Source organism: Xenopus tropicalis, chromosome 2, assembly GCF_000004195.4.
Source record: "Xenopus tropicalis strain Nigerian chromosome 2, UCB_Xtro_10.0, whole genome shotgun sequence".
Lineage (NCBI taxonomy): Eukaryota > Metazoa > Chordata > Amphibia > Anura > Pipidae > Xenopus > Xenopus tropicalis.
The window spans coordinates 3,312,645-3,434,540 of NC_030678.2; the positions used below are offsets into that span (position 1 = coordinate 3,312,645).

At 51.3% G+C, this 121,896-nt stretch overlaps 8 protein-coding genes across 16 annotated transcripts in view; 4 read left to right on the forward strand and 4 right to left on the reverse strand.

Annotated features, from left to right (window-relative positions):
- gramd1c (GRAM domain containing 1C) overlaps positions 1 to 20,744 on the forward strand; it is a 73,775-nt gene extending 53,031 nt beyond the window's left edge. For 4 of the 5 annotated variants that reach the window (XM_031895784.1, XM_031895785.1, XM_012954418.3 and 1 more), the window contains 12 exons: positions 8,782 to 8,900; positions 9,258 to 9,375; positions 11,082 to 11,268; positions 11,362 to 11,505; positions 12,737 to 12,855; positions 13,028 to 13,170; positions 13,477 to 13,580; positions 15,920 to 16,093; positions 16,202 to 16,256; positions 16,471 to 16,581; positions 17,700 to 17,805; positions 18,920 to 20,744. In XM_031895784.1, the coding sequence (XP_031751644.1) occupies positions 8,782 to 8,900; positions 9,258 to 9,375; positions 11,082 to 11,268; positions 11,362 to 11,505; positions 12,737 to 12,855; positions 13,028 to 13,170; positions 13,477 to 13,580; positions 15,920 to 16,093; positions 16,202 to 16,256; positions 16,471 to 16,581; positions 17,700 to 17,805; positions 18,920 to 19,000 (1,461 nt within the window). In that variant the 3' untranslated portion in view covers positions 19,001 to 20,744. 5 annotated transcript variants of the gene reach the window in all.
- A 3,178-nt stretch (positions 20,745 to 23,922) lies between these two features.
- LOC100490688 (THAP domain-containing protein 1-like) lies at positions 23,923 to 41,078 on the reverse strand. 2 transcript variants are annotated; one of them, XM_031896443.1, is made up of 2 exons: positions 40,973 to 41,078; positions 23,923 to 24,812 (listed from the first exon to the last, which is right to left on the reverse strand). In XM_031896443.1, exon 2 carries the CDS (start codon positions 24,801 to 24,803, stop codon positions 24,138 to 24,140), a length of 666 nt encoding a protein of 221 aa, XP_031752303.1. In that variant the 5' UTR covers positions 24,804 to 24,812; positions 40,973 to 41,078; the 3' UTR covers positions 23,923 to 24,137. The 2 variants fall into 2 exon arrangements, with proteins under 2 accessions (XP_031752303.1, XP_031752304.1); XM_031896444.1 differs by having other exon boundaries at positions 23,923 to 24,821; positions 40,973 to 41,077.
- Positions 41,079 to 44,544: 3,466 nt separating this feature from the next.
- On the reverse strand, positions 44,545 to 62,332 carry ndc80 (NDC80 kinetochore complex component). 2 transcript variants are annotated; one of them, XM_012954423.3, is made up of 17 exons: positions 62,176 to 62,332; positions 55,534 to 55,627; positions 54,901 to 54,987; positions 54,508 to 54,631; positions 53,080 to 53,252; positions 52,140 to 52,242; positions 51,772 to 51,858; positions 50,992 to 51,085; positions 50,804 to 50,910; positions 50,024 to 50,168; positions 48,942 to 49,147; positions 47,641 to 47,793; positions 47,463 to 47,552; positions 47,260 to 47,352; positions 47,045 to 47,175; positions 45,649 to 45,751; positions 44,545 to 45,273 (listed from the first exon to the last, which is right to left on the reverse strand). In XM_012954423.3, the coding sequence occupies exons 2-17, from the start codon at positions 55,620 to 55,622 to the stop codon at positions 45,136 to 45,138; spliced, it is 1,923 nt and encodes a 640-aa protein (XP_012809877.1). In that variant the 5' UTR covers positions 55,623 to 55,627; positions 62,176 to 62,332; the 3' UTR covers positions 44,545 to 45,135.
- Positions 62,333 to 62,554: 222 nt separating this feature from the next.
- Positions 62,555 to 67,424, forward strand: taf13 (TATA-box binding protein associated factor 13). The gene is made up of 4 exons (NM_001016066.2): positions 62,555 to 62,586; positions 63,076 to 63,154; positions 65,754 to 65,851; positions 66,808 to 67,424. Exons 1-4 carry the CDS (start codon positions 62,560 to 62,562, stop codon positions 66,976 to 66,978), a joined length of 375 nt encoding a protein of 124 aa, NP_001016066.1. The 5' UTR covers positions 62,555 to 62,559; the 3' UTR covers positions 66,979 to 67,424.
- Positions 67,425 to 68,646: 1,222 nt separating this feature from the next.
- On the forward strand, positions 68,647 to 92,962 carry kpna1 (karyopherin alpha 1). The gene is given in 14 exon segments (NM_203861.1): positions 68,647 to 68,780; positions 79,227 to 79,360; positions 80,716 to 80,823; positions 81,996 to 82,095; positions 82,339 to 82,433; positions 84,075 to 84,206; positions 85,555 to 85,643; positions 85,898 to 85,997; positions 86,715 to 86,878; positions 87,493 to 87,571; positions 88,063 to 88,188; positions 88,619 to 88,746; positions 89,504 to 89,682; positions 91,824 to 92,962. Coding segments are annotated over 13 exon segments (1,617 nt in total). The 5' UTR covers positions 68,647 to 68,780; positions 79,227 to 79,231; the 3' UTR covers positions 92,012 to 92,962.
- A 5,245-nt stretch (positions 92,963 to 98,207) lies between these two features.
- Positions 98,208 to 104,514, reverse strand: fam162a (family with sequence similarity 162 member A). The gene is made up of 5 exons (XM_031896445.1): positions 104,197 to 104,514; positions 101,366 to 101,485; positions 100,499 to 100,604; positions 100,165 to 100,273; positions 98,208 to 98,727 (listed from the first exon to the last, which is right to left on the reverse strand). Exons 1-5 carry the CDS (start codon positions 104,240 to 104,242, stop codon positions 98,635 to 98,637), a joined length of 474 nt encoding a protein of 157 aa, XP_031752305.1. The 5' UTR covers positions 104,243 to 104,514; the 3' UTR covers positions 98,208 to 98,634.
- Positions 104,515 to 106,877: 2,363 nt separating this feature from the next.
- ccdc58 (coiled-coil domain containing 58) lies at positions 106,878 to 115,537 on the forward strand. 3 transcript variants are annotated; one of them, NM_001016242.2, is given in 5 exon segments: positions 106,878 to 106,934; positions 111,150 to 111,275; positions 111,611 to 111,757; positions 114,872 to 114,931; positions 115,082 to 115,393. In NM_001016242.2, coding segments are annotated over 5 exon segments (435 nt in total). In that variant the 5' UTR covers positions 106,878 to 106,883; the 3' UTR covers positions 115,133 to 115,393.
- Positions 115,538 to 120,101: 4,564 nt separating this feature from the next.
- LOC116408737 (cystatin-A-like) lies at positions 120,102 to 121,620 on the reverse strand. The gene is made up of 3 exons (XM_031896446.1): positions 121,500 to 121,620; positions 120,674 to 120,775; positions 120,102 to 120,294 (listed from the first exon to the last, which is right to left on the reverse strand). Exons 1-3 carry the CDS (start codon positions 121,572 to 121,574, stop codon positions 120,175 to 120,177), a joined length of 297 nt encoding a protein of 98 aa, XP_031752306.1. The 5' UTR covers positions 121,575 to 121,620; the 3' UTR covers positions 120,102 to 120,174.
- Positions 121,621 to 121,896: the final 276 nt, after the last annotated feature.

Below are 121,896 nucleotides of genomic sequence, written 5' to 3' on the forward strand. Positions count from 1 at the left end.
TGGAACTGAATGTGAAGAATGAGTGCAATCCTCGAGGGCAAGGAGTTTTTGTGGGTTCCATTTAAGTGTAAATACGTCTTTAAATGTGTTTGTTGTGGGATAAGCACTGTACCTGGCAGCTGATTGGTGTAATCAGGACAAACCATCCAATGTGCACTCATTATTTCTCCACCGTTCATATGTGATGTTGTATGTGTATCATTCTGAGGATTGTATTTGTTGCTGTAATATTGGTGTGTAGGCGCCATCTCAGTGCATTGTGCCTGAGTCTGAGCTTTCAGCCAGCGCTACTCATTAGAACTGCTTTCAGCTAACCTATTGTTTCTCCTACTCCCATGTAACTGGAGGAGTCCCAAGCCGGACTTGGATTTCTTACTATTGAGTGCTATTCTGATACCTACTGGGAGCTGCTATCTTGCTCCCTTCCCATTGTTCTGCTGATCGGCTGCTGGGGGTGAGGGGGGGGGATATCACTCCAACTTGCAGCGCAGCAGTAAAGTGTGCCTGAGTCTGAGCTTTCAGCCAGCGCTACACATTAGAACTGCTTTCAGCTAACCTATTGTTTCTCCTACTCCCATGTAACTGGAGGAGTCCCAAGCCGGACTTGGATTTCTTACTATTGAGTGCTATTCTGATACCTACTGGGAGCTGCTATCTTGCTCCCTTCCCATTGTTCTGCTGATCGGCTGCTGGGGGTGAGGGGGGGAGATATCACTCCAACTTGCAGCGCAGCAGTAAAGTGTGCCTGAGTCTGAGCTTTCAGCCAGCGCTACACATTAGAACTGCTTTCAGCTAACCTATTGTTTCTCCTACTCCCATGTAACTGGAGGAGTCCCAAGCCGGACTTGGATTTCTTACTATTGAGTGCTATTCTGATACCTACTGGGAGCTGCTATCTTGCTCCCTTCCCATTGTTCTGCTGATCGGCTGCTGGGGGTGAGGGGGGGATAACACTCCAACTTGCAGCGCAGCAGTAAAGTGTGCCTGAGTCTGAGCTTTCAGCCAGCGCTACACATTAGAACTGCTTTCAGCTAACCTATTGTTTCTCCTACTCCCATGTAACTGGAGGAGTCCCAAGCCGGACTTGGATTTCTTACTATTGAGTGCTATTCTGATACCTACTGGGAGCTGCTATCTTGCTCCCTTCCCATTGTGTATCAGTCCCATTGCTCAGTTAGCCTTGGCAACAAGCGCATTCCTGACTCTCTGTACAATCCGGCTCGGGGTTTCGGCAGCCAAAACCAGGAAGTGCAAAAACAAATATGGGACAAAATTCAGGACCATTATCTGAACAACTTGGCTGGCACATACTGGCAGCTTGTATTAATCCTCGTGCCCTTTACTGGCATTGTGCCCCCCCCTTACTAGCAATGGGAGGAGCTACAGGTGGCAAAGGGCATTTTGAATAAAGAGCCGGCTCTCACTTGTATATAGCCTGATGCCCAGGATATATACCCAGCTCTCACCCTGTGTGTGTGTGTGTGTATATTATATATATACATACACTGATGGTTGGGGCTGGAAGAGGGAACAGTTCTGCCCAGGACTGTAGTTCAGCAACAGGGTGAGCAACCCCCCCCCCCTCAATACACAGATGAGGGCCCCTCACCTGCATCCCCCTAACCGGCCTTGGCCCAGCAGCTTACATATAGAATTCATTCTATTTCCTGACTATAGAGGAGCTGCTAGTAACGTGTCAGGCAGCTCATTGGTTGATAATAACTGCCCTCGGTGTGGGGCAACCTGTTCTGCTTGTTGGGTTAAACTCGTCATGTTCCGTGCGATTGCCATTAACTTGTGTCATCTGCTTGAGTTATGGTCAGCTTTGTGTCCAATCTGGGTTGCTAGGAAACAAGTGCACAGTAACGGGAAATTACACTCTATTTATAGTTAGGGAAGAATATACAGGATTTCTTATAGTAGGAAATTACTAAACAACATATTCAGCCTTATTCTGTGAAGCTGGGCATACTCTGTATATCAGTGGGGCTTTTTCTTCCCATTCCTAAAATAGACAGTACAAAGGCAAAGCTTTTAGAGTGCCCAGAACATTCCTTCTCTGTATATTTGTATTTATACATATGGGTAGGATGTGCCATAGTGTTTCCCTTAGACAGTACAGTATGGGGGTACAGCTTATTGTGTGCCCAGAACATTCCTTCTCTGTATATTTGTATTTATACATATGGGTAGGGGGTGCCGTAGTGTTTCCCTTAGACAGTACAGTATGGGGGTACAGCTTATTGTGTGCCCAGAACATTCCTTCTCTGTATATTTGTATTTATACATATGGGTAGGGGGTGCCATAGTGTTTCTCTTAGACAGTACAGTATGGGGGTACAGCTTATTGTGTGCCCAGAACATTCCTTCTCTGTATATTTGTATTTATACATATGGGTAGGAGGTGCCATAGTGTTTCTCTTAGACAGTACAGTATGGGGGTACAGCTTATTGTGTGCCCAGAACATTCCTTCTCTGTATATTTGTATTTATTTTTTTTTTTTCCAACAAGTTTTTATTGAAAACAAAGCATTGGCATTAATACAGGCAATATATCATACATATGAGACATCACGGTTCAACTTACATTTACACATTCATGAGCTAGTGACATTTAGTTTATCCAAGTAGTGCTCGCCTTGAATACAGCAGTGTAGATGTTGGTCGTTCTTTCAGGTTCATGGGGTAACCTACTGGGATTGCAGCGTAGGGAGTACTTGGGTTGCCCTGATACCCTGTGGTTCAGCACAGTTATACCTCTGTTTTTTCTGTTTTTTTTTTTTTTTTTTTTTTGTTTTTTAGCTTTGTTGGGCAGTGTGTGCTTCCCAACACCCCCAGATACTGGTATATGTGGCATTTTTCCCTTTCCTGCCTAGAGAATGCTTTTCTTGCAGACATACCTCGTTCATGGCACTCAGCCACGAGTCATAGGACGGGGCTGTCTGCCCTTTCCAGTTTAGGGTTAGTTGTCTGCGGGCTTGGAATAACGCCTTAGTTATAAGAGTTTTTTGACCTTGGTTTAACTCTAGGCTGGAGGTTATGCCCAAGATGCATACTTTTGGGGACGGGGTGATGTCTGAGTCTATCACCGCGTTCAGCTTGTTAAGGATCGAGGCCCAGTAGGTGGTTAGCATTGGGCAGGACCAGAGAGTGTGCAGGAGGGTTCCAGTCTCCGCTTGGCATCTAAGGCATAGCGGGGAGGATTCTGGGTATATTTTATGCAGTTTCGCGGGGGTGTAGTAGGCCCGGTGGATAAGGTAGAGCTGCAACATCTCATGTCTACAGTTGATGGACACAATTTTTGGGGAGGCCAGCACCTCCTTCCATTGATCATCCAGAATAGGCCCTAGGTCCTCCTCCCAGGATTCCCTGCATTTCATGTTAGTCAGTTTTTGCCTCGCTTCCATAATATATTTGTATATGGTAGAGATCTTACACTTTTTATGACCCGTTTTTATAAGTGATAGAAGTGGGTCCTCTAGGGTAGCCAGGAGGGACCTTTTGTGCAGGCATTTGAGGGTGGTATACACCCTGTGATACAATAGCCATTGGGAAGCTGGAAGGGAGCGGTGCTGCCTTAGGAATGCGAATGGTGCTGTCACCCCCATGTCCCACACATCCTGAATGGAGATGAGGCCTGCCTCTACCCACTGCCTGGGGGGGGGAGACCTTGCCAAGTTGCCCAACACTTTGTTGCCCCAGAGGGGGGTGGCAGGGTCTATTGTGCAAGCCCCAGCGGTCTTTCGGGCGTCTACGTATGCCCGACGTACCGCTGCTACCAGTAAGTTGTGGGGGGGTGTTGATGGTTGGACCAGCACGGCTTGCCATGGAGCTATATGTGGGGGTAGTAACTCCTGCCATGAGTTGTAAAGGGCAGAGCAAGGGCCCTCAGGGGTTAGTGGGCTCAGGTGTGACAGTTGCGCCGCCAAGTATAGGACCCTGAAGTCAGGGAGGGCCATTCCACCCCCTGTTTTTGCCCTCTTTAGGTGTGGTAGGCTTAGTCGTGAGCGGCCCTTTCCCCATATGAAAGACCTCATGGTTGTGTCTAGTTTACTGAAAAAAGTTTTTGGAGGGGCCGTAGGCGTGTGCCATAGAGCGTACATAATTTTTGGTTGGACAAACATTTTGATGAGTTGTATGCGGCCTGCAGGCCCTATTGGCAAGTTGCCCCATGCGGCAAACTTGGTGTCTATCCATCCTAGCATGGGGCCCAGATTAAGGTCATAATATGTTGTTATGGGGAGTGCTATCTCTACCCCTAGGTATGTGAATTGGTTTGCAATCGGTAGGGGACTAGGCACGGATCTGGGCCCCCTCTGTTGTGGGTCCACTGGAAATAACAGAGATTTGGCCTGGCTGACTTTTAACCCTGAGACTGTTCCAAATGCCTCCGTGAGCTCTATTAATGCGCTTAAGGATTGTCCCCTGTCCCCTAGATATATTAAAGTATCGTCCGCATATAGTTGGAGTTTGTCAGTGCGGGTTTGGGATATCCAGCCCACTATGTTGGGATGCTGTCTGACTGCCGCCGCGAATGGCTCAATTGCAATTGCAAATAAAAGTGGCGACAGGGGGCATCCCTGGCGGGTGCCCCTGGTAAGGCTAAATGGGGGTGCCTCATCTGTACCTACTCTAAGGAAAGCGGTGGGCGACTTGTATAGTAGTTTGACTAGGTTTACAAATTTCGTACCGAACCCAAATTTGTCTAGGGCCTTCCACAGATAGGGCCATTCGACCGTGTCGAAGGCCTTAGCAATATCTAAGGCAGCTATGGCCCTCTCTCCCGAGTTAGCATGGGCTGTTGTTAGGTTCAGAAACAGCCTCCGGATATTCATGGCTGTCGTTTTACCCGGCATGAACCCTAACTGATCGTCCGCAATTATGCTGCCTATTATTTTCTTAAGTCGGTTAGCCAGCAATTTGGCCAGGATTTTTACATCGGCTGTTAGTAGGGATATAGGCCGGTATGATTCAGGCAGAGTGGGGTCCTTGCCCGCCTTGGGTAGCAGCACTATGGCTGCTTGGTACATAGATTGGGGCAGCTGACCTTCCCTATGGGCTTCGTTATAGGTCTTTAGTAACACGGGTGCCAACGTTTTTGCATGTCTTTTATAGAGTTCAACGGGGAGGCCATCTGCCCCCGCCGCCTTGCCATTCGGGAAGGAGTCTATAGCCTCCTGCACTTCTATCAGTGAGACCTCCTCCTCTAAGAATGCCTTGTAATCTGGGCTGAGTTGCGGCAGTACCAGGGGGTCTAGAAAGGCATCTATTTTGCTCATATCCTCTCCGTCCAAAGTGGACGTATATAGATTCGAGTAAAACTTAGTTAGCTCCTGCTGGATTACCCTAGCGTCTGTCGTTAAGGAGCCCTGGTCTGTTTTTAGTAACGTGATTGCGTTGGGAGTGGATTGTATTCTTACTAGATGGGCTAACATTTTCCCTGCCCTTTCCCCGTACTCCATAACATTGAGTTTCATAAAGGAGTACTGGGCAAGCGCTTTGTCCCTCATGTGTTTTGCATAACTTTCCTGGGCTTTTTCCAGCTGCCTGAATTTGCCCGGGAGCGGGGTGGCTGCCACCTCTGCCTCTATTTCCAGGATATCAAATTCAAGTTGATGTTGTGCATTTCTGGACTGCCTTTTAAAGGCTGTTATTTCATCATTGAAGAGGCCCCTGAGGTTTGCTTTTAGTGCGTCCCAGAAGGTTAGTGTGTCCACCGTGTGCTCATTGAGTGAGATAAATTCCCTAGTGGCAGCTTCTATCTGTTGGAAATTATCTAGAATTCCCAGCCACGCTGGGTTCAGTGACCACCTTGGTTTCCTAGTTTGGTCTGTATTCCTAAAGTGAATCTCCAGAGGGGCATGATCTGAGATGCCCCTGGCTAAGTACTTGGCTGCACTTACCCTAGGGAGTGCTTCCCGGTTGACAAACGCCAGATCAATTCTGGATAATACTGTATGGGATTGGGAGTAACATGAGTATTGGCGAGTTTTAGGATGCAAATGCCTCCATACCTCGGTCAGGCCCGCCATGTCTGCTAGGGAGCGTAGGTTGCTGCTGGCTTCCTGTGCTGTAGAATTGGCCCTTCTTTGCCTATCTAAAACCGGGTTTATTAGGGTATTGAAATCCCCCATCGCAATTATTGCCGCATGTGGGAATTTCGCTATGAAACTGACCAGGTGAATTAGGCATGTGTCTTGGTACGGGGGTGGGATATAGATATTTGCAATTACCACTTCCTGGGCTTGCAGATAGCCGTGCAGAAAGATATACCTGCCCTTGGGGTCCCGTATTACCGTACCCAACCTAAAGGGGGTATTGCGAGTGATAAGAATAGCTACCCCAGAGGAGTGTGATGAACGTTCCGCATGGTAATGCCAGCCCACCCATGGTCTTTTGAGGGCCATCGTTCTACCCCCCTGGAGGTGTGTTTCCTGTAACAGGAGTATGTTGGCCCCCGATTTTTTCAAGAAGTCAAGCACCAATCTGCGCTTAATTTGGTCATTGAGGCCCCTCACGTTCCAACTAAGCAGTTTAACCATTGGGAGATCTAGGTAAATCCTTCAGGGAGCCTCTGGTGGTTTGGGGCACCTTTGGATACATATTTGGAACCTGGATGTGCGTGTCGGTGTTGAGATACCTGAGTTTAGCCTTGCTTATAACTGAATAACAAAACCCTTGTAACATTCCCTGACCCCCCTCCCCATCTGCACAGATCCCCAACTCCTGGCAGATTTGTTCCCGTATACATTGAAACAACATTGTAAATACCATTAGGGCGCTAACTTAGCGCTTGGCCTTCCGGCCGTGAGAGGGTTATATTACTTATCACCCCGTGGGAGGTCTGGGGGGTGAATTGGGGTAGTTCGTTTGTATTGTGCGCTCAGTCCCGGTCCTAGTGCTGGTGCTTAACCACCAGTTGAGTATTAATTATTTGGGGGGAACATACTAGCAAACATAGCACATCATATTATTATACGACCTGGGGGTTGTCCAGTGTCCTATATTCTCGGAAAAACTGTGTCGGTAATGAAAGACCTCGCCGTCTTGCAGGTCCGGTGTGGGGCCGGGGTTCCTTAGCGGTTCTTCCTGGCGTCGATCCAGCTGCAGAGATCCTGCGGGTTAGTGAAAAAATGCGTAGTCCCGTTCTCGATTACTCGTAGTCGGGCTGGGTACAGCATGGCGTATTGGAGGCCCATCTCTCGTAGGCGTCTTTTGCTTTCTAGGAACCGGGCCCTCTGCTTTTGGATTTCCGCGGAGAAGTCCCCGAAAATTGATATCTTGGCATCCTGGAAGGTTAGCTGCTCTTTCTTGCGGGCCAGTGATAGTGTGGAGTCTCTGTCCCTCGCATTTAGCAATCGGGCTATTAGTGGTCTGGCTGGTGCCCCCGGGATTGGGGCCTTGGTAGGTATGCGATGTGCGCGCTCAACTGCAAACGCTGTGGAAAACGATTCCCTGCCGAATTGCTCCATCAGCCAGGTTTCGATGAACTTTTCGGGTGAGTTGCCTTCCGAGCGTTCTGGGAAGCCGAGGAACCGCAGGTTGTTCCTGCGTAGCCTGTTCTCGAGGTCGTCGGACTTGGCTGCGCATGTGTTAACGGATTGGTGTAGCTGTTGCAGTCGGTCCGGCATAGGATTAGCAACATCTTCTAGGGAGCTCACTCGTTGCTCTAAGAGCGTTGTTCTTTCCCGCAGCTTCTGGAAGTCCTGCTTTATTATGGATAGCTCGACTTTTATCTCGTCAGTTTTGGAGCATATGAGGGAAGTACAGGATTCCTTGGAGGCACGAATTTCTGCGAGTAGATCAGCTAAGGTAGGTTCAGTTGGCGAGGTTGCTGAGGAGGTTTGGGGGTCCCCCTGTTGAGTGCAGGGTTCTCCTCTCATCTGCCGCTGTGGTGGTGGCTGTGTCACGCTCTCCTCGCCGCCATCTTGGGTGTGCCGTGTTTCGCGGGAGAACTTTTCGAGTTTCGCTGCGGCTTCCGAAGCCCTTTTCTGGGCTTTGTTTTGCCCCATCAGCACTCTCTGGGGTAAGGGCTCTTCGGTATGTCCCTTGAATTCCGTTGTGTAGGTTTTGGTGCGCTTACTTGCAGGATTATGAGGACCGGGACACGGAGCAGTCTTTAGGTGCGACTGTTCACATTCAGCGTCAAGCCACGCCCCGTATATTTGTATTTATACATATGGGTAGGGGGTGCCATAGTGTTTCCCTTAGACAGTACAGTATGGGGGTACAGCTTATTGTGTGCCCAGAACATTCCTTCTCTGTATATTTGTATTTATACATATGGGTAGGGGGTGCCATAGTGTTTCCCTTAGACAGTACAGTATGGGGGTACAGCTTATTGTGTGCCCAGAACATTCCTTCTCTGTATATTTGTATTTATACATATGGGTAGGAGCTGCCATATCTATATGAGACAGAAAGTACAGTATGAGGATATAGGTGTAAGTGTAAACTCGCAGTTCCATGACCTATATAAAAGCACTGTGCCTTTGGCCTTATTCCTCTTATTATTATAATTTACAGTAGGGGGTACATTACTTTGCCCTTTTACTGTATGAGCACCCCTTAGTTAATAAGCTAACTTGGTTGGTTGGTACCCCAGTGCCAGACTGGGGGGGGGGTTTAGGAGAGCTGCCCAGCCCTGGGGCAAGTAGCTGCTGTATGTGACCATTCAATGTCATATGATCCCTATGGACTGGGTTCTGCCCCGTTGTACCTATTGCCCCTATTGCCCCGCAGGCCGTAGCCTTAATATCCATTTGTCTTCCCTCTGTGCAGACCCTGACCAAGAAGGAATTCTGGCAGCTGGTTCAGCAGAGCTATGGAACCGATCTTGGGCTGAACAATGAGGAGATGGAGCACATGTCTGTGCCAGTGGAAGATAATGGGCAGACAAGGTAGGTATAGCTGTGCCCATGCCGAGCCATCTCTATATACCCCAAATGTCATAACCCTCATAGCAACCAAACAGATGGATACGTCTAATTGGCTGTTATGTTATTACACCTGAACACATTTAATATCTTTTGTTACATAACCTTATTATTTTATTACTGGTTAAACAGTGGGAAAGTGGCTTAGAACGCAATTTATGCAAAAACAGGTTTAGGGTGGAGTTACCCTTTAAAAGCTAATGTACATAGACATGTGAAGGTCCTTCATTCATTCCCTTGGTTTAATGTATAGATGGCATGGCCCTTAACACGGCTGTGTTTGTGCCAATAAGTAACATTTCTCTCTCCCCCTTTTCTCAGACTCTTGGGAAGGGCAGTTTCAGAGGATTGTGGAGAAAAGCCAGAGAAAATGCCCCGGGGCGCTTCCGTCTCACAGGGCACAGAGACCGATTCACCTTTATTGAGCCCCATGCAGTTGGTGAGTCCTAAACACTAGCTCTTCCATGTGCTGGGGCCGGCCCTGATCCCTAGCGCTGGGGCCGGCCCTGATCCCTAGCCATGGGGCCGTCCTTGATCCCTAGCGCTGGGGCCGTCCCTGATCCCTAGCCATGGGGCCGTCCCTGATCCCTAGCCATGGGGCCGTCCCTGATCCCTAGCCATGGGGCCGTCCCTGATCCCTAGCCATGGGGCCGTCCCTGATCCCTAGCGCTGGGGCCGTCCCTGATCCCTAGCCATGGGGCCGTCCCTGATCCCTAGCCATGGGGCCGTCCCTGATCCCTAGTCATGGGGCCGTCCCTGATCCCTAGCGCTGGGGCCGTCCCTGATCCCTAGCCATGGGGCCGTCCCTGATCCCTAGCCATGGGGCCGTCCCTGATCCCTAGCGCTGGGGCCGTCCCTGATCCTTAGCGCTGGGGCCGGCCCTGATCTTTAGCGCTGGGGCCGTCCCTGATCCCTAGCGCTGGGGCCGTCCCTGATCCCTAGCGCTGGGGCCGGCCCTGATCCTTAGCGCTGGGGCTGGCCCTGATCCTTAGCGCTGGGGCCGTCCCTGATCCCTAGCGCTGGGGCCGTCCCTGATCCCTAGCGCTGGGGCCGTCCCTGATCCCTAGCCATGGGGCCGTCCCTGATCCCTAGCGCTGGGGCCGGCCCTGATCCTTAGCGCTGGGGCCATGTGTGCCATGGCTGCCCTAAAGATCATTCTTCCCAACCCAGGCACAAGGTCATGTTTTCCTTTCTTCTTCTGGCAATGATGTGTTATTATAGCCTCAAAGCACCTTACAGTTGCCCAGGTTTGCCAAATACCCAGTGAATGGCAGCCTTCCTTGTACTGAAGGGTCCTGGGAGTTGTAGTAAAGGTCGACAGTTGGACATACAGTAGCTCATGTACAACATGGGGGGGGGACTTATTGGGGGGAATTCACAAAAGTGGAGGTGGCCCTTTTTTGGAGTAAAAGTGGTGGAAAAACAGGTGGAAAACTCTTTGTCCAGATTCACAAACACAAATCCGCCTAAATTATGACTCAACCGCCACTTTTCTGTTTTTGGTGAAAGAAAGACAGTTTACAGACACTTTTTTGTGAATTTGTCGTTTAAACGACATTTTAACGACATTTTTCCCCGCCATTTTCAAAATGGCGTAAAGCTCAGTGTAACTCTGTCAGACCAATTCTAAACTCTTCTGTTTTGTTTCCCCCAGTCTCCATTTCACACCTAAGGTAGGGGCCCCATTGGGGGATCAGTTACATATTAATGGGGATTAGCAGACTATTGTTAGGGGGCAAGTTCCTGTCTCACCCTAGAACAATAGGGGCAAAAAGCCTCATTAACATTTTATAAACAAGTAAAACACTGATTAAAAAAAGTTTAATGTATATCTTATATATAAAAAGTTTTAACCTCACATTTGCATTGCTATGCTGGTTTTAGCTTAATGAATGAGGCTTAGGGGTATAATTATCAGGCTGTGTAAAAAGTGGAATAAAACATTGCCAGTGATGTTACTCATAGCAGCCAATCAGATGCTTTGGTTTTCTAACTGTTGAAATCTAACCGCTGATTGGTTGCCCTGGGCAACATCACCGGTGATGCTTCACTTCACTTTTTACACAGATGTTTAAACAGATGTTTAAACAGCTTGTATCATGCCCATGTTGTTGCCCTCTTGCCCTAACCCAGTTCCTTCCCCAGATACTGAGGCAATCGCATGTAGAAGAAAGTCAAGGGGAGAAGGCAGGGGGCAAGAGCCCCCAGTTAGGCGCAGACAGAAAGCCCAGCCTCCGGGCAACCATCGGAACCCCTGCTCTGGCACTGGACTTGAATGGGAATGAAAACCAGAATTTAGACCGGAGCAGCTTTTCTGATACAGGGGATGAGGGTAAGGAGCAACCTTAGCTTCATATTGATATTTAATTAACCCCCCCCCCCCCCGGCTCTAACTGACCCCACTGACTTGTTTTCTGTGAGGCAGAAGATACCAAGTACCCCGAGGAAGGGATCGACGGGCGGCTCTACATTAACCGCGTGTATCAGATCAGCGCCGAGAGGATGTTCCAGCTTCTCTTCACCCAATCACACTTCTTTGTCAACTTCCTGGGGTCCCGCAAAGTGTTTGGTAAGATCTGGGTCTCTCAGTCCTGATCACAGCTAATGGGGTGCTCTTGGGGGGCAATTCTTGGTATAAGCAGAACTACAACTTGCTGTTCTTGCTAGAGCTGCCCCTCCTTGTTAAAGGCATTCTGAAAGGGATCAGGGTCGTATTAATGGTCAGCACCCCCTGTTATACGTCAGCATTGCTTCTGCCCCTGTAATGAATCAATTAACCCCCTTCTATGCCCAGTGGGGTATTTAAAGCAAAGGAATGATGCCCAACATGCTGAAACCATGTACTTGTGCCATCCCTGTGATGCCGTTGCCCCAGGAATACTAGGAACCCCACAATAATACTGAATGAACGGGGGGCTGGGAAGCAGCTGCTGATATAGTGCTTATTAACACTTTAGCTGTGTCAGACCCACAGGGTTCCATTGCCAGGTGTGTGTGGGTATAGCACAGTGGCAGAATGTGTGCCCCCCCCAACCACAAAGCCTTAATGACCCTGCCCCCTTAATCCATCCTCCATTGCTCAAATGCATTGGACAGCAAGTGAGCAGGCAGGGGGTGCTGGTAGCCAGGGTCGAACCGGGGCTACCACCCCTGGGGCCCCGCACCCCCTAAGGTGCCTCCTCCGGTTGCATCCCCCGCAGGGGCCCTCACTGCGCACTCCTAACCCCCCCTGCAGGGGCCCCTGTCCGACATCCTCCCCTGAATGTGCGTATGGGAAATGCTTCAGGGTAGGACATCGGAGGCCAGATGTAGGGGCAATAGGGTCGGGTCTGGGCCGCTTGAGACCATTGTGTATTTTCCCAGTGTCCCAGCGGCCCAGTCCGAGTAGAAGGTGGGACATTACCAAATCCCAGTTGACCAATTCTACCAAGATATATTGAAATTGCTAATAAATAAGGACCTTACTGGGCCCTCTAAACTCCCGGGCGCCCCTGCAACCTCTGCTTCCTTTGTAGCTCTGTCCCTGATGCCACTGGTATGGGGCCATAAGAGTAGGGGCATCAGAGCCAGCGATCGCTTTGGGACCTATAAGCACAGAGGGCCCAGTGAGGGTTCTGACTAACACACATTTTCAGTGACCAAACGGGTCATCTTGCCCAGGGTTTGGGGGCCCTACAGAGATTTTGCCCAATAACCAATGCACACAGATTAGTTATCAAATGGACTAGTAAATATTTAGTTGTTCTCTACATATATCCCTGTTTCTCTGCCATTAACCTGCTTGTTGCCTCATTGCACAGACCTGGAATGTACCCCCTGGCAGTCAGACGGCAACGGGAAGCAGACAAGGACCCTCACTTACACCATCACCATTAACAACCCGCTGGTCGGAAAGTTCACCACGGCCACAGAGAAACAGGTAATGGGCCCCAGCGGCCTACACTCTAAATAACTGCCTATACATTGCCTGTATACAAGCCGGACACTTACCCATAATTCATTGTACATGCCACATTGTATAACTGGATCTGTAAAGGCAAAACTCCCCTATAAAAGGGGGGGCACCTTAAACCTGTATGGCTGCTTTCCAGGTGTTGTACAAAGGCAACCAAGGTGGGCTGAGCTACTCGGTGGAAGCGGAGGTTCTCACACACGACGTGCCTTATCACGACTACTTCTACACCGTGAATAAATACAGCATTGTCCGAACGGCCCAAGACAAATGCAGGTTACGGTGAGTGGCAACATAACCGCCTTAGTGCTGTGGTTTAGACTGCAGAACAGCCAATGTGATTGCAACGAGCTTGCACTCCTACTAAGTCATAAGGGAGGACTGAACCCACTGAGTAGCAGGAAAATGAATGATATCAGGGGGAGACTGCAGGCTTGGGGGGCTATAAAGGGTAAGTCTGTGAAAAGCCAAACTGTCCTGTGTTCCTATTGTACTCCATCCTGTAGGGGGCAGTCATGCCATGGAGTGCAGAATTAGGCAATGCCCTGTATATTTATCCCCATCTCTGCCTTTCTGTTGATTCCACAGGGTCTGCACGGACGTCAGGTACAAAAAGCAGCCCTGGGGCCTGGTCAAGACTTTCATTGAGAGGAACTCGTGGAGTGGCCTGGAGGATTACTTCAAGCAGATGGGTCAGTCCTCTAGTCCCTAAATAAACTCCTATCCCTGTACCCATCCTCCATATACCTTCCCCTCTGCCAATAGGAACAAGTGCTTGTATCCGTAGAACTGGGGAGGTTTATAATAAGTTATATTGTTATAATATACAGTTGGGTCATTTCCCTATGGGACCAAACTGTAAATTATGTCCTTATAAACGGTGCTTAGTGATGTCATGAGTTATAATCGGAGCTTAGTGATGTCATTTCTGTCACATGACTCACTGAAACTTGTATATTATAATAAATAAAGTACCCCCTGTTGTAAAATATGAGAATATTAAAAGTCACCTAGGAGTTCCATGACTTGTATAAAAGCCCTAAGCCTCGTACCTTTATATGGTCATGGTCAACTCCTCAGTGACTTATAATATCCCTATAATACTAGGGTTCCCTAGCAGGGGTCAAATTAGAGCGCAATACTAGGGCTCCCTAGCAGGGGTCTCATTAGAGCGCAATACTAGAGTTCCCTAGCATGGGTCTCATTAGAGCGCAATACTAGGGCTCCCTAGCAGGGGTCTCATTAGAGCGCAATACTAGGGCTCCCTAGCAGGGGTCTCATGAGAGCGCAATACTAGGGCTCCCTTGCAGGGGTCTCATTAGAGCACAATAGTAGGGCTCCCTAGCAGGGGTCTCATTAGAGCGCAATACTAGGGCTCCCTAGCAGGGGTCTCATTAGAGCGCAATACTAGGGTTCCCTAGCAGGGGTCTCATTAGAGCGCAATACTAGGGCTCCCTAGCAGGGGTCTCATTAGAGCGCAATACTAGGGCTCCCTAGCAGGGGTCTCATTAGAGCGCAATACTAGGGCTCCCTAGCAGGGGTCTCATTAGAGCGCAATACTAGGGCTCCCTAGCAGGGGTCTCATTAGAGCACAATACTAGGGCTCCCTAGCAGGGGTCTCATTAGAGCACAATACTAGGGCTCCCTAGCAGGGGTCTCAGCGCAATACTAGGGCTCCCTAGCAGGGGTCTCAGCGCAATACTAGGGTTCCCTAGCAGGGGTCTCATTAGAGCACAATACTAGGGCTCCCTAGCAGGGGTCTCATTAGAGCACAATACTAGGGCTCCCTAGCAGGGGTCTCATTAGAGCACAATAGTAGGGCTCCCTAGCAGGGGTCTCATTAGAGCGTAATACTAGGGCTCCCTAGCAGGGGTCTCATTAGAGCGCAATACTAGGGCTCCCTAGCAGGGGTCTCATTAGAGCACAATAGTAGGGCTCCCTAGCAGGGGTCTCATTAGAGCACAATACTAGGGCTTCCTAGCAGGGGTCTCATTAGAGCACAATACTAGGGCTCCCTAGCAGGGGTCTCATTAGAGCACAATACTAGGGCTCCCTAGCAGGGGTCTCATTAGAGCACAATACTAGGGCTCCCTAGCAGGGGTCTCATTAGAGCACAATAGTAGGGCTCCCTAGCAGGGGTCTCATTAGAGCGTAATACTAGGGCTCCCTAGCAGGGGTCTCATTAGAGCGCAATACTAGGGCTCCCTAGCAGGGGTCTCATTAGAGCACAATAGTAGGGCTCCCTAGCAGGGGTCTCATTAGAGCACAATACTAGGGCTCCCTAGCAGGGGTCTCATTAGAGCACAATAGTAGGGCTTCCTAGCAGGTCCATAGGCAAAGGGCTCCTAGCAGGGTCTCATTAGAGCACAATACTAGGGCTCCCTAGCAGGGGTCTCATTAGAGCACAATACTAGGGCTTCCTAGCAGGGGTCTCATTAGAGCACAATACTAGGGCTCCCTAGCAGGGGTCTCATTAGAGCACAATACTAGGGCTCCCTAGCAGGGGTCTCAGCGCAATACTAGGGCTCCCTAGCAGGGGTCTCAGCGCAATACTAGGGTTCCCTAGCAGGGGTCTCATTAGAGCACAATACTAGGGCTCCCTAGCAGGGGTCTCATTAGAGCACAATACTAGGGCTCCCTAGCAGGGGTCTCATTAGAGCGCAGTACTAGGGCTCCCTAGCAGGGGTCTCATTAGAGCACAATACTAGGGCTCCCTAGCAGGGGTCTCATTAGAGCGCAGTACTAGGGCTCCCTAGCAGGGGTCTCATTAGAGAGCAGTACTAGGGCTCCCTAGCAGGGGTCTCATTAGAGCACAATACTAGGGCTCCCTAGCAGGGGTCTCATTAGAGCGCAGTACTAGGGCTCCCTAGCAGGGGTCTCATTAGAGAGCAGTAGTAGGGCCTAGTAGGAAGCCCACCCTGACCCCCGGGCAGTGCATTTGTTCTTGCCAGTGAGTGCGTGTAGCTGTGGGGCTGGAGGGCAGGGAAACCACCCCAGTTGCCCTCCTTCATGGGAACCTTCATTCCTGCAGAGTCGGATCTGATGATAGAAGAAAACGCTTCAGGTTCCGTCTTAGCAGAGGCTGGAAAATCCATGAGAAGGAGGAGACGGAATCCGAACCGCAGCCTGGGGGAGCACCTTCCCAAACATGGCGCCCAGCACGATCCCACACACATGGGACTGGATCTGAGGAAGGATCATACAGGTGTGCCCAACCGTAGGAACCCCCAAGTAATCCCAATATAACCCTCAGTATCTGCTGATGAAACTGCCCCCATGCTGTAAGTTATTGGCTCTTTTTGTTTTCCTTTAGGCAGGAAAAGTGCCGGGGGAAGGAACACTACAATCATACTAGTAATGAGTATCTTGTGAGTATCTGCGCGTCACTGTCGCTGCAACCAAAACCACAGCAGAAAAACACTTAGAATCCACCCTTTATGCCCCAGTCTGAGGCTTAAGCACTAGGAAGGCTTTGGGTCACCCATTCTATGGCCCCTACTAACTGGCCTGATCTAGCGCCCCCTGCTGCCCAATTAATGATGGGATGGAAAGGATTTGTATGTTCTGTTCTGTATTCCTCAGCCTGGTTCTGTTGGTTCTGCTCAACGTCACCCTGTTCCTAAAGCTGTCTAAGATTGAGCATGCAGCCCAGAGCTTCCACCATTTTCACCACAAGCAGGAGCGCTATGCCAGGTAAGGCACCATGTAACCGGGCCAAGCAAGGCACACTATAGCGGCAAACTACTGGTACTGTCTAAGGGAAACACTATGGCACCTCCTACCCATATGTATAAATACAAATATACAGAGAAGGAATGTTCTGGGCACACAATAAGCTGTACCCCCATACTGTACTGTCTAAGGGAAACACTATGGCACCTCCTACCCATATGTATAAATACAAATATACAGAGAAGGAATGTTCTGGGCACACAATAAGCTGTACCCCCCCCCCATACTGTACTGTCTAAGGGAAACACTATGGCACCCCCTACCCATATGTATAAATACAAATATACAGAGAAGGAATGTTCTGGGCACACAATAAGCTGTACCCCCATACTGTACTGTCTAAGGGAAACACTATGGCACCTCCTACCCATATGTATAAATACAAATATACAGAGAGGGAATGTTCTGGGCACACAATAAGCTGTACCCCCATACTGTACTGTCTAAGGGAAACACTATGGCACCCCCTACCCATATGTATAAATACAAATATACAGAGAAGGAATGTTCTGGGCACACAATAAGCTGTACCCCCATACTGTACGGTCTAAGGGAAACACTATGGCACCCCCTACCCATATATATAAATACAAATATACAGAGAAGGAATGTTCTGGGCACACAATAAGCTGTACCCCCCATACTGTACTGTCTAAGGGAAATACTATGGCACCCCCTACCCATATGTATAAATACAAATATACAGAGAAGGAATGTTCTGGGCACACAATAAGCTGTACCCCCATACTGTACTGTCTAAGGGAAACACTATGGCACCCCCTACCCATATGTATAAATACAAATATACAGAGAGGGAATGTTCTGGGCACACAATAAGCTGTACCCCCATACTGTACTGTCTAAGGGAAATACTATGGCACCCCCTACCCATATGTATAAATACAAATATACAGAGAAGGAATGTTCTGGGCACTCTAAAAGCTTTGCCTTTGTACTGCCTATTTAAGGAATGGGAAGAATAAGCCCCACTGATATACAGAGTATACACAGCTTCACAGATTAAGGCTGAATATGAAATATTCCCAGCTATAAGTATATATTCTCCCCTACTCTTGCAGCCTACACCCCGGTGGGATTGGTGGTGCGGATCAACCCCACAAAGAGAAGGTATTCGGCCCAGGGTTAAGGGGGCTACTTCAGGACTCCATTTCAACCATTGAGCAGGTAATGGTGCAGGCTCGTCCCCAGTTGGCTGGTCCCAATGCTCGCCCCCCCTTTGGGTGGTCCCAATGTTCGTCCCCAGTTGGCTGGTCACAATGTTCATCCCCAGTTGGCTGGTCCCAATGTTCGTCCCCAGTTGGCTGGTCCCAATGCTCGCCCCCCCTTTGGGTGGTCCCAATGTTCGTCCCCAGTTGGCTGGTCACAATGTTCATCCCCAGTTGGCTGGTCCCAATGTTCGTCCCCAGTTGGCTGGTCCCAATGTTCGTCCCCAGTTGGCTGGTCCCAATGCTCGTCCCCAGTTGGCTGGTCCCAATGCTCGCCCCCCCTTTGGCTGGTCCCAATGTTCGTCCCCAGTTGGCTGGTCCCAATGCTCGCCCCCAGTTGGCTGGTCCCAATGCTCGCCCCCAGTTGGCTGGTCCCAATGCTCGTCCCCAGTTGGCTGGTCCCAATGCTCGCCCCCAGTTGGCTGGTCCCAATGCTCGCCCCCAGTTGGCTCGTCCCAATGCTCGCCCCCAGTTGGCTGGTCCCAATGCTCGCCCCCAGTTGGCTGGTCCCAATGCTCGCCCCCAGTTGGCTGGTCCCAATGCTCGCCCCCAGTTGGCTGGTCCCAATGCTCGCCCCCAGTTGGCTGGTCCCAATTCTCGTCCCCAGTTGGCTCGTCCCAATTCTCGTCCCCAGTTGGCTGGTCCCAATGCTCGTCCCCAGTTGGCTGGTCCCAATGCTCGTCCCCAGTTGGCTCGTCCCAATGCTCGTCCCCAGTTGGCTCGTCCCAATGCTCGTCCCCAGTTGGCTCGTCCCAATGCTCGTCCCCAGTTGGCTCGTCCCAATGCCGCCCATACACTGGGAGTTCCACTTGTTTAGCAAGATCACCAGATGGATTGTTAGCTAAGGTGATCTTTGCCAAACTTGGCTACACTGTGCCGATCTGATCATTTGGCCTCTGGGCCAATAATTGGATCTTAAGTGGCCTATTGGTATCCATTGGGAGAGGATTGGATCACAGCATCATTGAGGGGTCAAGTTGGCACCTCTTATTGGCTGGTGTATGGCCAGCTTCATTCTTTGATTGGCTGAAGGTGGGTCTAGCTGTAATAATACTGGGGTTTCTCTATTTCAGCTGAAGAACTCCCTGCTCCTCCTCCAGAAAAGCTTCGATCTGCTCAACAGGACGCGGGAAGAGGACCCTGCTGGGAGTTAGCACCCTGACGTGACTATGGGTGGGGGGTAAATGTTCCATGAAGGACCCAGCTGGGAGTTAGCATCCTGACGTGACTTTATGGGTGGGGGGGAGAAACGTTCCATGAAGGAAATCTTAGTACCGGAGAACTGTTTACAGAGACTGGGAAAGTAACTCAGGAGTGGCCCTAAGGGCTACCAACCTTGGAGCAAAGGGCCACATTAACCCCTTCAGTTCCTGCTCGCCGCTGGCGTCGCCCCCTTCTTCCATTTTATTTAAATCCTACGTTGTTTTTGTGAATTGTAATTCTGTTTCTTGTTTGTCCTGTTTTTTTCCCCTGAAGTTTCTAAAGGTTCTCAGGTTCCTGCCCAATCCGGTGCCGTTATAAAGCGATGTTTATTGCTGGGGGGCTTCTGGGTGTTTATAGTTTGCACTAAATACATGGGGGGCAGATTTACATTGCTGCTCTAATGGGGGGGGGGGTCACTGCTTCCTGTTCTACCTCTTACTCTTCCCAAATTCCGTTATTTTATTAGGGAATATTTAGCTCACAATAGCTAATGCTTTGCCCGTTTGCGCCCCCTGGCTGTTGCTTATGGTAGTGCTGTCTGTGCCACCCCCAATTTGCCCCGCTGGCAGCCCTTAGATTCACTGTATGTGAGAGACTGGCATTGCCCCCTGCCCAAGCCTCTCCTTTTAAGTTGGTGCAACTGTCATTTTATCCGTAGCCTAGAACCATTTGCATTTGGGCCATTTGCCCCCTCCTGTGTCAGTCTCTGAGCTACAGAGCCTATTGGGCCCCTTCAGAACCCGACTCCCCAGGGTGCCATGGCGTTGGGCTGGTTCTCCTGTTACAGTGAAATGTTACAGCAACAAGACATGGATTTCTGGTTTTCTTTTGTATTTTATTCCTTTGGGGTTTAGGCTTTTTTTAATTAAGATTCTAATGCCCCAAAATACGTGAAGGAGGGGTATTTATTGCATAGTGTGTGTGTGTGTGCTGATTATTTATTGTGTTTTTGGTGCCTTGTACCAGAGTCTGTGTCTGTATAAACTACAACTCCCAGCAGCCCCTGCTCCAGCTTTGTGCCATGGAGGGATGTTGGGGCTTGTGGGCCAATAGAAATCATTTACCAGTTTTTACACAATGGATTGTTCCATTGACAGTACATCTCCCCCCTGAATGGTTTAATCTAACGAAACGGGACAGGCGCAACGTGGCACTTTCCCAATGCCCATTACTGTGCCCACTTCATCCTAAAACTCCCGCCCCCGGACTGTGCTTATTGGCTGCCCATATCTGATCTAGGGTTGGCCGGCTGTGATGACTCTGGGTCGCACCCACTCCTTTCTGGAGCCCCCACTTTCTTTCCTTAGGGGCCAATTTGGCTTCACTGCCCCAAAATTCATTTAGAAGCAATTATGAAATGATGGGATCTGTTATCCAGAAAGCCCTGATATGTGCCAGTGCTGTTTCCCATAATGCCCTGTTTAACTCATTTCTGACTGATTCGCTTTTCCCCTGTAATAATGAGACAGAACCTTGTGCCTGATGGGAACGGAGCTGCCGGAATCCATGTTGGTGGCACAAATCCTATTGGGTTTCACTAATATTTATTAGCCTTGGGGTACAGCGCCCCAAATGCTGGGAACCCCCAATAGGATGCTTGCCTAGCAACAGGGTCATGTGATCACTTTGGCCCTTTTCAGAGAGGCCTGAGGATTTTCTTGTGTAAAAATCAATAAAATCGGGAACTGAAATCAACGTGTTTGTTTGTATTGTAGGGTTGTTGCTTCTTATAGGAAAATAAATCACAAAAATAATAGGAAATATATAAAAAAAAATGGGGATTTTTCATCATCAAGGGGGGGAAGCACATCCTGGTGCTGAGGGCAGAGTGTTAATTGTGAGAAACATTTGCCCCCCGGTTGGTAAATGATCCATGAGTGAAGCCTGAGGGGGGGGGGGGGGGGCAGTTCTGAGCTGATTATTCTGCTCTGTGAGTTATTGCACTCGCTAATGCAGGTCTAGTAACCCATAGCAACCAATCAGCAGGTATCCTTCAGGTAACAGCTGAAACATTTGCAAAATGGGCAAAATTTGTGAAATGCATTAAAGTCAATAGGTGTTTTTTTTACGTGTGACTTTTTTTAGGCAAATTTTTACGGCAGTGATTCACTGAAGGCAAAAGGCGGAATTTTACCACGAGTCCTTGCCTGGTGCAAACATTCGCTCATCCCCGGTTCTGTATAAATATAGAGCGGAACGCTCCGGAACATTCTGTTATAGTGATGAGTGAATCTGCCCCATTTTGCTTCATTGAGAAGTTTGCAAATCTGCTGAAAAATGTACAAAATACAGTGAAATGATTGGCAGCTACTTACCCGCTTTGTTATGTTGTACCATCTGTGCCCAGGGCAGTATTACAGGGGATGCCCATGTTCTGCCCCCCAGGGGTACAAAGCACTAAAGGGTAAGATCCGCTCATTTGGCGAGGTCCCCAAGCGATTGGATCTTCTCCCAATATCCCCAGCTATGGCCAATATCGGACTAATTGGATTGTTTGGCCGTAGGGGACACAGGCGCCGCAGATCGGGGGCCGCATCCCAATCCAACGGGAAAAATCAAACCTGCCCAATCAAGATCTGTCCAATTTCAGGGAGGCCCATTGGTGGTGCCCATACACAGGCAGATAAGCTGCCATATTGATCTAAAGGACCCAAATCAACAGCTGAAATCAGCCGGTGTGACTAATAGCCCCGTAGGGGAACATTGCTTGGGGGGGATTTTCTGCCAGTATTGACCCTGCCTGACTGCCTCCCCCAACTCCCATTGACATTAATGACACCTATAACTGAGCCCTACGCTGGTATATACAGCCTGGGAAAATGGGCAGTGGGCGGAGCTTGCCAGCGAGCCCAGGACAAACAGCTTTGCACATAATGATAAACTGTGTATGGGGGGGGGGGGGGTCTTGCCTTATTCCCATCATCCCTCCGGTATGTTAGAAGGGAGCAGCCATAGAGCTTTCTCCATCTCATCATACAGCTGACAAAAGCATTCTCTAAAATAGCCACCAGGTGGCAGTATATCAATGTATGGACAGTGCAAAGGCTCTAACATAACAGGATGATGATGAGCCGCCAATTACCAGCTTTAATGTTACCATTAGGGGCTTTCTGGGCATCTCACAGCTCGTTAGTCATTTTTACTCACCACATGCACTTTATCTGCTTGGGCTGTAGGGGGCAGTAATGTGACACTTCCCCTTTAAATCAGGTCTAATGAGCCAGTAATGTCTATAGAACCCAAGGGCGGCCCCCCTGCTCGTTATTATAGGCGGCTACGGTGGTGCCCAATGGAATGTCAATATAGAACCTACTGTACGGGGGCATTTAGTGGTTCTGCCCTTGCCCTGCTCCCCCACAGTGCCCAGCGCATAACTGATACCCCAAGGGCAGAACTCCCTCTGGTCTTGTTGGTAATTGGACAGGGGCTGCTTAAAGGGGCGGTTCCGCTTAGAATAAACTTTTAGGATATTATTTCTTTGCATTAGTCAACATTTTGTTCTGCAGCAGCGCTATCAGGTTGCTAGGAAGCCACTGACCCTAGCAACAAGGCAGAAAGTGTGGAATAACCACTAAAATAACACCAATGCCTGGAAACCTTTGTAACTTCACATTAGAGAAATTAATTCCAATAAAAGAAACACAACAGCAAGCTTTTCCTTTAAAGGGCAAGGCATAGAATCCTATTATAAAAAAATGCCCCGGCCCAGGTGCCCCTTCTGTGGCACAGAACAACCCTGGGGTACTTTGCTGGGAAGATCGGTGCCACCATTTTTCTCCAAGTGCCCCCCCAGTATATTACATACGTTCCCACCTGAAGCCCACTCAGGTACTTACCTGGGCACTGAAGAACAATGGCAGCAGTAACCCCTCCCCCCCAGCAAAGTAACCCAATCAGTTCTCTTCTATAAAAAACTTTTTTTAAAAATCACCCAGGTAAATTTTGCTCACTTCAGGGTGGCCCCTGGGTAATATTATGTTTCCTTGTCCTTTAAACCCATAGTAATTCTAATATTATCTTCCCCTTTAGATAAAGCAAAGGGAGGCAGCAATCACATTAAATAGATTAGAACTTTATTGGGTCCACACGACTGACAGTTCTATCCCTCAAATGGACTCACAAGAGGCGCCTCCCAAGTCTCTCCCTAAGGTATTTGGTTGGTACTTTGAACCCAGACACCATAGAGAGAGAGAGTATTTTCCACATTGATGCCAAAACCAATCAAACGTGGGATTCTGTAGAGCAGCCGGGCTTTATGCACAGAAGGAAAACGTTTTATCTCTCCAGCGCCGGGCACAGAAATGAAAAGGGATCCCGGACGCGCACCAACTGAGAAAGGAGGTTTCTTATTGGAGAATCCACCTGCATATATAATTAGCACTCAGGCTGCAAAGCTCTGGGATTCTGGGAGCTGCACTTATGTCTAAACCCAACTACCCCGGCATGTCCCGCCCACAATAGGGCACACAGGGCCGCCATCGGGGGGGGGGGCAACTGTACCGGGGCTTGAGAAATCATCTGCACAAGTGGGCGTCGGCCATGTCGCGAAAGTTATGCAAAATTATACAAAAACTTACGTAACTTCCATATCAAGCAATGACAGCGCAGGGCAGGGGCAGGTAGGTGGGAAGGGGTTAAACTTAGGGCAAACCCCACTGCCCCCCAATAATTAGCACATTAATCAGTGGAACTCGTTATATGAGCTGCTTATTATAGAGTCAGCTGATTATATTGCGCACACAAGGGGCGGGGCCTAAGTGTCGGTACTGCTGCTTGTGTTCCTGGGGGGGCCCCGTATAAATACCCTGTGTGGGGCCCCAAAAGTTTCTGATGGCCGCCCTGAGCGCCCATGCTTGGAAGCCATTAACAAACATTTCTAACAAAATGATTTTATTAAAAACAAAACAAAAGGGGGAGGTGCCTGGGAGTGGGAAAGGCCGTCCCACAATCTGAAGGGGCTGGCAATAGCGGGAGCTCAGACCTTGGGGGCGGGGCGGGGGGTTATTATTGTCGCCACCAGGGGCAGAAGGGAGGGTGCAACCAACACCTCGGTAGGGGGGATCCCGGCGTACGTTGGGGGTCTTTGGATCAGTCCATTGGGTCGGTGGAAGTGCTGGCATCTACCATTATTTTTGGGGGGCACCAATAAAGTCCCTCCTGGGGGTCAGTGCTCGTACCCACGTTTTTCATGTAATATCTGGGGTTTGTGCTCGTCCTCTTGTGTTTAACCCCGTAATCCCGGTCGAACTGCGTGTCGGCGTCCTTGGCGCCATTGTACACGGCGGAGCGCGCAAAGACTTCATTGACAATAATGAGCGGCACCGGCGCCCCCACAACGTAGCACAGTTTGTTCATCCCGTCGGCGCCCATACTAGTGGGCGTGTCCGTGCTCAGCACCTCCTCCCGGGGCTTTTTGGGGGGCGGAGAAGGGTTAACGTCCTCCATTCGGGGCAGCGGGGTTTTGCGGTTTGGGAAAATGGTCGGCACGGCGTCCGTAGTGAGAACGGTTTTACTGCCCTGAGTGATGTAACACTGCGGCGTGAAGTGGTCGGAGCAAACGCGATACGGGTTACTGTTCTTGGCGTCCATTATCCTCTGCGCGAAGGCCTCGTGGTTCCCAAAGTCCTGACCAATCAGCTTCAGCCACAACTTGATTCTCGTCAGATTGAGGGGAAAGGCGTGCATCTTCAGCCCCTTAGAGCGAGAAGCCTTGGAACTGTAATTAGTGCAGCCGCTAACGATGCATCTGGGCATGACTTCCACCTGGGGCAACTCACAGGGGGGGAAACAAACTGATCAAACCAGGGCAACTTACCTACCCACCCACATACCTACCCACTGCTACTATAGGCACCATCTCTCCCTACTATACCTGCTGTCCCACAGCCCCAGTCCCTTCCCAGAGGCTATTATCCCCCCACTGCTACTATAGGCACCATCTCTCCCTACTATACCTGCTATCCCACAGCCACAGTCCCTTCCCAGAGGCTATTATCCCCCACTGCTACTATAGGCACCATCTCTCCCTACTATACCTGCTATCCCCAGCCCCAGTCCTTCCCAGAGGCTATTATCCACTGCTACTATAGGCACCATCTCTCCCACTATACTGCTATCCCACAGCCCCATCCCTTCCAGAGGTATTATCCCCCACTGCTACTATAGCCCATCTCTCCTACTACTGCTATCCCACAGCCCCAGTCCCTTCCCAGAGGCTATTATCCCCCCACTGCTACTATAGGCACCATCTCTCCCTACTATACCTGCTATCCCACAGCCCCAGTCCCTTCCCAGAGCTATTATCCCCCACTGCTACTATAGGCACCATCTCTCCCTACTATACCTGCTATCCACAGCCCCAGTCCCTTCCCAGAGGCTATTATCCCCCATGCTACTATAGGCACCATCTCTCCCTACTATACCTGCTATCCCACAGCCCAGTCCCTTCCCAGAGGCTATTATCCCCCCACTGCTACTATAGGCACCATTCTCCCTACTATACCTGCTATCCCACAGCCCCAGTCCAGAGGCTATTATCCCCCCACTGGGCTGCTATCCCACAGCCCACAGAGGCTATTATCCCCCACTGCTACTATAGGCACCATCTCTCCTACTATACCTGCTATCCCACAGCCCCAGTCCCTTCCCAGAGGCTATTATCCCCCCACTGCTACTATAGGCACCATCTCTCCCTACTATACCTGCTATCCCACAGCCCCAGTCCCTTCCCAGAGGCTATTATCCCCCACTGCTACTATAGGCACCATCTCTCCCTACTATACCTGCTATCCCACAGCCCCAGTCCCTTCCCAGAGGCTATTATCCACTGCTACTATAGGCACCATCTCTCCCTACTATACCTGCTATCCCACAGCCCCAGTCCCTTCCCAGAGGCTATTATCCCCACTGCTACTATAGGCACCATCTCTCCCTACTATACCTGCTATCCCACAGCCCCAGTCCCTTCCCAGAGGCTATTATCCCCCACTGCTACTATAGGCACCATCTCTCCCTACTATACCTGCTATCCCACAGCCCCAGTCCCTTCCCAGAGGCTATTATCCCCCACTGCTACTATAGGCACCATCTCTCCCTACTATACCTGCTATCCCACAGCCCCAGTCCCTTCCCAGAGGCTATTATCCCCCACTGCTACTATAGGCACATCTCTCCCTACTATACCTGCTATCCCACAGCCCCAGTCCCTTCCAGAGGCTATTATCCCCCCACTGCTACTATAGGCACCATCTCTCCCTACTATACCTGCTATCCCACAGCCCAGTCCCTTCCCAGAGGCTATTATCCCCCCACTGCTACTATAGGCAACCATCTCTCCCTACTATACCTTGCTATCCCACAGCCCCAGTCCCTTCCCAGAGGCTATTATCCCCCACTGCTACTATAGGGCACCATCTCTCCCCTATACCTGCTATACCCCAGCCCTTCCCAGAGGCTTCCCCCCACTGCTACTAAGGCACCATCCCCTACTACCTGCTATCCCACAGCCCCAGTCCCTTCCAGAGGCTATTATCCCCCACTGCCTACTATAGGCACCATCTCTCCCTACTATACCTGCTATCCCACAGCCCCAGTCCCTTCCCAGAGGCTATTAATCCCCCACTGCTACTATAGGCACCATCTCTCCCTACTATACCTGCTATCCCACAGCCCCAGTCCCTTCCCAGAGGCTATTATCCCCACTGCTACTATAGCACCATCTCTCCCTACTATACCTGCTATCCCACAGCCCCAGTCCCCTTCCCAGGAGGACTATATCCCCCCACCTGCTACTATAGGCACCCATCTGCTCTCTTACTATACCTGCTCATCCAACAGCCCCTAGTCACCTTCCCAGAGGCTATATCCCCCACTGCTACTATAGGCACCATCTCTCCCTACTATACCTGCTATCCCACAGCCCCAGTCCCTTCCCAGAGGCTATTATCCCCCCCACTGCTACTATAGGCACCATCTCTCCCTACTATACCTGCTATCCACAGCCCCAGTCCCTTCCCAGAGGCTATTATCCCCCCACTGCTACTTATTCACCATCTCTCCCTACTATACCTGCTATCCCACAGCCCCAGTCCCTTCCCAGAGGCTATTATCCCCCCACTGCTACTATAGGCACCATCTCTCCCTACTATACCTGCTATCCCACAGCCCCAGTCCCTTCCCAGAGGCTATTATCCCCCACTGCTACTATAGGCACCATCTCTCCCTACTATACCTGCTATCCCACAGCCCCAGTCCCTTCCCAGAGGCTATTATCCCCCCACTGCTACTATAGGCACCATCTCTCCCTACTATACCTGCTATCCCACAGCCCCAGTCCCTTCCCAGAGGCTATTATCCCCCACTGCTACTATAGGCACCATCTCTCCCTACTATACCTGCTATCCCACAGCCCCAGTCCCTTCCCAGAGGCTATTATCCCCCACTGCTACTATAGGCACCATCTCTCCCTACTATACCTGCTATCCCACAGCCCCAGTCCCTTCCCAGAGGCTATTATCCCCCACTGCTACTATAGGCACCATCTCTCCCTACTATACCTGCTATCCCACAGCCCCAGTCCCTTCCCAGAGGCTATTATCCCCCCACTGCTACTATAGGCACCATCTCTCCCTACTATACCTGCTATCCCACAGCCCCAGTCCCTTCCCAGAGGCTATTATCCCCCACTGCTACTATAGGCACCATCTCTCCCTACTATACCTGCTATCCCACAGCCCCAGTCCCTTCCCAGAGGCTATTATCCCCCCACTGCTACTATAGGCACCATCTCTCCCTACTATACCTGCTATCCCACAGCCCCAGTCCCTTCCCAGAGGCTATTATCCCCCCACTGCTACTATAGGCACCATCTCTCCCTACTATACCTGCTATCCCACAGCCCCAGTCCCTTCCCAGAGGCTATTATCCCCCACTGCTACTATAGGCACCATCTCTCCCTACTATACCTGCTATCCCACAGCCCCAGTCCCTTCCCAGAGGCTATTATCCCCCACTGCTACTATAGGCACCATCTCTCCCTACTATACCTGCTATCCCACAGCCCCAGTCCCTTCCCAGAGGCTATTATCCCCCCACTGCTACTATAGGCACCATCTCTCCCTACTATACCTGCTATCCCACAGCCCCAGTCCCTTCCCAGAGGCTATTATCCCCCCACTGCTACTATAGGCACCATCTCTCCCTACTATACCTGCTATCCCACAGCCCCAGTCCCTTCCCAGAGGCTATTATCCCCCACTGCTACTATAGGCACCATCTCTCCCTACTATACCTGCTATCCCACAGCCCCAGTCCCTTCCCAGAGGCTATTATCCCCCCACTGCTACTATAGGCACCATCTCTCCCTACTATACCTGCTATCCCACAGCCCCAGTCCCTTCCCAGAGGCTATTATCCCCCACTGCTACTATAGGCACCATCTCTCCCTACTATACCTGCTATCCCACAGCCCCAGTCCCTTCCCAGAGGCTATTATCCCCCACTGCTACTATAGGCACCATCTCTCCCTACTATACCTGCTATCCCACAGCCCCAGTCCCTTCCCAGAGGCTATTATCCCCCCACTGCTACTATAGGCACCATCTCTCCCTACTATACCTGCTATCCCACAGCCCCAGTCCCTTCCCAGAGGCTATTATCCCCCCACTGCTACTATAGGCACCATCTCTCCCCTACTATACCTGCTATCCCACAGCCCCAGTCCCTTCCCAGAGGCTATTATCCCCCCACTGCTACTATAGGCACCATCTCTCCCTACTATACCTGCTATCCCACAGCCCCAGTCCCTTCCCAGAGGCTATTATCCCCCACTGCTACTATAGGCACCATCTCTCCCTACTATACCTGCTATCCACAGCCCCAGTCCCTTCCCAGAGGCTATTATCCCCCCACTGCTACTATAGGCACCATCTCTCCCTACTATACCTGCTATCCCACAGCCCCAGTCCCTTCCCAGAGGCTATTATCCCCCCACTGCTACTATAGGCACCATCTCTCCCTACTATACCTGCTATCCCACAGCCCCAGTCCCTTCCCAGAGGCTATTATCCCCCCCACTGCTACTATAGGCACCATCTCTCCCTACTATACCTGCTATCCCACAGCCCCAGTCCCTTCCCAGAGGCTATTATCCCCCCACTGCTACTATAGGCACCATCTCTCCCTACTATACCTGCTATCCCACAGCCCCAGTCCCTTCCCAGAGGCTATTATCCCCCCACTGCTACTATAGGCACCATCTCTCCCTACTATACCTGCTATCCCACAGCCCCAGTCCCTTCCCAGAGGCTATTATCCCCCCACTGCTACTATAGGCACCATCTCTCCCTACTATACCTGCTATCCCACAGCCCCAGTCCCTTCCAGAGGCTATTATCCCCCACTGCTACTATAGGCACCATCTCTCCCTACTATACCTGCTATCCCACAGCCCCAGTCCCTTCCCAGAGGCTATTATCCCCCACTGCTACTATAGGCACCATCTCTCCCTACTATACCTGCTATCCCACAGCCCCAGTCCCTTCCCAGAGGCTATTATCCCCCCACTGCTACTATAGGCACCATCTCTCCCTACTATACCTGCTATCCCACAGCCCCAGTCCCTTCCCAGAGGCTATTATCCCCCCACTGCTACTATAGGCACCATCTCTCCCTACTATACCTGCTATCCCACAGCCCCAGTCCCTTCCCAGAGGCTATTATCCCCCCACTGCTACTATAGGCACCATCTCTCCCTACTATACCTGCTATCCCACAGCCCCAGTCCCTTCCCAGAGGCTATTATCCCCCACTGCTACTATAGGCACCATCTCTCCCTACTATACCTGCTATCCCACAGCCCCAGTCCCTTCCCAGAGGCTATTATCCCCCCACTGCTACTATAGGCACCATCTCTCCCTACTATACCTGCTATCCCACAGCCCCAGTCCCTTCCCAGAGGCTATTATCCCCCCACTGCTACTATAGGCACCATCTCTCCCTACTATACCTGCTATCCCACAGCCCCAGTCCCTTCCCAGAGGCTATTATCCCCCCACTGCTACTATAGGCACCATCTCTCCCTACTATACCTGCTATCCCACAGCCCCAGTCCCTTCCCAGAGGCTATTATCCCCCACTGCTACTATAGGCACCATCTCTCCCTACTATACCTGCTATCCCACAGCCCCAGTCCCTTCCCAGAGGCTATTATCCCCCCACTGCTACTATAGGCACCATCTCTCCCTACTATACCTGCTATCCCACAGCCCCAGTCCCTTCCCAGAGGCTATTATCCCCCCACTGCTACTATAGGCACCATCTCTCCCTACTATACCTGCTATCCCACAGCCCCAGTCCCTTCCCAGAGGCTATTATCCCCCCACTGCTACTATAGGCACCATCTCTCCCTACTATACCTGCTATCCCACAGCCCCAGTCCCTTCCCAGAGGCTATTATCCCCCACTGCTACTATAGGCACCATCTCTCCCTACTATACCTGCTATCCCACAGCCCCAGTCCCTTCCCAGAGGCTATTATCCCCCACTGCTACTATAGGCACCATCTCTCCCTACTATACCTGCTATCCCACAGCCCCAGTCCCTTCCCAGAGGCTATTATCCCCCCACTGCTACTATAGGCACCATCTCTCCCTACTATACCTGCTATCCCACAGCCCCAGTCCCTTCCCAGAGGCTATTATCCCCCCACTGCTACTATAGGCACCATCTCTCCCTACTATACCTGCTATCCCACAGCCCCAGTCCCTTCCCAGAGGCTATTATCCCCCACTGCTACTATAGGCACCATCTCTCCCTACTATACCTGCTATCCCACAGCCCCAGTCCCTTCCCAGAGGCTATTATCCCCCCACTGCTACTATAGGCACCATCTCTCCCTACTATACCTGCTATCCCACAGCCCCAGTCCCTTCCCAGAGGCTATTATCCCCCCACTGCTACTATAGGCACCATCTCTCCCTACTATACCTGCTATCCCACAGCCCCAGTCCCTTCCCAGAGGCTATTATCCCCCCACTGCTACTATAGGCACCATCTCTCCCTACTATACCTGCTATCCCACAGCCCCAGTCCCTTCCCAGAGGCTATTATCCCCCCACTGCTACTATAGGCACCATCTCTCCCTACTATACCTGCTATCCCACAGCCCCAGTCCCTTCCCAGAGGCTATTATCCCCCCACTGCTACTATAGGCACCATCTCTCCCTACTATACCTGCTATCCCACAGCCCCAGTCCCTTCCCAGAGGCTATTATCCCCCCACTGCTACTATAGGCACCATCTCTCCCTACTATACCTGCTATCCCACAGCCCCAGTCCCTTCCCAGAGGCTATTATCCCCCCACTGCTACTATAGGCACCATCTCTCCCTACTATACCTGCTATCCCACAGCCCCAGTCCCTTCCCAGAGGCTATTATCCCCCCACTGCTACTATAGGCACCATCTCTCCCTACTATACCTGCTATCCCACAGCCCCAGTCCCTTCCCAGAGGCTATTATCCCCCACTGCTACTATAGGCACCATCTCTCCCTACTATACCTGCTATCCCACAGCCCCAGTCCCTTCCCAGAGGCTATTATCCCCCCACTGCTACTATAGGCACCATCTCTCCCTACTATACCTGCTATCCCACAGCCCCAGTCCCTTCCCAGAGGCTATTATCCCCCCACTGCTACTATAGGCACCATCTCTCCCTACTATACCTGCTATCCCACAGCCCCAGTCCCTTCCCAGAGGCTATTATCCCCCCACTGCTACTATAGGCACCATCTCTCCCTACTATACCTGCTATCCCACAGCCCCAGTCCCTTCCCAGAGGCTATTATCCCCCACTGCTTACTATAGGCACCATCTCTCCCTACTATACCTGCTATCCCACAGCCCCAGTCCCTTCCCAGAGGCTATTATCCCCCCACTGCTACTATAGGCACCATCTCTCCCTACTATACCTGCTATCCACAGCCCCAGTCCCTTCCCAGAGGCTATTATCCCCCCACTGCTACTATAGGCACCATCTCTCCCTACTATACCTGCTATCCCACAGCCCCAGTCCCTTCCCAGAGGCTATTATCCCCCCACTGCTTACTATAGGCACCATCTCTCCCTACTATACCTGCTATCCCAGCCCCAGTCCCTTCCCAGAGGCTATTATCCCCCCACTGCTACTATAGGCACCATCTCTCCCTACTATACCTGCTATCCCACAGCCCCAGTCCCTTCCCAGAGGCTATTATCCCCCCACTGCTACTATAGGCACCATCTCTCCCTACTATACCTGCTATCCCACAGCCCCAGTCCCTTCCCAGAGGCTATTATCCCCCCACTGCTACTATAGGCACCATCTCTCCCTACTATACCTGCTATCCCACAGCCCCAGTCCCTTCCCAGAGGCTATTATCCCCCCACTGCTACTATAGGCACCATCTCTCCCTACTATACCTGCTATCCCACAGCCCCAGTCCCTTCCCAGAGGCTATTATCCCCCCACTGCTACTATAGGCACCATCTCTCCCTACTATACCTGCTATCCCACAGCCCCAGTCCCTTCCCAGAGGCTATTATCCCCCCACTGCTACTATAGGCACCATCTCTCCCTACTATACCTGCTATCCCACAGCCCCAGTCCCTTCCAGAGGCTATTATCCCCCACTGCTACTATAGGCACCATCTCTCCCTACTATACCTGCTATCCCACAGCCCCAGTCCCTTCCCAGAGGCTATTATCCCCCACTTGCTACTATAGGCACCATCTCTCCCTACTATACCTGCTATCCCACAGCCCCAGTCCCTTCCCAGAGGCTATTATCCCCCCACTGCTACTATAGGCACCATCTCTCCCTACTATACCTGCTATCCACAGCCCCAGTCCCTTCCCAGAGGCTATTATCCCCCCACTGCTACTATAGGCACCATCTCTCCCTACTATACCTGCTATCCCACAGCCCCAGTCCCTTCCCAGAGGCTATTATCCCCCACTGCTACTATAGGCACCATCTCTCCCTACTATACCTGCTATCCCACAGCCCCCAGTCCCTTCCCAGAGGCTATTATCCCCCACTGCTACTATAGGCACCATCTCTCCCTACTATACCTGCTATCCCACAGCCCCAGTCCCTTCCCAGAGGCTATTATCCCCCCACTGCTACTATAGGCACCATCTCTCCCTACTATACCTGCTATCCCACAGCCCCCAGTCCCTTCCCAGAGGCTATTATCCCCCCCCACTGCTACTATAGGCACCATCTCTCCCTACTATACCTGCTATCCCACAGCCCCAGTCCCTTCCCAGAGGCTATTATCCCCCACTGCTACTATAGGCACCATCTCTCCCTACTATACCTGCTATCCCACAGCCCCAGTCCCCTTCCCAGAGGCTATTATCCCCCCCCACTGCTACTATAGGCACCATCTCTCCCTACTATACCTGCTATCCCACAGCCCCAGTCCCTTCCCAGAGGCTATTATCCCCCCACTGCTACTATAGGCACCATCTCTCCCTACTTATACCTGCTATCCCACAGCCCCAGTCCCTTCCCAGAGGCTATTATCCCCCCACTGCTACTATAGGCACCATCTCTCCCTACTATACCTGCTATCCCACAGCCCCAGTCCCTTCCCAGAGGCTATTATCCCCCCACTGCTACTATAGGCACCATCTCTCCCTACTATACCTGCTATCCCACAGCCCCAGTCCCTTCCCAGAGGCTATTATCCCCACTGCTACTATAGGCACCATCTCTCCCTACTATACCTGCTATCCCACAGCCCCAGTCCCTTCCCAGAGGCTATTATCCCCCCACTGCTACTATAGGCACCATCTCTCCCTACTATACCTGCTATCCCACAGCCCCAGTCCCTTCCCAGAGGCTATTATCCCCCCCACTGCTACTATAGGCACCATCTCTCCCTACTATACCTGCTATCCCACAGCCCCAGTCCCTTCCCAGAGGCTATTATCCCCCCACTGCTACTATAGGCACCATCTCTCCCTACTATACCTGCTATCCCACAGCCCCAGTCCCTTCCCAGAGGCTATTATCCCCCCCACTGCTACTATAGGCACCATCTCTCCCTACTATACCTGCTATCCCACAGCCCCAGTCCCTTCCCAGAGGCTATTATCCCCCCACTGCTACTATAGGCACCATCTCTCCCTACTATACCTGCTATCCCACAGCCCCAGTCCCTTCCCAGAGGCTATTATCCCCCACTGCTACTATAGGCACCATCTCTCCCTACTATACCTGCTATCCCACAGCCCCAGTCCCTTCCCAGAGGCTATTATCCCCCCCACTGCTACTATAGGCACCATCTCTCCCTACTATACCTGCTATCCCACAGCCCCAGTCCCTTCCCAGAGGCTATTATCCCCCCACTGCTACTATAGGCACCATCTCTCCCTACTATACCTGCTATCCCACAGCCCCAGTCCCTTCCCAGAGGCTATTATCCCCCACTGCTACTATAGGCACCATCTCTCCCTACTATACCTGCTATCCCACAGCCCCAGTCCCTTCCCAGAGGCTATTATCCCCCCCACTGCTACTATAGGCACCATCTCTCCCTACTATACCTGCTATCCCACAGCCCCAGTCCCTTCCCAGAGGCTATTATCCCCCCACTGCTACTATAGGCACCATCTCTCCCTACTATACCTGCTATCCCACAGCCCCAGTCCCTTCCCAGAGGCTATTATCCCCCCCCACTGCTACTATAGGCACCATCTCTCCCTACTATACCTGCTATCCCACAGCCCCAGTCCCTTCCCAGAGGCTATTATCCCCCCCCACTGCTACTATAGGCACCATCTCTCCCTACTATACCTGCTATCCCACAGCCCCAGTCCCTTCCCAGAGGCTATTATCCCCCCACTGCTACTATAGGCACCATCTCTCCCTACTATACCTGCTATCCCACAGCCCCAGTCCCTTCCCAGAGGCTATTATCCCCCCACTGCTACTATAGGCACCATCTCTCCCTACTATACCTGCTATCCCACAGCCCCAGTCCCTTCCCAGAGGCTATTATCCCCCCACTGCTACTATAGGCACCATCTCTCCCTACTATACCTGCTATCCCACAGCCCCAGTCCCTTCCCAGAGGCTATTATCCCCCACTGCTACTATAGGCACCATCTCTCCCTACTATACCTGCTATCCCACAGCCCCAGTCCCTTCCCAGAGGCTATTATCCCCCCACTGCTACTATAGGCACCATCTCTCCCTACTATACCTGCTATCCCACAGCCCCAGTCCCTTCCCAGAGGCTATTATCCCCCCACTGCTACTATAGGCACCATCTCTCCCTACTATACCTGCTATCCCACAGCCCCAGTCCCTTCCCAGAGGCTATTATCCCCCCACTGCTACTATAGGCACCATCTCTCCCTACTATACCTGCTATCCCACAGCCCCAGTCCCTTCCCAGAGGCTATTATCCCCACTGCTACTATAGGCACCATCTCTCCCTACTATACCTGCTATCCCACAGCCCCAGTCCCTTCCCAGAGGCTATTATCCCCCCACTGCTACTATAGGCACCATCTCTCCCTACTATACCTGCTATCCCACAGCCCCAGTCCCTTCCCAGAGGCTATTATCCCCACTGCTACTATAGGCACCATCTCTCCCTACTATACCTGCTATCCCACAGCCCCAGTCCCTTCCCAGAGGCTATTATCCCCCCACTGCTACTATAGGCACCATCTCTCCCTACTATACCTGCTATCCCACAGCCCCAGTCCCTTCCCAGAGGCTATTATCCCCCCACTGCTACTATAGGCACCATCTCTCCCTACTATACCTGCTATCCCACAGCCCCAGTCCCTTCCCAGAGGCTATTATCCCCCCACTGCTACTATAGGCACCATCTCTCCCTACTATACCTGCTATCCCACAGCCCCAGTCCCTTCCCAGAGGCTATTATCCCCCCACTGCTACTATAGGCACCATCTCTCCCTACTATACCTGCTATCCCACAGCCCCAGTCCCTTCCCAGAGGCTATTATCCCCCCACTGCTACTATAGGCACCATCTCTCCCTACTATACCTGCTATCCCACAGCCCCAGTCCCTTCCCAGAGGCTATTATCCCCCCACTGCTACTATAGGCACCATCTCTCCCTACTATACCTGCTATCCCACAGCCCCAGTCCCTTCCCAGAGGCTATTATCCCCCCACTGCTACTATAGGCACCATCTCTCCCTACTATACCTGCTATCCCACAGCCCCAGTCCCTTCCCAGAGGCTATTATCCCCACTGCTACTATAGGCACCATCTCTCCCTACTATACCTGCTATCCCACAGCCCCAGTCCCTTCCCAGAGGCTATTATCCCCCCACTGCTACTATAGGCACCATCTCTCCCTACTATACCTGCTATCCCACAGCCCCAGTCCCTTCCCAGAGGCTATTATCCCCCACTGCTACTATAGGCACCATCTCTCCCTACTATACCTGCTATCCCACAGCCCCAGTCCCTTCCCAGAGGCTATTATCCCCCACTGCTACTATAGGCACCATCTCTCCCTACTATACCTGCTATCCCACAGCCCCAGTCCCTTCCCAGAGGCTATTATCCCCCCACTGCTACTATAGGCACCATCTCTCCCTACTATACCTGCTATCCCACAGCCCCAGTCCCTTCCCAGAGGCTATTATCCCCCCACTGCTACTACAGGCACCATCTCTCCCTACTATACCTGCTATCCCACAGCCCCAGTCCCTTCCCAGAGGCTATTATCCCCCCACTGCTACTATAGGCACCATCTCTCCCTACTATACCTGCTATCCCACAGCCCCAGTCCCTTCCCAGAGGCTATTATCCCCACTGCTACTATAGGCACCATCTCTCCCTACTATACCTGCTATCCCACAGCCCCAGTCCCTTCCCAGAGGCTATTATCCCCCCCCCCCACTGCTACTATAGGCACCATCTCTCCCTACTATACCTGCTATCCCACAGCCCCAGTCCCTTCCCAGAGGCTATTATCCCCCCCCACTGCTACTATAGGCACCATCTCTCCCTACTATACCTGCTATCCCACAGCCCCAGTCCCTTCCCAGAGGCTATTATTCCCCCCCCCACTGCTACTATAGGCACCATCTCTCCCTACTATACCTGCTATCCCACAGCCCCAGTCCCTTCCCAGAGGCTATTATCCCCCCCCCCACTGCTACTATAGGCACCATCTCTCCCTACTATACCTGCTATCCCACAGCCCCAGTCCCTTCCCAGAGGCTATTATCCCCCCACTGCTACTATAGGCACCATCTCTCCCTACTATACCTGCTATCCCACAGCCCCAGTCCCTTCCCAGAGGCTATTATCCCCCCACTGCTACTATAGGCACCATCTCTCCCTACTATACCTGCTATCCCACAGCCCCAGTCCCTTCCCAGAGGCTATTATCCCCCCACTGCTACTATAGGCACCATCTCTCCCTACTATACCTGCTATCCCACAGCCCCAGTCCCTTCCCAGAGGCTATTATCCCACTGCTACTATAGGCACCATCTCTCCCTACTATACCTGCTATCCCACAGCCCCAGTCCCTTCCCAGAGGCTATTATCCCCCCACTGCTACTATAGGCACCATCTCTCCCTACTATACCTGCTATCCCACAGCCCCAGTCCCTTCCCAGAGGCTATTATCCCCCCACTGCTACTATAGGCACCATCTCTCCCTACTATACCTGCTATCCCACAGCCCCAGTCCCTTCCCAGAGGCTATTATCCCCCCACTGCTACTATAGGCACCATCTCTCCCTACTATACCTGCTATCCCACAGCCCCAGTCCCTTCCCAGAGGCTATTATCCCCACTGCTACTATAGGCACCATCTCTCCCTACTATACCTGCTATCCCACAGCCCCAGTCCCTTCCCAGAGGCTATTATCCCCCCACTGCTACTATAGGCACCATCTCTCCCTACTATACCTGCTATCCCACAGCCCCAGTCCCTTCCCAGAGGCTATTATCCCACTGCTACTATAGGCACCATCTCTCCCTACTATACCTGCTATCCCACAGCCCCAGTCCCTTCCCAGAGGCTATTATCCCCCCACTGCTACTATAGGCACCATCTCTCCCTACTATACCTGCTATCCCACAGCCCCAGTCCCTTCCCAGAGGCTATTATCCCCCCACTGCTACTATAGGCACCATCTCTCCCTACTATACCTGCTATCCCACAGCCCCAGTCCCTTCCCAGAGGCTATTATCCCCCCACTGCTACTATAGGCACCATCTCTCCCTACTATACCTGCTATCCCACAGCCCCAGTCCCTTCCCAGAGGCTATTATCCCCCCCACTGCTACTATAGGCACCATCTCTCCCTACTATACCTGCTATCCCACAGCCCCAGTCCCTTCCCAGAGGCTATTATCCCCCCACTGCTACTATAGGCACCATCTCTCCCTACTATACCTGCTATCCCACAGCCCCAGTCCCTTCCCAGAGGCTATTATCCCCCCACTGCTACTATAGGCACCATCTCTCCCTACTATACCTGCTATCCCACAGCCCCAGTCCCTTCCCAGAGGCTATTATCCCCCCACTGCTACTATAGGCACCATCTCTCCCTACTATACCTGCTATCCCACAGCCCCAGTCCCTTCCCAGAGGCTATTATCCCACTGCTACTATAGGCACCATCTCTCCCTACTATACCTGCTATCCCACAGCCCCAGTCCCTTCCCAGAGGCTATTATCCCCCACTGCTACTATAGGCACCATCTCTCCCTACTATACCTGCTATCCCACAGCCCCAGTCCCTTCCCAGAGGCTATTATCCCCCATTGCTACTATAGGCACCATCTCTCCCTACTATACCTGCTATCCCACAGCCCCAGTCCCTTCCCAGAGGCTATTATCCCCCCACTGTTACTATAGGCACCATCTCTCCCTACTATACCTGCTATCCCACAGCCCCAGTCCCTTCCCAGAGGCTATTATCCCCCCACTGCTACTATAGGCACCATCTCTCCCTACTATACCTGCTATCCCACAGCCCCAGTCCCTTCCCAGAGGCTATTATCCCACTGCTACTATAGGCACCATCTCTCCCTACTATACCTGCTATCCCACAGCCCCAGTCCCTTCCCAGAGGCTATTATCCCCCCACTGCTACTATAGGCACCATCTCTCCCTACTATACCTGCTATCCCACAGCCCCAGTCCCTTCCCAGAGGCTATTATCCCCCCACTGCTACTATAGGCACCATCTCTCCCTACTATACCTGCTATCCCACAGCCCCAGTCCCTTCCCAGAGGCTATTATCCCCCCACTGCTACTATAGGCACCATCTCTCCCTACTATACCTGCTATCCCACAGCCCCAGTCCCTTCCCAGAGGCTATTATCCCCCCACTGCTACTATAGGCACCATCTCTCCCTACTATACCTGCTATCCCACAGCCCCAGTCCCTTCCCAGAGGCTATGGTGGGTGCAGGGAAGTGGTGGGTGCAGGAAAGGGTGCAGGGAAGTGGTGGGTGCAGGAAAGGGTGCAGGGAAGTGGTGAGTGAAGGGAAGTGGTGGGTGCAGGGAAGGGTGCAGGGAAGGGTGCAGGGAAGTGGTGGGTGCAGGGAAGTGGTGGGTGCAGGGAAGAGGTGGGTGCAGGGAAGGGTGCAGGGAAGCGGTGGGTGCAGGGAAGCGGTGGGTGCAGGGAAGCGGTGGGTGCAGGGGAGGGTACAGGGAAGCGGTGGGTGCAGGAAAGGGTGCAGGGAAGTAGTGGGTGCAGGGAAGGGTGCAGGGAAGTGGTGGGTGCAGGGAAGTAGTGGGTGCAGGGAAGGGTGCAGGGAAGAGGTGGGTGCAGGGAAGAGGTGGGTGCAGGGAAGCGGTGGGTGCAGGGAAGGGTGCAGGGAAGGGTGCAGGGAAGCAGTGGGTGCAGGGAAGGGTGCAGGGAAGCGGTGGGTGCAGGGAAGGGTGCAGGGAAGCGGTGGGTGCAGGGAAGGGTGCAGGGAAGGGTGCAGGGAAGAGGTGGGTGCAGGGAAGGGTGCAGGGAAGAGGTGGGTGCAGGGAAGGGTGCAGGGAAGCAGTGGGTGCAGGGAAGCGGTGGGAGCAGGGAAGGGTGCAGGGAAGAGGTGGGTGCAGGGAAGGGTGCAGGGAAGCGGTGGGTGCAGGGGAGGGTACAGGGAAGCGGTGGGTGCAGGAAAGGGTGCAGGGAAGTAGTGGGTGCAGGGAAGGGTGCAGGGAAGGGTGCAGGGAAGGGTGCAGGGAAGCGGTGGGTGCAGGGAAGGGTGCAGGGAAGGGTGCAGGGAAGGGTGCAGGGAAGGGTGCAGGGAAGGGTGCAGGGAAGAGGTGGGTGCAGGGAAGGGTGCAGGGAGGCGGTGGGTGCAGGGAAGGGTGCAGGGAAGCGGTGGGTGCAGGGAAGGGTGCAGGGAAGGGTGCAGGGAGGCGGTGGGTGCAGGGAAGGGTGCAGGGAAGCGGTGGGTGCAGGGAAGGGTGCAGGGAAGGGTGCAGGGAGGCGGTGGGTGCAGGGAAGGGTGCAGGGAAGCGGTGGGTGCAGGGAAGCGGTGGGTGCAGGGAAGGGTGCAGGGAAGGGTGCAGGGAGGGCGGTGGGTGCAGGGAAGGGTGCAGGGAAGCGGTGGGTGCAGGGAAGGGTGCAGGGAAGCGGTGGGTGCAGGGAAGGGTGCAGGGAAGGGTGCTAGACCAGTGCAGATATAATGAGGCTGAATACTGGGGGCCCCACACTCCCTACAGTTGGGGCCCAGGATGCTGGGGGAGGGGCTCCGGGTTGGACCCTCCCATAGAGCTCAGAACAGACATGTGACACAGAGGCCTCTGGGCTCCAGTTAAGGGCAAGTAAAGCCAAATAATAGGAATGAAGAGGCAGCTGGGGGGGCAGAAGAGACGGGGGGGGGGGGGGGGGGCAGGGGGCAGGGGGGCAGGGGGGGCACTTACCGGCTCCCCGGAAGGGACAGACTGTGACGGACCGAACAGACCCAGGAAGCAGCCGCTCCGCTATGAGGAGTCACAGGCAGACTCGCTGGGGGAGGGGAAAGCTGTGGGCGGGGAAAGCTGTGGGCGGGGCGGGGGGGGGGGGAATTAAAGGGACAGCGCTCTGATTCTCCTGCGCAGGGATCTGTCACTCACCGGTTATTTCTCTGCTCTCAGTCCGGCGGGAGAGACCGGTAGATCCATAATAAGGAATATAAGAGCCAATCAGCAATAGGAACGGTCCGTGAGATTTTCCTGGTTTGGGAAATCACTAATCACTATCATTAGAAATCAGTGAGAAATCAGTTTATTGGAGGGGGGGGGGGGGATCCATCTGCCCTTGGGGGGGGTATGGGGGCACATTGCCATGTTGGTCACATTACTGTGTGTGCCCTCCGCTATGGGCAAGTCTGTGGCACAGGGTCCAGCCGCTGCCATATTGTCCTCCCCTTAAACAACCCCCACACCAGGGCTGCCATATTGTCCTCCCCTTAAACAACCCCCACACCAGGGCTGCCATATTGTCCTCCCCTTAAACAACCCCCACACCAGGGCTGCCATATTGTCCTCCCCTTAAACAACCCCCGCACCAGGGCTGCCATATTGTCCTCCCCTTAAACAACCCCCACACCAGAGCTGCCATATTGTCCTCCCCTTAAACAACCCCCGCACCAGGGCTGCCATATTGTCCTCCCCTTAAACAACCCCCGCACCAGGGCTTCCAGATTTATTTTTCCAACCAAGTCAGTTCTAAATCCAGCCCAAAACCAGCCAAAAGTTACTTCAAAAATAGCCCAATGAAAAAAAAAATATATATGGGAAAACCTGCCTTATTAGAGTGTATAATCACTCCCCAAGCCCTGTGCCCCCTCCCCAGTTACTGGGATGGCTGATAATTCCCTCTGGGCCCAGTTACTGGGATGGCTGATAATTCCCTCTGTGCCCAGTTACTGGGATGGCTGATAATTCCCTCTGTGCCCAGTTACTGGGATGGCTGATAATTCCCTCTGTGCCCAGTTACTGGGATGGCTGATAGTTCCCTCTGTGCCCAGTTACTGGGATGGCTGGTAATTCCCTCTGGGCCCAGTTACTGGGATGGCTGGTAATTCCCTCTGGGCCCAGTTACTGGGATGGCTGGTAATTCCCTCTGGGCCCAGTTACTGGGATGGCTGATAATTCCCTCTGTGCCCAGTTACTGGGATGGCTGATAATTCCCTCTGTGCCCAGTTACTGGGATGGCTGATAATTCCCTCTGTGCCCAGTTACTGGGATGGCTGATAATTCCCTCTGTGCCCAGTTACTGGGATGGCTGATAATTCCCTCTGGGCCCAGTTACTGGGATGGCTGGTAATTCCCTCTGTGCCCAGTTACTGGGATGGCTGATAATTCCCTCTGGGCCCAGTTACTGGGATGGCTGATAATTCCCTCTGTGCCCAGTTACTGGGATGGCTGATAATTCCCTCTGTGCCCAGTTACTGGGATGGCTGATAATTCCCTCTGTGCCGTTGGGGTGTTCCCTGGCCCAGTTACTGGGATGGCTGATAATTCCCTCTGTGCCCAGTTACTGGGATGGCTGATAATTCCCTCTGTGCCCAGTTACTGGGATGGCTGATAATTCCCTCTGTGCCCAGTTACTGGGATGGCTGATAATTCCCTCTGTGCCCAGTTACTGGGATGGCTGATAATTCCCTCTGTGCCCGTTGGGATGGCTGATAATTCCCTCTGGGCCCAGTTACTGGGATGGCTGGTAATTCCCTCTGTGCCCAGTTACTGGGATGGCTGATAATTCCCTCTGTGCCCAGTTACTGGGATGGCTGATAATTCCCTCTGTGCCCAGTTACTGGGATGGCTGATAATTCCCTCTGTGCCCAGTTACTGGGATGGCTGGTAATTCCCTCTGTGCCCAGTTACTGGGATGGCTGGTAATTCCCTCTGGGCCCAGTTACTGGGATGGCTGATAGTTCCCTCTGTGCCCAGTTACTGGGATGGCTGATAATTCCCTCTGTGCCCAGTTACTGGGATGGCTGATAATTCCCTCTGTGCCCAGTTACTGGGATGGCTGGTAATTCCCTCTGGGCCCAGTTACTGGGATGGCTGGTAATTCCCTCTGGGCCCAGTTACTGGGATGGCTGATAATTCCCTCTGTGCCCAGTTACTGGGATGGCTGATAATTCCCTCTGGGCCCAGTTACTGGGATGGCTGATAATTCCCTCTGGGCCCAGTTACTGGGATGGCTGATAATTCCCTCTGGGCCCAGTTACTGGGATGGCTGATAATTCCCTCTGTGCCCAGTTACTGGGATGGCTGATAATTCCCTCTGGGCCCAGTTACTGGGATGGCTGATAATTCCCTCTGGGCCCAGTCCAGCTGAGAAGTCCCTACAGAAATGGATTCAGAATGTTGTATTAACCCCAGATATGATATACATATGATATACATATGGGTGCGTTGAACTACAACTCCCAGCAGCCCCAAGGGATCCTGAGAGTTATACCTTAAGGATCAACTGCAGAAAGTAACAAATGGCAGCTCCCCCACATCACAGTAGAAAATAATGGTACAATCCCATACCCTATAGAGCAGGGAGCAGGAGCCACTGTCTATACTGTCCCATTGCATGCTGGGTATTGTAGTTTTATATTAATCCTAGCTGTAGGCTAATTGTTAGCTACAAACTACATTACCCAGCATGCAGTGGGACAGACGTGTCAGATTTACTAGGGGAAAAAACTAGTTTCCAAACTACAAACCCGCCAAGGCTCCAAAAAATAGCCGACATCTCTATAGAGCCAGGGCAATATTCCCACCCCTGGGGGGCTGTGTAGGAAAGAGGAGCACCTCCAGCCAAAGAAAGTGAGCCCATTGGCCCAGACTGATCCAACATGGCAGACAAGTAGAAACAAAGTGGAGTCTGTAGAGCCGATTGTGAGGTGCTTCTCTCTGCTCCCCCTTTTCTCTGTATTGGGGCCCAATGGAGGAAGTTTGGGTTTCTGAGCAAAAGGAGCCTCACAAGGCACGTATCTCCCGGGGCTCATTTTATATTTAATGCAAATGTGGCCCTTGTCCTCCCTGCGCCCCCATTTGCACCCCTAATGGGAATGGATGTGACCCCCCATTGCTTATCTTTTCCAGTTTATCCTTTGAATTCCTATTGGGTGTAAATAACGGTGCTGGGTCAGGTGGGGGGCACTTATATAAACCCCTTATTGCCCCACTGCTTGAGGAATGGGAAAGATAGCAGATTTGTGGATCGGCAGAACACCCTATAAACTCAGACCGGCTTCAGGCCAAAGTACCCAGACATTTGGGGGTCCCCATGGAACCCCAGGAGAATGAGGGGAGAGCTCCATGCTACCTGCCCCTTATTGGGCAGCAAACCTGTTTCCATTCTGGATTCCCGGGACCCCACAAGGTCTCGCTGGGGCACATTGTTCCACAACTCTATGGTGCCCGGAAAGGGCAACAGTAGGATGAGCCCCACTTTGGATCCAATGTGATTTGCACAGTTTCCTATTTATTAGATGAATGAGAGGGAGAAGTGTAACTTTGGCTTTATTGCAACAATCAATACATAACAGCAACTGTTTAGTAGCATTAAAGGGGAAGTTTACCATTCCATTAACTTTTAGTATGTTCTATAATTGCCTATTTTAATATCCTGCCTCTTTATGGATTTAGGGGGGGGGTCACATTTGTATTACTATTTATCCCTTATATTTCTATTCAGGCCTCTCCTGTTAATCTTCTCTCATTTAAACCATTGCCCAGCTGCTAGGGTAAATGAACCCTAGCAACCAGATATTTGATTTAATTTAACTGAAGAGCTTCTAAACAAAAAACCACAAATAAAAAAAATGAAGCCCAACTGCAAGTTGCCTCAGACTATCACGGTCTGTGCTATGCTAAAAGTTGATGTCAAGGTTAACTTACCCTTTAACGCAATAAATGTATTTATTTTTAATGCAATAAAAACAATTAAAATACACATGTACAAAGATACAAGAGGTGGGAGGGGACGTGCCCCCCACAGAGAGACCCTAGAGACAGGTAATGGGGCAGCGAGAGATTGTTCTAGATACAAAATACATATATACAGAGCGACACACACACATAATAATAACTGCGCATCAGTACGGGGGGGAGTCCAACACCCGCGCCTTCTCCTTGTATTTGTCCAGCAGCTCCCGCAGGTCCAGCAGCAGGTCCTCCTTCATGAACTCCTCGTACTCGCGCTCCACCTTCAGCCGCTTCTCCTCCAGGTGTTTCTGAAAGGGGCGCAGCATTAGGGAGGTCAAAGGGCAAGTAAACCGCAAATATGATATACAGGGAGTGACAGAAAGGGGCAGCATTAAAAACAAGGTTGGGATTCTATGAATAAATAAAACATTAGCCCCCATATGTAATAAAAGGCACTAAGTTTGCCCGGGAGCAGTAACCCATAGCAACCAATAGCTGTTGGCTTTTTAAACAGGTGACCAGTAAATTCTACCTGCTGGTTGGTTGCTATGGGTTACTGCTTCTGGGCAAACTTAGTGCCTTTTATTACATAACCCCCATAGAGCGGATGTTTGGCGGCCCCCACGCCCCCCCTTTCCCCCCACTTAGTTGCTTTTATTCATCTCTTTGCATTGGCCACTTACCTCTATGACTGCAACATGGTTGGCCACTGCATGAACCACACGGACCAACTTGTTCTCTACTTGTCTCATCTCTTCTTCAGTCTGATGCTCCACCAGCTGCAGCCTGACAAACAGTAGGAGGCGCCGTTACTCATGGGGCAGTGATACAGACCTGGGATCAGAGCCCTTTTAATCCTAATACATAATCTACTGCACTCCTTCAGCATGCCCCCCCCCCCCCCACCTCTCCAGCCATAAAGCAGGGCAGGACTGCTGCTTACAATGGGGGGGATCAGATAGGATCTGTGCCACTGTGACAGAATGCTCTGTTATACAGATAGCTAGAATCTCAGCCATAAAGCAGGGCAGGACTGCTGCTTACAATGGGGGGGGGATCAGATAGGATCTGTGCCACTGTGACAGAATGCTCTGTTATACAGATAGCTAGAATCTCAGCCATAAAGCAGGGCAGGACTGCTGCTTACAATGGGGGGGGGATCAGATAGGATCTGTGCCACTGTGACAGAATGCTCTGTTATACAGATAGCTAGAATCTCAGCCATAAAGCAGGGCAGGACTGCTGCTTACAATGGGGGGGGGGATCAGATAGGATCTGTGCCACTGTGACAGAATGCTCTGTTATACAGATAGCTAGAATCTCAGCCATAAAGCAGGGCAGGACTGCTGCTTACAATGGGGGGGGGGGGGATAGGATCTGTGCCACTGTGACAGAATGCTCTGTTATACAGATAGCTAGAATCTCAGCCATAAAGCAGGGCAGGACTGCTGCTTACAATGGGGGGGATCAGATAGGATCTGTGCCACTGTGACAGAATGCTCTGTTATACAGATAGCTAGAATCTCAGCCATAAAGCAGGGCAGGACTGCTGCTTACAATGGGGGGGGGATAGGATCTGTGCCACTGTGACAGAATGCTCTGTTATACAGATAGCTAGAATCTCAGCCATAAAGCAGGGCAGGACTGCTGCTTACAATGGGGGGATCAGATAGGATCTGTGCCACTGTGACAGAATGCTCTGTTATACAGATAGCTAGAATCTCAGCCATAAAGCAGGGTAGGACTGCTGCTTACAATGGGGGGATCAGATAGGATCTGTGCCACTGTGACAGAATGCTCTGTTATACAGATAGCTAGAATCTCAGCCATAAAGCAGGGCAGGACTGCTGCTTACAATGGGGGGATCAGATAGGATCTGTGCCACTGTGACAGAATGCTCTGTTATACAGATAGCTAGAATCTCAGCCATAAAGCAGGGCAGGACTGCTGCTTACAATGGGGGGGGATAGGATCTGTGCCACTGTGACAGAATGCTCTGTTATACAGATAGCTAGAATCTCAGCCATAAAGCAGGGCAGTACTGCTGCTTACAATGCTCGGTTATTGGGGATCACTTACTCCTGCTGCTCTTTCTGAAGATCCTTTAAGGCTTCATCCAGGCTTTTGTTGACCCCGGACTCAAGCAGTTGCCTGTGTTTCTCCAGGGACTCGATCTCAGAGATCCATCTTTTCTCATCCTCCTCCGCTTCCTATTGGCAGCCCATGAAACAGATGGGTGAGGGGCAATGTTACAACGTAAGGGTCACAATTTGCCCAGTAAATGCCGAACTCACCTCCACTTTCTGCTGATAAGTTTCCTCCAACTTCTGAGCTTCGTCTTTTTGAACCTTCACCTCATTCTTCTTCTCTCCTATCAGAGTGTTCAGCTGAAACAAACACAAAACCCAAACGCTATAATACCACCAATGGGGTAAAGCCAAAACTGGCCTCAGCCAATCAGGATATTCCAAGTACCCTGGGTGTATTTATTCCCCACCTGTTCTACCATGTCCTCGACCCCCATCTTCTTATTGGTAGCGCCGGCAATCTGTCCCTCCGACTGCGACAGGATTTCCACAAGCGGCACCTTCACAAACAGAAAGAAAGTCGGGGAATGAGGGGGTGTGCGTAGCGTGACCCCCCCATGGCAGAACATAGTTCCACCCGTTCCTTACATTGATCTTGTTCCGGTAGTGGATTAGGCTGCTCTGCTCACTGTCCAGGTTGCACTGGATCTGGAAGTCGTAGCCGTTGGCGTATTCGGCTGTCGGAGGGATCAGACGCACTTTCCGGCCGATCTTGTGGAATTCCGACAGTTGTGTCTCCACCTGGAGGGAGAAATATTATTATATAAATATTATTATATAATATGGTATCACAGCCAAGCGGCACCAATAATACAGTCAGTTGATCCCAATGGGCCAATTAAAGGGCCAGACCGGGGGTGAGTGAGTGTAGGACAGGCCAGGCCGGGGGTGAGTGAGTGTAGGACAGGCCAGACCGGGGGTGAGCGAGTGTAGGACAGGCCAGACCGGGGGTGAGCGAGTGTAGGAGGGGCCAGACCGGGGGTGAGCGAGTGTAGGAGGGGCCAGACCGGGGGTGAGCGAGTGTAGGAGGGGCCAGACCGGGGGTGAGCGAGTGTAGGACGGGCCAGACCGGGGGTGAGCGAGTGTAGGACAGGCCAGGCCAGACCGGGGGTGAGCGAGTGTAGGACAGGCCAGGCCAGACCGGGGGTGAGCGAGTGTAGGACAGGCCAGGCCAGACCGGGGGTGAGCGAGTGTAGGACAGGCCAGGCCAGACCGGGGGTGAGCGAGTGTAGGACAGGCCAGGCCAGACCGGGGGTGAGCGAGTGTAGGACAGGCCAGGCCAGACCGGGGGTGAGCGAGTGTAGGACAGGCCAGGCCGGGGGTGAGTGAGTGTAGGACAGGCCAGACCGGGGGTGAGTGAGTGTAGGACAGGCCAGGCCGGGGGTGAGTGAGTGTAGGACAGGCCAGACCGGGGGTGAGCGAGTGTAGGACAGGCCAGGCCGGGGGTGAGTGAGTGTAGGACAGGCCAGGCCAGACCGGGGGTGAGCGAGTGTAGGCTAGGCCAGACCAGACCGGGGGTGAGCGAGTGTAGGCTAGGCCAGACCAGACCGGGGGTGAGTGAGTGTAGGACAGGCATTATAGTGATAATGGGGGGGTGCAGAGGGGCTCTTGTTGCTGTCTGTATGAGTTTTGGGGTCACAGCCTCATTGCCCCCCCACCTAATGGTTTACAATTTAGTGGTGAGCACAACTTCCCCTTGATTGCCAAGCTGCACCAATAACAACTCAGCACCCCAGAAATGACAGCCCCCCAACAGTCCCAGCTGTAGTGTCTGTAAAACAGGGTGGGTAGGAGCTCAGCCAGTGATTGGTGGGTGCCGTGGCAGCCGTGTATGGCTTAGACAGGGCCACATTATGAAGCCAATACCCTGTGCCAGCCCCCAGACCCACCGACTCCTTCATCTTGGCGTATTTCAGTTCCTCGCTCCAGAGCTGCTGTTTGTCCTCGTCGAGGTCCTTGGTCAGTTTGGCGATGGTTTGCTGCAGCTCGTTTTCCTCGTATTTGATCCTCTCGATATCGGCCACCGAGTACTTCTGGTTGTCCAGGATGTTCTTCAGGCGCAGGTTCTCCTGTTGCACGGCTCTGCTCTCCAGCTCTACGGGGGGATAAGGGAGAACTCAGGAGTAGTAACATCTATTATTTATTTGTTACAGTTTTTTAATTATTTTCCTTCTTCTTCCAACTCTTTGCAGCTTTCAAATGGGGGTCACTGACCCCGGCAGCCAAACCCTATTGCTCTGTGAGGCTCCAGTTTTATTGTTACTTTTTATTCCTTATCTTTCTATTCAGCCCCTCCCCTATTCATATTCCAGCTTCTCATTCAAACCACTGCCTGGTTGCTAAGGTAATTTGGACCCTAGCAACCAGATAGCTGCTGAAATTCCAAACTGCAGAGCTGCTGAACAAAAAGCTAAATAATTAAAAAACCACAGATAATAAAAAATTAAGACCAATTGCAAATCGTATCAGAATAGCACTCTCTGCATCACACTTTACATATGCAACTTTGGCCAAATCTTTCACGGAGGATTGGGGAATTTGGCCAAATCCCAAAATACTGGATTCGGTGCATCCCTACATGGAACAATATGATTGGACAGATGTCCTGCAATCCCTCTCCAGATGGCAACTAGTCTGGAAAAAACATTTTGGCAGCGGGCAATGTGGGAGTCATAGGGGCTGTACCCCCAACAGTTTGGTCATGTGATATCCCAAACCCTGTCTGTGTTTGCCCAGCAACATGGCCTCTGGAGACACGTGGGTTAAACCAACACTGTAGGGCAAGTGTATAACCTGAGGGCCCCAAGCACTACCCCTCCATCAACAGAGCTACCGAAATATATGGACATTGGTAAAAATGTATTTTGTAGCTCTGCTTTTATTTGAAATGCGTTGTTAATGTGCACTAACAGTAGCCACGCCCACAGCGCCAACAGTAGTCACGCCCCCTGCTGATAACACAATGGCTCACCTGTGGCTTCCAGGTCCTCACTAACGCTGCTCACGCGCTGCTCCAGCAGGGTGGAATGGGACTCTATCTCAGTCAGGTAGTTCTGGTATTTCTGGATATCGGCTTGTAGGGAAACCTTGAGCTTTCTCATGGAGGCCAGCCGGTCCTGTGGGCAGAGCATTTGGCTTATTCTTAGAGATGTTTCTTAAAGGGGTAGTTCACCCTTAACTTTTACAATGGCCAATTCTAAGCAACTTTTCAATTGGTCTTCATTATTTATTTCTTATTTTTGAAATTTTGAATGATTTGCCTTCCAACTCTTTGCAGCTTCCAAATGGGGGTCACTGACCCCGGCAGCCAAACCCTATTGCTCTGTGAGGCTCCAGTTTTATTGTTATGGTTACTTTTTATTCCTTATCTTTCTATTCAGCCCCTCCCCTATTCATGTATCAGTCTCTCATTCAAACCACTCCCTGGTTGCTCAGGTAATTTGGACCCTAGCAACCACAGTGAAACTGCAAAGCCACTGAGCAAAAATAGAAATAAATAATAAAAAACGAAGACCAACTGCAAATTGTCTCAGATTATTACTCTCTACATCCCATTTAAACTGAGCTCAGTAGGAATGAGTAACCCCTAGCAACAAACCAGAAATTAGCTTCCTTTATTTTAATTGCACCGGGTCAGTAGAAGTCTGATTGGTTGCTGGCTCTGCCATTGCAATACTGGGAGCTTTAATTAGGGCTACACCCCATTTGCAGAACAGACAATTACAAACATATTTATATCCCGAATCCTTACAGGCTCATTCTCTTTTTCCTTTTCCAGGCGCTCTATTTCCTCCAGCAGTCTCCTGGATTCCTGTTGCAGGGCTTCCAGGTTGGACTCATCCACGTGATAGGCTTCCTCTGTGGGAAAAGTTTAGGCAAAAGGTTAAGGCACTTGTGCCCGGAAAAGCACTTTGTGGGCCCCCTCGCCCGACTACTTACTGAGCCTGATGCACATGTCTGCATCGTACTCCTCAAACGTGTCTCGCCCCTCCATAAACTGATCGTAGCAGCGCACTGTGTAGTCCAGGAACAGCTGCAAACACACAAGAGCAAGTAAGTGGCCGGGGACCCGCACCCATAATAAACTGTAACCAGACTGGGAGTAACAACAGCGCCCAGGTACAATGGGACAGAGCAGAGCCGCCGGGGGGTGTTGGGAACTACCGTTCTACAGCTGCAAGAAAAAGCACCCACTAAATATGGCTTATAAACCTGCACCCATAGCCAGTGAGGGTGCTGCCATATAGCTACACTCTACTGCCCATAGGCTGCACAGCACTGAGGAAGACATTAATAAACAGGGAATGAAGCCAGATGGTTGGCATCTGTTCCAGTTAAAGGGACCCTGCCCTGATATTTATGGGGGGCTGTTTACCTCTAAATGACACTGTTACACAGCAAATAATTCCCTCTGCCATTTAACCTTTTATTCTTCAACCAACAAATGTATTTGTAGCTGTAATATTGGTGTGTAGGCGCCATCTCAGTGCCTTGTGCCTGAGTCTGAGCTTTCAGCCAGCGCTACACATTAGACCTGCTTTCAGCTAACCTATTGTTTCTCCTACTCCCATGTAACTGGAGGAGTCCCAAGCCGGACTTGGATTTCTTACTATTGAGTGCTATTCTGATACCTACTGGGAGCTGCTATCTTGCTCCCTTCCCATTGTTCTGCTGATCGGCTGCTGGGGGTGAGGGGGCAAACATGGGAAACAAACCCACCTGATTGAAGTCAATTCCATTCTCGCTTTGCTCGCCCATCTGAGGCTCTTCAAACACAGGATTCTCACTCCTCAGCACGCAGCACAGCTATGATTGGACAAAGACACTCTGGTAAGTACAAATGATTGGCCAGCAGTGACCCTGCACTCTGGGTTGAACTGCAAGGTCCTATAGGGGAAGAGAATGTTACGGCATTATACTATAACCATTGGCACATTTGCTTCTACCTGTTACCCAATGGTCTCTGACCTTTTCCCAAGCTGAGCACCTCCCTGTGAGGCTGGAGGGCCCCACCCTCTGCCTATATGCCCAACTGAATAAGAGAACACAGGCACACATAGGGTTAACATAGCGATAAAACCGATTACCTTGACGCAGTCTATTAACCAGACGAGAGCAGCCACAATCTGGGGCCAAGTGTGGGGTGCACCAACTGTGTACATGGAGCTTTTCGACAAAGCAAAGGGATACCTAGGGGGTAAGAAATGATAAGGAAATAAATAAATCAAATCTATCTACAATATGATTTATCTGCATCAGCGGGGTGTAGTCAGACAGACACTGCATTTAGGGCTCTGGTACACGGGGAGATTAGTCGCCCGCGGCAAAACTCCCTGCTCGCGGGCGACTAATCTCCCCGAGTTGCCTTCCCCCTGCCATCCCACCGGCGAACATGTAAGTCGCCGGCGGGATGGCAGACGCGGCGGGGCGATTTCGGGAAATCGCCGAAAAAGCCTCGCGAGTCTTTTTCGGCGATTTACGCCATACACGGACCGATTGTAGCTGTTACTAGTAGTTCAGTGTGTCTTCACCCTTAAGGGGGCCATACACGTACCAATTGTAGCTGCCGATATCAGTCACTTAGATCGATTCGCCAGCTTATCGGCCCGTGTAGGGGCACAAACGACGGGCCTGCCCGACCGATATCTGGCCTGAAATCAACCAGATGTCGATCGGGCAGGTTAAAAAATGTAGTCAGTTTGGGGACCGCGTCGGCTCGTTGATGCGGTCCCCGAACCAACTGCGCCTATTACCGCCGTTATAATTCAAACGTTTGGACCCTAATTAGCCTACATTCACCCAATACCGCCCACCCGTAGGTGGGGATATTGGGAGAAGATCCGCCAAGCAAGCGGATCTTAACGTGTATGGGCACCTTTACAGAATATATGAAAAGATATACATCACCCTATTACTGGTGCTTTATAAATATAGTGCAATGGGATATGTTGGTGCTTTATAAATATGTATTGATAATAATCAGCAGATATCCCAGAGGGAGATCTCCAGCCGCACATCAGTACCCACCCGAGTTCCTTAAATATCCTGGGAATCTCCTCTTCAAACTTGGACTCCGGGTTCTCATAATTGGGACATATAAATGTGTAGATGAAGGCGAAGATCTTGAGGAAATCCTTGGTAGACGGGCCCTGCAGGGACTTGACTGTCAGAGTCTGGGAGTAGCCGTTCTCATTCAGGAACTGAAAGGACAAGGGAAAGGGGACATGAATACATGTTATTTGGTGAGTGTGAAGTCACACTGAGCTACTTAGTAGCAGCTTCTTTTTCACGGCTACTAAATGCCAGAAAATCCCCTGCCATAGACACTTGGAATTTAGAGATATACATATTGTATGGAAACGTGTTGCATGTGTTAAGGTGGCCATACACGGTAGGATTTGATTATTTGGTGAGGTCGCCAAACGAGCAAATCATTCTCCCTCTAAGCTCACTAACGTGATTTTTTGGCCCTAGGGCCAATCAATTGAATTGCAATGAAGGGGATAGGAAAAGTCAGATCCGATGAAAAGTCAAGCCTCCTCGACATCTGCTCAATTTCAGGTCAGATATCTTCCAAGAAGGCCTACTGGAGGGCCCCATTTGTGAGCAGGTAAGCTGCCAAGTCAGTTTTAAGGACTTGAAACAGCAGCTGAAATCTGCCTGTGTATGGGCACCTTCATGTAAAAAATTAGGCAGATCTCGATCGGGCAGGTTTCCGTTGGACTGGGGACTGCATCAGCTTGTTTAGTCCAAATGCGCCTATGCTCGCCCAAGGGCCAAACGGTCAAATTAGCCCGATATTTCCCGCCTTAGGTGGGCACATCAGGAGAAGATCTGCTCGTTTGGTGACCTGGCCAATTGGATCTTGCCGTGTATGGCCACCTTAACACAAAGGAAGGGCCTGATGTGTGTGCAGAACCTTCTGTTTCTAGAACGTCATTATACAAACCTATAACTAGGGATGCACCGAATCCACAATTTTAGGGTCCGGCTGCACCCCACATCCTTTGAGAAAGATTCGGCCAAATACTGAGCCAAATCCTAATTTGCTATGCAAACTAGAATAAGGAAGGGTTAAAGAGAACCACGTGCAGTGAAAAATGTTCACCTTTCGTGTTTATGTGACAAAAAGTTGCATGATATTTAGGATTTGTATTCGGTTTGGCCAGGAGCGTGGATTTGGCCAAATCTTGGCCGAATCCCGAATTCTGCGCATCCCTACCTATTACTAATAATAGCTTCCGTGCAGCCATAGAGGCTCCTCCCACACTGCTTGCAGACTACTAACCTTATCATGAGATAGAAGCCCCTCCCACTGCATTAGCAAATTACTAGTCTTTTCATAATGGGATACAGACCCTCCCATACCCCTCCCATTGCGTGTACAGAGGGGATCCCACCCTTGCCCCAATTTGGCAGAGCAGAAGCACATTCACACCCAATGTGGGTACTTACCTCGCAGAGCTGCCGTATGCACTGCTGTATAAACGCCTTGTCGTGCAGGGGCCTGGGGTCCTTTATTTTCTCGGTGCCACCAAAGGCCCCATATTGGCTTGTCCGGGCTGTACCATTGCTCATTCTGGGGGAGAGAAAGCAAAGAACATTGATCTGCGTGGCACAACAACGATACGACCAGACAATCTGCATTTCATTTTTATCACTTAACGTTTAGTAGCTTAAACTTAAACTAGCATCTGGTTGCTATGGTGAATGATCCTAACAACCAGACTAGACAGACAGACTGACACCTGAGTTGCAGGGTTTCAGCACTAACTTTGAGCCCTCGATTTAAACCAAAATGTCTTGCCCAGCAGCCTGGCAAGAAAATGGAGTAATGAGGGCACTTACCTCTTCCCGAAGAAGCTGGTCTTCCTCTCAGACGTGCCCGAGTGCGGCTTGCTCATGCTGAGCTTCCCGAAGCCCTGTCTGTCTTTGCTAGGAACAAGGCACAGGGGTGCAGAGGGTTAAACTGGGGGTGCAGTAACGAAGGGAACTGCCATGCTGTGCAACTGGCAGAGGTATGGAGGGCACACTGACTGGTACAGAGCCGCACTGTGCGACTGGCAGAGGTATGGAGGGCACACTGACTGGTACAGAGCCACACTGTGCGACTGGCAGAGGTATGGAGGGCACACTGACTGGTACAGAGCCGCACTGTGGGACTGGCAGAGGTATGGAGGGCACACTGACTGGTACAGAGCCACGCTGTGCGACTGGCAGAGGTATGGAGGGCACACTGACTGGTACAGAGCCACACTGTGTGACTGGCAGAGGTATGGAGGGCACACTGACTGGTACAGAGCCACACTGTGCGACTGGCAGAGGTATGGAGGGCACACTGACTGGTACAGAGCCGCACTGTGGGACTGGCAGAGATATGGAGGGCACACTGACTGGTACAGAGCCGCACTGTGGGACTGGCAGAGGTATGGAGGGGACAGACACTTCCCTGTACAACAGGGCGAAAGAGAAAGAACTTACCTCTGTGGTGTTGTTAGACCCATGCGGTTGGCATCCTGTACCCGTAGGGGCAGAAGGGACTGCCTGTTGGTGACGGAGCTTCTCCTCATGTTTCCTGCTGGGAAGCAAACAGAGTGTTATGGGGCAGAGTCCAAAGCCAGTACTTGGGCCCCTGTGGCCCCTCATCATTAGATCTGTATCATAAAATGGACCAATTGTCCGACACATAACTGCCTGGGATTCAGTATCAGCAGGATACAGAGGGCACTGCCCCCTGTATGCTGCCAATAATGCCAGTGTTACAGACAGACACAGGGCCCTGGGGCTGCCCCCTGTATGCTGCCAATAATGCCAGTGTTACAGACAGGCACAGGGCCCTAGGGCTGCCCCCTGTATGCTGCCAATAATGCCAGTGTTACAGACAGACACAGGGCCCTAGGGCTGCCCCCTGTATGCTGCCAATAATGCCAGTGTTACAGACAGGCACAGGGCCCTAGGGCTGCCCCCTGTATGCTGCCAATAATGCCAGTGTTACAGACAGGCACAGGGCCCTAGGGCTGCCCCCTGTATGCTGCCAATAATGCCAGTGTTACAGACAGACACAGGGCCCTAGGGCTGCCCCCTGTATGCTGCCAATAATGCCAGTGTTACAGACAGGCACAGGGCCCTAGGGCTGCCCCCTGTATGCTGCCAATAATGCCAGTGTTACAGACTCAGGGCCCTGGGGCTGCCCCCTGTATGCTGCCAATAATGCCAGTGTTACAGAGGCACAGGGCCCTAGGGCTGCCCCCTGTATGCTGCCAATAATGCCAGTGTTACAGAGGCACAGGGCCCTAGGGCTGCCCCCTGTATGCTGCCAATAATGCCAGTGTTACAGACAGGCACAGGGCCCTAGGGCTGCCCCCTGTATGCTGCCAATAATGCCAGTGTTACAGAGGCACAGGGTCCTAGGGCTGCCCCCTGTATGCTGCCAATAATGCCAGTGTTACAGACAGACACAGGGCCCTAGGGCTGCCCCCTGTATGCTGCCAATAATGCCAGTGTTACAGAGGCACAGGGCCCTAGGGCTGCCCCCTGTATGCTGCCAATAATGCCAGTGTTACAGAGGCACAGGGCCCTAGGGCTGCCCCCTGTATGCTGCCAATAATGCCAGTGTTACAGACAGGCACAGGGCCCTAGGGCTGCCCCCTGTATGCTGCCAATAATGCCAGTGTTACAGGCACAGGGCCCTGGGGCTGCCCCCTGTATGCTGCCAATAATGCCAGTGTTACAGACAGACACAGGGCCCTGGGGCTGCCCCCTGTATGCTGCCAATAATGCCAGTGTTACAGGCACAGGGCCCTAGGGCTGCCCCCTGTATGCTGCCAATAATGCCAGTGTTACAGACAGGCACAGGGCCCTGGGGCTGCCCCCTTGTATGCTGCCAATAATGCCAGTGTTAACAGGCACAGGGCCCTGGGGCTGCCCCCTGTATGCTGCCAATAATGCCAGTGTTTACAGGCACAGGGCCCTAGGGCTTGCCCCCTGTATGCTGCCAATAATGCCAGTGTTACAGGCACAGGGCCCTAGGGCTGCCCCCTGTATGCTGCCAATAATGCCAGTGTTACAGGCACAGGGCCCTAGGGCTGCCCCCTGTATGCTGCCAATAATGCCAGTGTTACAGGCACAGGGCCCTAGGGCTGCCCCCTGTATGCTGGCCATAATGCCAGTGTTACAGGCACAGGGCCTAGGGCTGCCCCTGTATGCTGCCAATAATGCCAGTGTTACAGGCACAGGGCCCTAGGGCTGCCCCCTGTATGCTGCCAATAATGCCAGTGTTACAGGCACAGGGCCCTGGGGCTGCCCCCTGTATGCTGGCCAATAATGCCAGTGTTACAGACAGCACAGGGCCCTGGGGCTGCCCCTGTATGCTGCCAATAATGCCAGTGTTACAGGCACAGGGCCTAGGGCTGCCCCCTGTATGCTGCCAATAATGCCAGTGTTACAGCACAGGGCCCTAGGGCTGCCCCCTGTATGCTGCCAATAATGCCAGTGTTACAGGCACAGGGCCTAGGGCTGCCCCCTGTATGCTGCCAATAATGCCAGTGTTACAGGCACAGGGCCCTAGGGCTGCCCCCTGTATGCTGCCAATAATGCCAGTGTTACAGACAGGCACAGGGCCCTGGGGCTGCCCCCTGTATGCTGCCAATAATGCCAGTGTTACAGGCACAGGGCCCTAGGGCTGCCCCCTGTATGCTGCCAATAATGCCAGTGTTACAGAGGCACAGGCCCTAGGGCTGCCCCCTGTATGCTGCCAATAATGCCAGTGTTACAGGCACAGGGCCCTAGGGCTGCCCCCTGTATGCTGCCAATAATGCCAGTGTTACAGGCACAGGGCCCTAGGGCTGCCCCCTGTATGCTGCCAATAATGCCAGTGTTACAGAGCACAGGGCCCTAGGGCTGCCCCCTGTATGCTGCCAATAATGCCAGTGTTACAGGCACAGGGCCCTAGGGCTGCCCCTGTATGCTGCCAATAATGCAGTGTTACAGACAGGCACAGGGCCCTGGGGCTGCCCCCTGTATGCTGCCAATAATGCCAGTGTTACAGGCACAGGGCCCTAGGGGCTGCCCCCTGTATGCTGCCAATAATGCCAGTGTTACAGACAGCACAGGGCCCTGGGCTGCCCCCTGTATGCTGCCAATAATGCCAGTGTTACAGGCACAGGGCCCTAGGGCTGCCCCCTGTATGCTGCCAATAATGCCAGTGTTACAGGCACAGGGCCCTAGGGCTGCCCCCTGTATGCTGCCAATAATGCCAGTGTTACAGGCACAGGGCCCTAGGGGCTGCCCCCTGTATGCTGCCAATAATGCCAGTGTTACAGGCACAGGGCCCTAGGGCTGCCCCCTGTATGCTGCCAATAATGCCAGTGTTACAGGCACAGGGCCCTAGGGCTGCCCCCTGTATGCTGCCAATAATGCCAGTGTTACAGGCACAGGGCCCTGGGCTGCCCCTGTATGCTGCAATAATGCCAGTGTTACAGACAGCACAGGGCCCTGGGGCTGCCCCCTGTATGCTGCCAATTAATGCCAGTGTTTACAGGCACAGGGCCCTAGGGCTGCCCCCTGTATGCTGCCAATAATGCCAGTGTTACAGAGGCACAGGGCCCTAGGGCTGCCCCCCTGTATGCTGCCAATAATGCCAGTGTTACAGGCACAGGGCCCTGGGGCTGCCCCCTGTTATGCTGCCAATAATGCCAGTGTTACAGCACAGGCCCTAGGGCTTGCCCCCTGTATGCTGCCAATAATGCCAGTGTTACAGGCACAGGGCCCTAGGGCTGCCCCCTGTATGCTGCCATAATGCCAGTGTTACAGGCACAGGGCCCTAGGGCTGCCCCCTGTATGCTGCCAATAATGCCAGTGTTACAGGCACAGGGCCCTGGGGCTGCCCCCTGTATGCTGCCAATAATGCCAGTGTTACAGGCACAGGGCCCTAGGGCTGCCCCCTGTATGCTGCCAATAATGCCAGTGTTACCAGGCACAGGGGCCCTAGGGCTGCCCCCTGTATGCTGCCAATAATTGCCAGTGTTACAGGCACAGGGCCCTAGGCTGCCCCAGTGCCCCCTGTATGCTGCCAATAATGCCAGTGTTACAGAGCACAGGGCCCTAGGGCTGCCCCCTGTATGCTGCCAATAATGCCAGTGTTACAGGGCACAGGGCCCTAGGGCTGCCCCCATGTATGCTGCAATAATGCCAGTGTTACAGACAGCACAGGGCCCTAGGGCTGCCCCCTGTATGCTGCCAATAATGCCAGTGTTACAGAGCACAGGGTCCTAGGGCTGCCCCCTGTATGCTGCCAATAATGCCGAGTGTACAGGCAACACAGGGCCCATAGGGCGGCCCCGCTGTATTGCTGCCAATATGCCAGTGTTACAGAGGCACAGGGGCCCTTGGGGCTGCCCCCTGTATGCTGCCAATAATGCCAGTGTTTACAGGCACAGGGCCCTTAGGGCTGCCCCCTGATGGCTGCCAATAATGCCAGTGTTACAGAGGCACAGGGCCCTTAGGGCCTGGCCCCCTGTATGCTGCCGATATGCCAGTGTTACAGGGCACAGGGGCCCTAGGGCTGCCCCCTGTATGCTGCCAATAATGCCAGTGTTACAGACAGGCACAGGGCCCTAGGGCTGCCCGCCTGTATGCTGCCAATTAATGCCAGTGTTACAGGGCACAGGGCCCCTAGGGCTGCCCCCTGTATGCTGCCAATAATGCCAGTGTTACAGACAGGCACAGGGCCCTGGGGCTGCCCCCTGTATGCTGCCAATAATGCCAGTGTTACAGGCACAGGGCCCTAGGCTGCCCCCTGTATGCTGCCAATAATGCCAGTGTTACAGGGCACAGGGCCCTGGGGCTGCCCCCTGTATGCTGCCAATAATGCCAGTGTTACAGGCACAGGGCCCTAGGGCTGCCCCCTGTATGCTGCCAATTAATGCCAGTGTTACAGGCACAGGGCCCTAGGGCTGCCCCCTGTATGCTGCCAATAATGCCAGTGTTACAGGCACAGGGCCCTAGGGGCTGCCCCCTGTATGCTGCCAATAATGCCAGTGTTACAGGCACAGGGCCCTAGGGCTGCCCCCTGTATGCTGCCAATAATGCCAGTGTTACAGGCAAGGCAGGGCCCTAGGGGGCTGGCCCCCTGTATGCTGCCAATAATGCCAGTGTTACAGGCACAGGGCCCTAGGGCTGCCCCCTGTATGCTGCCAATAATGCCAGTGTTACAGACAGGCACAGGGCCCTGGGGCTGCCCCCTGTATGCTGCCAATAATGCCAGTGTTACAGGCACAGGGCCCTAGGGCTGCCCCCTGTATGCTGCCAATAATGCCAGTGTTACAGGCACAGGGCCCTAGGGCTGCCCCCTGTATGCTGCCAATAATGCCAGTGTTACAGGCACAGGGCCCTAGGGCTGCCCCCTGTATGCTGCCAATAATGCCAGTGTTACAGGCACAGGGCCCTAGGGCTGCCCCCTGTATGCTGCCAATAATGCCAGTGTTAACAGGCACAGGGCCCTGGGCTGCCCCCTGTATGCTGCCAATAATGCCAGTGTTACAGGCACAGGGCCCTAGGGCTGCCCCCTGTATGCTGCCAATAATGCCAGTGTTACAGAGGCACAGGGCCTAGGGCTGCCCCCTGTATGCTGCCAATAATGCCAGTGTTACAGAGGCACAGGGCCCTAGGGGCTGCCCCCTGTATGCTGCCAATAATGCCAGTGTTACAGGGCACAGGGGCCCTAGGCTGCCCCCTGTTATGCTGCCAATAATGCCAGTGTTACAGGGCACAGGGCCCTAGGGCTGCCCCCTGTATGCTGCCAATAATGCCAGTGTTACAGGCACAGGGCCCTAGGCTGCCCCTGTATGCTGCCAATAATGCCAGTTTACAGGCACAGGGCCCTAGGGCTGCCCCCTGTATGCTGCCAATAATGCCAGTGTTACAGGCACAGGGCCCTAGGGCTGCCCCCTGTATGCTGCCAATAATGCCAGTGTTACAGGCACAGGGCCCTAGGGCTCCCCCTGTATGCTGCCAATAATGCCAGTGTTACAGGCACAGGGCCCTAGGGCTGCCCCCTGTATGCTGCCAATAATGCCAGTGTTACAGGCAGGCACAGGGCCCTAGGGCTGCCCCCTGTATGCTGCCAATAATGCCAGTGTTACAGGCACAGGGCCCTAGGGCTGCCCCCTGTATGCTGCCAATAATGCCAGTGTTACAGAGGCACAGGGCCCTAGGGCTGCCCCCTGTATGCTGCCAATAATTGCCAGTGTTACAGACAGGCACAGGGCCCTGGGGCTGCCCCCTGTATGCTGCCAATAATGCCAGTGTTTACAGGCACAGGGCCCTAGGGCTGCCCCCTGTATGCTGCCAATAATGCCAGTGTTACAGGCACAGGGCCCTGGGCTGCCCCCTGTATGCTGCCAATAATGCCAGTGTTACAGGCACAGGGCCCTAGGGCTGCCCCCTGTATGCTGCCAATTAATGCCAGTGGTTACAGGCACAGGGCCCTGGGCTGCCCCCTGTATGCTGCCAATAATGCCAGTGTACAGGCACAGGGCCCTAGGGCTGCCCCCTGTATGCTGCCAATAATGCCAGTGTTACAGAGGCACAGGGGCCCTAGGGCTGCCCCCTGTATGCTGCCAATAATGCCAGTGTTACAGGCACAGGGCCCTAGGGCTGCCCCCTGTATGCTGCCAATAATGCCAGTGTTACAGGCACAGGGCCCTAGGGCTGCCCCCTGTATGCTGCCAATAATGCCAGTGTTACAGGCACAGGGCCCTAGGGCTGCCCCCTGTATGCTGCCAATAATGCCAGTGTTACAGGCACAGGGCCCTAGGGCTGCCCCCTGTATGCTGCCAATAATGCCAGTGTTACAGACACAGGGCCCTAGGGCTGCCCCCTGTATGCTGCCAATAATGCCAGTGTTACAGGCACAGGGCCCTAGAATAATGCCAGTGTTACAGGGGGTATAAAGTCCCAGTACAGGGAAGCTGGGAACTATTTCTCTCCCAGTGCGTGAAACTACACAGTAAACATGCCCAACTGTTATTAAACAAAACTACAACTCCCAGCATCCTTAGAGGCGCACTCGGAGCTGTTTCTGAACCCGTTGGTGTCACTCCCGCCCCGCAAATGACGCATTACCGATACCGCCGCTCCCCGACTCTATCTTCCCTTTCTCCGGCTGGTGTAGAATTCAAATCCTGGCGCGTCTAACGGACCAATCAGCGCGGATGCTGATGACGGAAGTCACTTAGCGACTAGAGTGGCTGCAAGGAGCGCCGTTTGCGGGTGGGAGTTACCACACACAGCCCAGGGCGGGCACTACAGGGGTTATATGTGCCCTCAGCGGGGTTTCTATTGTTCCATCGTTACGAAAATCTAAAACTGAGGCGTTTGGGGGCGTGGCACATTCTGCGGCGCCATTTTGTTACACCCGGAAGTTCCTTAACTTGGCTTTATTACACGCCGGAAGTGGTAGAGTGGAGGTGAAATTGTACTGGCGGGGCAGTGCGGGGAGGAGCAGACATGGCCGACGAGGATGAGGATCAAACGGTAGGAGCGCAGAAGGGATATAGAGCGGGAATACACGGGTGGCTTGGTCCTGTTTCATGGGCAGGCCCACTGGGCGCCATTAGCGGGTCAGGATTCGGAGTTGTATTCGTAGTATCACCCCTGTGCCAATGGTTTGTTCCAGGTACTCAGGCTGCTGCTGTTAGAGAGACCGGGTAGCTGTTACAGTCTGGGGAGTAGGATCAGTTCTCCCTAATATCCGGGTTTGTGTGTCTGTAGCTAGGAATTTCCGGGCTTTATGAAAGTGACCAACTGCAACTAGTTACTGCCATCATTGCTATATGTACATAATGGGGGGCAGTTGCCCTGTGTCCCCCAGCTGTTATTGCTGTGCTGCCATTGCCATTATTTCTGTACTGAGGGCCACAATGAATTTCTCTATAGATGTTGGTGGCAAAGCTGCCAGGGAATAGACAGCGGGTTCAGCTTTGCACTGGGTTCCACTCATCCATTGTTCTTTTACTCCTGCAGTTTGAGGATGAGACGGAAGAAGCCTCTGGATCGGCAGAAGGAGGTCAGGGGAGGCGGAAGAGACTCTTTTCCAAGGAGTGTAAGTTCTTGTTTGGATCACAAAGAAGCGTATTTAAGCAGGGAGCCGCAAGCTTTCATACCCACGAGCCACGTTCAAATGGAAAACGTTTTGGGGAACAACACAAGCGTGAAAAAAGTTCCTGGTGGTGCCAATGAGAGCTATGATTGGCCATATGGTAGCCCCTATATCAGTGGTTCTCAACCTCCCTAATGCCGTGACCCTTTAATACAGTTCCTCATGTTGCGGTGACCCCCAACCATAGAATTATTCCTAAGACCATGGGAAATATGTGTTTTCTGATGGTATTAGGTGACCCCTGTGAAAGCGTTGTTCCACCCCAAAGGGGTCCCGACCCACATGTTGAGAACGGCTGCCCTATGTTGACTGGAAACCTACAGAAGGCTCTGCTTGGCATTTACACTGGGTTTTTATGCAGCCAAAACCTGCCTCCTAAGCAGAAATTCAAAAATAAGCAGCTGCTTCGAGGCCACTGGGAGCAACATGTTGCCCCCAAGCTACTGGTTGGGGACCACTGAATTAAAGGAATACGGTCATGGGAAAACTGTACTGAATTTCAGTGAATGGGTAAAGTGTAATGTCCCACAGAGCAAATTAGTCGCCCGCAATAGATCTCTGCTACCGTGGGCGACTAACCACTCTGAAATGGCTTTCCAACGACAACAAAGGGAATTGCTGGTTGAAAGGCCTACGCACAGAGTTTCCTCCTGCAGGTAACTTCATGCACCTAGGGAGATCGAATCCATTGCCTTTGTTGCTAGTGGAAGAGCATTTTGGGGTGGTTAGTTGCAAGTTAGTGATGTGCGGACTGGCCCGGTACCTGCGTGTTGGGTGGGTTTGGGCCGAACTCGGCACATCACCTGCAGGTTGCGGGTGGGTTTGGGCTGAGCTCTTCCGCTCGCCCTCCCCGCCGGGGACCTGTACACTGCTCTCTTCCAGCTTCTCTATTTATATGCGCGCACCCAGAAGCCCCAACCCTTTTGTGGCGTCATTGCAGGGCGGGTGCGGCTCTATAAATAGAGGAAGGAAGCCGGTTCGGGGTGGGAGCAGGTGGTTAGGGTCTGGTGTGGGTTGAGAAAATCTCAACCCGCACATCACTATTGCCTGTGGTAGCTGAGATCTATTGCGGGTGACTAAATCGGCTAATGTCCCATGGAGTGAACAGGCAAAACTGGCTCTACACCGTCCCAGTAGTTTAGGGTGGTTCTAGGCATTCCTCTGCCAGCTAAAAAAAAATAATATATATACACACAATGTGCACTTGTAAATAATGGTACAATTAACTTCTATAAACACCAGAAATAATTTTTTGCATAATAAATGAAAACATAATTCTAAACAACTTTCCAATGTGAATGTATTTAAATTTCAGTGCTTTGAAAGTTGTGTAAATGTAATTGCTATTAAAAGCAGCATTTGCTGAACTCCTGGTTGTTACTATTTAAACAGTGTTGCAAAGGTCAGTCTCCTCCAGCGAGTCAGGTCTGTCAGGCTGTTGCCTTGTGTTAGTGTTTCAGGGGTCGGTCTCCCCCAGCGAGTCAGGTCTGTCAGGCTGCAGCCTTGTGTTACACTGTTTCAGGGGTCGGTCTCCCCCCAGCGAGTCAGGTCTGTCAGGCTGCTGCCTTGTGTTACAGTGTTTCAGGGGTCAGTCTCCCCCAGCGAGTCAGGTCTGTCAGGCTGCTGCCTTGTGTTACACTGTTTCAGGGGTCGGTCTCCCCCCAGCGAGTCAGGTCTGTCAGGCTGCTGCCTTGTGTTACAGTGTTTCAGGGGTCAGTCTCCCCCAGCGAGTCAGGTCTGTCAGGCTGCTGCCTTGTGTTACACTGTTTCAGGGGTCAGTCTCCCCCAGCGAGTCAGGTCTGTCAGGCTGCTGCCTTGTGTTACACTGTTTCAGGGGTCAGTCTCCCCCAGCGATTCAGGTCTGTCAGGCTGCTGCCTTGTGTTACAGTGTTTCAGGGGTCAGTCTCCCCCAGCGAGTCAGGTCTGTCAGGCTGCTGCCTTGTGTTACACTGTTTCAGGGGTCAGTCTCCCCCAGCGAGTCAGGTCTGTCAGGCTGCTGCCTTGTGTTACAGTGTTTCAGGGGTCAGTCTCCCCCAGCGAGTCAGGTCTGTCAGGCTGCTGCCTTGTGTTACACTGTTCCAGGGGTCAGTCTCCCCCAGCGAGTCAGGTCTGTCAGGCTGCTGCCTTGTGTTACATTGTTTCAGGGGTTGGGTGAGTCAGGTCTGTCAGGCTGCTGCCTTGTGTTTGCAATTATATATGCAAATGACGCAAAAACCATTACAAGTTTATAAGGAATGTATATTGCAAAGTTGCTTAGAATTAGGTTTTCTTTTATTAGGCAACAAATGCTATTTTGGGTTGACTTTTCCTTTAACTCCAGATCCTAAATACATTATGCAGTGGGGGGCAGAAGTAGTGGCATCCAGAATACATTAAATACAGCGAGAAGTAATGGGAACTTTAGTCCCACATACATGAAATACAATGTAGGGAGTGATTTCTATGGATTCTGGGATTTTGTTTAGTGCACGTTTTTCTGCGCTGCAGCTTCTGCCTTGCTTCTGTCGGCTCTAATAACTGCCATGTGTCTCCTTTCCCGCAGTGCGCTGTATGATGTATGGATTTGGAGATGACCAGAACCCTTATACAGAGTCGGTGGATATCCTGGAAGATCTGGTGATAGAATTCATTACTGAGATGGTGCGTAAACAGAACATGTTTCCCACAGTGTGGCCCCTGCACCCTTCTGCCCAAATGCTGCAAATTATTAGTGAACACACTTAAAGACCTAAGATTGGCCCTTCCAGAGCTCTACGCGTAAAATGCCAGGATTTAGGGGCATGTTAACTAAGGTTGGAGATAAATATCACCATTGATGTTGCCCGTAGCAACCAGTCAGATCTTTGCTTTTGGTTTCTAACTTGTAGGTGATTGTTAAAATCTAATTGCTGATTGGTTGCTAAAAGCAACATCACTGGTGATATTTACCTCCAATCCTAGTAAATATGCCCCTTAGAGAGAGAAAAACCATGTACAGGGGGTACTTACTTTGTGAGCCACAGTAAAAAGGCTTGTGGAGCAACAGAAGCATCATACAAGTTCATGGAGGGGCCAAATAAGGGCTCTGATTGGCTATTAGACAGCCTCTATGCACAGCATATAGGGGGCTTTATTTGGAAGGAAAGCTTTTTATTCAACCAAAACTTGCCCTCAAGTCAGGAATCCAAAAATAACTACCTGGTTTGGGGGGCACTGAGAGCAACATCCAAGGGGTTGGGGAGCAACATGTTGCCCCCGAGTCACTGATTGGGGATCACTGGTCTGGAACATAAATATTAATTTCATTGAACTCTTTGGGTGCACGGTACTTACGGATAACAGCACCTCCCACCAGGAGGCAGGACAGTGTAGTAATTTCATTGGACTGATCACCCCTTTGTTTTAAGGCTTCTTATAGCTAGAGACTGGAGTGACTTAATGAGGTTCCTAGATCCCTTGGCTCAGTGCTAAAGACTAAGGGTGAATTTTCCATATTGTACAAAAACAACTTGCGCTGGCGTTACAGTCTGCAGCAGCTGTAACAGTACAGTTACATGGGCAGGTAGGTGGTTTCTCCCGTTTGCTTCATGTTCACACCCTATTATTCCTTTCCCTAGACCCACAAGGCAATGTCCATTGGGCGCCAGGGCCGCGTGCAGGTGGAGGATATCGTTTTCCTGATCAGGAAGGATCCACGCAAATTTGCCAGAGTCAAAGATCTGCTGACTATGAACGAGGAGCTGAAACGGGCAAGGAAAGCCTTCGATGAGGCCAACTATGGCTCCTGAAAGCCTGAGTGTGTTTCTGCTACAAATCTCAATTATCTGCCGACACCATTATACCTTTCTTTAGCCACTGTTTGGCTGCATCTGAAAATGTTATCACTGGGGGGTGGGCCTGTGAGACCCTCGGACATAACTTCTCACATCCTGATTGGCTAATAGTGATATAGTCTGTAGGTACAGTCCCTGCCAGCTCACAGTACCGACCCGTGTCTCTCTGCTCCCCCTTGTTTGTGTGTCTATTCCCTGGGCACTGCGTTTCCCCCATCACAATTACTGCAGGAAAGTCTGAGACAAAAGCTAAGGAACTGCTATAAAAGAAACGTTTTGCAGAAAACACTATAACCTCACTCACAATGACTGGATTTTAGGACATTGACAGAAAGTGCAGTTTTTTGTGTTAATTTATGTGTTATATGCGGGATGCTAATAAACTCCTTTTATACTAATAATATAAATGTTCCCCATTATTATTATTAGGGACAATGTTAGTTTGGTTACCTGACGGCTGTGAGTGAATGAAGGGTTATTTGCCCACTGCAGCTGGGCCTCACCTCTCCTTCCAGCGCTCTTACTGGCCAGGGCCCTTGGCAGCTCACATCCCCTGTTGCAGGGATCCCCAACCTTTCATTCCCGTGAGCCACATTCAAACAGAAAACGTTTTGGAGAGCAACAGAAGCATGTAAAAAGTTCCTGGAGGTGCCAATGAGAGTTATAATTTGGCAATTTGGTAGCCCCTATGTTGACTGGAAGCCTACAGAAAGCTCTGTTTGGCAATTACATTGGGTTTTTATGTAACTTGGTCAATTGAGAGGCCCCCAAAATATTAGTAAATTGACCTATTCTACCGCCATATATTGAAATTGCTGAATTATTTAGGGCTCTTGTAGGCCCCCTACACTCCAGGGCCCCCTGCAACCGCAGGGTCTGCTTACTCTATAGTTACGCCCATGATAATACCACAGAACACACCGCTTGTGTTATTACAGGGCCAATTCTATGTATAGTACATGCAGGAAAAGGTGATGTACCGTGTTAGCCAGTCAAAAATGTTTACAGGGTAACCCTTTTTAAATAAAAAATAACAAAAGTGGTATAAAGGTGATACCTTTATTGGCTAAGATAATCATAGCGCCGGGGGTCTAGTTACACGACCCCCGGCGCTATGATTATCTTAGTTAGCCAATAAAGGTATCACCTTTATACCACTTTTGTTATTTTTTATTTCAAAAGGGTTACCCTGTAAACACATGTATAGTACACACTGCCCAATGTAGGAAATTAGTTTGTGTCGGTTTTGGTACAAAGCTTAGACAAATAGCAGTATCTTCCTATTTGTCCAGTGTTATCTTGCATTCTGGGTGGAATTTGGAAAGAGAAATATCACCTGTCGTTTTTACCTGTAAATTATGTTTATTGACACTGTAATTGCGTAGGGTAACACATACAGAGGCGCAGCACTTGCCCTGTCACATTACCACCATTACGGCAGTGCGTCAGCCTCAAAATACAAGGTGTAGCAATATGGCGGCCGAGGTACGGAAGCGGCATTGGGCCAGTAGAGGGAAGACGAGCGCTCGCTAGAAGCTTCTGCCTCTGGGGTATAGCGCGCATGCGTACTGTTCTGATCTCCGTGCTCTGGGCATGCGCAGTTTCTTGCTCCCACACGCAGGACAAATACCGGCTGCTGTGGCGAGAGGCCGAAACCTGGGAACGGCGGCGGAGTGACAGTGGGAGCGCCGACACAGAACGGAACACGGTCCCCTTGGGCTTATTCAGTACCGACCAACGTGTGGAGGCCGAGCAAGGTGAGAGCCAGTGGCCGCTCTGCGTCAGAAGTGGGACCGGGGGAGCCAGCACCGCCCTGAGGGGCACAGGGGGGCAGTAAGCGCAGACCTGGGGCAGAAATGTCATTGAATGGGCAGTGGGGGCACGGAGAAGGCATTGATCAAAGCCCTATGGGCACAGAAGCGCATTGCTAGGGGCAATAAATAGTCCTGGGGGCAATATTCACAGCTTGTGGGGAAAAGAGTTGCCGGAAAGCGAAACCCTGGAGGCGCAAAGGGGACCAGAAGCAGGAGGAGCACTGTTTGGGAGCCATGGAGGGGCAGAAATTGCATGCTGGGGGCAGAAAGGGCAATAAGAACAGCACTTGGGTCCCAGGGGAGGCAGTAAAGCAGAGCATAGGGGCAAATAGGTTTGGCTAGTGAGGCTGTTAGAGCCCACATTTATCTGGATCTTTGGCTACAGATGTAGGGAATGAAGTGATCAATCAATTCTGAGTATTGCTGCCCTATAGTAATACTACTTACTAATATAGATATCTAAGTGTGTGGGTATATATATGTTATATACATTATACTAGGGGGCCAAGAGTAAGGTATAAATTAGAGATCCAGTATTCTGTTGGTGTTTGCTCAGATACTTGCGCTTCCAGTTCAGTTTAGCAGCTGTTTATAAATATTTATTTGTGAGTTCCTCAACCTAATCTTGTTTTTCCAGCTACATCTGGCACACACACATGCTGTGAGTCACTGACAGATTTCCTCTGCTGTGATTGGCTGGTTCCAGCATACGTCATAGGTCATTTATATCTCAATAAATAAAAGGGACATTAACGATTTGGGAAAAGCATGACTTATTCACTATATATTGGGGACATGTTTATATTAATGGCAGTTTCTGGAATGAAATGTTATTAGTGATTATTTATATGATCTGTAAACAGTCTCAGCTTGGTCGCCCTGTCTTCATAACTGGGGTCCCCCGTCCCCATTGTTAGCTGTCGCCCTTCTATACACAAGCAGGGAAACTGAACTAAAAAATCCTGGACAACAGTGGTGTGGGGGTTAATTAAACAGGTTGTTCATCTTGAAATAACTTTTAGTATGACGTAGACATTGATATTGTGAGACAATTTGTAATTGGTGTTGATTTTTTATTGTTTGTGGTTTTTCAGTTATTTAGTTATTTGGAGCAGCTTCTCCAGTTTGGAATTTCAGCAGCTCTCTGGTTGCTAGGGTCTTGTTTAACTTAGTAACCAGGCAGTGGGTTGCATGAGGGACTGGAATCTGATTAGGAGAGGAACTGAATATAAATAGAAGGAATACAAAAGTAACAATAACATTGTAAGCGCATGAAGCAAATGTTTTCCCACTGCCGGGGTCAGTGACCCCCATTAGAAAGCAGGAAAAAGGAGGGCTAATAATTCAAAAACTATAGAATAAAAGAAATACTGATGACCAAGTTGCTAGAATTAGGACATTCTGAGACAATTTGCAATTGGTCTTCATTGTTTACTTTTTGTTCCGCAGGTCTCTAGTATGGAATTTCAGCAGCTAAATGTTGCTAGGGTCCATTTTACCTTAGTAACCAGGAAGTGATTTGAAAGTGACTGATAAGAATAGTCGAGGGGCTGAATAAAAACATAAGCAATAAAATGGTAGCGTAACTGAGCAATAGTCTTTGGCTGCCGGGGTCAGTGACCCCCATTTGAAAGCTGCAAAGAGTTGGTAGAAGAAGACTAAAAGTTAAAAACTATAAAAAGGCGAAGACCAATTGAAAAGTTGCTTATATTAAAAGTTAACTTGCAGCTGAACTGCCCCTTTAACATGTGCAATAGATATAGTATATTATATATAGATCTCTCGTCAGCAGGACAGCGATGCACAGCCCGGTTATCTGGACTTGTGATTGGTGGGACTGGGTCATGTGTCCCCCTGCCTATGTCTGTGCTGACAATGGGGGGGGGCCCTGGTCAATTTTGGGACAGTGACATTGTTGCTCAGCCCCGGGGGAGTTGTGGGTAACTGGAACAATCGGCTGTGATTCCGAGAGAATTCAGTGGGGTTTATATTAGGGGGAAGCAGCAGGCACCGCAAATCCTTTAGGCACTTTGCAGCAGAACAAGCGCTGCTTTATGGCTTTGTGTAAACATAAACAGTGCGTATGATTAGTCTGCTGCTTCCCAGTAACAGTCTGCCTGCACAGCCTTAACCCCCTCAGCGCTGGCCTGGCTGTCTCGCTATTTTAGGCTTATACACCTGCCTAATACTTAGTGCAAATAGGCACCACTCCCTCTAAATTGCCTCCACTCGCCCCAAGTCCAGCAATTAGGCTGCTCCATTAAACCTACTCATTTCCCTAAAATCCATTTACTTTTACTCTACACTGGTTTCTGAATTATCCGCTGCTTGTCCGTAAAACTGGCCTTCAGGCTGGGCCCCCATAGCCCATAACAAGGTTACAGATATATAGAAACATTGGGGTAACAGTCACCCCGCTATAGTTCCAGGGGTACCCAGGGCACAAATAAGCACTCACCCCAAATCCCCCCCTAACTGGCCTTCAGGCTGGGCCCCCTTAGCCCATAACAAGGTTACAGATATATAGAAACATTGGGGTAACAGTCACCCCGCTATAGTTCCAGGGGTACCCAGGGCACAAATAAGCACTCACCCCAAATCCCCCCCTAACTGGACTTCAGGCTGGGCCCCCTTAGCCCATAACAAGGTTACAGATATATAGAAACATTGGGGTAACAGTCACCCCGCTATAGTTCCAGGGGTACCCAGGGCACAAATAAGCACTCACCCCAAATCCCCCCCTAACTGGCCTTCAGGCTGGGCCCCCTTAGCCCATAACAAGGTTACAGATATATAGAAACATTGGGGTAACAGTCACCCCGCTATAGTTCCAGGGGTACCCAGGGCACAAATAAGCACTCACCCCAAATCCCCCCCTAACTGGCCTTCAGGCTGGGCCCCCTTAGCCCATAACAAGGTTACAGATATATAGAAACATTGGGGTAACAGTCACCCCGCTATAGTTCCAGGGGTACCCTGGGCACAAAGAGAGAGGAGGCTACAGGACTGTAAGTGCTGAGTGGCCATTTCGCTAGTACAGTGAATTTAGTGTGATTACTCGCTCTGTGCTGTGACTCAGTTTCTGTCCCTAATCCCCCCCGGATTTAAGCAGCAGTTGCCGGCAGTTACTAACGAGGGATCATTAGTGATGGCACCCAGCATTAACCCCTAAAGCCTTGCCTGGCATCCTGAGCCCTTGCTTATTGCACAGTATTTCCCCCAATGCTTATATAGCGGAGGATTGTTTCCTGGGGCCCCCCTGTGTGCCTTTAATAGAGCACCCTTCCCATTTATAATTACTGGGTGGCCACTTGGTCCCTAATTTGCACCCCAGCCGGCAAACACTAGGGAGCCGGGTTGGAGTGACAGGGAGCCCTATTGGGGACAGGTGTTGGTGGGAGGAGGAAGGACTGGGGAATCCCAGTTAAATAAGAGAATCCAGAGCAAGTGAAGTGAATGTGCCTGGGAATCCCTTGTGCTGAGCCGGACTGGGAATTACCCCCCCCCCCCTGGGGCACAGAGAGTCTTCATCTGTAGCCTCCAGACACCCCTGGGTACAGTGTGCTGCCTCTATATATACACCATATACCATACACTATTTGATTACATGGAGTAATTGGGAGATGGCCATTACGTAATTCGGAGCTTTCTTGATAACAGATTTCCAGATCACAGATCCAATACCTGTATTACATTGTATTGTTCACCCCTAGGTTCCTTCTGTACAGCTGATGTGGGGGTTAAAATGTGACCCCAGGGATTCTGAAGGCAGCAGTGCTTGGGGGGGGGTAGGGGGGCATTTCTTTGCTCGTGGCTACCAGCCCCCCCCCCCAGCAGGGAATGCTCTGCACTTACCTCAGCAATACTTTAAATAGCGTGAGAACATGCTGTGCTCTGTACCCTGAGCTGTGAGCTGCCCTGTATGTGAGCAGGGAGATGCAGTTCAGTGTGGTGCATTATATATATAATATATTATAACATGTCTGGCTGACACGGGCTCACTTTGCTGCCCGTTGCACTAGGAGTTTTTTTCCTTTAGTTCCAGCTACTAATTCAGCTGCTGTTCTACTACAACTCCCAGAATCCCTTGTGAGACTGTGTGGTAGGAGCTGGCAAGGGGTGGGTGTTGGGCCAGGTTACTCTCCGTGGATAGGGGGGGATTAGCAGTGGTTCAGGGCACCATAATGGAAGCTGACGGGGTAAGAACAGGCAAATGCCCCTCCGTGCTGTGCAGCAGGGAGCCGGCTGTGTCGCTGATAGATCAGACGTGTGTTCCGCACTGATAGCCCCCGGCTCGCTGACAGATAGTGCCCTGTGTATTCTAATTGCTTTGGCTTCCAGGCGTAACGCGTGCCACTAGGGGGGCAGCTCCCTGCTCTACACACACAGCTGCTTCTGCCCCGTCCCCTTTCCCTTCCTGCGTCAGCAGCTACCGTCAGACGTGAAATAACTTACCCTTTATTTGTAGTGCAGCTGTGTGCTGGGGTAATAGCAAGGTGGGCACGTTAGAGACATGATGGGCGCGCTAGAGGCACGGTGGGCATGCTCGAGGTACATTAGAGACATGATGGGTGTGCTAGAGGCACGGTGGGCATGCTAGAGGCATCTTAGAGACATGATGGGCACACTCGAGGCATGGTGGGCACATTCGAGGCACGTTAGAGACATGATGGGTGCGCTAGAGGCACAATGGGCACGGTGGGCATGCTAGAGGCATGTTAGAGACATGATGGGCACACTCGAGGCATGGTGGGCACGCTCGAGGCACGTTAGAGACATGATGGGTGCGCTAGAGGCACGGTGGGCATGCTCGAGGCACGTTAGAGACATGATGGGTGTGCTAGAGGCACAATGGGCACGGTGGGCATGCTAGAGGCATGTTAGAGACATGATGGGCACACTCGAGGCACGGTGGGCACGCTCGAGGCACGTTAGAGACATGATGGGCACGTTAGAGGCACGTTAGAGACAGGATGGGCATGCTCAAGGCACGGTGGGCACGCTAGAAGCACGTTAGAGACACAATGGGCATGCTAGAGGCACAATGGGCATGCTAGAGGAACAGTGGGCATTCTAGAGGTGCGCTAGAGGCACGGTGGGCACGTTAAAGACACGGTGGGCGAGCTAGAGGCATGGTGGGCAGGCTAGAGGCATGTTAGCAGAACGGTGGCCAGGTTAGAGGCATGTTAGAGGCACGGTGGGCAAGCTAGAGGCATGTTAGAGGCATGTTAGCGGAACGGTGGCCACGCTAGAGGCATGTTAGCGGAACGGTGGCCACGTTAGAGGCATGTTAGAGGAACGGTGGGCACGCTAGAGGCACAGTGGGCACGCTAGAGGCACGTTAGAGACATGATGGGCAGGCTAGAGGCGCGGTGGGCAGGCTAGAGGCACAATGGACGGCAGTTTGTTTATGGGAAGAACGTGGCCAATAAGGTGGTTACACAGAGCCTGGAGACAAGGAGCCCATTAATATGGGAATTGGCCAAATTATTGAAATGGCACTGGGGTACCTACGGGCAGTGAGCAAGTCATTGTAATGAAATAATAATTTTCCCTTTCAATCGGGGAATAAACTGGAAATGTTCCTTGTTCCGACCAGTTTCCTTCCCATGCGGCCGATTCCTGTGCCGGTGCCATTATATTCGGCCATTCAGTATCCGCGCTTCCCTCCCTCACTATTCTGCCTTCCATGGAAATCCCAGTTCCAGCCTGACCCACAGCGCAACACAAGGATTTATTACCCAGATCCATTTAAGGAGCGTACAGATGTGTCACTGGTTCTGACTCAGCATTCACTTCCTGGCAGGGATTCCTGTCCCTTCACTTGTTTGTGCCAGCTGCTTGCAAGTACTGAGCACAATTCAGCAGGAACAGCCCCCTAAGTTTGCTCATAGCCTGTACAGAGAGATACCATAAAACTATGGCACATAGGGATTCCCCTGTACTAAGCACAATTCAGCAGGAACAGCCCCCTAAGTTTGCTCATAGCCTGTACAGAGAGATACCATAAAACTATGGCACATAGGGATTCCCCTGTACTAAGCACAATTCAGCAGGAACAGCCCCCTAAGTTTGCCCATAGCCTGTACAGAGAGATACCATAAAATTATGGCACATAGGATTCCCCTGTACTAAGCACAATTCAGCAGGAACAGCCCCCTAAGTTTGCTCATAGCCTGTACAGAGAGATACCATAAAATTATGGCACATAGGATTCCCCTGTACTAAGCACAATTCAGCAGGAAAAGCCCCCTAAGTTTGCTCATAGCCTGTACAGAGAGATACCATAAAACTATGGCAGCATAGGGATTCCCCTGTACTAAGCACAATTCAGCAGGAACAGCCCCCTAAGTTTGCTCATAGCCTGTACAGAGAGATACCATAAAACTATGGCACATAGGGATTCCCCTGTATTAAGCACAATTCAGCAGGAACAGCCCCCTAAGTTTGCTCATAGCCTGTAAAGAGAGATACCATAAAACTATGGCACAAAGGGATTCCCCTGTACTAAGCACAATTCAGCAGGAACAGCCCCCTAAGTTTGCTCATAGCCTGTACAGAGAGATACCATAAAACTATGGCACATAGGGATTCCCCTGTACTAAGCACAATTCAGCAGGAAAAGCCCCCTAAGTTTGCTCATAGCCTGTACAGAGAGATCCCATAAAACTATGGCACATAGGGATTCCCCTGTACTAAGCACAATTCAGCAGGAACAGCCCCCTAAGTTTGCTCATAGCCTGTACAGAGAGATCCCATAAAACTATGGCACATAGGGATTCCCCTGTACTAAGCACAATTCAGCAGGAACAGCCCCCTAAGTTTGCTCATAGCCTGTACAGAGAGATACCATAAAACTATGGCACATAGGGATTCCCCTGTACTAAGCACAATTCAGCAGGAACAGCCCCCTAAGTTTGCTCATAGTCTGTACAGAGAGATACCATAAAACTATGGCACATCTGTACTAAGCACAATTCAGCAGGAACAGTATTCAGTATACTCTCTATTTTAATCAAATAATACAATGTGGCCCTTGTTGTGCTGCATGAATAGGGCCCTTAGCGAGCGAGTGAGTGGGTGCTGGAGGAGGCAGGTGTTGATCTGTCCAGCAGGGGGAGCTGCATGGAGATGACTATATTATATATATATAATAAACCCTATGATACCTAAAGCCAAGGGCAGCTTCCCCCTGTGCAAATCAGAGACGTTTCTCGATGTTTCCATCAGCTCAGAGCGAGGCCGCATTTAATGCTGCGTGACCGAGAATATCTTTGCAACTCGCAATAAATAATGCAGCAGATGAACGCTGCGCCGAGCCGTCTTTGCACCGGGCCGCTCCTGCATATGGTTCTCTCTATAGCATGGCTACTGCTGGCCCTGACTCCTGAGCCTCTGCATATACCAGGGAACAGCTCGTGATCAATCAGGATAATGCCCCCAGGAGCTTGCAATCAATAGAGGAGCTGTCCGCCGGCGCTTCTGATCAATACAGCAGTCCCACAGCATTTGTAATCCAAGCGCTTCATAGACTTTCAGGCATTTAAATAGAAATTGACCCAAAGGAGCGGAGGGTTCGTTCAGGCACTAATAGATGTACTGGTTCAGCTTGTGCTCTTACTATAAATAGGATTAAAGGGAAACTACACCCCCAGAATGAATACATAAGCAACAGACAGTTTCTATTATGTTAAATGGCCTATTAAAGAATCTCCTCAAACTGGAATATATATAGTAGAGAGTGATATTCCAAAGCAGTTTGCAATTGGTCTTCATTTTTTATTACGTGAGGTTTTCGAATTATTTAGCTTTTTGTGCAGCAACTCTTCAGTTGGGAATTTCAGCAGCTGTCTGGTTGCTATGTTCTAAATGACCCTAACAACCAGGCAGTGGTTGGAAGGAGAGACTGGACTATGAATAGGAGATAAGGAATAAAAAGTAAAAGTAACAATAAAACTGGAGCCTCACAGAGCAATAGGGTTTGGCTTCCGGGGTCAGTGACCCCCATTTGGAAGGAGAGGGTAAATTATTAAAAAACTAAACAAAATAAAAAATGAAGACCAATAGAAAAATTGCTAAGAATTGGCCTTTATATAATATACTATAGGTTTACCATTCCTTAGTACAGGTATGGGATCCCTTATCTGGAAACCCGATATCCAAAAAGCTCCGAATTACAGAAAGCCCATCTCCCATAGACTCCATTTTAATCAAATAATTCAGATTTTTAAAATTGATTTCCTTTTTCTCTAAAAATAAAACAGTGCTTTGTGTAGATCCAAACTAAGATATAATTAATCCTTACTGGATGCAGAATAATCCTATTGGGTTTAATTAATGTTTTATTGATTTTTTAATAGACTTAAGGTATGAAGATCTAAATTACAGAAAGACCCCTTATCCGGAATACCCTTGGTCCTGAGCATTCTGGATAATGGGTCCTATACCTGTAATAGTGTATGTGGGTGCTTTGGTACAGCAGCACCGTGACAGTAAAGGCTGCCCCCTGAGCTTGGCAGCTGCCCCACCATGGGGTAATAGATGTTGCTAAGTACCCTTCCTCCTCCCTAGTTCTAATAACGATGTGGCAGAAATCCGTTCTCCAGGTTTTGCTACATTATTTCAGGAGTTAGAACCAGCAGTGCATGGAATATACACAGACAAATGCTTTACATAGCAATTTCATGAACTTTTTGGGCTTTAGTTCCCCTTTAAAGCGCTGGGTTCCCATTAGATCTGCGTGTGGGAATATACCAAACAGACAGGATCGTTCCTCCATCTCTGGAATGTTCCCCGCGCTGCCCCAGTGGAACTGGCTGCTCTCCAGGCAGGGCTACGTCAGGGGCTAGTGGGACGCACGGCTGGGAGGGAAGCTGTTTGTATCCTGCTGCCCCACGGATCTCAGCGTAAAGCCTATAATTACTGGCACAGGCTCTATTTATTTCCCTGTGGCTCTGTGCCCTGGCACTGCTGGCAGCGTCTGATTGGCACAGTCATAAATGCCAGCAGGGCACCACTTGCACCTTTATTTTATCCATTGAGAGTGTGTTACACTCACACACTAGGCCAAGCCTTTAGCAGGACCAGAGAGGCATAGTTCCCCTTTAATAGTGCCAATCGAGTGATGGGAAGGGTCTCTTGTGTGAGTTTGTCATTTGCTCATAGGAGCCTGGAGTCCATTGTATGGCAGTGCCACTGGCACCGAGACTTAAAAGTCCCTGTCTTGTACAGGTATGGGACCCATTATCCAAAATGCTCGGGACCTGGGGTTTTCCGGATAAGGGGTATTTGCGTAATTCGGATCTCCTACCTAAAGTCTACTTAAAAAATGTATTTAAACAGTAATTAAATCCAATAGGATTGTTTTGGCTCCAGTTAGGATGTTGGGATCAAGTACAGGTACTGTTTTATTATTACAGAGAAAAGGGAATCATTTAACCATTAAATAAACCCAATAGGGCTGTTCTGCCCCAATAAGGGGTAATTATATCTTAGTTGGGATCAAGTACAGGTACTGTTTTATTATTACAGAGAAAAGGGAATCATTTAACCATTAAATAAACCCAATAGGGCTGTTCTGCCCCAATAAGGGGTAATTATATCTTAGTTGGGATCAAGTACAGGTACTGTTTTATTATTACAGAGAAAAGGGAATCATTTAACCATTAAATAAACCCAATAGGGCTGTTCTGCCCCCAATAAGGGGTAATTATATCTTAGTTGGGATCAAGTACAGGTACTGTTTTATTATTACAGAGAAAAGGGAATCATTTAACCATGAAATAAACCCAATAGGACTGTTCTGCCCCAATAAGGGGTAATTATATCTTAGTTGGGATCAAGTACAGGTACTGTTTTATTATTACAGAGAAAAGGGAATCATTTAACCATGAAATAAACCCAATAGGGCTGTTCTGCCCCAATAAGGGGTAATTATATCTTAGTTGGGATCAAGTACAGGTACTGTTTTATTATTACAGAGAAAAGGGAATCATTTAACCATTAAATAAACCCAATAGGGCTGTTCTGCCCCAATAAGGGGTAATTATATCTTAGTTGGGATCAAGTACAGGTACTGTTTTATTATTACAGAGAAAAGGGAATCATTTAACCATTAAATAAACCCAATAGGGCTGTTCTGCCCCAATAAGGGGTAATTATATCTTAGTTGGGATCAAGTACAGGTACTGTTTTATTATCACAGAGAAAGGGGAATCATTTTTAAAAATGTGATTTGATGAAAAATGGAGTCTATGGGAGACGACCTTTCCGTAATTCTGAACTTTCTGGATAATAGGTTTCCGGATAAGGGGCCCAATACCTGTATGTACAGAGAGTGATCGGCACATTACAGGGAGCCCCACACTGACGCTGTTTATCTCCCCACAGAAATCATGACGAGCTCAGGAAAAGAGAACTCTCGGCTGAAGAGCTACAAGAACAAGTCTCTAAACACGGACGAGATGCGGCGAAGGAGGGAAGAGGAGGGACTGCAGCTGCGCAAACAGAAACGAGAAGAGCAGGTGTGTGTCTGTCTGTGTATATATATATAAATGTGTGTGTGTATGTGTGTGTGTGTATATATATATATATATATATATATATATATGTGTGTGTATATATTTAGATAAAAACTCTAAAGATGAAAATATATCAAAAAATAAAGAATATATAAAAAAAAGATGAAAATATTGATTTTTGCACTAATAAGTATTTTGGTAAAAAAAATATGAATAAATATATATACAGCAACAAGAGACCCTCTGCACTCCCCCATTATCAAATATATATATATATACACATATATAGGACATTAACCCATTCTGTTCATTAAGCTACCAAGCAATGCCCTCCCCTTTATATGTCCATATATTGCAATATACATACATATATATATTCAGCGGATTTGGCCAAATGCACTATCCCCGCTTGTGTATGTGCGGGAGTCAGTGCCCCTGCAGTTGCCCCAGGAGACCCCTTGGATATTCTGTGTTTACCTTCCTGCTGCCACTGTCAGTCAGTGTGGGAAGGTGGGGGCCGTGCTTTCTAACAGGGGAAACCATTCATCATTCCTCACTAATGTCTTTCTTGGTAAATAAGCAGCTTGTTTATAAGGGCAGTGCCACACTGGGCCGATACGCAGCCCCCGAATCAGCCAATCAGCCAATCCTTTGTGTGTAGTGACCGGCCCTTGGTGATCAGCAGAGGCCTGCGGATTGGCTGATCCCACCCTGTATTGCCCACTGTGTGTTATATATCACACAGGTCACTAGCTCCTATACTGACGCTGAAATCTTTTTTGCCATTTGGCTGCTGTACTTTGCGGCAGCTACACCAGCCCTACAGTCGAGGGTCAGTATTTGTAAAGCAGTTGTTTTGGGGGATTTCATTGCGCTGTAAGCTTTTCTTTTATTCACATCCATGGACTTCATAAATACTCAGTGGTGTAAGTTGAGGTTGAAGCTGTAGAAGTGATTTCTGTTGTATTTAATAGCCTTACTGGGCTCTCCTTATTTTGGCCTAATGACTGTGGCTACACTGTATCATTATCCCTTGGATTGAGAGGGACTAGATAGCTAGGGTTAATGCCCCTTTACTTCTGGGTTGTATCAATGTTTAGTTGGGGGTGGCGGGCAGTACCCACAGTGCCAGGGTATAAGTGAAGGAGAAGGCAGAGCCCATTGGTGTTTTTAGGACAATCATGGCAGCTCCCACTGATAGGAAGAAACACAAATATGCAGATAAATAAGGATGGCTCTATGGGGGGGGGGGGGTTATATTGGGATTAACTTTAACTGCCCAGTGAGACATTGCATGTCGAGATTAACTTTGTGTTCAATCTCACATTTTAATTAGTTTTGTGTCTCTTCTCTCCCAGCTCTTTAAGCGCAGAAATGTCGCCTGCGCTGAGGAAGCGACAGAAGAGGAGGGAATGTCCGATGGCAACTTCCACGAGGCACAGATCAACAATATGGAAATGGCTTCCGTAAGTGTACACCCTGTACAGAGAGATACCATAAAACTATGGAAGCATAGGGATTCCCCTGTACTAAGCACAATTCAGCAGGAACAGCCCCCTAAGTTTGCTCATAGCCTGTACAGAGAGATACCATAAAACTATGGCACATAGGGATTCCCCTGTACTAAGCACAATTCAGCAGGAACAGCCCCCTAAGTTTGCTCATAGCCTGTACAGAGAGATACCATAAAACTATGGAAGCATAGGGATTCCCCTGTACTAAGCACAATTCAGCAGGAACAGCCCCCTAAGTTTGCTCATAGCCTGTACAGAGAGATACCATAAAACTATGGCACATAGGGATTCCCCTGTACTAAGCACAATTCAGCAGGAACAGACCCCTAAGTTTGCCCATAGCCTGTACAGAGAGATACCATAAAACTATGGCACATAGGGATTCCCCTGTACTAAGCACAATTCAGCAGGAACAGCCCCCTAAGTTTGCCCATAGCCTGTACAGAGAGATACCATAAAACTATGGCACATAGGGATTCCCCTGTACAAAGCACAATTCAGCAGGAACAGCCCCCTAAGTTTGCTCATAGCCTGTAGAGAGAGATACCATAAAACTATGGCACATAGGGATTCCCCTGTACTAAGCACAATTCAGCAGGAACAGCCCCCTAAGTTTGCCCATAGCCTGTACAGAGAGATACCATAAAACTATGGCACATAGGGATTCCCCTGTACTAAGCACAATTCAGCAGGAACAGCCCCCTAAGTTTGCTCATAGCCTGTACAGAGAGATACCATAAAACTATGGCACATAGGGATTCCCCTGTACTAAGCACAATTCAGCAGGAACAGCCCCCTAAGTTTGCCCATAGCCTGTACAGAGAGATACCATAAAACTATGGCACATAGGGATTCCCCTGTACTAAGCACAATTCAGCAGGAACAGCCCCCTAAGTTTGCTCATAGCCTGTACAGAGAGATACCATAAAACGATGGCACATAGGGATTCCCCTGTACTAAGCACAATTCAGCAGGAACAGCCCCCTAAGTTTGCCCATAGCCTGTACAGAGAGATACCATAAAACTATGGCACATAGGGATTCCCCTGTACTAAGCACAATTCAGCAGGAACAGTTTAGTGTATAACCAAGCTGCTAAACTCTTCTAAATATTCTTTCTGACAGAGTGGGGTTATTACGGGAGACATGATAGAGATGATTTTCTCCAACAACCCAGAGCAGCAGCTTGCAGCGACGCAGAAGTTCAGAAAACTGCTATCAAAAGGTATGTTCTGTGCATTTGCCCACCTGCCCTGTTCAGTATCTTCTTGACATATTATTGCCCTTTGAGGTACCACTGATTCGCATTTATTTTCATGTTAGCTGAATTTGCTGGTTCATAAATACCTGTAAATACATCTGTATTAACCTTGGGGTTGAGCATGGGCAGTGCGAGTCTGTAGCAGCTGTAATGTGCTCAATAAACATGTGATTGGTGTAATAACAGTGTGAGTCTGTCTCTTAACAGAGCCCAACCCTCCCATTGATGAGGTTATAGGGACTCCGGGGGTGGTCGCTAGATTCGTGGAATTCCTGAAGCGGAAAGAGAACTGTACATTACAGGTAATGTGCCTGAATGAGAGATGAGGAGCACACACGTAGCCGTCAGTGGGAAACACAATCACTCCTAGCTGCATTTACCCTTTTATCCTGGGCAGCCTCTTGTGCGCCATCCGTGTCCCTTGGAGTGTGCTATAATGGGCCACATTTAACACCACAGCTTTGACTCTGTATGAGCTCAGGGGCACCGTGACGCACAGAAGGTTATTCAGTTAATCAGACGGCTTGCTTAAGGAACCATAGCGGCCAAAAAAGATAAGACATCCGGCCAAGGTGAATTCATGTGGCACAGGCAAGCATTGCAGAAATAACATCCCTGCTGAAATCCCTGTGACTTGTCACAGTTGTCAAGCTCAAGATTTAGCGGCAAAAGGGGAACAGTAACTATTTTTCCCTCCACACTTTAAAGGAGAAGGAAAGGCATTTTGGCATATTTTGCCAATAGATTAGTCACAATAGTACAAGCTAGAATGCTATATTTATTCTGCAGAAAGCTTTACCTGCCTGAGTAAATGGCCCTAGAAGCTCTGTCTGTTTGTTTAAGATAGCAGCTGCCATTTTAGCTTGGTCTCAGTAGCTTCTGTGCTGCAGCTCTGGCTGCTGGTAGCTCAGATTACACAGAGTTGGGAGGAGGAGAAGGGAAGGGGAGAGAGGAGAGATGGGAGGGGGAGCAGGGAAGGGGAGAGATGGGAGGGGGAGCAGGGAAGTGGGAGAGAGGAGAGATGGGATGGGGAGCAGGGAAGAGGGATAGGGGATAGAGGAGAGATGGGAGGGGGAGCAGGGAAGGGGGAGAGAGGATAGAAGGGAAGGGGAGAAAGGATAGATGGGAGGGGGAGAGAGAAGAGATGGGAGGGGGAAAAGGGAAGGGGGAGAGAGGAGAGATGGGAGGGGGAGAAGGGAAGGGGAGAGAGGATAGATGGGAGAAGGGAAGGGGAAAAAGGGTAGATGGGAGGGGGAGAAGGGAAGGGGAGAGAGGATAGATGGGAGAAGGGAAGGGGAAAAAGGGTAGATGGGAGGGGGAGAAGGGAAAGGGAAAAAGGGTAGATGGGAGGGGGAGAAGGGAAAGGGGAGAGATGGCAGGAGGAGCACAGCAAACTGAGCAGACTCGTGCCCCTGACCTGAAGTCTGACACAGAAGAACATGTATACACGAAAGAAGAAAATAAATACTGCGTTTCTTTTGATAGAGGCCACATAGGAGGATTCTGTGAGTGCTTATTTACTGTTAAAGCTTACTGAGTTCTTACCATTCCTTCTCCTTTAAGGCTGAAGACAAATGGGTGTGCGTCTAACACTGCCAGGCTTTTCTAATTAAAGTTAATGGGAGGCAGCAGGGTGTTATATGTTTACAAAGCAACTCCTCATCAGCCTCAGATTAAAAATATGGCATCACCCAAACAGATATAATTAAAAGCAAAATGCAGGTAAGGAATGCACTCATACTGTACTGCCTACGGAGCCAATATTGCAGCTCCCGTCCATAGGTGGTTCACAGTAATTCAAACATCCAGCAGATAAGGCATGATTGTGTTCCTTTGACTTCCCATGCATCCTGATGTGGCTGCTAATGGGTTAATATGCTAGCAGTACTGTATCATAATGTCTGCAGGTGGTCTTTGGAAGTAACTCTTGTCTTTCCGTTCAGTTTGAAGCAGCGTGGGTGCTCACTAACATTGCCTCCGGGAACTCCGTACAGACCCGCATTGTCATCCAGGCAGGAGCGGTGCCCATCTTTATAGAGCTGCTCAGCTCAGAGTTCGAAGACGTTCAGGAGCAGGTAATAGGGAGATTATATTCACCCCAGACAACCAGTTTGAACCTTACATCTGCTTGCCCCCCACCCTATATGATTAAATACACAGCTACATACAGACTTCCCATACAGACACCTGCGTGACGGCCTCTCTGCCCCCCACGCTTACTACCCCCCGTAAAGCCTGGTCAGTCGCCTTAAAATTGCTAGGTCACCCCCTCCACTACTATCCCCACCTATGGGGAACTCCTACCGTCACCATTCCAGACTTTATATTCTGGCCTTGCCACTTGATTACTTGTAAGACTTGATGTAACCTTCCAGAGTTACCCATAACTGCAACAAATATGTCAGCCTCCAATGCTTCCCTCTTACAGATTCCTCCGAGGCATTCCACTCACAATTTTCCACACACTCGCCCCAACTAGTTTCACTCAGAGGAAGCCCCGTGTACCCCCTCCCCTGACAAAATGATATCTAGAATATACCAGAACTTGCAACTAGGGATAAACCGAACCCTCGAATCCATCCGAAGGGATTCGGCCGAATACCGAACCAAATCGGAATTCTAATTAGCATATGTTAGTTAGGATCCGGAAGGGGTAAAAAAAAAATTTCCCTAACATTTAACCCTTCCAAATCCTAATTAGCATATGCTCATTCATGCTAATTCAGATTCAGTTTGGCCAGGACCGTGGATTTAGCTGAACCCTAATCCTGGCCAAATACCGAACCGAATCCTGGATTCAGTGTATCCCTACTTGCAACTACCCGGACCCAAAGACTAAGCAAAGACTGGCAAGACCCTGCTAGAGACAAATTAGTGCAATACAAACCTATAGATAACCCCTGCCAGATTTATATAAATGGGGCGCTCTTCTGACGACAGTTGCTCTAGATGCGGGGGCTTAATTTTTCCACATGATTTCGAAATGTCCCCACATTCACTCTTTTTGGACCCAAATATTCGACTTCCTGGCCTAAAACCTAGAATTACCTAGAATATTGGCACCCATATTTGTCTCCTTGGGATACCGCGAGCCCACGTGTGTTTGCGCAACTGTGTACTCCCCCTTCATGCAAAAAAAAAACAAAAAACAATTGCCGTGCATTGGATGGGTACATCCCTCCCCTCCATTAGAACTTACAGATAGGATATCAGAGGGCAACTAACAAATCTGACAAAGTCTGGGGACCTTGGTGCAATGTACTTCAAACACATTCCAACCACTGGGTGCCTGAAACCAACCTTTTTACATTACTGACTAACCCCCACAAAAAAGAAACAAACAATGCTACAAATTGCTAATCACATACTGACTTGATTCCTTGGTTTAAACCACGAATGTCATTTTCTTCTCTTCCCTAACAGGCAGTCTGGGCTCTAGGGAACATTGCCGGAGACAGCACCGTGTGTCGGGATTATGTGTTGGACTGCAATATTCTGCCTCCGCTTTTACAGTTAGTACCTAGAACTTTGGGGTGTTTTATGATTTTTTCCCTGTGTTTTTAAGTAGCTGTACTTGTTATGTATGAAGATATAGTAGAAAAGATGTTTAGAATTGACTATAGGGGCAGGGTGCTGAGCAGAGGTTAGGGTTACATTGGGTGGGAAATACATATTGAATGTTTAGAGCTCATGGACTTGGGATGTGGTTATTACTGTCAACATGGAGTCCATATTTACTCCGTTATATTCTTGTATTATTTTTCAGATTACTGTCCAAGCAGAACCGTCTTACAATGACTCGAAATGCAGTGTGGGCACTGTCTAACCTTTGTAGAGGGAAGAATCCACCCCCTGAATTCGCCAAGGTAACAGTGAGGCAGTTGGATTTCAGTGTTATTGCTAAATGGGCTTTAGCGTGCTGGCACTGGGCAGATAAACACATGGTTATTGTACCCACAGCATCAGTTCATGCTTTTTGTAACCAGCCTTCTCTTTAGTAACCTTGTTATATCCAGTCTATTTTTTGACCAGCAGTTTCAATGTATGCAGTTATTTCATTGGCCAGAAGCCCTGGAGAGCGAAAGAGCTCAATCCGAATACACCCACAGTTGATGTGCCAAGGTCTGCTTGAACCCACCCAACCCGTGGGTATCGGGCCGGCCTGCACATAACTAATATATAGGCCTTTCATTTGCTTGGCAGCATCAGCAACTTTCTTTTCCCATCTTTTAACTGGTCAGTAATCTTCCCTTGCATATCATATGCCTATTCCCAGGGGCCCCATTAGCACTGGCATCTTGTGTTTATTGACACTGGAAGCAGAACCAAAATACGTAGAGCTCCTCTCCTTCCACTTACCCATAGGTGGCCCTCCTGCACTTCCACCTTAGGGGCTGATGGAAGTCAGGGGGCCAGCATATGTCTATCAAATGGACAAAATACCATCACTTGCTTTTTATCTCTTGTCCTTTATTGGCCAGTGGTATTACTGGCGGCTGCTGCTTCTGCATCATTATCACACTGGTATCATAACACTTTAGGTGAGTTATTTGCTGAAGATGCCATATTGTCTTCCTCCCCAGGTTTCCCCATGCCTCACTGTCCTGTCCTGGCTTCTCTTTGTCAACGACACTGATGTACTTGCCGATGCCTGCTGGGCGCTGTCCTATCTGTCAGATGGGCCGAACGATAAGATCCAGGCCGTGATCGATGCAGGCGTGTGTAGAAGATTAGTGGAACTACTAATGTGAGCCACTGTTTGTACTTGACTTCATGAAATGCAGAACTTTAGTATCTTCCTTTATTTTGTTTTTGGGACATGGCTGGATAAACTGCTTTGGATACATATAAACAGTCAAATAATACCTAAACCAACTCCATGTATTAATCTCAATTGGGCAGTTTAGACAAGCTGTCTAATTGGGTGGCACTGAGTCCAGACAGCAGTTTTAAGGTGCCCATAGATCCTTTAGATCGATTCAGCAGCTTATCTGCCCGTGTATGGGCACGAACGACAGGCCTGCCCAACTGACATCTGGCCTAAAATTGGGCAGATCTTAATCGGGCAGGTTGACTTTTCCGTCGCATTGGGGGGCTGCATCGTCTCTTTGATACGGTCCCTGAACTGGCAGCGACTATTCCCGCCATTCTGATTCCATCGTCTGGCCCCAGGGCCAAATGAGTGAATTAGCCCTATATCGCCCACACATAGGTGGGGATATTGGGAGAAGATCCGCTCCTTTACCGCGTATGGCCACCTTTAATCTGCTGCCCCAGGGGATTCTAGGTTGAAGGAGTTTGATATTTCTCTTTAAGAAAGTTCTTTTTATTTATTTTCTTTTTTTTTTTGGAATTTTTCAGGCACAATGATTACAAAGTGGTGTCTCCTGCCCTGCGGGCTGTTGGCAACATAGTGACTGGGGATGACATCCAGACACAAGTAAGTGTTAGTGTAAGGAATTGTGTCTTGATTAGCTGATGCTGATTCTGTACCGTAGCCGATAAGCAATACAATTTTAGTTCTTTTATATTTTGTTCAGCAGCTCTATAGTTTATAATTTTAGCAGTTATATGGTTGCTAGGATCCAGATTACCTTAGCAACCAGGCAGTGGTTTGAATAACAGACTGGTATATGAATAGGAGATAACCTGAACAGAAAAACAAGTAATAATAGGTAATAATAACAATAAAACTGGAGCCTCACAGAGCAGTAGTTGTAGGCTGCTGGGGTCAGTGACCCCCATTTGAAAGCTGCAAAATGTCAGCAGAAGAAGGGGAATAATTAAAAAAACCTTAAATAATAAATAATGGAGACCAAGTGATAAGTTGCTTAGAATTGGCAGTTCTATAACTAGAATAGGAACCACCCCTTTTAATAGTGTAATTTGTGAAAGTCTAATGTAATTTTTTTTTTTTTTTTTACCCCATAGGTGATTCTAAACTGCTCGGCCCTACAGAGTTTGCTGCATCTGTTGAGTAGCCCCAAGGAATCTATAAAGAAGGAGGCATGTTGGACGATATCAAACATCACAGCCGGGAACAGAGTTCAGATACAGGTAATTCAGCCTCTTATTTGCAAACGTAAAGGTAAAATGGCCGCCCCGTGTTGCGCGAAGCCCATAGTTATACCGAATTCTGGTAACATTTGTAACTGCTCTCTATGGCTTTTCACCACATCCAAAATGTATGGATTTGGTGCATCCGTACTTAAGCTGGCCATACACGCACCGATAACATTGTACAAAACGCAGGTTTGTACAATTTTCTGCCTGGTTGCTAGGGTAGTTAAGCCATAGTAATTAAAAAATTTGAAAAAAAAAGTTAAAAAAAACAAAAGCAAAATGACTTCTGTTGTCTCCATCGTACCAAAAGTTAATTTTAAGGTGATCGATCCCTTTATCCCATTACATCCCATTTGCCAGTAATAAGTAGTTGAGCAGATGCAGCAGATTTTGCCTGAGCTCTCTCTTGTTCTGCGTTGCTCAGACAGTGATTGAGGCCAACATCTTTCCAGCTCTGATAAACATTCTGCAGACGGCAGAATTCAGGACAAGAAAAGAGGCTGCGTGGGCTATCACAAACGCAACATCCGGGGGCTCCGCAGAACAGATCAGGTATGTCCTGTCAGCCTTTGTTTGCAATTGGTCACATTAAAGTGTAAGTACCAGGACACACAGAGCCTTAGCCTTGATACGAGAGGATATCAGTGAGCCGTATAGTATATAGTGCAGTTTGATTTCTCTACCAGGGTCTCTAAGCCTCTGCTACACAGTTGACCACCCAGTGCTGTGCCCTTGAAAATGAAATGTTTGGCTGAAATACTAATGCAAATCATGATATTTATGGGGGACTGTTTATCTCTAAATGACACAGCAAATAATTCTCTCTGCCATTTAACCCTTTTATTCTTCAACCAACAAATGTATTTGTAGCTGTAATATTGGTGTGTAGGCGCCATCTCAGTGCCTTGTGCCTGAGTCTGAGCTTTCAGCCAGCGCTACACATTAGAACTGTTTTCAGCTAACCTATTGTTTCTCCTACTCCCATGTAACTGGAGGAGTCCCAAGCCGGACTTGGATTTCTTACTATTGAGTGCTATTCTGATACCTACTGGGAGCTGCTATCTTGCTCCCTTCCCATTGTTCTGCTGATCGGCTGCTGGGGGTGAGGGGGGGGATATCGCTCCAACTTGCAGCGCAGCTGTAAAGTGTGACTGAAGTATATCAGAGCACAGGTCACATGTTTGATTATAGCTGATACAACTACTTTAAGTGGCAGCAAATGACAGAGGTGGATCATTAGGGCCTGAGAGGTGTCCTGTTTGTCTCTGTATAAACATCGCTTAACCCTTGACTGTCTTCTATACCCTAGGTACCTGGTTGATTTAGGTTGCATCAAACCTCTTTGTGACCTCCTGACTTGCATGGATTCCAAGATCGTACAGGTGGCCCTGAATGGCTTAGAAAACATACTGAGGCTGGGCGAGCAAGAGGCAAAGCGGAACGGGACAGGCATTAACCCTTACTGCGCTCTTATTGAAGAAGCATATGGTGAGTGCCAGCATGTGGGCTGCCCCCGGGGCTACACAGCGGGGTATTTATATAAACTATAGTAGGGTTTCTGTAGCAAACACCCCAGCTGTACCGTTGCAGGAATGGCTGCCCCTGGGGCTACACAGCGGGGTATTTATATAAACTATAGTAGGGTTTCTGTAGCAAACACCCCAGCTGTACCAGTGCAGGAATGGCTGCCCCCGGGGCTACACAGCGGGGTATTTATATAAACTATAGTAGGGTTTCTGTAGCAAACACCCCAGCTGTACCGTTGCAGGAATGGCTGCCCCTGGGGCTACACAGCTGGGTATTTATATAAACTATAGTAGGGTTTCTGTAGCAAACACCCCAGCTGTACCAGTGCAGGAATGGCTGCCCCCGGGGCTACACAGCGGGGTATTTATATAAACTATAGTAGGGTTTCTGTAGCAAACACCCCAGCTGTACCAGTGCAGGAACGGCTGCTCCCGGGGCTACACAGCGGGGTATTTATATAAACTATAGTAGGGTTTCTGTAGCAAACACCCCAGCTGTACCAGTGCAGGAACGGCTGCCCCCGGGGCTACACAGCGGGGTATTTATATAAACTATAGTAGGGTTTCTGTAGCAAACACCCCAGCTGTACCAGTGCAGGAACGGCTGCCCCGGGGCTACACAGCGGGGTATTTATATAAACTATAGTAGGGTTTCTATAGCAAACACCCCAGCTGTACCGGTGCAGGAACGGCTGCTCCCGGGGCTACACAGCGGGGTATTTATATAAACTATAGTAGGGTTTCTGTAGCAAACACCCCAGCTGTACCGGTGCAGGAACGGCTGCCCCCGGGGCTACACAGCGGGGTATTTATATAAACTATAGTAGGGTTTCTGTAGCAAACACCCCAGCTGTACCGGTGCAGGAATGGCTGCCCCCGGGGCTACACAGCGGGGTATTTATATAAACTATAGTAGGGTTTCTGTAGCAAACACCCCAGCTGTACCGGTGCAGGAATGGCTGCCCCCGGGGCTACACAGCGGGGTATTTATATAAACTATAGTAGGGTTTCTGTAGCAAGCACCCCAGCTGTACCGGTGCAGGAACGGCTGCCCCCGGGGCTACACAGCGGGGTATTTATATAAACTATAGTAGGGTTTCTGTAGCAAACACCCCAGCTGTACCAGTGCAGGAACGGCTGCCCCCGGGGCTACACAGCGGGGTATTTATATAAACTATAGTAGGGTTTCTGTAGCAAACACCCCAGCTGTACCAGTGCAGGAATGGCTGCCCCCGGGGCTACACAGCGGGGTATTTATATAAACTATAGTAGGGTTTCTGTAGCAAACACCCCAGCTGTACCGGTGCAGGAATGACTGCCCCCGGGGCTACACAGCGGGGTAATTATATAAACTATAGTAGGGTTTCTGTAGCAAACACCCCAGCTGTACCAGTGCAGGAATGGCTGCCCCCGGGGCTACACAGCGGGGTATTTATATAAACTATAGTAGGGTTTCTGTAGCAAACACCCCAGCTGTACCGGTGTAGGAACGGCTGCCCCCGGGGCTACACAGCGGGGTATTTATATAAACTATAGTAGGGTTTCTGTAGCAAACACCCCAGCTGTACCAGTGTAGGAAAGGCTGCCCCCGGGGCTACACAGCGGGGTATTTATATAAACTATAGTAGGGTTTCTGTAGCAAACACCCCAGCTGTACCCCAGTGCAGGGCTGCAGTACATTATATTTTAATTACTTAAAAACACTTTTTTGGTGTAACTGTTTCTTTAACATCCCACAGAGGGGCCCATAGGGAAAGCTCGCCCCCTTGTGGCTCTAAGTCAGACAGTTTCCCACTCCTGCTTTGTTACACCCTCTCTGTTGATTGGCATTAGAATTCTTTATTCCTCTTTCCTTGGCCCATAGATATGACTGCAGCGGGACAGCCATTTCTGTCAGGCCCCCAACCCCGCTCCCTTTCCTAACCAAGGGCAAGATCAGCCTAAGAGCATAAAGTACAATAAAGCAGAATCCTCTCCTATTTGGGCTAGGGGCTCTCGTTTCACCCTGTTAGTATTACCAGCTGTGGGGTTCTAGCCCGACCAGCTCCCCCATGATGTTCCGTGCTCACTGACCCACCTATGTTCTATCCCTGCCTGTTCTAGGACTGGACAAGATCGAGTTCCTACAGAGCCATGAAAACCAGGAGATCTACCAGAAGGCGTTCGACCTGATCGAGCACTACTTCGGCACCGAGGACGAGGACAGCAGCATTGCCCCCCAGGTGGACCTCAGCCAGCAGCAGTTCATCTTCCAGCAACGAGAAGCTCCCATGGAGGGTTTCCAGCTCTAACCCCCCCCCCCCCCCCCCCGCGCTGGGCTCCGCGTGCTGCAGTGCGAGTGCCCCCCAGAGCGCTCACTCACTGTTTGCTGTGTTCAAGCTCTCGCTCACTCCCGCCCCCCCTACACTTCTCTATTTATTCAGCCACCTTTTATTTCCCCCTCTCCTTCTCTTTCTGCCTCTTTTTTTCTTGCTTCCACCTAGTTTTTATTTTTTCTCTTTCTCCCCCCCCCCCCCCCCCCCCTCGTTGCTACGTGACAGACCCAGCCGGATGCTGTCAGCGGATTGGGACTGCTTGCCCTGGTCCTAGAGGTTCCACGCCGTGCCTCATTCAGCACCACTACAGTTCTGGTGTCGGCCCTCCTGCTGTGCTTTTGACATATCTTCATTTCATATGACTCGAGTATTAGAAGTATACAGGAACTCCACGGGCAGAGCCGCGTCCGCGGAGAAGGACGGAAACGAAATGGACGAGACGTTAATACTGACACGAGAATATCACTGTCCCGAGGCCACTACGACGCGCGACTGTACCGCTCGATATCTGCTTCATGGGAAACTACAAGCCAAACTGGGAGAGAGCTTTGTTCCAGCCTGGGAACCGGCATTAATATTTAGCTATAAAACCGCAAATCCCAAACACGAAAACTACAGGTGTGATACTAATAAGCTAACTGGCCCCGCTGCACCTCAAGCCTTCCATGGGCCAATCCAATTGCTGAATACTGACCATCTCATTGCCAGGAAAGGAGTGTCCAGCTATGCCGACGCCCCTTCCGGGCTGCCTTTTTATTTTATTTTTTTTTTAATGTTATTTTTAAATTCACGACCTTGGTGTCTCTCCGCTCTCGGACCCCAAGAGACGTCGGACCGCCACTGCTCGGCTGTACCTTCAATCACAGAGACTTGCGACGGACAGGTCAGGACTTTTCTAGTGACTCTTTCAATTAAAAAAAAAAAAAAGGATAAAAAGAACAAAAAAAAAAAAAATCAGATCCTGCTCCGCCCCTTCCTGCCAAACCCCCCCGCCTCTCCACACAATGTGATTGGACTGGACCTTTGCAGAAGATGGAAGCCGGATTCGGTACTCGCAGGCCAAGTCTCTCCCCCCTCCCCCGATCGCTCTCTGGTTTACAAAGTAACCCAAAGTAGGTTAGATTATATATATTTTTTTATTTACGTTACTTCAGCAAGTTGTTTTTGCTGTGTAAATTATTACATTATTTTTTAATGTAGACATTTTCTATATCCCCCTCCACCCCCGGCTCAAGGGCCACAGGATGGTGACCCTGAAGGAATTATCCCCCCACCCCCCCAACCCGTTTTTCCTTTTTATTTGAGAATCCCGGTCGCCGGCGGAGGTTCCGTGGGAGCTCTCTCGTGGCCTCCCCGTGAATTTCCATACAATTGGGGTGTTCTTGCTTTAAACTGTGTAGATCTGCTGACAGGTGAGTCCCACGTACGCCCCCGATAATGTGCGTGACTCCATTACCATTGCCATTAAAGCACAACTTATATAGAGAGAGATTTAGTTTTGGCCTCTAGCCCATTGCTGTGTGTAGCGCCCCCCTCTGGCTCACTTTGGTATCGCCCGAGAGTATTACCCAGCCCCGGGATACAGGAACACATTGTCACAATATGTCCCCTTCATTTAGGGGCATATTTATGTTAGAGCTTAATACAGAACAACTCACCCATGTTCTATTCATTCCTATGGGATTTATCAACGGGAGAAAGTTAGAACTCACCGTTTGATAAATAAGCTCATTAAAATCCCATAGGAATGAATAGAAAGTGAGTTGTTATGTTATTAAGCTCTAACGTTTTGATAAATCTGCCCCTCCGTGTCTGTAGTTAAAGGGGATCTGTCACCCAGATATAAAAAGCAATATAATAAAACTCCTTATCAAATTAAACATGAACATTAACACATTCATACCCATTATAAAGGCATTTAACAATCCCAGCTGTCTATCATATTTTGCCTGCCCTGCCCCTTTGCCTTAGGCATTTCCTTAATGTCACTGCCCTCCTCTTATTCCCCCTCCCTCCTCACCATCTAATTGTGCAGCCAGTGCCTGGGTATGGGCATCAGGTCCCCCCCATTCTGGCACATAAACATGATTTTGGGGAAAAACAAAACAAAATGGCGGCTGCCTTCTGGCTGGGATTGTGAAATCCAGGACTGAAGGAAACAAGATTTATATCATTTATACAACATAAGTAAAGTTTATTTTGCTCGACAAACACAATTAGAAATGATTTCTTAGGGTGACAGGTCCCCTTTAATGGATGTCACAATGGGCACAACTTGTGACGTCCATTTTGTCCCTCTTCATTCTGCTTTGGTCGTTAATAGAAGGGATCATTTGGGCAGCTCTGTGATAATTAGGCATATACTGCGCGTTGCACCGGGTCAGCTGTGTTTTAACCCTGTGCTGTCTGCGCTTGACTGATATGAACACTGGAAGCCAAAATATGGTTTCGATTTGCCCCCCGTATAACTGCGTTTAGGGGCTGATTAAAGCGATAGCAATAAGGCACTGGCTGCAGGTTAGGAGCGATTTTCCCAGCAGCCACCAGATGTACAATCATTCTCCCCCATTGGTTGTCGCTCCATCACCCAGCCAAGGAACCGGCGCTTCAGTTATCAGGTGGGTGGGGGGGTCATTGTGCCACAGACTTTCCATGCGTGTGGGGAGCACCCATAACATGCAACTTCCATGTATTTTGTAAGAAACCTGCTACACTTGAGAAGGCGCCTGTATCCGGAGCCAAACGTACAGGCCGATGGGCAGAGGAACCCACAGAGCCCCTCACTCTGCACTACGGGGAGGACAAAGGAAAATTCCCACAAGAACAGAACTTTTCCTTGACTGCACTTTTAAACTCTTTTTGGACTGTGCCCACTTCCTGGCAGTGGGTTCTTTTTTTTTTTTTGTTTGGGACAGATGTTCTGTTGGACATAAAAATCTCCAAAGTTACACGCTAAACCCGGATTGTGTGGTTCCTCCCTCTCTCGGCTACTGGGTTCCCTAAAAGCGCTACTGGGTTGCCCAAAGCTACACTGGGTTGCCCAAAGCGCTACTGGGTTGCCCAAAGCTACACTGGGTTCCATAAATCTACCAGCAAAGGGTTCTGCTTCCAGCTACAGCCCCCGGCATTTGCACTAAGTGGCAGTTGTAGTTGGATGTGTAAGACCCCTCCTCCCGGTACTTGATTTGTTCCCTAAAGCGCTACTGGGTTCCCTAAAAGCGCTACTGGGTTGCCCAAAGTGCTACTGGGTTCCATAAATCTACCGGCAAAGGGTTCTGCTTCCAGCTACAGCCCCCAGCATTTGCACTAAGTGGCAGTTGTAGTTGGATGTGTAAGACCCCCCCCTCCCGGTACTTGGTTTGTTCCATACAGCTTCTGGGTTCCCTAAAGTGCTACTGGGTTCCCTAAAGCTACTGCCAAAGGGTTCTGCTTCCGGCTACAACCCCTGGCATTTGTACAAAGTGGCAGTTGTAGTTGGATGTGTAAGAACCCCCCCTCCCAGAGTGAGTACTTGGTTTGTTCCATACAATAGCGCCACTTCCCACAGCCAATGCCTTGTGTGTTAGAACAGTGTAACAGATCTGCCGAAGAGCTTACGCTCCTTCTCAGTTTGGTTGGATGCTCTAACTACTAAGGATTAGGGGTGCACTGAACCCAGTTTTTTGGGTTTGGCCAAACCCCCGAATCCACCCCGATAGCATATGCAAAGTAGGCTTTGGATTCAGTTCGGCATTGGGCCAAATCTTTCACAAAGGATTCAGGGTTCGGCCGAACCCAAAAATAATGGATTTGGTGCAGCCCTAGTTAGCATATGCTGCAAGGGTTAAAAATCAATTTTTCCCCGCATAACATTCAACCCTTCCGACTGCTAATTAGCATGTGCTGATTAATGCTAATTATTATAATTGGGAATCCTGGATTCAGCAAAGATCCTAAAAAGTGTTAGCTCTTGCAGCCAATAAAAATCAGGGGCCTGGCTTTAAGAATAGGATTCCGTTTGGGATCCCTGCTTCATTCAGATGCTGTTGCTTTCCAGTTGGTTCTGTAGAGCCGGTGGCGCTGTTCTGTTGTTGCCTAGGGGAAATGCTGCAGTGGCGAGAAGTGGTACTGCAGGGTATAACTGGTTTACATTGGAATAGTATTGCAGGTAATGGCAGGTTCCACCCAGCAGGTAAGGGGGAATATTAGCTTTTATTAGAATTGTTCCCCTTTATAATCAACCTTGCTGGTCTAAACGTGGCCATATGCTGCCAGGGAAAGGAATTAGCTGAACTGAATGAAATGTTTTATTCACATACTAACACTGTGCCAACCTACCTTCCATCGGTGCATACGGGGGGGGGCGCATTACCCTGCTGGCAGAGTAACCGAGTACCCTAATATTTTAGAAAAGGTGCCATTCTTTCTGAAGCTTTATGCCCCCCTTGTAATGTGTAGTCTAAAAACAACTATAAACCACTTAAAGGGGAAGTAAAGCTCCACATCTTCTTGTTAGGGTGCCTGTCTGGTGTTTAAAGGTTTGACACCCACCCCTGACTTCCCTGGGCAACGCCAATCAGCAGCTGGCACGTCATAGCCCTAAGCAGCACCCAACCGGCCCCCTGTCTGGGCCTTTAAGAGAACAAGGTGCCAACCATAGATGTGAGTGATAGTGAGTTGTGGCACATGTGCCCCGGTATTTATGCAAAGGGCTGGGTTAGAGGCGGGGCCTCCCAAACTGTGGGCTGGAATCCTGGAAAGGGGCTTGTACAGGGGTGGGGGGCTCAGTCTGAAGGTCACTCAGGGTGACAGTAGGGATGGGGGGCTCAGTCTGAGGGCACTCAGGGTGACAGCAGGGGAGGGGGGGCTTCCCTAGATCCACCAGCCTGAAGGTCACTTGGGTTGAATACAGTTCATAGATATTCTTGAATCGATACGTGAATGGCGGATACATGGGGTAATGATCGAAGGTTCATTAAGCGCTGCATTTAGATGATTTACTAGGGGCTGCTGGGAACTGTAGTGCTGAAGGCTGATAGGCTGGACACTCCCTATATGGATTATTATAGAATGATAAAGAGCAGGTATGGGGGTTGTGAGGGTTCCATGCTGCTGTAAAATTGTTGGCTGTTCCTGCTTGACCTGACCCTGTTGCTGCAGCCATTACCGGATTACTGGCTTCTCCTGCCCCAGCCGGCTTGGCTAAAGAACTGGCTTTCACCTTGGCCCTCGGCATCCCCAGTATTCCCAGTATGTTGTACCCAGTGTTATCATCCCCCTCCTGATTGGCACTCATGGACCTAGTCCTGCTAGAACCTTCCACACTACTGGGGTGTTCCAGCCTTACACTGCCACCTAGGGACTGAAATAAGTAATAACTACAGACAACACTGAATCTATGGATTGGGTGTAAGTTGCTCCTGCCCGACTCCATAACAGACAATTGTATAATGATCCCTTATGGCAGCGGTTGCTCCCTATATCCCAGTGCGCCATTTTAGGTTGGGCTTGGTGATACCCCAGGAGGCTCTGCACTTCCAATACAGAGTTAGGGCAGAGCCTGAGCTGCCGGCACATTTCCCCATCACTGCAGAGAAGCCAAAGTGACAGTTACAGGAACATGTGACCTATGGCTGCCTCCTTTTCCTCTATGCGGAGGCCCAACCTTTCCAAAACCTCTACTGGCCAATCAGTATCCTCATTGTAACTAACTTCATACCATGAATACATTGCTCCTTACTCACGTGACATGTCGACTGACTTACCCTTTAACTGCCCCACCTTTCAGGTGGTAAATCTCTCATATATATATATATATATATATATGTGTGCCCTACCTGCCAGGGAGACTGGACTTGCCCAAACCCATACAACTTCTCACACTAGGGGAAGTGTCACCGAGGATCCAATCCTTAGTACTTGCCCTTTGCAAACAGCCTCTCCCTATTGATATGGGCTCAGCTGTAGGAACGGCCCATTTATTCATATGATCAGTATGGCAGCTCCGTGGATTCGCTCTGTGCCCGGCTACAGCCAGTAGGTACAAAGCATTCAGCAGTCAGAACCTCTCTGGGATCCTCTACTTAGCCTTGTGCCCTGCAGCCTCCATCTGGGCTCTACCAGCGCCTTGTAAAGGGAAAGTAGACCCTCTGCTGCTGAGAGTCTGTAGGACTGAATGGGAAAGGCCTGTGAGCACTGGGGCAGAACCTTTATTTCCACCAAACGAACAAGAGGAAAGGGAACATTAGCGTTTATTATGGGCCCAGAACCTGCATTTGCTACAATTCCCACATCCGGTACCGAGACTGCAATTAAACGATGCTGTTTCCGATGCGGTTGGTCCGGCTGAACAATGAGACACAGATGGATCTGCAGGCAGTAACTCCTTTAATTAACCCATTGCTGCCCCTAGATATGTAGGAGACACCGAGTCTCAATCCAAACATCATGGCAATAGAACTACTGGTACCAATGACTGGCGAGGGCAGATGGGCAGCAGCACAATGACGAGGAGGGCAGTTCAGCAACAGGGCAGAGAGCGGTGGGCACCCACTGTCTAGAACCTCTACAGACTACGTGTGGGGGGCACGGTGCGGGGGTATCAGATCCTCGTGTCACTCCTACTTGGCGATCTCCTCCTTCTGCAACTCATCTTTCAACCGCGCCTTCTTCTCCAGGTTGAAACTGGCCAGAGACTCGTGCCGAGCGGCCGCCTGTGTGGGGAGGGGGCAATAATGCTTAGTGTGGGCAAATCCACTACTGCACAGAGACATGCTTAGTGTGGGCAAATCCACTACTGCACAGAGACAGGCTTAGTGTGGGTAAATCCGCTACCGCGCAGAGACAGGCTTAGTGTGGGCAAATCCGCCACCGCACAGAGACAGGCTTAGTGTGGGCAAATCCGCCACCGCACAGAGACAGGCTTAGTGTGGGCAAATCCGCCACCGCACAGAGACAGGCTTAGTGTGGGCAAATCCGCCACCGCACAGAGACAGGCTTAGTGTGGGCAAATCCGCCACCGCACAGAGACAGGCTTAGTGTGGGCAAATCCGCTACTGCACAGAGACATGCTTAGTGTGGGCAAATCCGCTACCGCGCAGAGGCAGGCTTAGTGTGGGTAAATCCGCTACCGCGCAGAGACAGGCTTAGTGTGGGCAAATCCGCCACCGCACAGAGACAGGCTTAGTGTGGGCAAATCCGCCACCGCACAGAGACAGGCTTAGTGTGGGCAAATCCGCCACCGCACAGAGACAGGCTTAGTGTGGGCAAATCCGCTACTGCACAGAGACACGCTTAGTGTGGGCAAATCCGCTACTGCACAGAGACACGCTTAGTGTGGGCAAATCCGCCACCGCACAGAGACAGGCTTAGTGTGGGCAAATCCACTACCGCGCAGAGACAGGCTTAGTGTGGGCAAATCCGCTACTGCACAGAGACAGGCTTAGTGTGGGCAAATCCGCTACTGCACAGAGACTGGCAAAGCTCGGGACTGGACAGAGTGGCGTTGGTACCAAGGAGTCTGGCAGTTTCCATGCACTGCTATTAATAGCCAATCTCAATGACCTTCAGCGCCAGTCCTCCCCGGCCAATCTCTGCTGCTGCTGGCCGGCCCAATCCAGTCTGATTATACAGCAGGGACAGCGCCAAGGGCTGAGGCTGGGCATCGGACGTTTAAAGCAACATTGTTATTATAAGAGTATCTGAGCCCCAATACACCGCCTGTTTAGTAAATATCAGTAGTTGGTCCAATAAAGAGCCCCTGGGGCAATAAGGCCTGGGTACTGGAGCATCTCCCAGTGGGCCCAAGCACTAGTGGATCCCAGATGTGGACAATTCCCATTCATTCTTATTTTGGCCTTCAGGTCCAAACTCTTCAGGGTGACTATGGTAACAAACATGGGATCTACCAACTTGGGCAGATTCCCATTAAAGTTCAAAGATCACACAGCTAAAGCAGCCTGTAGCCAATGAGAGCAGTGGAATATAGCCACGAGCCAATCAGAATATTCTCAAGGGCAGACCAACTAGCAGCCAATCGCAGAGCAAGAGTGTTTCAGGGTGAGATACAATGTAGCAGTTGAATGGTTACAGCTATGGGCCAATCAGCTGGCGGGGTGCCCCGGGGGTGCAGTACGGATACAGACACTTACCTGCTTCCCAGACACCACCATGGCGATGCAGCCCAGGATGGTCATTAGGATCATGAGGTAGGAGACCTTCACCCGCACCTTGCTCTTAGCCATCTCCACCATGTCGTACCTGGGGCGGGGCATAAAGGCACCACGTCATGGCCGCTCTGTGCCCTGAAACACCTTAAATACACCCCCTGCCACAGCAATGACATATTGGCCCCACCCACTGACACAGTTCCCGCCTCCCAGTAAGTGGGGGGTGGGAGTTAATTACACACTTACTTGCCCTTGAAAAGCCAACCCCCCTCAAGCCTCTCTCTAGCCCCGCCCACAGCGCAGGTGATATACTCACGTCACAAGTTCAGGTATATCCTCTTGTTTTTTAAAGCGACCGCCCCACACCAGAATCTTCTTTTCAAAGTCGGTGGGTCTGTGTCCTGGTACCTTGAATGTAACCCCTGAATGGAAAGAAGTTATTTTAAGTTACAGTTCTAGGATCTATATCCCAGTGCCCAGAACATTCCCTCTCTGTATATTTGTATTTATACATATGGGTAGGGGGTGCCATAGTGTTTCCCTTAGACAGTACAGTATGGGGGTACAGCTTATTGTGTGCCCAGAACATTCCCTCTCTGTATATTTGTATTTATACATATGGGTAGGGGGTGCCATAGTGTTTCCCTTAGACAGTACAGTATGGGGGTACAGCTTATTGTGTGCCCAGAACATTCCCTCTCTGTATATTTGTATTTATACATATGGGTAGGAGGTGCCATAGTGTTTCCCTTAGACAGTACAGTATGGGGGTACAGCTTATTGTGTGCCCAGAACATTCCTTCTCTGTATATTTGTATTTATACATATGGGTAGGAGGTGCCATAGTGTTTCCCTTAGACAGTACAGTATGGGGGTACAGCTTATTGTGTGCCCAGAACATTCCCTCCCTGTATATTTGTATTTATACATATGGGTAGGAGGTGCCATAGTGTTTCCCTTAGACAGTACAGTATGGGGGTACAGCTTATTGTGTGCCCAGAACATTCCTTCTCTGTATATTTGTATTTATACATATGGGTAGGGGGTGCCATAGTGTTTCCCTTAGACAGTACAGTATAGGGGTACAGCTTATTGTGTGCCCAGAACATTCCTTCTCTGTATAGAGACAGCGCCCCCCGCAGGACAGTATCAAGAGCAACAAAAATGAGACCAGGCAACTTACCAGGCTCTTTGGGCTTCACCTCTTGGGGTTTGCTGCACAGCCATCTCGGGATCCCCAACGTCCGTGTTGGCAGAGGGTTGTGAGTGGGCACAGAGCCTCCTCTCAGCACAGTCACTCGCTCTGAGCAGAAGGTTTGAGTTAGTGAGACTTACTGCCACCCCCGGGCACCTACCCAGCAAACTGGGGTACATGTAATAATGACCCTGTGTACCTGCCCCCTCTCTGCCAGCATTAGTTTATACCCCACCCCCAGGGCTGCCAGGTCAGTATTTCCCCTTTTTAAACACATAAACCATATTTAACCTCTCGGGTGCCACCCCAACATTGGGTCACTGTGGCCCCTTAAAACACTGCCATCCCCCCCATAATTCGACACTGAAGATTCTCATTAAAGGAGACTGACAATGCGCCTAGTGAATCCGACGGCCCATTCCCACGGCCGGCACCTTGTTATGACAGTCAGTGAATGGGGGGATTGTTCTGTGGCTCCCAGAGCTGACTCGGGGCCAATTCCAGCCATTCAGAGGCCTCAATACCAGACTGGCGCTCTGTTGATTCAGGGGAACGTGGCACGGTGCCAGGCTGGGAACTTATCCGCTACATTCCTGGCACTGTGGCCCCGCTCCAACTCCCTGCATCTCCAATAGGGGAGAGCGGCCATGGGGCCCCAGCAGGGAAGGCTTCTGGTACAGGGGATCTGGGGGCTTCCTGGCAGCAACCAAAGGGGAAGGAAGAGATGGTTGAGTAACAGGTACTTGGGCTTAAACATACACCTGCCCCCCCCCCAATCACTGACCCACAACAGCCCAAAAGTAAATACTGCCCCCCCATTCTCTCCTGTATTGGGTCTGATCCTAAGCCCTTTACCATTGTATGCCCCAGGCCAACCCACTGTGATGATGTCAGACTAACAAGGCCTGTAGTACCCAGTACCCTGGCTGGGGGGGGGCTGTAGTACCCAGTACCCTGGCTGGGGGGGGCCTGTAGTACCCAGTACCCTGGCTGGGGGGGGGGGCTGTAGTACCCAGTACCCTGGCTGGGGGGGGCCTGTAGTACCCAGTACCCTGGCTGGGGGGGGGGGCTGTAGTACCCAGTACCCTGGCTGGGGGGGGGGGGGGCTGTAGTACCCAGTACCCTGGCTGGGGGGGGGGCCTGTAGTACCCAGTACCCTGGCTGGGGGGGGGGGCCTGTAGTACCCAGTACCCTGGCTGGGGGGGGGGGGCTGTAGTACCCAGTACCCTGGCTGGGGGGGGGGGGGCTGTAGTACCCAGTACCCTGGCTGGGGGGGGGGGGCTGTAGTACCCAGTACCCTGGCTGGGGGGGGGGGGCTGTAGTACCCAGTACCCTGGCTGGGGGGGGGCCTGTAGTACCCAGTACCCTGGCTGGGGGGGGGGGGCTGTAGTACCCAGTACCCTGGCTGGGGGGGGGGGGGCTGTAGTACCCAGTACCCTGGCTGGGGGGGGGGGGCCTGTAGTACCCAGTACCCTGGCTGGGGGGGGGGGGGCCTGTAGTACCCAGTACCCTGGCTGGGGGGGGGGGGCCTGTAGTACCCAGTACCCTGGCTGGGGGGGGGGGGGCCTGTAGTACCCAGTACCCTGGCTGGGGGGCTGTAGTACCCAGTACCCTGGCTGGGGGGGGCTGTAGTACCCTGGCTGGGGGGGGGCTGTAGTACCCTGGCTGGGGGGGGGGCTGTAGTACCCTGGCTGGGGGGGCTGTAGTACCCTGGCTGGGGGGGGGGCTGTAGTACCCTGGCTGGGGGGGGGCTGTAGTACCCTGGCTGGGGGGGGGCTGTAGTACCCTGGCTGGGGGGGGCTGTAGTACCCTGGCTGGGGGGGGGCTGTAGTACCCTGGCTGGGGGGGGCTGTAGTACCCTGGCTGGGGGGGCTGTAGTACCCTGGCTGGGGGGGGGCTGTAGTACCCTGGCTGGGGGGGGCTGTAGTACCCTGGCTGGGGGGGGCTGTAGTACCCTGGCTAGGGGGGGGCTGTAGTACCCTGGCTGGGGGGGCTGTAGTACCCTGGCTGGGGGGGGGGCTGTAGTACCCAGTACCCTGGCTGGGGGGGGCTGTAGTACCCAGTACCCTGGCTGGGGGGGGGGGGCTGTAGTACCCTGGCTGGGGGGGGGGGCTGTAGTACCCAGTACCCTGGCTGGGGGGGGGGGCTGTAGTACCCTGGCTGGGGGGGGGGCTGTAGTACCCAGTACCCTGGCTGGGGGGGGGCCTGTAGTACCCAGTACCCTGGCTGGGGGGGGGGGGCCTGTAGTACCCAGTACCCTGGCTGGGGGGGGGGGCCTGTAGTACCCAGTACCCTGGCTGGGGGGGGGGGCTGTAGTACCCTGGCTGGGGGGGGGGGGTGTAGTACCCTGGCGGGGGGGGGGGGGCTGTAGTACCCTGGCTGGGGGGGGGGGGGCTGTAGTACCCTGGCTGGGGGGGGGGGGGCTGTAGTACCCTGGCTGGGGGGGGGGGGGGGGCTGTAGTACCCTGGCTGGGGGGGGGGGTAGGTATAAATCCTGGCAGTGGCCCTAGAGCTGTAAGGGGCCCAGACAGACATTAAAGGGGGCGGGACCTTGCAGGCAGAGAGCACAGTTCGGGAAGGACATGGCCGTGTGTATTATTCCCCGGGAGGTGAAACACTAATATACATGATGACTTTATTACATGCCACCTTCCCTGATTCCGCACAGCTCTGGGGGTGTAACAGAGAGGGGATATCCGTTATACACAGCCCCAGAGCAACGCCACTTTCCTTCCCTCAGAGATAACGGTAACCCTCCCTGCTCCCATGATCCTCCCCGGCACCACTTCAGTCTACCAGCAAACCCACGTGTTACCCACCGACCAATGAGCGCAGCCCGCTCCTCCTCAGCGCTGCTCCCCACATCCTCAAGGCAAGAGGCAGCCGCTCTCTGTCAGCGGGCCCGGAGTCACGTGTTGTTATAGGCACGCCCGCGTCCGCAGACAACCAATACGCTTGCAGAGGCGGGATATATTGTGTAATTGCGTGGAACGCAACGTGCGTGCCAAATGTATTTCCGGGGTGCTTATTGTAGCTGTCCGTGTCAGGGCCGTACTGCCCCCTCTGATAGTTACACTCAGTTACAGTGCGCAGAACACGGTGCAGGGAGATGGCTTTCCGAGCTGTATTTCCTTGTGATTAATCCAGTATTCTCTGCCCCCTAGTGGTGAGAGCTGGCAGGGAGCACCCCTGGTACAAGCATAGATACAACCAATAGCTATAACATTGCCAGCCTATAAGCAATGCCCTGCCCAACCCCGGGCACTTTAGCAACTTACTGACAGTTATAGGTATATACCATGACAGGATCTTTTACATTTGGGTATGTTCATACACATGGATCTTATTGGGTCCCAGCTGATCCACTTCAAATGGAGACTTTCCTCTGCTTTCTTGGAGCAGTAGTGGGGCAGATATGGGGCAGTAGTGGGGCAGATATGGGGCAGATATGGGGCATCAACTCACTTGGGTGAATGAAAGGATTAGGGTTACTTGGGCTGGATGGGTAAACTGAGCAATATGGACGCTGTGTGTGTGGCTAGTGTTGGCCTGTGTGTGGCTAGTGTTGGCCTGTGTGTGGCTAGTGTTGGCCTGTGTGTGGCTAGTGTTGGCCTGTGTGTGGCTAGTGTTGGCCTGTGTGTGGCTAGTGTTGGCCTGTGTGTGTGGCTAGTGTTGGCCTGTGTGTGGCTAGTGTTGGCCTGTGTGTGGCTAGTGTTGGCCTGTGTGTGGCTAGTGTTGGCCTGTGTGTGTGGCTAGTGTTGGCCTGTGTGTGGCTAGTGTTGGCCTGTGTGTGTGGCTAGTGTTGGCCTGTGTGTGGCTAGTGTTGGCCTGTGTGTGGCTAGTGTTGGCCTGTGTGTGGCTAGTGTTGGCCTGTGTGTGGCTAGTGTTGGCCTGTGGTTGTGTGGCTAGTGTTGGCCTGTGTGTGGCTAGTGTTGGCCTGTGTGTGGCTAGTGTTGGCCTGTGTGTGGCTAGTGTTGGCCTGTGTGTGGCTAGTGTTGGCCTGTGTGTGTGGCTAGTGTTGGCCTGTGTGTGTGGCTAGTGTTGGCCTGTGTGTGGCTAGTGTTGGCCTGTGTGTGTGGCTAGTGTTGGCCTGTGTGTGTGTGGCTAGTGTTGGCCTGTGTGTGTGGCAAGTGTTGGCCTGTGTGGCTATCATTGGCCTGTGTGGCTATGACACAGGGGAGAGCCGGAGGAAGCAGCGAGGAGTGGGCCATAGTATGAGGACACTGGGGAAGGACCACCAATGTTTTAGGGGGCCCTGGGCTGGCTACCAATGTTTTAGGGGGGCTATGGCCACCAATGTTTTAGGGGGCCCTGGCTACCAATGTCTGTGTGTCCTTTGTACTCATGGGAGGGGTTACTGGGGGAGGGGCCATGTGGCATGGGTGGAGGAGGGGCCATGTGGCATGGGGGGGGGGGGCAGAACATTTTGTTGTGAGGGGCCCGTGATTTCTGATGGTGGCCCTGGGTATAAGCTGTATTTATAGTCCCACAAAGAGACTAACAGAAATCTGGGGTGCAGTACTCACACTCAGTGCCACCCCTCCGGTGCACCTGGAAGTACCTATATTGTACGTGTGTACAGGGCGGGCAGCGGGGCCCCTCTGGGGGGTGTGGGGGACCCTGGGGTGGTCCCTGCACCCCCCAGTCTGACCCTGTCAGGTACAATGTATTGGTTTTGGCCCCTCCCTACAGCAGACTTCCCATAGGGACACCTGTTTGGGTGCTGGTTACAGTGGGTGCAGGTAGAACACAGGGTGACGGGCTGGGGGTTCTACTCCCCTTGGGCCAATGCCAGACGGGGCTGATTCTCAGCCTGTGGGTAAATGCCAACAAACAGCCCCTATGGGCATCAGCCTTTCCCTGTATTTGCCCCGAGAGCCATTGTGTGTGCCCTGTGTGTGCCCAACCCACCGCCATGGCTCCAGGGGCAACTTCAGGGAAAGACTGATGCCCATTAGCCATATAGTTACCCCACTGGGTTTAGGCAGGGATTATTAACCAATGGGCTGGGCCTTAAAAATGGGGCTTTTTGCTGTTCCCTTTGGGTCTTCACTATACCCCCCCCCCCCCCCCCTCTATTTTATTTCAAATACAGTAAATAAGTATTTCCACTTGGCCACAACATGTTGTTGTTTGGGCCCCAAAGGCTTGCAATTCACTGAGATCTGATTGGCTCACTGTCTGCACCAATCCGGTCGGCTGGCAGCACCCAGGGATCAGGGATAGAGGGGCCCAAGCAATGGGTCGGGGAGGGTGCTGGGAGTCAGGCTGATGGGAGTTTCAGTTTAACCCTTTATATACTGGAACCCTTTCCACTCACTGTACAGCACTGTGACCCTATAGGAATAAGTACGTTCCGGGTTCCCCTGAGTTGTACCGTGACACCCCAATAACATTCACCCACACGGCTCCCCGCTAACTCCCGGCACCTTCCAATCAGGCCCCTCCCCAGGCAGCCTATCGGGAGGCCGGGACTGGGGGGGCGGGGCCTTCCGGCTTTTCCAATATGGCGGCGCCCAGCGGAGACGGGAGCTGCGAAGACTTCACTGAGTTTCAGGTGAGGGCAAAGTTTCCCGCCGCGCCAGGGGGAGTCCGGGCAGGTAGAGCGGGGCCGGGGTAATAGTGCGGGGCCGGGGCAATAGTGCGGGGTAATAGTGCGGGGTAATAGTGCGGGAAGGAGAGAGAGGGGAAACTGTGCGGTCATTGAAACGACCCCTGCTTGGGTTTCTCTGTGGGACCTGAGGTGCCCGGGGGGCTGGGAGTTGGGAAGGCACACAGGGGGATCATGGGAAGGCACACAGGGGGATCACGGGAAGGCACACAGGGGGGTCACGGGAAGGCACACAGGGGGATCATGGGGGACAGGAGGCACACAGGGGATGGCGGGAAGGCACACAGGGGGTCACGGGAAGGCACACAGGGGGGTCACCGGGAAGGCACACAGGGGGATCACGGGAAGGCACACAGGGGGGCTGGGAGTTTGGGAAGGCACACAGGGGGATCACGGGAAGGCACACAGGGGGGTCACGGGAAGGCACACAGGGGGGTCACGGGAAGGCACACAGGGGGGTCACGGGAAGGCACACAGGGGGATGGCGGGAAGGCACACCAGGGGGTCACGGAAGCACACAGGGGGGGTCACGGGAAGGCACACAGGGGGGTCACGGGAAGGCACACAGGGGGGTCACGGGAAGGCACACAGGGGGATCACGGGAAGGCACACAGGGGGTCACGGGAAGGCACAACAGGGGATCATGGGAAGGCACACAGGGGGGTCACGGGAAGGCACACAGGGGATCACGGGAAGGCACACAGGGGGTCACGGGAAGGCACACAGGGGGGTCACGGGAAGGCACACAGGGGGATCACGGGAAGGCACACAGGGGGGCTGGGAGTTGGGAAGGGCACACAGGGGATCACGGGAAGGCACACACAGTCACGGGAAAGGCACACAGGGGGATCACGGGAAGGCACACAGGGGGGTCACGGGAAGGCACACAGGGGGGTCACGGGAAGGCACACAGGGGGTCACGGGAAGGCACACAGGGGGGTCACGGGAAGGCACACAGGGGGGTCACGGGAAGGCACACAGGGGGATCACGGGAAGGCACACAGGGGGGTCACGGGAAGGCACACAGGGGGTCACGGGAAGGCACACAGGGGGGATCACGGGAAGGCCACACAGGGGGATCACGGGAAGGCACACAGGGGGGTCACGGGAAGGCACACAGGGGGGTCACGGGAAGGCACACAGGGGGTCACGGGAAGGCACACAGGGGGATCACGGGAAGGCACACAGGGGTCACGGGAAGGCACACAGGGGTCACGGGAAGGCACACAGGGGGATCACGGAAGGCACACGAGGGGGATCACGGGAAGGCACACAGGGGGATCACGGGAAGGCACACAGGGGGTCACGGGAAGGCACACAGGGGGGTCACGGGAAGGCACACAGGGGGTCACGGGAAGGCACACAGGGGGTCACGGGAAGGCACACAGGGGGGATCACGGGAAGGCACACAGGGGGGTCACGGGAAGGCACACAGGGGGGTCACGGGAAGGCACACAGGGGGGGTCACGGGAAGGCACACAGGGGGGTCACGGGAAGGCACACAGGGGGATCACGGAAGGCACACAGGGGGGTCACGGAAGGCACACAGGGGGATCCGGGAAGGCACACAGGGGGGTCACGGGAAGGCACACAGGGGGATCACGGGAAGGCACACAGGGGGATCACGGGAAGGCACACAGGGGATCACGGGAAGGCACACAGGGGGTCACGGGAAGGCACACAGGGGGGTCACGGGAAGGCACACAGGGGGATCACGGGAAGGCACACAGGGGGATCACGGGAAGGCACACAGGGGGATCACGGGAAGGCACACAGGGGGTCCGGGACAGGGGGGTCACGGGAAGGCACACAGGGGGGTCACGGGAAGGCACACAGGGGGTCACGGGAAGGCACACAGGGGGATCACGGGAAGGCACACAGGGGGATCACGGGAAGGCACACAGGGGGTCACGGGAAGGCACACAGGGGGTCACGGGAAGGCACACAGGGGGGTCACGGGAAGGCACACAGGGGGTCACGGGAAGGCACACAGGGGGGTCACGGGAAGGCACACAGGGGGATCACGGGAAGGCACACAGGGGATCACGGGAAGGCACACAGGGGGGTCACGGGAAGGCACACAGGGGGATCACGGGAAGGCACACAGGGGGGTCACGGGAAGGCACACAGGGGGATGATGGGAAGGCACACAGGGGGATGATGGGAAGGCACACAGGGGGATCGATGGGAAGGCACACAGGGGGGTCGCGGGAAGGCACACAGGGGGGTCGCGGGAAGGCACACCACACAGGGGGTCGCGGGAAGGCACACAGGGGGGTCGCGGGAAGGCACACAGGGGGTCGCGGGAAGGCACACAGGGGGTCGCGGGAAGGCACACAGGGGGGTCGCGGGAAGGCACACAGGGGGATCGCGGGAAGGCACACAGGGGGATCGCGGGAAGGCACACAGGGGGATCGCGGGAAGGCACACAGGGGGATCGCGGGAAGGCACACAGGGGGATCGCGGGAAGGCACACAGGGGGATCGCGGGAAGGCACACAGGGGGATCGCGGGGAAGGCACACAGGGGGATCGCGGGAAGGCACACAGGGGGATCGCGGGAAGGCACACAGGGGGATGGCGGGAAGGCACACAGGGGGATGGCGGGAAGGCACACAGGGGGATGGCGGGAAGGCACACAGGGGGATGGCGGGAAGGCACACAGGGGGATGGCGGGAAGGCACACAGGGGGATGGCGGGAAGGCACACAGGGGGATGGCGGGAAGGCACACAGGGGGATGGCGGGAAGGCACACAGGGGGATGGCGGGAAGGCACACAGGGGATGGCGGGAAGGCACACAGGGGGATGGCGGGAAGGCACACAGGGGGATGGCGGGAAGGCACACAGGGGGATGGCGGGAAGGCACACAGGGGGATGGCGGGAAGGCACACAGGGGGATGGCGGGAAGGCACACAGGGGGATGGCGGGAAGGCACACAGGGGGATGGCGGGAAGGCACACAGGGGGATGGCGGGAAGGCACACAGGGGGATGGCGGGAAGGCACACAGGGGGATGGCGGGAAGGCACACAGGGGGATGGCGGGAAGGCACACAGGGGGATCATAATAGGCTCCCTGTATCCCAGACTGTATAATGGCCCTGCTGCCCTCTCAGGGGGCTTCTCTTATTTCCCAGTCAGAGCCCTAGAAGCCCCCCCAGCTCAGGCCGCACCAGTGATCCCTCGACCTTCAACTCCTCCCCAATTCCTGCGCTTACTGCTCTGTCTGCCCCGCGGCACCATTAGGGGCCCAATCCCTGTAGGACCGGCCTTCAGAACTATCCCAAGGTTACCTACAGAGGCAGCTGGCGGAATTATTCCCTGCACAGTACGAAGCACATACTCCCCTTTATTTTCTGTCTTCTATATGGGGAGAATACACCTGAATTCTATTGGATATTCTAATTGCTCTGATTTGTTTCATTATTATTGGATGAGTCCGGCTTGGGACTCCTCCAGTTACATGGGAGTAGGAGAAACAATAGGTTAGCTGAAAGCAGTTCTAATGTGTAGCGCTGGCTGAAAGCTCAGACTCAGGCACACTTTACTGCTGTGCTGCAAGTTGGAGTGATATCCCCCCCCCCCCCCTCACCCTCACCCTCACCCCCAGCAGCCGATCAGCAGAACAATGGGAAGGGAGCAAGATAGCAGCTCCCAGTAGGTATCAGAATAGCACTCAATAGTAAGAAATCCAAGTCCGGCTTGGGACTCCTCCAGTTACATGGGAGTAGGAGAAACAATAGGTTAGCTGAAAGCAGTTCTAATGTGTAGCGCTGGCTGAAAGCTCAGACTCAGGCACACTTTACTGCTGCGCTGCAAGTTGGAGTGATATCCCCCCCCTCACCCCCAGCAGCCGATCAGCAGAACAATGGGAAGGGAGCAAGATAGCAGCTCCCAGTAGGTATCAGAATAGCACTCAATAGTAAGAAATCCAAGTCCGGCTTGGGACTCCTCCAGTTACATGGAAGTAGGAGAAACAATAGGTTACCTGAAATCTGCACCATGGATACCCCCTGCCCCACTTATCTGTGCAGTGGGGTTGGCAGCCATGATGTCCGGCAGCTGAAGTCCCATGGCCTAAATGCTCCCCCTCCTGGTCAGTGATCAGATACCCCCCTCCCCATTACATGGTGCTTATGTGTCTGTGGTGCTCCCTTTCTTTTAGGAGATTCTGCGGGTGATGAGAACCATTGATGACCGGATAGTCCATGAGTTGAACACCACAGTCCCCACCGTCTCCTTCGCTGGGAAGATAGATGCCGGCCAGACCTGCAAGCAACTGTACCAATCTGTAAGTGCCCCTGGGGGGAATTAGTGTACCTAGACTCAGGTTCTGATGGTGCTGTTCTGTTTCAACCAATAAAACGTCATTATGTAGACAACAAGACTTCCCATCCCCATTAGGGTGCATGATTTCCCATACACCCTGAGCTCAGCTTCTCCCCCAGAGCCTACTGAGCATGTGCAGTGCCACTGACACACACAAGATGGCCTAAAAAGACCAGGAGATGGGGAGGAGCACTATATAAAATACATAATTTCTAATACTGTTCTTTTTATTTTAACGCTTTAGTTTTCTTGACAAGCGTCTAGATTATCAGTAACGTCTCCATTTTGCCTCCCCAGCTGCAGGACGCTCACTCCTCCCGTGACAAAGCCATAAAGCGATGCATAGCCCAGACCTCCACGGCCGTCAATAATCTTCAAGCGGAAAGATTAAAAGACTCTGACAACCTAGCGCTAATTAAACTGCTGCGGAAAGAGCAGTCTAAGGTGGGAGGAGTCTGGCATTTGTGCCCTTCAGTATTAGAAATTAGCTCTGAAATGATATCCTTTCAGCCTATAGTAACAGTCTGGCTGACTCCATGCCCCTCCCTCTGTGTGCTTCTATTACAGTGTTCTAGTCCCACCCACTCCTTAAGCCACAGACTCCATGCCCCTCCCTCTGTGTGCTTCTATTAGAGTTCTAGTCCCACCCACTCCTTAAGCCACAGACTCCATGCCCCTCCCTTTGTGTGCTTCTATTACAATGTTCTAGTCCCACCCACTCCTTAAGCCACAGACTCCATGCCCCTCCCTCTGTGTGCTTCTATTACAGTGTTCTAGTCCCACCCACTCCTTAAGCCACAGACTCCATGCCCCTCCCTCTGTGTGCTTCTATTAGTGTTCTAGTCCCACCCACTCCTTGAGCCACAGACTCCCTGCCCCTCCCTCTGTGTGCTTCTATTACAGTGTTCTAGTCCCACCCACTCCTTAAGCCACAGACTCCATGCCCCTCCCTCTGTGTGCTTCTATTACAGTGTTCTAGTCCCACCCACTCCTTAAGCCACAGACTCCATGCCCCTCCCTCTGTGTGCTTCTATTAGAGTTCTAGTCCCACCCACTCCTTAAGCCACAGACTCCATGCCCCTCCCTTTGTGTGCTTCTATTACAGAGTTCTAGTCCCACCCACTCCTTAAGCCACAGACTCCATGCCCCTCCCTCTGTGTGCTTCTATTACAGAGTTCTAGTCCCACCCACTCCTTAAGCCACAGACTCCATGCCCCTCCCTCTGTGTGCTTCTATTACAGAGTTCTAGTCCCACCCACTCCTTGAGCCACAGACTACATGCCCCTCCCTCTGTGTGCTTCTATTACAGAGTTCTAGTCCCATCCACTCCTTGAGCCACAGACTACATGCCCCTCCCTCTGTGTGCTTCTATTACAGTGTTCTAGTCCCACCCACTCCTTAAGCCACAGACTCCATGCCCCTCCCTCTGTGTGCTTCTATTACAGAATTCTAGTCCCATCCACTCCTTGAGCCACAGACTCCATGCCCCTCCCTCTGTGTGCTTCTATTAGTGTTCTAGTCCCACCCACTCCTTGAGCCACAGACTCCCTGCCCCTCCCTCTGTGTGCTTCTATTACAATGTTCTAGTCCCACCCACTCCTTAAGCCACAGACTCCATGCCCCTCCCTCTGTGTGCTTCTATTACAGTGTTCTAGTCCCACCCACTCCTTAAGCCACAGACTCCATGCCCCTCCCTCTGTGTGCTTCTATTACAGTGTTCTAGTCCCACCCACTCCTTAAGCCACAGACTCCATGCCCCTCCCTCTGTGTGCTTCTATTACAGTGTTCTAGTCCCACCCACTCCTTAAGCCACAGACTCCATGCCCTCCCTCTGTGTGCTTCTATTACAGTGTTCTAGTCCCACCCACTCCTTAAGCCACAGACTCCATGCCCCTCCCTCTGTGTGCTTCTATTACAGTGTTCTAGTCCCACCCACTCCTTAAGCCACAGACTCCATGCCCCTCCCTCTGTGTGCTTCTATTACAGTGTTCTAGTCCCACCCACTCCTTAAGCCACAGACTCCATGCCCCTCCCTCTGTGTGCTTCTATTACAGTGTTCTAGTCCCACCCACTCCTTAAGCCACAGACTCCATGCCCCTCCCTCTGTGTGCTTCTATTACAGTGTTCTAGTCCCACCCACTCCTTAAGCCACAGACTCCATGCCCCTCCCTCTGTGTGCTTCTATTACAGTGTTCTAGTCCCACCCACTCCTTAAGCCACAGACTCCATGCCCCTCCCTTTGTGTGCTTCTATTACAGAGTTCTAGTCCCACCCACTCCTTAAGCCACAGACTCCATGCCCCTCCCTCTGTGTGCTTCTATTACAGAGTTCTAGTCCCACCCACTCCTTAAGCCACAGACTCCATGCCCCTCCCTCTGTGTGCTTCTATTACAGAGTTCTAGTCCCACCCACTCCTTGAGCCACAGACTACATGCCCCTCCCTCTGTGTGCTTCTATTACAGAGTTCTAGTCCCATCCACTCCTTGAGCCACAGACTACATGCCCCTCCCTCTGTGTGCTTCTATTACAGTGTTCTAGTCCCACCCACTCCTTAAGCCACAGACTCCATGCCCCTCCCTCTGTGTGCTTCTATTACAGAGTTCTAGTCCCATCCACTCCTTGAGCCACAGACTCCATGCCCCTCCCTCTGTGTGCTTCTATTAGTGTTCTAGTCCCACCCACTCCTTGAGCCACAGACTCCCTGCCCCTCCCTCTGTGTGCTTCTATTACAATGTTCTAGTCCCACCCACTCCTTAAGCCACAGACTCCATGCCCCTCCCTCTGTGTGCTTCTATTACAGTGTTCTAGTCCCACCCACTCCTTAAGCCACAGACTCCATGCCCCTCCCTCTGTGTGCTTCTATTACAGTGTTCTAGTCCCACCCACTCCTTAAGCCACAGACTCCATGCCCCTCCCTCTGTGTGCTTCTATTACAGTGTTCTAGTCCCACCCACTCCTTAAGCCACAGACTCCATGCCCCTCCCTCTGTGTGCTTCTATTACAGTGTTCTAGTCCCACCCACTCCTTAAGCCACAGACTCCATGCCCCTCCCTCTGTGTGCTTCTATTACAGTGTTCTAGTCCCACCCACTCCTTAAGCCACAGACTCCATGCCCCTCCCTCTGTGTGCTTCTATTACAGTGTTCTAGTCCCACCCACTCCTTAAGCCACAGACTCCATGCCCCTCCCTCTGTGTGCTTCTATTACAGTGTTCTAGTCCCACCCACTCCTTAAGCCACAGACTCCATGACCCTCCCTCTGTGTGCTTCTATTACAGTGTTCTAGTCCCACCCACTCCTTAAGCCACAGACTCCATGCCCCTCCCTCTGTGTGTTTCTATTACAGAGTTCTAGTCCCACCCACTGCTTAGCCATCGATTCCCGCCCCTCCCTCTGTGCGTTTCCTTTGACGTTCTAGTCCCACCCACTCCTTGAGTCACAGACTCTCAGCCCCTCCCCCTGTAAGCTTTCATCAGAGTATTCTGGTCCCACCCTCTTCTCTTTTTTTTTGGTTTTACTTTTATTTTCAACCATACTTTTTTTTTTTCCCTCTATTTTAGTTGAAATTTCTGAAGTCGGAACTGAATGTGGAAGAGGTTGTCAATGACAGAAGCTTGAAGGTAGTTGTAGTTACACCCCCTTGCCTGTATTTGCCATACGGTGCTGCCCTAGTGCCAGTCTATAAGTACAGCCGCCCGCGCCCTGGCATCGGGACGGTAGCCCCCTGTGCCCCCCGTGCCCCCCTAACCTCTCCTGCCTCTCGTCTCTAGGTGTTCAATGAGCGCTGCCGGTTGCACTACAAGCCCCCAAAGACTGAGTGACTCAGGGACAATAAATCTGCTGCTGACGGGGGCATCGTTCAACAAAAACCAGTGGGGGGCCCCTGGCAACATTGGGGGCCCGAGGATCTGAAGCCAAGGGCAGCTGTGTTTTAATTCTCTCTGACTTGGTGCAGCTGAACCTTCCGGCTTCCCTTACTTTCACGAATTGAGATCAACGTTGGTGATTTAGAGAAGAAAAAAAAAATGGCATTTTGTACCAGATCTGTGACAATGTTTTATAACCATTAAATATCATTATTAGAGGGGTCTGCCGCTCTCTGCCCAGGGGCCAACTATTGCTGTTGGTTGTGTGCTCTGTTAGTGTAACTATGGGGGCCCCTACTCCCAATAGGGGGCCAATAGATTGAATACCATGAGGGTCAGGCCAATGGGAAGCTGCTTGCTGGGTGGGTGTGGCCCGAGCCCGAGCCCGAGGGATTGCTAATTAATACAGACATTGCTGATTGTGCAATGACAGACATTTTATTAGAGGTAAAAAAGTGCATCATTAGTATAAATTACTCCCAGCCCTGCGGGGATTCCTGGCGAAATGTAGAGAAAGCCGGTTTGATTTCCATCTTCTCTGCAGGGACTTGTACGGCTTGTGTGAAAATCAGGCCCCACCCATTGCGCTTTGGCACAGCCGCGTGTGGTGTCAGTAATGGCCGCCGGACACATGGGGGTTCATATTGTCTTATTGGGAACTCTTCCAGTGCCAGAGAGCATCATGGGATAGTATAAGGGCAGACTGCATGGAGGGGGGGGCACATAGGGGGCAGGGCATGGGCTTTATATGCCCCTCACATGATACTATAGGCTAAAGGTGTAGTGGGTGCAGGTGGGGTGCTGCCATTTATTCCCGATTCCAAGGAACTGGTACGATGGGTTCATTGGGGGATAATTGCCCAAAACTGTCCCTGTGAGTCAGACATTGTCGGTAAATAGGGTGGGGGATGAGCAAAAGGAGGGCCCAGAGGGCTGTATTATAGGGAGGCCCCCCTGCCTGACACAGAGGGCTGTATTATAGGGAGGCCCCCCTGCCTGACACAGAGCGCTGTATTATAGGGAGGCCCCCCTGCCTGACACAGAGCGCTGTATTATAGGGAAGCCCCCCTGCCTGACACAGAGCGCTGTATTATAGGGAGGCCCCCCTGCCTGACACAGAGCGCTGTATTATAGGGAGGCCCCCCTGCCTGACACAGAGGGCTATATTATAGGGAGGCCCCCCTGCCTGACACAGAGGGCTGTATTATAGGGAGGCCCCCCTGCCTGACACAGAGCGCTATATTATAGGGAAGCCCCCCTGCCTGACACAGAGCACTATATTATAGGGAGGCCCCCCTGCCTGACACAGAGCGCTGTATTATAGGGAGGCCCCCCTGCCTGACACAGAGCGCTGTATTATAGGGAGGCCCCCCCTGCCTGACACAGAGCGCTATATTATAGGGAGGCCCCCCTGCCTGACACAGAGCGCTGTATTATAGGGAGGCCCCCTGCCTGACACAGAGCGCTATATTATAGGGAAGCCCCCCTGCCTGACACAGAGGGCTGTATTATAGGGAGGCCCCCCTGCCTGACACAGAGCGCTGTATTATAGGGAGGCCCCCCTGCCTGACACAGAGCGCTGTATTATAGGGAGGCCCCCCTGCCTGACACAGAGGGCTATATTATAGGGAGGCCCCCCTGCCTGACACAGAGGGCTGTATTATAGGGAGGCCCCCCTGCCTGACACAGAGCGCTATATTATAGGGAAGCCCCCCTGCCTGACACAGAGCACTATATTATAGGGAGGCCCCCCTGCCTGACACAGAGCGCTGTATTATAGGGAGGCCCCCCTGCCTGACACAGAGCGCTGTATTATAGGGAGGCCCCCCCTGCCTGACACAGAGCGCTGTATTATAGGGAGGCCCCCCCTGCCTGACACAGAGCGCTATATTATAGGGAGGCCCCCCTGCCTGACACAGAGCGCTGTATTATAGGGAAGCCCCCCTGCCTGACACAGAGGGCTATATTATAGGGAGGCCCCCCTGCCTGACACAGAGCGCTGTATTATAGGGAGGCCCCCCTGCCTGACACAGAGCGCTATATTATAGGGAAGCCCCCCTGCCTGACACAGAGGGCTGTATTATAGGGAGGCCCCCCTGCCTGACACAGAGCGCTATATTATAGGGAAGCCCCCCTGCCTGACACAGAGGGCTGTATTATAGGGAGGCCCCCCTGCCTGACACAGAGCGCTGTATTATAGGGAGGCCCCCCTGCCTGACACAGAGCGCTATATTATAGGGAAGCCCCCCTGCCTGACACAGAGGGCTGTATTATAGGGAGGCCCCCCTGCCTGACACAGAGCGCTGTATTATAGGGAGGCCCCCCTGCCTGACACAGAGCGCTATATTATAGGGAGGCCCCCCTGCCTGACACAGAGGGCTGTATTATAGGGAGCCTCCCTGCCTGACACAGAGGGCTGTATTATAGGGAGCCTCCCTGCCTGACACAGAGGGCTGTATTATAGGGAGGCCCCCCTGCCTGACACAGAGCGCTATATTATAGGGAGGCCCCCCTGCCTGACAGAGGGCTGTATTATAGGGAGGCCCCCCTGCCTGACACAGAGGGCTGTATTATAGGGAGGCCCCCCTGCCTGACACAGAGCGCTATATTATAGGGAGGCCCCCCTGCCTGACACAGAGGGCTGTATTATAGGGAGGCCCCCCTGCCTGACACAGAGCGCTGTATTATAGGAGGCCCCCCTGCCTGACACAGAGCGCTATATTATAGGGAGGCCCCCCTGCCTGACACAGAGCGCTATATTATAGGGAGGCCCCCCTGCCTGACACAGAGGGCTGTATTATAAGGAGGGCCCCCCTGCCTGACACAGAGGGCTGTATTATAGGGAGGCCCCCTGCCTGGACACAGAGGGCTGTATTATAGGGAGGCCCCCCTGCCTGACACAGAGGGCTGTATTATAGGGAGGCCCCCCTGCCTGACACAGAGGGCTGTATTATAGGGAGGCCCCCCTGCCTGACACAGAGGGCTGTATTATAGGGAGGCCCCCCTGCCTGACACAGAGCGCTATATTATAGGGAGGCCCCCCTGCCTGACACAGAGCGCTATATTATAGGGAGGCCCCCCTGCCTGACACAGAGCGCTATATTATAGGGAGGCCCCCCTGCCTGACACAGAGCGCTATATTATAGGGAGGCCCCCCTGCCTGACACAGAGCGCTATATTATAGGGAGGCCCCCAACTGTCCCTATTTATACAGGGCAGTCTCAAATTTTGCCCCCCACCCCCTGCCATTGTAAGTACTAAGGGCCGCCCCCTGGGGTCATAGGAGTCACAGTGCACACAAACAAACCAAGGCACACATACATGCTAGGCCCCATCAGCCAATGAATGGGCAGAGTTCTGCCTTTTGCTCCCACACTACTTCCTGTTACAGTTAGAGCTGCATCACTTCCTGTCAGCTGATCTCTGAGGGAGCACACAGCCCATCACTAAATGGCGGCTCAAGGGAAAGGCTGTAAAAGGGCAATATTTACTGATATATATATTCCAGTTTGGGGAGATTCTTTAATAGGCCACTTAATATAATATAAACTGTCTGTTGGTTACGTATTCATTCTGGGGGTGTAGTTTCCCTTTATGGGGAGCCCATGGGATTATGGGAAATGCTCCCAGTTTCCCATGTAAATAAGCAGCCAATCAGTGAGTAGCTTAGTTATACAGCACTTACCCTGGATTTTCCATATTATTATTCCAAATGATAAAGCTGAGATTCATATCATGTTGCTTTCCTGCAAACCTTCAGCTGGGGGCACCCTGGGGTGGGCTGGCTCCCGGGCACCCAGGACTCTGTGGGTGCTGCTGTCATTTCTCTCACACACAGGGTCAGACTGGGAACTAACACAGTGGGGCCCCACTGGCCCAGACCCCATCCCTGCGGGGCACTCCCCAGAGCCCCTGATGGTAAGTTTAATTTATGTGCTTGGGGGAGGGGGTCGAATGGGTGGTGGGGGCCCCTTGGGGGGTACAGGGGCCCCTGAGGCATGGGTCCTGCGCCCCCAGTCCAACCCTACTCACACAGAAACCAGATCCTGAGGCCTCAGCGCCACAGACACCTTCTCACCGAACCTGTCGGATCAGTACTTTCTCTCTCAGACTGAGCTTATACCAACAATAACATGGGACTGGGCCCAAAAGCAAGATATTAACAAGGGGAAAGGTGTAGGGAAAATAAGAGATGATGGGGGTCATCAATTAAAAGGCACTAAGTTTGCCCAGGAGCAGTAACCAATAGCAACCAATCAGCTGATAGAGATTAATGGCCTCCTGTTTGAAAGCAAGCATCTGGTTGGTTGCTATGGGTTTCTGCTCCTGAGAAAACTTAGTGCCTATTGGCTCACAGTTGTAGGTTCTTTAGTTTATGGTTTTCGACCACGAGGGCAGTGACCCCCCCCCCCCCCCCGGTGATACACCAATGGCAGATTGAGTGGATACATTACATACATTTCCCAGGGCTACTGGTATGTACTGGGAGGTGGAACCCCTTCTTCCCAGACCCCGAGCCCGGGCAGCAGGGGGTCACAATGCAACTTTCCTTCCCTTGGCAAGATCTGCGGGCATTTCTCTGTGCCAAGTCTCTCACGTACCCGATTGGTTATTAATTATTAATGAGATGCAGAAAGAAACGAATGTGCATAATTACACATGGGGATTGGGTAACCCCATGTCTCCTGAGCACCCCAATACCAAATATGTCATTTTTATTGCCACAAATGCCCTGAAGAGTAAGTGGACCCCAGAAAACCATATATTTTTGGAAAGTTCACTTTCTGACAAATCCAAAATGGTATAGTTCTGCCAAGTTGTGTTGCTAAGGCAAATGCTCCCATGGTTACTAGAAAGGCTGTGAATCCCCTGTGCAAGTGCAAAGAGCTTCTCCCCTATTCAAAAATTCACACCCACAAATGTGTAAAACAGCGGAGAATTTTTATTTCAAGGCACTTTGGGCGGCCAAGGTTGGCCAATCCCTGTGAGTCTCACAATTAGAAATACACCAGTGGGCTGTCCTTGGTCTGGCAGTCCTTCACATCGGAAAGCGACACGGTCCCACTTAGGTCCTGGTATACCCGAATGTGAATGTAGTCAGTGGATCCCACTTTTACCTGGAAAAGAGACCAACTGTAAGTGGCAACATAATAACATCCAATTATTTCCTACTGTGCCAGTCAGACAGAAGAAGCGTTACCCTGTAGGAATGATATCAATCTCCTTTAGTCTGGGAAGAGCCAATCACAGTGAGCGGGCAGCCCCGTACCTCCCACCCATGGTGTCTACTTGCCCCCCCCATTCACCTTCTGTTGTACCGGTTGCCCCCCATCTTTCCCTTGTATCCTCTTCATCTTCTCGTCTATAGGAGCAACTTATGGGACAGGGTTGGACAATCCATAGCCCTCTAGATATTGTTGGGCAACTCCCAGAATCCCAGGGGCAGAACCATAGAGACCCCCATTCCCAGTAACCCCCCCATTTAATTGAACTTACCTTCATAAAGTAATTAGTTCCAGCCACGACCTGAGTAGCGACCTCTACAACCTCAAATGTTTCTATTTTCTGATTAGTCTTGGCTTTCACCTCCGCCTGTACCTGAGGGGTGGGACACAAATACATTGCATTGATAGCAGCCCCCCATCTAATGCCTCTAATAACCCCAGTTAGTACCGAGGAGCTTGCACTCTATACACAAAGGAGAGAAGGATTAGTTTGGGGAAAGGAGATGATCACCAATTAAATCCGCAGCCATTCCGCCTAACATTTGAAATGCAGAGGGACAAAAAGAAATAGCAAAAGTTTTTGTCCACGCCCATTCTTTTGTGACCACACCCCCTAAATCCCCACTCCCATTTTCCAAAATTTGGCAGGTTATGTAAAGTTTGAACACCTTTCCGGGGGGTTTGGGGTCTTGTTTATGTGTAATTACCAATTACACGTAAACAAGAACACAAAACCCCCAGATTACTAATTACAGTTTTGATAATGAAGGTGAAGTTGCCCTTTAAACTGTAAGTCTGAGTTGCCCCAAGAGACCTGTTTAGCTTATTAGTTACAATTGTATCTCAGGGCAGGGGGTGCCAGTAAGCCCCCTTATCTAATTAAGTTTGAGAAACTTTGTATCTTTTTTGGGTTCAGTGCAGGAGACCAAAGGAAAATGAGGGGCTTTTCAATAAGAATCCGGGACTGTCCCATGAAAGTTGGCCCAGTTGGGCACTGAGGCATGAATGGGCCGTTGTCTCTTTCTCCCAGTCCCTCCCTTTCCCCCAGATAATTGTTGTGCATATCGGACACTGAGGGGGGGGGGTTACCCTCTTACCTGTTCGGCGATTTTTTGGTCATCTGGGGTTGCTTTCCTGGGAGTACTTATCCCTCCGACACGTGGCCCCGACATGTTGCTGAGAAGGAATGAGGCTGCAGTGGGAGAATGAATGGAGCCGGTACCACAGGGACACTATATATATATATACTCCCTCGTCCCTCTATTGCATAATATACGTGGGTGGATATAAGGATTTGCCAATTGTTGTTATGTCAGAGCCAACACCCGGCCCGGGGCGCATTACAGGGACTTCTTGGTAACTCAATAAGGGGAGTTTTATGGGATCAGTGTTGGCAAAATAACTGTGGGAATCTCCCATTATCCCTGCAGTGTCTGTGCCTCGGTTTATCAGTGGATTATTCCATTGGCTCGTGTGTTGGTGGGGAGATATATA

Coding starts and splice junctions, on each gene's coding strand:
- LOC116408737 (XM_031896446.1), bottom strand. CDS start 121,574: ATGTCGGGGCCACGTGTCGGAGGGATAAGTACTCCCAGGAAAGCAACC. Junction 120,776..121,499: donor ACCAAAAAATCGCCGAACAG/GTAAGAGGGTAA, acceptor CCCACCCCTCAG/GTACAGGCGGAGGTGAAAGC. Junction 120,295..120,673: donor GAACTAATTACTTTATGAAG/GTAAGTTCAATT, acceptor TCTCTTTTCCAG/GTAAAAGTGGGATCCACTGA.
- taf13 (NM_001016066.2), top strand. CDS start 62,560: ATGGCCGACGAGGATGAGGATCAAACG. Junction 63,155..65,753: donor GAGACTCTTTTCCAAGGAGT/GTAAGTTCTTGT, acceptor CCTTTCCCGCAG/TGCGCTGTATGATGTATGGA. Junction 65,852..66,807: donor TAGAATTCATTACTGAGATG/GTGCGTAAACAG, acceptor TCCTTTCCCTAG/ACCCACAAGGCAATGTCCAT.
- fam162a (XM_031896445.1), bottom strand. CDS start 104,242: ATGTGGGGAGCAGCGCTGAGGAGGAGCGGGCTGCGCTCATTGGTCG. Junction 100,605..101,365: donor GGTGAAGCCCAAAGAGCCTG/GTAAGTTGCCTG, acceptor CTTTCCATTCAG/GGGTTACATTCAAGGTACCA. Junction 98,728..100,164: donor TGGTGGTGTCTGGGAAGCAG/GTAAGTGTCTGT, acceptor CTCCCCACACAG/GCGGCCGCTCGGCACGAGTC.
- ccdc58 (XM_031895965.1), top strand. CDS start 111,165: ATGAGAACCATTGATGACCGGATAGTCCATGAGTTGAACACCACAGTC. Junction 111,276..111,610: donor GCAAGCAACTGTACCAATCT/GTAAGTGCCCCT, acceptor TTGCCTCCCCAG/CTGCAGGACGCTCACTCCTC. Junction 114,932..115,081: donor TCAATGACAGAAGCTTGAAG/GTAGTTGTAGTT, acceptor TCTCGTCTCTAG/GTGTTCAATGAGCGCTGCCG.
- ndc80 (XM_012954423.3), bottom strand. CDS start 55,622: ATGAGGAGAAGCTCCGTCACCAACAGGCAGTCCCTTCTGCCCCTACGG. Junction 54,988..55,533: donor GGTCTAACAACACCACAGAG/GTAAGTTCTTTC, acceptor CCTTGTTCCTAG/CAAAGACAGACAGGGCTTCG. Junction 54,632..54,900: donor ACCAGCTTCTTCGGGAAGAG/GTAAGTGCCCTC, acceptor TCTCTCCCCCAG/AATGAGCAATGGTACAGCCC.
- LOC100490688 (XM_031896443.1), bottom strand. CDS start 24,803: ATGCCCAGATGCATCGTTAGCGGCTGCACTAATTACAGTTCCAAGGCT.